The sequence below is a fragment of the Xenopus laevis genome, chromosome 2L (genome assembly GCF_017654675.1).
Source record: "Xenopus laevis strain J_2021 chromosome 2L, Xenopus_laevis_v10.1, whole genome shotgun sequence".
Classification (NCBI taxonomy): Eukaryota; Metazoa; Chordata; class Amphibia; order Anura; family Pipidae; genus Xenopus; species Xenopus laevis.
Window position 1 is genome coordinate 158,809,891 of NC_054373.1, and position 144,179 is coordinate 158,954,069.

Below are 144,179 nucleotides of genomic sequence, written 5' to 3' on the forward strand. Positions count from 1 at the left end.
GCACGTTAGTGAATTTGCCCCAATGTCTGATGCTTGTTGGAACTGTTATCAGTGGTGGAGTCTCTTAACCATAAGGGCCATGCCATGAAAACATCAATCTGTTCCTTGGGCATGAAAACACGCACAGATTTTGGAGCTGAACTATGCATTTGTTTGGCCAAAATAATAAATAATAAAATTTTATGGGCCCCGTCCACCCTATACTATAGTTAAAAGACCACACAGACATCAGCACTAAAAATGGTAACCCCCCCACACGTTATAAAAATTCATTGATGGTGAGGGCTCCCTTATCAGTTAAAAAAATAAATTAACATTGATGCCAGAGCTCCCCTTACAAGTTAAAAAGAAACATTAGGGCCCCAGAGAATTTTTTAAAAAAAACATTGGTGGCAGGGGCCTATAGAGTATTAAAATAATACATTGGTGGCCAGGGGTTAAATAAAACAAAACTCATTGGTGGTCAGTAGAACTGAATTCATGGCTTCGGGACTTCAACTTCGGCTCCTTTCGTGGCTTCAGGTCTTGTTGCCGCTTCTGGACTTCAACTTCGGCTCCTTTTGTGGCTTTGGGTCTTTTCGCAGCTTCGAGACTTCAGCTCTTCGACTCTTTGGGACTTTGGCTCTTCTGGACTTTCGGCAGCTGAGGCACGGCTTCGGTGCTGTCATGGGGTGCCCGGGCTATGTCGAAAAGTGCAGCACAGCCGGGCCCCCCTTTCGGCCCAATACAAGAGTACCCCTGATGGCAGCCCTGTACATCAGTGCCTAAATATTTCTAACATAATATATGTAATAGACATTTCACCTTTTATTACATAAACCAACCCCTATAATACACAAGAGCCATGAATATCCTGTAAATTATATCCTTATAAATGGTGCTTAGCGATGTCCTCAGTTACAGTCAGTGATTTCTGTCACTTGACTCACAGAAACTTGTATATGATGAATTATGTACCCACAGCTGTAAAATATGAGAATATTAATGGTCAGCTTGGAGTTCCATGACCTGTATGAAAGCACTCGACCTTCGGCCTGGTGCTTTTATATGGTCATGAGACTCCTTGGTGACTTTCTTGGTAAAGTATACAGTATCCTTATGTTTAACAATAGGGGGAATATTATTTACTATGCATTGTATCTTCTTTCACACCCTTTCCGCCACGATCCCTATTTCATGCCTCAAAGCAGCTAAAAAATTATTGGCAAAATTTGTATGAAAATATAACAAAGCTAGAGCTAGGATAAAAACAGGGAGGGCGGCTTTCAGTCTCTAATATGGCTACATATTATACCACTAACATTTTGGTACCATCAAGGTTCTGAAAGCTACCAGCAGGGGGCAACAAAAAGCAGCACCTGGTAACTTTAAGAGACAAATTTCAGGTTTTAAACCGGAAATTCAGCTCTTTTAATGCAGAGAGAGCTATTACACTCACTGCCTTAGTGATGCGACCCCCCTGGTAATGTTATTAATATTAATGGAAATCCAATCTCTCTACCCAATCTTTTCAAAGAAATACAACGTTTTCAGGCAGTCTCATGGATTAAAACAAATCATTCTAAAACACAAGCACTCCCCATTAATATTCCACAACGTATCCTGCAAGGATATAAGTTTGTATATAAATTTGATTGGAGAGACTCATACATAACCTATCTAGGTTTAAAACTTCCCAAAGACCCAGCTAATATTTACAAATTTAACTACCAACCTCTAATGAAATTGGTGGAGGCAGAATGTATCAGATGGAAATCAGACTTCATATCCTGGTGGAGCAGAATTGTCTCAATAAAAATGAATATTCTCCCTAAAATACTCTACCTGTTCAGGACTCTTCATATATCGTTGCCACCACATTTTTGCTTAGTAATGCAACGTACTATAAACAGATTCATTTGGGCAAACAAGCCCCCCAGAATAGCGTTCAGTTGCTCCCAGTTTTCTAGGAGGGGGTTGGGAATTCCAAATATTAAAATGTACTATTTTGCAACAATCTTGGAAACAGTGGTCCGCCTACACTCCCCCACATCCATAAGGAATTGGGTTGACCTTGAAACAGGTTTGGCTAGGGACAGAAACTTGATTCAACTATTTTGGCTTCCTAAACATAGCATACCTAGCAACACACTTCTGCTACCAACAACCCACCTCTCACTTCACTATTCGGACATTCTAGCTAAAAAACTCAATGTTAAAAGTTTTCCCGTCATTCTTAACTCCACTTATAGCACTGAAATACATAATTCCAAATATCAACCTTCAAGAGTGGGAAAACAGAGGGATTAATAATATCGGCCAACTCTATTTTGCAAATTCTCTTGAAGATCTAGTGGAAAGATTTGATCTACCACATTCTCAACATTATACTTATCTTCAAATAGTCCACCTTCTGAGAACCGAGGCCTCACGTGAACTTAAAACCCAATATAATACCGATATGGAACGCCTGTGTGGCAAGGCATGGAATTGTAAAGCTATCATCTCGGAATGTTATAAACAACAATTACAAACTCCGGAGGATTTTAAATTCCCATACATGCAAAAGAGAACTACCTCCAACTCCACTTCTCCGCAGTTCAATTGTAACAAAGCCTCTCAGCACCTAAAGGAGCCACTGGTGTCACAATCATCTAGAAACACATACCAAAATCACCCATAGGTGGTATCTTACCCCAAAAGGCTTGGCAACCATTAATTCTTCATACCCCTCGCAATGTTGAAGACAATATTGGGACTATCTTACACATGTGGTGGTTATGCCCTATAATTAAACTTTTTTGGTCACAAATATTTGAATTGATTCAACAATGTTTAAGATGTATTCTTCCATGCCAGCCCCAAATAGTTCTTCTCCAAATATATGCAGAACATACAGTTGGCCTCAACAACAAAAAATTATTATTCCATATCTTCAACTCAGCAGCCACGCTGATTGCACAAACTTGGAAGCAACCTGTAACACCAAACATACATCTAATTTTGCAATTAAAAGTCAGAGAGAGCATGGAGAGAATGGCAGCATTTACGCCAAAAACAAGTATCAAATGTGCACAAATATGGGACTCATGCCATTCTACCCAAGAACCACAGGAGTGATATTTTAGGCACCCAGAACTTTCAATTTTCTCTTTGGTTGAGATTTTCCTCTTAGCAAAAGTTGTATATCCGATATATCAACATATCTCTTATTCCATTATTCTCTTTTCCACAATCTTTTTCCTTTTACTATTACCTAATATGGTAAATCAGATTTTTTTAAGAACCTACCTACACATTTAATTTTAATTTGTGGTTTCCAGTCATTGTGACCATTCCCTTATAACCATATTTTTAATTTGGAGCATAGAATAAAAACCCATATAGGGCGGGCTGAGCAGGGACTCCCAATAAGTGTGAAAGCTTTAAAGGAGAAGGAAAGCTCTATTTACTTGGCACCCCCAAGTAAATAGAGCTTTCCTTCTCCTTTAAAAATAATAATAATAATATTTGCCTATTTTTGGGTTCACTTCTCTGTACTCTCAGAATGCTCGGGGTCTGGGGTTTTCTGGATAGGGGGTCTGCCCATAATTCGGATCAGGATACTTAAATCTACTAAAGTATTAAACATTAAATAAACCCAATTGGAGTTGTTCTGCCTCTAATAAGGATTCATTATATCTTAGTTTGGATCAAGTACAAGGTACTGTTTTATTATTACAGAGAAAACAGAAATTAATTTTTAAAAATGTGAATTATTTGATGAAAATAGAGTCTATGGAAGATGGCCATCCCGTAATTCGTAGCTTTACCTGTACCTCATGTTTCCGCTATAGTTTTGTACGTTGTATGAACAGATATTTGCTTGGCAGACTTGTTAAAAATTGCATATCCGTCAAATCATCAGTTAACCTTTTCAATCATGATGTTTTAAAAACCAGTGCCTACTTTAACCTTTTTGTAGGTTGTAAGTAGGGTTGCCACCCAGACGTTTTTTTACCGGCCTAGCCGGTATTAAAAGGTAAATGTAGTTGCCAGTAAATTTGTAATACCCTAAACAAAAGCCCTTGGCCATCTGCTCCAGTCTTACTTTTTCTTCGCCTTCTGGCAATTGTGGTCCCACCCCTTTTTGCATCATGGCCTTTTTTCCCCTGCCTCCACCACTGGCCGGTATTTTTTTTTTTTTTGAAAAGATGGCAACCCTAGTTGTAAGCACAAAAGAAATTATTACTAAGGACTTTTAAGAATGGTGGGCTGTGGGTACATACTAAATATGGAGCAATTCTTGTGTGCTCCCAGCAGTGGCGTAACTAGAGAGGACACAGACCCCGCTGTTGCTGGGTTGGGGCCCAGAGCGTGGGCTCTGCTTCCTCTATAGTGTTTGAATCCCCCTCCCCATTGCTCTTTTTTTTCTTCTTCTTCTAATTGACGCAATCGCACCTTTGCAAGCTTGCGGTGGGGGAGGGGGGTTGCCAACGGGGGTTGGTTACTGGTGGGAGCGGCAATGCGCACCGGGCCCTCCAAAAGTCTTTCTGGCGGGAGGGCTCGGGATTTGCTTGTTACACCCCTGGCTACCAGTGTTGGATTGGACCTCCTAAGGCCCTTAAAAGAGAATCTATCAAGGGTTGACTCTCACAATAACTAGATGAGGAAAAAGCCCATTGGTATAGAGGCTTATGCTGCATAAGAAAGTGATGATTGGTATTGTCCCAGACTGAGACCCTCCTGGAGAACTTCTGGTTCTCTGACAGGCCAGTCTCACCCTGGTAGGTGATCAATTTTTGTGAATTCACTGAGAAGAGCAAGGGATGCTAATTTGCTGTATAGCCCTTTAAGATCCGGAGACAACTTCTTGTGTATGCATACTCTGGTGCAATATCTATATGTGAATACATTGTACAAATCAGTGGCGTAACTACTACAGAGTGGGCCCAGGTGCACGATGTGCACCCGCCCCCCCCCCAAAATCATAAGCCATACCCACTGCCATAATAAGCCTTGCCCACCAACACTTTCAATTAAACAGCTGCCACTAAACGGATCTCCTTCCTGCATGTATGTCATTACAATGCTATCAAACTACTAGGAAATTAAGGTGCAGTTCCACCGTCATGTCACCAAAAACAAGCACATTGCTATAAACACGTTACTCAGACAAAGGAACACATTATACATTATAGGTGTATATAGAAATATAAAATGTGTTAAAGCAACATACTACTTACCTTATATTTTTTGTTCCCTGCTTTGATTTGCTTTCCATTTTATTTTCTAATATATCTCTGCCTTTCTCTACTATTTCTTTGTCTTTTTTTCTTCCAGCATTTCTTTATGGTTTTACATATTGTTCGATTTTTCTAACTCTTCCTATTCTTCAATACCCATTTTATCTTTGTACCTCTCATTATACCCAATTTCTTCAGAATTCAATTCCACCTTCCTGAATCTTTGGACAAAGTTTTACATTTTTTGTGCCCTGACCTCTTCACATAAGTATGTTCTTAAGTGGAATGTGAATAAATTACTGCAAAAGCAAGGCCTAACCTTGCCTCTGGTAATGTAAATCCATAGCCAGCAGCAACCATACAATCTCCTGCCTCAGCTCCAAACAGACAGCAAGATAGCGCACAAATTGTAGCAATACAGCACACATGCGAGATAAGAACTACAGGCGCTCATTTGGTCCAATCATCACACGTTGCGCACGCTACCGGCTTCTGTTTAAAGAAGAACTGTTAAGAAGACTAAGACAAGAGATTGTATGGCAAGGGATTAACGTTCCGCGGGGGCAAGGTTAGGCTTGCTTTATATAGCACTCACCCTCTCTCCGCTCTGCCACTCTGCTGTTCCACGGCTTACAAAAAATAGCTCCAGTATTTTGAAAATTTGCATCCTGCCAGACTGCATCTCCTGCAGGCCCTAAGGGGTGCGGACCCAGGGGTAGTCGCACCCCCCTGCACCCCTGGTAGTTACGCCACTGGTACAAATCACTCATGCAGTTGTTAGGTGAACCATCCTAGTAGTCTTGTAGGAGCTGCGTACTTCCCTTCTTGTTTGACACTTGACAAAGGGCCTCATAGGGCTCGAAACATGTTGTGTTGGCAATAAACACAGAGGTGTGAGCAGTAAATCTGCAGTACTGCCTTTTTCTTATGATCTTCACTGTATTACCCACAATTATACCATAAGGCAAATCTTGTATTTAGAAGACAGCATGTGGGCCCCTGGCTGACCCTCTGGATGCTTGTATGGCCACACAGTGAATACCTTGTCCCACAAACGTGAGAAATGATTAATCATTAAAACAGCTGAACAACGCATTCATTTAAAAATAATCTTTTTCTTTAAATTAGGGCGAACGGTTATAATTGCCCTTTCTGTTATTCAGTCGGTGAAATGATATTTAAACCATTGTTCTGCGCACTATCCTGAGAAAAATACAAAATGGAAGGGACCATTAACAGCAATCCAGTTCGTTCATCATGAGTTTTCTGCTGTATTCGTATGCAAGAAACAGAGCCCCGTTGGCTGGAAAAGCACGAATCAGAGTGGGTTTCAGGCCAGAATATAACGCTGACACTCCTGCAATATAAAGAACTATTAGTAGAATGACATCACAAACACAACAAGGTGGGAGGAAAAGACATTTAACTGGACATTTGCATGAAAAACATCTGAAGTTGATGCTTCCATACAGTGGCTCTGCCTCTTTGTAATAAATTATAAAGAACATTGATAATTCCAATTACCTTCAGTTTTCACAATGTGCAAAAAGGTTTTCATGAATCCGGCTTGTTTTCCAGAAATGGAGAGCACCTGGATCCTGGATTTGACACAGTCTATAGGGTACACTGCCAGCCACAGGGCAATTCCTCCAAAACCCCCGCTTGCCATCAGAGCAAATGGACCTAATGGATGGCAGTTATATAATATATATAATAATAATTATAATATAAGAATGAGCATTGGCACTTCAGAAAGTAAGTTAAATATGAATTACATGAAACTGCTTCTTTCAGAGGGGAATAAACAAAGAAATAAGCAAATCCTTCTAAATGTATTTCCCATCAGCCTCAGTGTTGCTGTAGTTCAGAACAACTGAACAGAAAGGCTGACACAGGAGTTACAGGAGTACTAAGAAGAACACAACTGCACTCACCTAGTTCATCCTTTGATCCACCCGAAGCAAAGAAGGATCGGCTGAGCTCATACCCTCCAAAGAATAAGAAATAGCCGGGCATCTCTCTGCAGATAGTGCTTGTCAGGCCATTATAGAAACCCAACAGTCCCTCTCGTTGCACAATCCCTTTAACCACAGACCACACTGTACTGGCACAAAGGAAGCAGCACAAAAAAAGGCATATTTCAGATTAGTGGAACAAAACGGCATAATTATACCAAGCAGTACATATTCTTTGCGTTATCATCTGTTATTAGTCATTTGATTTAAATGGAAGCTATGGGAGAAGGCCTTCCCGTAATTCTGAGCTTTCAGGATAACAGGTTTCCTGATAATGGATCCCACACCTATAGACTATTACAACTCCAGAAAAGAGAAAAATTTTGGATACATACATTACAGACTATGCACCCAAGAGGACTCAATAGAGAGTACGACCTGTATGCTTTCACTTAGTATGAACTATATGGTCATGGTATGGTGGAATTTAGAGAGATAAGGGATTGGGACACAGATTTACTGACACACATCCTTTCATTTATTGCAGACTGTTTGGGATTTCATATGTTAATTGTTTCTGGTTAGGTCTTTTAACCTTTAACTAATTTATATTGTTGGAGGCGATGTATGCTTAGATGTATGCCAAACACTGTGTAACAAACTAAAGTGGATTGATCTGTAACACAAGGGAACTGATTTACATAATGATGTGAGGGGTGTGTACTACCTATGCTTTAAAATAGGTTGTGATGTCATAGCAATCATTAAAGGAAAACTATACCCCCCAAACAATGTAGTTCTCTATAAAAAGATATTGCATAAAACAGCTCATATGTAAAACCCTGCTTCATGTAAATAAACCATTTTCATAATACCGGTAATATACTTTTCTAGTAGTATGTGCCATTGGGCAATAATAAATAGAAAATTGCCATTTTAAAAAATAAGGGCTGCCCCCTAGGATCGAAGGATTCACTGTACTCACAAACATACCAACAAACCATACTTGTTAGGTCACATGAGCCAATAAAAAGACAGAGTTGTGTCTTTTGCTTCCACACTTCTTCCTGTTACAGTTAGAGCTGCAGTATTTCTGGTCAGGTGATCTCTGAGGCAGCACACAGACCATCACGAAATGATGGCTCAAGGCAAGAGATGTAAAAGACAATATTTACTTAAATATATATTCCAGTTTGGTAAGATTCTTTAATATGCCACTTAATATGATATGAACTATCTGTTGCTTAAGTGTTCATTTTGGGGGTATTGGTTTCCTTTAATGCTTGAGAAAGAAGCGGGAGCTTCGAAACATCGCATGTTTGCTGTTACCTGTTGGTAAAAACTTTTTTTTATTTGTACAAAGTTGTCTTGACTTTTTTGTTGGTTATATGTGTGTACAAAATGCAAGACGGCAGCACTCCTAGAATTTTACACACACACACACACACACACACACACACACACACACACACACACACACACACACACACACACACACACACACACACACACACACACACAACACACACACACACACACACACACACACACACACACACACACACACACACACACACACACACACACACACACACACACACACACACACACACACACACAAGGGAAAGTTGTGCTCACCACTATTTTTTAAAACCATTAGGCGGGGGTGCAATGAGGCTGTGACCACAAAATACATATAGTCAAACACAAGAGTCCTCTGCACAAGTGCAGAGGACTCTTGTGTTTGACTATATATATATATATATATATATATATATATATCCCAGTCTATTATATGTCTAGTTAATTTATTATCTGAACTGTTGTATTTAATAGGTTCGTATTTATATGGATATTTATATGATGAATTGTGTTTTTTTAATAACAGAAATGAATTTGAATAGACAATGACTGAGGTTTAAAATATGGGTTTATTGGTGTTAAAGTTGGTATGCCATGGGTTAATAGATGAATGATGATGTAATCACGATCACACATCACTGATTGGATTATCACTAGTTAAAATGGGTGTTTCACTTGGTTGCACTATCCTGATGACGGCCCTGTGGGGGTTGAAACGCGTTGATCTGATGTGGGTTTAATAAAGAAACCTTTTAAATTTCAAACTTTATGATGGAGCTGTGAGTGCTTTCATTTGCTGGACTTTATAATTTTCTGGTTAGCACCCAGCCTCGATGCTAATGAGTGGTGAGTGCAGTGACGGCAAGAATTTTTCTATATATATATATATATATATATATATATATATATATATATATATATATATATATATATATATATATATATATATATATATATATATATATGAATCAGTGTAGGCTCCAGGACAGCATATTTATATCTAGGCCCTGCTTGTATTTATATATAATATATCCCATGAACTCCACAAGTGAAATGAGTAGTTGCTTTTGGGCACAAATGCCTCAGACTTACTTCTGCCCTTGTAAGACCTTGCCAGATACTTCCAGCTCATGCATGGCTTGCAGACGACACTTCACTAGCTCTGTGGGACAAAGGACGAGGGCTGCAAAAACAGACGCCACTGATCCCGATGCTGCATTCTGCACATCACTTTAACGAAGAACACAAACAATTCATAATAGTAAGTTGGTACAGAGGACTGGTTGGATCATTTAACCATTTCTAACTAGTTCCAACTATAAGAAAAACGATGCTCCATTTCACTGCTAACTAAGAAGTCAGAAACCTTTTTTAGATAATTTTTCAGCAGAAGAAAGTTTGTGTTATAATACAACATGACACCTTAATAGCGCTTCCCTTATATACTGCCTGTGGCCTAATGTGTCCTATAGAACACTGCATCTACTGTGAGGTATAGAAAGAGACACTTCTGTAGGGATCTACATTTGTATGAAATTGGTTTGGAGATACATACAGAGGATGTACTATGTTGAGAGAGAATAAAAGTTACCAGGGTGGAACTACAGAGGAAGCAGACCCTGTGGCCGCAGGGGACCCAGGAGTGTAAGGGGCCCAGTAATGTCATAATTCATGAGAAATTTATTTTCAATCGTCTTTTATTTACAGTTTTAGAACTACAAGATGTATATCACAGTAAGCAATAATAGTTTTAAAGGAGAAGGAAAGGCTTAAAGTAAGTAAGCTTTATCAGAAAGGTCTATATAAATTCACCAGTAAACCCTCAAAGTAAATGCTGCTCTGAGTCCTCTGTCAAAAGAAACACAGCATTTCTGTCCTTTTATTGTGTACACATGGGCTTCTGTATCAGACTTCCTGTTTTCAGCATAAACCTCCAGGGCAGGGCTTGAGCATGCTCAGTTTGATCCTCCCTCCCCTCCCTGCTGTAATCTGAGCCCAGAGCTGTAAGTGAGCAGGGAGAGACTCAGGCAGGAAGTGATGTCACACCAAGCTAATATGGCAGCTTCTGTCCTAAACAAACAGAGACAGTGTCTAGAGCTGTTTACTCAGGTATGGTAAAGCATTCTGCAGAATAAATATAGCAATCTAGCTTGCACTATTGTGGCTAATATGTTGGGAATAAACTGTCTTGGAGCTTTCCTTCTCCTTTAACTAATCTTGGACATTGTTGTGTCTGTATACTTTATATATATTTTTTTTGTATTTAAAGTTGATTTACCAGTGCACTGTGAAAGTAGATAACCTGCAAATACTGCAGCAATTAATGAGCCAGGGTCTGGAGTCCTACATTCTAATTATGTATGTAGTGAGGTTACAACAAATCAATGAAAGGTTGTGTTAAACAGGCAATTATACAAATATTATCAGCTATGTATTATAAAGGGAATAGGGTATCCCCTGTTGTAAAAGATACTAGTCAGGATATTAGAGGTCAATGAGGACTGTAAAAAGGCATGTAGCTGCAGGACAAATGTTTTTATACAAGTCATGGAAGTCCAAGGTTATGTCTAATATCCTTGTAGAAGGTACATTATTTGTTATAATACAGAATACAGAGTATACAAAGGAATGACATTTTTGTAAATGTGAATAATTTGCTTAAAGGGAAACCGTCAACCACATTTTTTTTTTCAAAATCCTATTTTATCACATTTAGTCAAGCAAAATGAACTTTAATTACACCATATCAATTATTTGAATCTTGTTTCCATCAGTCTGGGAATTCATAATTCTAGCAAGCAGGCAGGAGCCATTTTGTGGACACTGTTATTAAGGCAAGCCTTGTATCATCGAATGTATAAGGATTGCAGCACTCCAGTTTTGTGTTAAAACCGCCTTTATTACTTACAAGTGTAGCATAGCGACTTTTCGGACACAGGAGGTCATTTTTCAAGCCTTGCATCATCTCAGAGTCTTGTTTGTGCACCAGAATGGGGAACCCCATGGCCATTCCCATGCCCTGGCTACACAATTAAATGGTGAAGAGAACAGGGGATTGTGTGGAGAGCAGTGACATCTGGGAAATGCTGAATGGAAAATGAAAGTAATTGTCTGCCCTGCCTAAGGCATAGAGGAGGGGCAGGCAATATTTGATTGACAGCTGAGATTTTTAAATGAGCTTACGACAGCTATGAATGCTTTAGTTAAAAAAAGAAATTGGATTTCATGTTAAATTTGAAAAGGACTTTTATTATACAAATTTTTATATTTGGGTGACAGGTCCACTTTAAAATGGACTTTATGATATATCACCTTCACGTAATTCTGAGCTTTCTGGATAATGGGTTTCAGGATAATGGATCCTATACCTGTATAAGGTAATAATAACCCCCCTGTACAGAGTAGTTAAGCAATTTTCCTGTATAGCCCTAACTCACCTTAAGGCTGCATTCTTGTCCAAGCCAACTATTCTCCGCACAACCCTCTGGCAAAATCCGTAGCTCATGAAAAGCACCGAATTCTCAGCTATATTTGCCAGAAGCGCTGGGCTGGTGCCTTTGTAGAACCCCCTGAGGCCCATTTGTTTGTAAGTCTTCGTGGCACAGTCTATGAGTCCCCTGTACATGGTGGGGAACGTCTGCATCTTCACCTTGGCTGTGTCGAAGGGCTGACCTGTTAGCACACATGCTGTCCCACCTAAATAACCACACATATAGGTTAGCCTTTTATTATTAGACACTAGAATATTTTCTCATATAGGGGCCTTATATAGAAAAAGTGATACAGAAATATGTGGAAATTGTTTTCATGGAGTGATTCAGAAATGAATGGTGGTTCTTAAAGCAACAGTAACATCAAAATGTTAAAGCGTTTGAAGTAATTAACATATAATATACTGTTGCTCTCCACTGGTAAAAGTTGTGTGTTTGCTTCAGAAAGACTAGTATAGTTTATATAAACAAGCTGCTGTGTAGCCATGGCTTCATCAATCTCAGCTGGAAAAAAGGCACAGGTTACATAGCTCACAACAGACAAACCCTGTACACTACAATGGTGTTTTATCTATTATGTAACATGTGTCTTTTCTCCTTTTTTTCCAGCTTGAAAGGCTGCCCCCATGGCTAGGACTTTTGAATGCGTATCCCGCTTTAAAAACATTTAAAAAAGCCAGCGTTTTTTTTAGAACTTTTATGACTTTCCAGCACACAGGATATGATGTCAGTGACATAAGATTGAGGAGGATTTAGCTTCATCTTATCAGTTCGCCAGGTCTAAGGTGGCGAAGAAGGTAACGTTCTGTAAAATTCGCACTTAAGTGAATTTGCGGAGTAAAGATCCTTTGCCTGAGTGAAAATGTGCATGGCGATAGGGCACGAAACTGCGCCATCGACGATCTCGTTGGCTAGCGAATTGTCCTCTACACCTGTTAGTAAATTGGTAATGTCCCTGCGGATGAGATTTCTGGCAATTTTCCGCTAACGACGGCCCTTAAGTAAATCTGCCCCTCTGTGTCTCATACATAGGCTAGTTTTATATAATTCTCCAATTATCTCCCTCTTTTGACTGATTGTTTTCCATGAGTGCCTATGGATGCCCAGGTGCAGCAATAAAACTGAGGTTGAATTTAGTAAATTGATCTTAGGCCACAGTACTTACAGGAAGTCATATCAGACAGTAGTCCTATTTAATTACAACTGCTGGTTACTATTAGGGGCCGATTCACTAAGGGTCGAATATCGAGGGTTAATTAACCCTCGATATTCGACTAGGAATTAAAAACCTTCGACTTCGAATATCGAAGTCGAAGGATTTAGCGCAGATAGTTCGATCAAACGATCGAAGGATAATTCCTTCGATCAAACGATTGAATCCTTCGAATCGAACGATTCGAAGGATTTAAATCCAACGATCGAAGGAATATCCTTCGATCAAAAAAAGTTAGCCAAGCCTATGGGGACCTTCCCCATAGGCTAACATTGACTTCGGTAGCTTTTAGGTGGCGAACTAGGGGGTAGAAGTTTTTTTTAAAGAGACAGTACTTCGACTATCGAATGGTCGAATAGTCGAACGATTTTTACTTCGAATCCTTCGATACCAAGTCGTAGTCGAAGGTCGAAGTAGCCCATTCGATGGTGAAGTAGCCCAAAAAAAAAACGTTGAAATTCGAAGTTTTTTACCTTCGAATCCTTCACTCGAAGTTAGTGAATTCGGCCCCTAAGTGTTAAAAATAAAATAATGCTCAAAACAGTTTTATAGATGCCTCTGAAAAAAGTAAGCTGCCATGCCCCCCTTCAGCTAAATATAGGGGTGCAGATGTACAAACAACATTATGAGAAAGGAAGGCATTTCTGTTTTGCTTATGAAATGTCAGCTCATAGGTATAGTGGTGGTGTGGGGACATACCAGCAGCCCCTGCAGTCAGGTCAATAGCAGCTTGGATGACTGGATTTGGTGCCATGATGGGGTTAGAGTGGCACTAACTAGAAATGAAATTATCCAACAGCGTCCGATTTCTCTGCAAAAAGACAAGACAAAGGCTGTGTGATCTCTGTAAACCCCCATAGCACAAGAACTCAATTAAATGAAATCTAAAATCACAAACTGAGCAGCAATAGAATGGAAGCCTCCCTTGCCTCAAGATGTGCTTCTATAAGTTTTATCACTATTATACGGAGGCTGGCATGAAAGATTGGCAAGAAAATGAGGCCAAAAGAATAATAAGGGGACTAGAGATAAACTGTGCCGCTAGATAATGGTGACTGTATCTCCCCTTGAGTAGCACATTCTCATAGGCTTATTACAGGGACAGTTCACCACCACCAAATTCATCGCCTCTGAATGCAAATAAAATCTGATAAAAGATTAATATACATTCAATTTATCCAATAAAGAATAATATTCTGATCCTGGTGTTGGAGATAAACATTGTAAGGATTAGCACTGATGTATGTAATGTTTCAGGTGGGAATACATTTAGCATTTCTATGCATGGGAGATACACTGCTGTAGGATAGTGATAACTGTATGAGGAAGATGAAGTGAATTAATAACAATACAGTGAAGCTCTGTAACTAACCCCAGCAGCGCTGATGGAAGTGATTAAATGGAACCTTTGATAGCTTTTGATAGTGTGCTGTGACCTTGGGCCTGACATTTGGGGGGTTATTTATAAAAGGTCGAATGAACTTGAATGAACTCACATCTCTAATGGTTTCTAATTTAAGAAAAAACTAAATTCTGTGAGTTTAAGCTGCGAAACCCGAAAACTCGAATGGAGCGAGTTTTCAGCGAAAAAAACTCGAATCAATCAAATCATTTGAGTTTTCGGGAAAAACTTGAACATCAAGCAGGCTATTAATATCTTCAAATGGTTCAAGGGACCTCTGTCATTGATATAACCTCGACAGGTTTTGGATGGTGTATTTTCAGATTTCAGAAATTTCCATGGTCGGAGTTTTGACCAAAAAAACCCAACTCAAAAAATTCAAACCTTAATAAATGATGTCATAGATACAGAATCTCCATTATGTTGGTACATGGGAGGCAAGGTACCTGGCATTTCAGATGTGATCAGCTGTTATATTCAGGGCCACCAACAGAGGTGATAGGGGGTACTACCATAAGGGACCACGTGGCTGACAGGGGGGTCTCAAAACATGCTAAGCTCTTATTTGTGGCTCATATTTGGCATAATGAGGACATGATCTGGTTCAATTCTCTGCCATTCTTTTCCATTGGGTCCCATTCTATTTTTCACAGGGCCTAACAACCAGAGGGCCCAGGTGACTGGTCTGCTAACAATTGGGCCCTCTGGGGTGGACCTGTTAGCTGAATAGTGTCCCCATGATTACTGATATCTAGACTCCTTGTACTGAAGGCGGATAATTCTTTAACTGAGCACTTGTGTGACATATGGCCCTATGATCAAGTGAGAGGGATGCACAGAGGCTTAAGACTGATCAGATGACCCCCCTAACAATGCTTCAAAGCAAGAATAGAAGTGTATAGCTCCCTTTATGTCATGAATGTAAATGTTTTTAATTGTATGTTTTAATGCCATTATTTCTGGATAAGTGAAAGGATGCAGGGTATTAGCAGATTAGGCAAAGGCTCCCTAACATGTACATAATGCAGCCTTACTTTTAACCACCCTGACTCTACGACTTAGAAGGTCAATGTCACACCTCTGACCACTTATACCACTGGCAAGAAGGGAGGGGGAATTTATTGAAGACATGGCCTTAATTTTATATTTTTAGGCAGCTAACCCAGTAAGGATGCGGGTGCCTTTAAGGAGGGCACACAGTTTTATTCAGGCTTCTACTCACATGATAAGGGAAAAGGTAGGCTTGAGGGTATTAATTTGATTGTATGGCTTGGATTCAGCAGGGGGACAATGTATGACCATACACGGGCAGATTAAAGCTGCTGATATCGGTCCTCCCAATCAATATCAGGCCAAAAATCGGGCAGATATCGATCGGTCAAGTTTGATTTTTTTTTTTTAGCGCATTGGCTAGTTGATGCGGCCCTGCGACCCGTCGGCGCCCATTCGTAGCATTGTAATCCGATTGTTCGGGCCCAGGGCCGAACTTTCAGATTCACCTGATATCGCCCAGCTGTTAGTGGGCAACCTTGGCAAACGAGCGGATCTTATAGTGTATGGTAAGGTTACAGTTCTCTGCCCCCCACAGAGGAACAGAACCTTCTTTTCTCTATTTGTTATGCTAGTATGGTTTATTGGATTCTCCTTTAATTCACTTATTCTTTAGTTAACCCTTTTCTGATCTTCGGCTCCTAGCTAATATAAAGGTACAAAACTGTCCGTTTGCAGTTATTCTTGTCCAAATGCCAGAAAGGCATACTTCGCCATTGTTTTGCAAACAAATGAGATTCCCATACAAAGTGAAAGAGTACTTACTGTAATGTCCTCCTGTAACACCTGCAAGGTCCCCATAAATACACGTTCAGTTGCACAAGGACTTTCTCCCGGGCCGCAGTGTCATTGTCAGAGGGCTCACACTATAGGACAATGGGCTGCCAGCCATTCCTGAATAGAGACAGAGCGTATAGGGTTTCAGCAGCTGCCAGTCTGAGCTGATTCCAATGAAAGAGAAGAAGGAGGGACAAAGGGAGTGGGAGGTAAGAGTAAAGGCTCAGTAGCTGTTACATCAGCCGCCTGCACGGCTTGCCAAGGACACACACTCACTCACTCACACGTGTACACAATGTGACACTTGGGAAGCAGCAGCACACAGCATCATCTGCCCACCTGTAGCTTCATAGACAGAGTTGAACTGCAACTCCCCAGCTCGAATTTCAACTAAAAGCACAGAATTTACAAATCCATGCGAGAGAGTTAGAGAGCAGAAAAGGAAAGGCCAGCATCACCTTCCCATGTTCAGACCAGGAAATCCTGCTTCCAGCCCTGCACTCTACGTTGCTTTACCCTTCTCACTCAGACACAGGCTGCTCCCCAGTGCTGGATGAGGGTAAAGCGGGGTATCAGGGGAGAGAAGAAGGAGCCACCATGTTGCACAACTGCACCCTTATCTCCTGCTGCTCCTGCTGCTCCTGCTGCTGTCACACAGTCTCCGCCCCTGCTGCCTCTGTCAGCACAAAGCCCAGCCCCCAGCATCTCATCACTACCTGCACTCACATCTGGAATGGCTTGGAGCACTGCTTAAAGGGACAGGCCAGCAGTGAGCGTTGCTATGAATAGCAATAGATGGAGCCTTTATTATATAGTTTAGTATTTCCAGTGTCTTTTGCACAGAGATGTAACTCTCAATATTCATGTGAGCATATATACAGCCAACGTGATGTTTCGGTCCACTCTGAGACCTTTTTCTATACAGTCACATCAGCAGTCAACCACTCCACTAGTCAATGGCCGGGTGCTCACCATACATCTCTATAGCAGAAAGCACTCGCGGCACTCGATTCCTTACAGAAACATGATTAAAAGTCAATTGTGCCATAATCACATCTGCGAATCGAAAGTATTTTTTATTCAGGTCGTGGAACTCCAAGGTGACTTCTAATATCCTCATATTTTACAACAGGGGGTACTTTATTTATTATAATACACGCGTTTCCGTGATTCATGTGATAGAAATGACATCACTAAGCTCCGATTATAACAGATGACATCACTGAGCACCCTTCATGGCTTTTGTATATATATATATATCTGTATATACTGTATATACAGGGTTTGACTGGAGCATTGACGGCCCACCGGAACTGCAACCCAAAGGGACCACCTGGCAGCCTCCGGGGGCACCCTCCCGACTTTTAAGCTATGTTCCTGCTCGCACTCGCGAATAGCGTCATGCTCATGCGTGAACAGCGGTGCGACCTGCACATATACGAACATCGTCACACTGCGTGCATACGCAAACAGCGCAGCACTAATTGGGTGAGCAGGTCTGGCCCGGCTGGGGCCCATAAGGACAGGGGCCCACCGGGTTTTTTCCTGGTGTTCTGCTGGCCCAGTCCGACCGTGTGTGTGTGTGTGTGTGTGTGTGTGTGTGTGTGTTTCGACATCGCTCCAGATTGCTATTTAAGCATTCTGGTTACTAAGGGCACACGGGCAGATTTGGGGAGATTAGTCGCCCTGGCAACAAATCGCCTCTCCTTCTGGGCGACAATCTCCCCAAACTGCCTTCCCCTACCTTCGCGACGGCTATAATGAAAAATCGCCAGCAGGATGGCACTCGCGGAGCTTCGTTTTCCGAAGTCACCTGAAGTTGCCTTACAAGGAAACTAATGGCGACTTCGGAAAACGAAGTGCTCCGAGTGCCATCCCGCTGGCGATTTTCATTCTAGCCAGCAGGAAGGCAGTTCTGAGAGATTGTTGCTCCGGGGTGACTAATCTTCCCGAATCTGCCCGTGTGCCCTTGATTGTTTTGATCACACTGTTTTAAACCCATACTAGTCATAAGAAGGGAGTGCATCCACTCAGCTGGGAGGCAGGGCAGTAGGGGAGTAGCAGCAGGATCACACACATTAACTAGGGATTCTTAAAGAACTTGGTGGTCACATTCCGGCACCAGTGTCAGTATTCCTCATGGCCCCAATATATTGTTTTCACTGGATATAAAACTCTGGTGTTAATAACATGGTTACAGTTCATATGCCAGGAAATCAAAAAAGGCTGGCACAAGCCAAAATGCACCAGGTAGCCTGGTAGCTTGTGCCAGCCTTTTTTGATGTTTCCTGGTGTTTGCTCCCTCTGCTGAAGGTCTGGGGCGTGTGCACCTGGGCCCACCGTACGCAGTGGCAAGCTATTATAAACTACTCCATACACTGGTTTTCTATTGTTATCTTACAGTTCATATGACCTGTTTACATTCAAATTAAATCTAGCCCCTTGAGATCAAGATCAACTTAAAGAAGTTAGCCATACAACAATCCATATTGACTTGACTTGACTGCATTGCCATCATATTTGCCCATGTATAGGGCCACAAATATAGCCTCCCTAACTGATAACTGATTGGGGCTCACTAAGGTATAGCTCAGGTAGGCTGGACTGCACTGGTTGGAGGATTCCGTTCCCACTCCAGCAGCAGACCCTCCCAGGGATCCAATTACTGGTCTGGAACAAACAAATCAGCACAATTTAGCTGAATTTAAGATCTGGTTGTGGAACTCTTGTTCTTTGACCGACAGAAGTTTCTGTCAGCAAATATGTCAGCGAATTTGTGCTGACATATTTGAACAGATTAACCATATCTGCCATACAAGTGCATTTTCTTCAAGGAAAACAAACTGTTTTCAGCCACCTTTCCCTGCAGCTTCTACTTCTTTGCTGAATTACTTGTTTATTCTTAAAGGAATATTCCAAAACAGCCCACTAAGTATAGAAGTATGTATAATTAAACCATAGAATTCTTAATGAATCAGATGAAAATTGAGCATAGGACTGGCCAGATATGGGATGACTTTGACGTAGTTGGCCAGCTTAAATATATTGCAATATATGGACAAACAATCCCTGTTTTGTTTAAAGGGTAAGGCATTTTTCAGTAGCAGTATGCACAAAATGTCTCTGTCTTAAATATATTGATAATGGGTTGAGTGCAGAGGAATCTTGTATTTGTCTATATGTATTTTGTGGTCACACCCTCATTGCACCCGCCTAATGATTTTAAAAACTAGTGGTGAGCACAACTTTCCCTTGTTTGTTAAAGTATAGAAGGCCATGGGCAGATGGAGCGTTGGCTCTGCTGCCCTCAGTTTGCAGAGAGAAGCGGATCTACTCCATGCCCCATCTCTGTTGAATCTGTTTGAATTTGATCCACTTGCATGCAGGACAGGCACACACAGTGCAGTGGAGGTCAGCCCAAATACTGTACGTGAAAGCAGGCATTTTCTGCATTGACTGCACAGAAGCCGTTCAAATGAATGTATCTGGGGACTGGCTTTTCTCAGCCTGAAAAAATACACAGACTGAGAGCAGTGGAGCTAACGCTCTGTCTGCCCATGGCCTTATTAGTAAGCATGTTTAGTTTCACTGAATGTATATGCATCCCTGATAGGTACCAGCCCTCTTCTCTACTGAATCTCCATCCCCCAGTAGAGTTGGACAGCAGAACTCCCATTTAACGTTTTTCAGGGAACCAGAAAAGAAAATGGTGTAAAATCCGGGAAAATGTAAAATCGGGAAAATGTATTATGCATGATATACACTATATGTAGGACCACAAAAATAATTGTGTAAAATAAGTGTAAAATTAGGGTTTCATTGTAATTTATTTTGTATTTTGCAATTTCCATCCAACACCTCATGAAAGGCAATGTGATTAGTGGATATAAAACCAAGCTATAAAGTATGCTAGTAATATTCTACCCTCATCTGTTTACAATTCAGGTATATCACTAACAGTGCTACATTTCCTAAGTGCAAATATTTCACAAGTGCTTAGAAATGGCAGTTATACAAGGCAGTTGGACAAGGCATTGACAAGGCAAAAGGAACCAGATTATCTTCTATAAACTTTGAACCAGCTGGTATAAGAAGAACACAGATTTGTTTGTACCTGCCAGTTTGTTACTTCTTACTCCAAACATGCTTTATCCTGTATTCTTCCTCCTTTCACTCTCATGCTTCATAAAACATGTTTCACTACCTCTCCCATCAAGGCTTTCTCCTACCGACACTGCCTCACCTGCTGCCATGTCCTATGGGGGCCTACACCTTACTCATACTCATACCTGTTCCCTCTCTATCATTCTGCTCATTTGAGGCTCACTGCATTAGGCTCTTTTCTCCTGTTTCACTCTGCATTGCTGTTATATATCGACCACCAGGACCAACTGCACAATTTCTGGACAACTTTGCTGCCTGGCTTCCTTACTTTCTTTCATCTAACATCCCATCCATCATATTAGGTGACTTTAATATACCCGTTAACAAAAGTAACAACCCTTCTAAACTTCTTTCACTAACCTCCTCCCTCGGCTTATCTTTGTGCCCAGATTCCCCCTCTCACTCCAATAGTAATGCTCTGGATCTCATATTTACCAGACTCTGATCAACCACCAATTTTATTAACTCACCATTTCCCCTCTCTGATCACAATATGCTCACATTTCAACTCTCACTAACTCCCTCCTCGCCCACTGCGATTCCCCAAACATGTACTTACCGTGACTTGCAAGCTGTAGACGTGTCACATCTCTCTTCTTCCTCTTCTTCCTTTGACTCTCTTCACTGTAATATCTCAGTCCCTTCATTCGCTTGGCCTTCGTGACACAGCCCTGTCCTGGTTCTCTTCTTACATCACCAATCGTTCCTTCAGTGTCTCCTAAAAACAGAGTATCTTCTTCTCCCCTACCTCTTTCTGATTGGTTTCCTCAAGGCTCTGTCCTGAGACCATTACTATTCTCCCTCTATACTTCCTCCCTCGCCAAATTAATCAACTCATATGGTTTCCACTACCACCTCTATGCTGACGATGCTCAGATCTATCTCTCATCTCCTGATCTCAACCCAGAACTCCTAACTCGCGTCTCCTCCTGCCTGTCCGCTATCTCTACCTGGATGTCGCAATGCTATCTTAAATTAAACCTCTCTAAAACTGAAATTTTCTCTTTCCTCCAACTAACACCAGTAACATCCCAGAAGTATCCAACATAGTTAACAATTCCAATATCACCCCCTCTCCCCAGGCCCGGTGCCTTGAGGTTATCCTAGATTCGGCGCTGTCATTCACTCCTCATATCCAGTCACTTATTAAATCATGTCACTTCCACCTAAGGAACATATCCAAAATACAATCATTTATCACCCAAGATGCTGCCAAAATTCTTATTCATTCTCTCGTCATATCATGTCTAGACTACTGTAACTCTCTTTTAATTGGCCTTCCCCTCCAGAGACTGTCACCTCTCCAGTCCATAATGAACACTGCTGCGAGGCTCATACACCTCAGCAACCGCTCCTCCTCTGCCACGCCATTCTGTCAATCCCTGCACTGGCTTCCGCTACCTTTCAGAATCAAATGACCCTGACATTCAAAGCACTTCATAACTCTGCCCCACCCTACATCTCTGAACTCATCTCTATATACTCATCCAACCACTTACTATGCTCCTATGCTGACTTGCTGCTCAACTCTTCTCTCATTACCTCCTCACATGCTCGCATTCAAGACTTTGCAAGGGCTGCACCCCTCCTCTGGAACTCTCTCCCACGGTCTGTCCGACTTTCTCCCAACCTTTCTGCTTTCAAGAAATATCTTAAAAAGCACTTCTTTCAGGACGCAACACCACATACAGTACCACATTTCTCACCCACTTAATTTCGATCTTGCCCACTCCCACACCTTGTGTATTACTCCCTTCGATTTATAGTGTAAGCTTTTTCTGCATAGGGCCTTCCTCACCTTTTGTACCGGTATTGATTGTAATGTATGTAACTCCATATGTTCTAAGTGTAGAATTCATATGATTTAGTTGTAATCACATTTACTTTACAGTGCTACGCAATATGTTGGTGCTATATAAATACATAATAATAATAATAAATTATAAATAATAATATCACAAATATCTTGGCATTGGTTTTACATTTCTAACATCAAATCAAACTTCTACTTACTTGCAATACAATTACGTTTACAAATGCGTTTTCTCCTAAAAAAAAACTTACCAACACTGCCCTATAGATGCCATGATTAGAGGTTTATAGCTTCTTACATAAGAATATGTCCCATTTTTACTAAATGCACTGCTTTCAACATGAAAGTATTATTCATAAAGTGGTCTGTCCACCACTAAATATTGTCTTGTCCACCTACTGCCTGTCCACCTACATTTACTGAATGTGTGGGCAGCGCCAAGGTGCCCTCTGGGGTGCCTATGCAGGGCCGGAACTAGGGGTAGGCATGTGCATAGGGTACAAAGGTGGGGGTGCCAGGCACGCACCTTACGTTCTCTGCCTCCTACCTCTAGTTTGTGGAGTAACTAGATATCACTGGGCCCACAGCAAATTATTTTTCAGGCCCCCCAAATGTTTACAGGTTGATTTGTTTTACCAAAATTTATTGAAATTGTTTATGAATTAGGATCTCATGGGGCCCCTTTACCTCCTGGGCCCCCCATGTAGCCCTAGGGTCTGCTTCCTCTGTAGTTACACCCCTGCCCCTAGTACTGTCCCCTCACTCCACTCTCATACCGGCTGTTCCCGACTGAGAGGGACTGGGCCAGCTCATTGGAGGCGATGCGACCGGCCAGGTTGCCTAGGGTGCCTGGCCCGACACAGTACCTATATCAGGCATCTGTCCCACTTCTGGCCTGTTTACAGACTCTAGGGCTCATTTACTAGATGCAGGGCATGGTGAAAAAAGGATGCAATTTAAATTTGTTTTCAATATGTGCCCTGTGATCAATATCATTAAATTATCTGATCCCAAGGATAAAAAATTAATTTAGAAGCTTGGACCAAGCAGTTTCCAACTCTCAGAATTACTCAGGCAGAATATGGATGCATGTTAGCTTTGTGATTTTTTTAGGTTATAGAAAATGTTTGTTTGCTTTGTGCAAACCTTGCCTTATAGCTAAGCTGTGTACACTCCTTTTTATTAAGACTCTAGGCAATGCTGGCATGCGTGACAATGCATGGTTGTGCCAAAATCCACCCTGAGTGTATGCTGATGAGCTGGTGCCACACCAGTAGATACAGCAGCCAATGTGTGCCACTAGCCTAAGTGTCTGAACACTAGAGGATTTTTTAAAACTCTACCTTATAGGGCTGTTTGCTTATCTTAAATTGTTATTAATGTACTGTATCTAAGTGCACCTGACACATATTCTGGGCTCTCTGCATAAAGCCAATTAAGTTTCAGAAACTTTGTATCTTTTTCTGGCTGTTCAGTGTAGGAGATCAAAGAGAAAGTCAGGACATTTCAGTAACAATCTGGGACTGCGGGTTTAGATGTCAAAATCGGGACTGTCCCACGAAAATCAGGACAGTGGGGAGCTATGAAATCATCCTGCTGGAATACACAGCCCCTACACAGGCATTAGCCGCCTGTCCTGCCTGCACCCGAAACAATTTTTTGTTCAGCCACATGCAATGGATTTTGGCACAAGAGTGCAAACTTTTGTGTTATGGCGTTGAAATCTGCCACATGTGCCTGCACCTGAGCCGACACAACTGTTCCTGGTGCTGACAGGACAGGAGGCTAATGCCAGCGAGGGGCTGATTCTCAGCCTGTGTATTTCAGCAGGAAGATTTTCAACCCTGTGTGGCATTAGCCTTAGAAGTTTAGGCATATTTTTACATAAGAAAAACAGTTCTTTCTGACTCCTAAATAACAAGGGGAATGATTCCCCGGATCAATGCACCATAGAGAGTGTTGTAGATCATTAAATCACAAACGTGCAGACGCTCACATTCATTCTCATAAAAGACTTATGCCAACAGCAACTTGCAGTGTAACACAGACTTGCGCATTCTCACAGAGGGGGAAATTTACTAAAGGGCGAAGTGGCTAACGCTGGCGAAAATTCACGTCATTTCGGCACTTCACCGATTTACTAATGGTCGCTGGCGTAATTTCGCTAGCGAAGGAGATAGACTCTGGTTCAACTTCGCACTCTAACGCCAGGCGAAAAAGTTTTTGATTTTACTGACCGTTACCTCTATCACCAGACTTGCCTTCACCACCTCAGACCAGGCAAAGTGCAATGGAATAGATAGAACTTACTTGAAATTTTGTTGAAAAATTTTCTAAGTCCCAAAAATCGCTGGCGTCTTTTCCTTTTTTTAGGGTGATAGGCTGCAAAAGTGCGTAATTTTTTTTAGGGTACTCGGCTTCCCCCCTACATTTCCTTACATATAACACCTATATTTTATTTTGTTAAGGTTCCCTGGCCTTGTGTAGTGTAATGTGTTTGCTGCAACATATCCGTCCATTGTACTTTAACTGCACGCTGTATGCAATTTAGCCAACGCTAGTGTAATTTCGAACTGCTGATCGTATTAATGCTAGCGCAACTTTGCAAGCGTTCGGTACTCTGTGTGCAACTTCAGATCTTCGTGAATTAGCGTTGTCCAGGCGAATTTACGCCTGACGAAGTGTTGCGATGTGCGCAACGCCAGCACTCGCGGATTTTCGGAGGTAAGTAAATTTACCTCAGAGACTCTCATGCAAACACACACCAGCAGTCTGCAAGGAAACCCAATTCATGGACTATTGGGGTAATGTAATATTGGTCGCAATGTGAATAAATGTTTGCAAAGTAAACAACAGTAGGATAGCGATTGCGAATTTTATAGTTTGCGATATTGTGCAGTGTATGTAATAAAACATCTTCATGAAAAAGTTGTAACGTTTCCTCCAAAAGTTTACGCCACCTGGAGTTAGAGGTTCGCAATGTGCAATTAAGATTCGCAATGCAATAATGAAGAATGTTACATTGAGACATGCAAATTTGTATTCGCAAATTTGTTCTCTCCTTCTTGCAGAGGAGTCACGTACTGCAGGAGTCACAGTTGGTTTATTAAAGAGAGATATCACTGTTTGCTTTCCCTCAAACACTGCATTACAAGAACCAACAGCTTGCAGCTTTAAGTCATCATACTTTGTACTGTCAAATATCTCATTAATCAGGACTTTGGAATTCGTTTCTAGATTGGAAAAATACTTTAACCCCTGGAGAGGGGGCTTAATATCATAGCGCTGACTTGCATCGTCCCTCCAGCAGTTATTAGGTTTCTCTAGTTATGGAATTAGAAAACGATAGATTTGTATTGTTCAATAAAACGAGGGTCTTCCTTAACTTTGTTCATATCTGCCAATATTTGAATAAGAATAAGGGTAAGACTACACGGACGATTTCCACGCAATCCGACGGGCTGTGCAAAAACGCAGGCGTCACGTCGGATGCAACAGAAATAAGGTTTCTGCATCCGACAGTCATGTCGCGTTGGATCAACGCTGCGACACCATCCGACAATGCCATTACTTACCTTATTTCTGTCGCATTCAACGTGACGCCTGCGTTTTTCTGCAGGGCGTCGGATCACGCGGAAATCGTCCGTGTAGTCCTACCCTTAGTGTGGTAATGTAGGCCATGCCCTTGCCCTTAGACATGGTACCAGCTGCCCAAATCCCTGTCCGCTTATCAGTAAGCTTGGGGTCTGACCATTCTGGAGTGACTCAATTATAAACTGTTGGGAGGTATTCAGGTCTGGACAGGGATTCAAAATAGCCTCTCTGATTGCCAGTCTGGGCCTAGAGGTATTTAGTTTAGGAGGAGTTTATGTTTATAGGTTAATTCGCAGCACTGGGCCAAGCCTCCCATCCCACATTCATAAGAAGGTTGCAGATAAAAACATCGATGTAACTGACAACCTGTTGTAGGTCCAGCATTCAGCTGGGCCCTCCCGAACCAGTAGCATAATTTTACAGGGCGGGCCCCCCATAAAGAATCTTTAGGGGGGCCCAGTGCATGCACTCAATCTCACATGCTTGTTCTTCCTTTTTATGGCAGACAAGGAAGGTTAAAGTATTGCAAGTGGATGGGGATATACCACCCCTCCCCCGTCAAAGTTTCAGCTGTATGTTTCAGCTGTATGCCACAGCGGCACTTTAATCCGTCTAAATATTCAGAAGGGATTTTTTTTTAGCAAGTGAGGGAATACAGAGTTATGGGAGATAGCTCATAGTACAAGTTGATCCAGGGACTGGTCCGATTGCCATTTTGGAGTTATGAAGGAATTTTTTCCCCCTCTGAGGCAAATTGGAGAGGCTTCAGATGGGGTTGTTTGCCTTCCTTTGGATCTACTGGCAGTTAGGCAGGTTATATACAGTCTTAGAGGAGAACTTTATATAATTTCGGAGGCTGTACTCCCTTTCTCAAGTGTTCTTGAGCACTTCTGGGGTAGAGGGGGTAGAGCCTGCGAAACGTTGTGTGGAGATCTGAATAAAGCACAAATTGTAAGCACAGTTTGCGGAGTGAGTGCCATCTGATTGCCTTGTTATTATTGAAATGTATAAGGAATTTAGGAGCATCATAGCTACCAGACAGAGCACCACTAAAGTATATCCATGGAATTTGGATTTGTATTAATGGAAACTTATAGGTATTATCACCTATGCGGGGAGCGGGAAGGGGGGGGACTATGTAGGATACTGGGTAGGGTTTTTTATAAGTGGGTGGGTTAAGTTCTCGACGTGTGTCTTTTTTCAACCTAACTTGCTATGTTACATTTTGCTGTGATTGGGTAAGCACTTATTAACCTCTTGTGAAGGAGCAGAAATGTAACGGATAACATTCCCTGTAAAATATTTAAGTTCACCATAGAGGAGTATGGGATGGAAGCTAACTTGCAGTGTTGACTTGGAGTAGAGATAGGATGGTTACTCTGTCCTCATGTAACTGCTATAAGAAGGATGTTGGTGCCATCTAGTGTTACTGTAATGCATTTCCTGACTGCAGATATCCCCTTATAATTAGCTTTGTGTTGTTAAAGGAGAACTAAACCCTAAAAATTAATATGGCTAGAAATGCCATATTCATTTTACTGAACTTATTGAACCAGCCTAAAGGTTCAGCATCTCTATAGTAGTAATGATCCAGTCTTTCAAAGTTGTCACAGTAGTTTCCCATCTTGACTTTTTTTTTAGGAATTGCCGGAACAATGGACGGGAGAGCAGTTGCTAGTCGGGTGGGTCAGTCTTATATTGTGACATTTATATTATACATTTTAAGTATATTGTTGGTCGATACCTAAGCTCAGTAAGTGACAGCAGCACAGAGCATGTGCAGTGAATCAGCAGAAAAGAAGATGGGAAGCTACTGGGGCATCTTTCGAGACACAGATCTTTACTGCTAAAGGGATGTGGTTGCCTTGGGCTGGTACAGAAGCCCAAAACATAATGTATAACAGGTCTGTCCTACATCTTTGGTTAAGCTTTAATTCTTCTTTAAGCCTTTTCATACTTTTAAGCTTTGATGGTAGTTTTAAGGTGCTATTTTGCCCTACAGATCTTTTTGTGTTATTCACACTGATTTGGCTCTACCAGTGGATTGAATCATTTACTCAGTTTGGTATTTGCTCTGTTGTTGAGATCATACCCAAGCAACCAATTTTTAAAATCCCAAACAAAAATAAATATGTCAAATTAATTTGTCCCTGTCCATGTTCTATATGTACGATGGAGTTTCTCTGTTTCTACACGCTACAGTGAAGTGTTATTACGCTAGTACTGTAATGGGTGGGGTACAAACCATAGAAAGGACTGGGTAGCCTTCAAGACTAACAGTGTATTCTAATAACTGAACAGCTCACTTTGTCATATAATAAAGCAAAGGCCAGTTATTTTAGACTAAAGCTATAAGTTCAGATTTGATGTTGGCAAAATGAGTGGATCTCTACCCTATTTGGCCTCCCATGCGCTGGGCCAAGTTGGGCTGATACGATCATTTTCCCAGGGGCCAACAATTGGATTATACAATTTACCTACTGATACCCTTTGAACTAGAACCAAATTTGTCTTCATCTTACAGGATTTTAAAGCCAGTCTGATTGATACCTGACTGATTTTCAGCTAGCTCTCTCTATATCATACTAAACGTTACTCAAAGTTTACTCAAAGACACTGGCCTGGTTGGTAAAATACAGGGCAGGTGGCACCCCTAGTTATGGAATATGGGCTGCTTTGAGCACCCTGCTTTTTATTATGTATCCTCATTTCCAACCACTATTGCCTGATAGCACAATTGCTTGCGGCGATTCCAATGCATGCCTATGGGGAGGTGTTCCTATATGTCATAGCTCTCTGTTAACAATCTTTACAAATATAAAAATGAAAAATCTATCATAGAAATAATACATTCACTCAAACAGCAAAATAACAAAATAGAAAGCCAATATAAAACAAACATTCATATATAACCTCTCACTAGGAGTTTTTCAATAATTAGGTTTATATTCAATGGGTAAATATATTAGTTGTTTTATATGAAAGTGTAACATAAAATGCCTACATATATAATATTACTCATATTACTATTTCTGAAGGCTGGGGGGGATACCTATAACGTTGGCCCCATAGCAGATGGTCAGTTCTATGTGACTTATTGGACTTAATGCTGAGAGCATTATAGTTTGCAACATGCTCTTTCATAAAATGAACAACTTGTGTTTCATTAATAGTGACCGGTTGGACATTCTGTTTTTGTGTTCAGTCTTCATCTAAACAATGCAGCCTGACACTGGATCACAGAGATTGGGCATATACACAGGGACCTTTGTCCTTTTCCTGATGACAATTTCTCCCGGTTTGTTTGATCTTCAATCATGTGCAGCTTTCTCAATGTAGGTCATTGGACCATGATTACGCATCAAACTGTTTCATCATCACTTTCCGGCTGTATTCGTAGGCTACAAACAGAGCTCCGTTGGCAGGGAAAGCTCGGATTAGGGTGGGTTTCAGTCCAGAGTACAGAGCCAATACTCCTGTGAAAATCAGAGGGAGGTTCCATGAACAACCTGTTACTGTGATGGGGGCACTGACTGCTGCACAGTTCACTATATGTCTATGAACACAAGGTTTTATACTCAAAATGTATCTTGCCCAGTAGCTTTTAGTTACCTATTACACATTTTCCACATTTACAGCCTCTTTTCCAAAAGAAACAAGTCAGTTTGCAACAGTGGAGCTTCTTTACTTTTCAACTGCTGCTCTGCTGAGACCATAACATTTGGGGTCCACTGTGTGAGTGTGACTGTGTTTTGGTATATTTTTAACTCTTACCTTCATTCCTCAAAATCCGTCCAAAAGTACTGAGGAAGCCTGCCTGCTTTCCTGTCATGGAAAGGACTTGGATTCTGGATTTAACACAGTCAACTGGAAATACCACTAGCCAGAGAGAGATTCCTCCAACCCCCCCACTAATAATGAGAGGTACGATGCCTGCAAAAAAAAATACATTTATTGGAACTACAGGTATAATGCTCCAGCAGTCATGCTGCCCTGTAAGGGACTAGTGTATCATTGGCTTGTATAAAGCAGTATTTCAGATTCATTAAAAGCACATATATTGCCTGAGATGTTTTACAACCTCACTGGGATATGGAGAATTATGATGTACCACTTGTTGCACACCCTTTCACTACAGCAGTCATTGTTTGACTTTTCTAGGTTCAATCCCTGTTGAAGATTGAACCACTGGTTAGGGCCCCTCTTTGTTCATAACAGGGTAACAGATCCACAAGATATTGGTATATTGGCTAATTTTCAAGCTATGTTTCTTAGAGGATATAAGAAGAGTAAATAGGTGTTCTACCCAAATCTCATCCTAAATGACCTTAAGGGTAATCCCACCCGGCCACTGCTCACAAGGGTTGCAGCCCAACAGTTTGGGAATCAACACATGACAGTGAGATATAGGCTTTTCTCCAATGTTACATTTTATATAACTATTTATTTATAGTTTTGAATATAGACCAAAGGTGCTGTGATGCTGATCCTTCAAGAGGGACACAATAATATGGATAGGGTGGGGCAAGATAGAAGGCTACTTAAGTTGAGATTTTGGGGTGGAAGAGGGGTTATTTAGTGCCTTGGATATCCCTGTTACTTGTTACTGATTTTAGTAACTGATTTTCATATATATATATATATATATATATATATATATATATATATATATATATATATAGATAGATATAGATATATATATATATATATATGGACAGAAGATCAGCACTCTCTGTAGTTTGGTGAAACTGTGTTGATTTATTTTTTAGAATATCACATCTTCTCCGACCTTTCTCAAGGAGGTCCCCATGTACCATGGACCGAAACGTCGGATAAGATGTGATATTCTGAAAAATAAATCAACACAGTTTCACCAAACTACAGAGAGTGCTGATCTTCTGTCCATATATTATCCTATTTTGGATCCTGCACCTCTGACTTCATCCGTTGGATTGAGTGCAGGCACTGTGGGACTCTCTCTCTCTCTCTCTCTCTCTCTCTCTCTCTCTCTCTCTCTCACTCTATATATATATATATATATATATATATATATATATATATATATATATATATATATATATATATATATATATATATATACTACGTAGATATAACATAAAGTTGGCCCAACAAAATGCTGGTCCAAAACGGGGAGCCCAAACATCTGCAAACCTCTGAGACCAATCATTTTAAAAGATAAATGCAGCTTAGTACTCATCTCTCTAGATATACTGGGTCATGAACTAACTTATTTTAAGATGGGGGTTAGGTACAGCTTACAACATTCACCAAAACAGTTGTTTGGAGGTTTGGTGCAGCCAGATGAAGTGCAACAAATTGTTAATTTCTGTTCTATAATTAACATTTGTAAAAAATATATATGAATATAATACTAGCCTATGTCATCTTTTGTTTTTCCTTCAGTTACAAAAAAGGAGCGACTCAGTTCATAGCCACCAAAGAAAAAGAAGTATCCAGGGACCTCTCGAAGCAATGTGCTGGACAGGCCATGGTACAATCCCATTGGACCATCAGTGCGAAGGATGCTTTTTACCACTGACCACACCGTGCTGATTAAAACAGAAACGTATGTTAGATTTGGAGGAGCAGTGCTTGTAACCAGTCATTCAGGTAGAATAAACTTCTGGACTAAAACAAAGAACACAGGCTAATCTATATTAGAGATTGAGTAGAGGGAGGGAGTGCAGACATCTAAATGCCACCCCATGCCCATCCTTCATGAATAGAGTGCCTACATACAGTACCTCCTTATTCTATTTGACCCCAAAAATGTGCTTTCTATTTCAAGGTTCTAATTTATGCACCACATCTAAAGAGTTTTCAGCAGAGCCTGCACAGATCATTTTTGAGGATGCATTGAATTCAGAATTTCAGAAAAAATAAAATTTCAAGGGATTGGATATAGTGCTAAGCCAAACCAGAGCTGAGCCCCTAAAGTAAAGTGACGTTAGAGTTCTGGACTCAACTCAACATGACAAATTTTGCTCGCATGTTACGCAATGTGAAAAAAATGTTCTCAAATATAAATATACCAGTCACTGTTCAGATTTGGTATCTGGGCAAATCTTTTGTCAGATGATTAGTTAGATGGTTTTGGTGTGAGTTGTTGCTGATATCAAATGGGGCTGCTGCACATTCTAAGGCAGTGATCCCCAACCAGTAGCTCGCGAGCAACATGTTGCTCTCCAACCCCTTGGATGTTGCTCTCTGTGTCCTCAAAGCAGAAGCTTATTTTTGAATTCCAGGCTTGGAAGCAAGTTTTAATTGCATAAAAACTAAGTATAGTACCAAGTAGATCCTCTTGTAGGCTGCCAGTCCACATAGGGGCTACCAAAGAGCCAATCACAGCCCTTATTTGGCACCCCAAGGGACTATTTTATGCTTGTGTTGCTCTCCAACTCTTTTTACATTTGAATGTGGCTCACGGGTAAAAAAAGGTTGGGGACCCCTGTTCTAAGGTCATGATACATGTCAGTATAAGAATCTAATGGCAAAACAATGCAACCAAACATCACAAGCACTAATTCAAGCTTACTTCTGTCCTTCTTTCACCTTGCCTGACAACGTCATTTCATGCATGGCCTGTAGGCGACATTTCACCAACTCTGTAGGACAAAGAGCCAGTGCGGCAAAGGCAGCAGCAAATGAGCCTGCAGTAGCATTGTGCAAATCACTAAAACACAAAGATGACACTAATTATTTTATATACTATATGGATTCACACACACACAGTAAATTACTCTAGTCTTGCCTTGAATATCATCATGGTTGTTTTATACTAACATCAGTAATAGGCAACGGAAGACATGACACTAACATTAGTGGACCTGTTGTACTCAAATGATATGGGTTCTGTATGCAGTCATGTAAATACAGATATGTCAACAAAATGATCATCTATATATCAGAGTTAAACATAGGCTAACTGCTATATTTACTTTCACGTCACTGCAGTTTTCTGAAATACATCATGTTATCCAGATATTTATGGGGTTATTGGGGTTTATTATAGTGAATGTTGCCTATAAAGAAGGAGCAAATAGCATTGCCTTAGCCACTGTGGATATCAGTTCCATTATTGTATATAAACTATACAAGTCAAATGTCCAAAAGTCAGTCATGTTCCCGCTGCCTTACTTCAGTTCTGCATTCTTGTCCAAGCCTACAATCCTCCTAACAGCTTTTTGGCAAAATCCATAGCTCATGAAAAGCACCGAATTCTCAGCTATATTTGCCAGAAGCGCTGGGCTGGTGCCTTTGTAGAACCCCCGGAGGCCCATTTGTTTGTAAGTCTTCACGGCACATTCTATGAGTCCCCTGTACATGGTGGGGAACGTCTGCATCTTCACCTTGGCTGTGTCGAAGGGCTGACCTGTTAGCACACATGCTGTCCCACCTAAATAAATCATCATTACAAAAATGTATGAGATGCAAGTGTATTTTGTATTGTTATAGTCTTGTACCTCTGACCTGATAACCTAATTCATAGGGATATTCTTTTAGTCAGTGTCTATCTAGCCATAAATTGGATGATTAGAACACACTAGGACAGGGATCCCCAACCTTTAGAACCCGTGAGCAACATTCAGAAGTAAAAGGAGTTGGGGAGCAACACTAGCATGAAAAATGTTCATGGGGTGCCAAATAAGGGCTGTGATTGGCCATTTGGTGGCCCCTATGTGGATTGTCAATCTACATTGAGGCTCTGTTTGGCAGTACACCTGGTTTTATACAACCAAAACTTGCCCCCAAGCCTGGAATTCAAAAATAAGCACCTGCTTTGAGGCCACTGGGAGCAACATCCAAGGGGTTGGAGAGCAACATGTTGCTCGCGAGCTACTGGTTGGGGATCACTGCACTAGGAGATAAATGTTAAAGGGAGAAGAAAAAAAATCTCCCTTTAAGAAACAACAAACGTACCGTATATACTTGAGTATAAGCCGAGTTTTTCAGCATCCAAAATGTGCTGCAACAAACGTACCGTAATATACATTTGACTTATTTAGAAAATAAAAGCTTTCAGATTCTAATCTTGTACTAGAGGTTACTATTGTACAGGTTACTATTATGACAAAATATATGGATATTTTATGCATATATTATTTTTTTGCACACATATTATAAAGTGTTAGCTCTTAAGTCCATGAAATGTAGTTTTGCCAGTTGTACTTGCCCTCGCATGATTTGTTTCATATATTTTCCCCTTCTAATTTAAAGTGGTGGTTCACCTTTACGTTAACTATTACCAGGTTATAGAATGGCTAATTCTAAGCAACTTTTCAATTGGCATTTTTTGGATTGGATTAGTAGCCAACTCTTTCCAGCTTTAAAATGGGGTCACTGGCCCCATCTAAAAACAAATGCTCTCTAAAGGCTACAAATATATTTTTATTACCCATCTTTCTATTCAAGCCCTCTCCTATTCATATTCCAGTCTCTTCTTCATATTCCAGAAGAATAGAGATACAAGGCCATTTCAGGGTAAAATCTGATGGGAGATTCCACCTTTAACTATGAGAATTATATACTGTTACTCCTTTATGTTACACCGGAAAGAGATATTCACTTTTTAACATAAAATCTGTCACTCCATTCCCATTGGGTTCATGCAGCATAACTCTATCTTGATATTTTGCAAACTCTTTAGATGATTCTTGCAAAACATATTGTGCAACACTTCCAAAAATTCTGATGAAATAAAATCATGTGAGGAGATAACATGAACTCAGGGCAAGTTTTGTAAAAATACTATCCCTGAAGGGTTAGGCACAGCTCAGCATGGTAATAGGATAGTTTTGGAAACCAGGAGTACTAACTGGTAATGAAGAATCATTCATTCAGTAAGGATCTTGCTTTAATGAATGTACAATGCAGAAATTGGTAAAGTACACTGTAATTCCTGTAAGAGAGATGTTCCATCTTAAGTGTGATAGTGGGTCATGGACAAATATAGTATGCAAATCACTCAGGGAACAGCTCAGTTGTACAGAGGTGTTTAGATTGAAGAACCTTTAATGAATGGCATAAATAATAAAACATGTTGTGCCCATTTGTGCACGGCTGCACATGCAAAAGTACTTATTTGTATAACACTTATAAAGTTCATAATTGACCTTCCACGCAAAGGGAGAAGTTATAAAGATAACCAAGCAGGGACCCATACCACGTGAAATAAATGAATAGGGTCATGGCATTTGGTGAGATTTTAAGGTAAGAACAATAATTGTATATGGAACCTGTTATCTAGAATGCTTGGCACCTGGGGTCTATCGTACCTTAAGTCTAATAAAACAAACATTGCATAAACCCAACAGGACTGTTTTGCCTCCAATTAGTATCAAGTACAAGGTACTATTTTATTATTACAGAGGAAAAGAAAATCATTTTTAAAATTTTTAATTATTCGATTAAAGTGGGGTCTACGGGAGATGGCATTCCCATAATTCTGAATTTTCTGGATAATGGGATGTTGAATCCCTTACCTGTCAGAAAAATAAAGTGATATCCAGCTTAAAGTTAAAAATTGAGCTGCTAAATCTTTTGATTAAAATCGAGGTTACTGGAGATGGCCTTCCAATAATTCTGAGTTTTATGGATAATAGGTTTCCAGATGATGGATCCCATACTTGTATTTATATTCATGGGGCATTGGAAAAATAAAAAGAGATATCCAGTTACAATATTTTATAAACTAGAAATTCAGCTGCCCAATTTTTGACCATTTTTGGGATACACCTACAATGATACACACACACACAACACATAAAAGGAGAGTTCAGTGGATTTTGGTCTGTTACCTGCGGCTCCTGCTGTAAGATCAATTGCTGCTTGGATGCTATTATTTGATCTCATTGTCTTCTGCCGAGTTGCTCTTTTAAATAAAGGTCCTTTTCTCAATTAATTTGCTTTCAGCTGTTATGAAGACAAAACTATATGCAAAACAATATAACTATATATTATAAGTAATATTCAGCAAGACATTTTTATTGGAAAAATGTTTCTCCTAATGGGACAGGCATATCAATTTACTGGTATCTGTCCTGTGAGAACACACACTGTACTTCTACACTAATAGCCCTTTCTTCCACTGTCATAAGCACTCGTGCAATGTGAGCAGTTGAGAATCCCTATGTAAGCAGACCTTATCCTAGATTGAAATTACTCCTTTACTACCAATACATATGACATATATATATATATATATGTGTGAGATCATACGGCACTCACCATTCATTGGGTTTCTCGCCGGGTGCTAACCAATAAATCAATAATAGTCCAGAGAAAGCACTCATGGCATTGACCATCAGATATATTTCAAAGTATATTGATTTGTACATGGTGCATCAACGCGTTTCGGCTCACATAGAGCCGTCACCAGGATCCTGATATATATATATATATATATATATATATATATATATTGTATGTCTCACATTTAAATCTTTGCTACCTCCTAGCACTTATACTCATAGATACTCTACAAGTGTTCCAAACTTCCAAATAAATAAGTAAAGGATTATAAAGCATAAACATTATATATATCTATCTATATATCTATATCTATATATATCTATATATATATATATATATATATATATATATATATATATATATATATATATGAAAAACAAACACAGAGTGCCCCAATTGTACCTGTAGCGGTAAACGTTTGAATCTGTGCAATAAAGAAGAGAGTGTATACTCACGGGCAGCTTTCTTGTGACTGGCAGGGTGCACTATGAGAACCAGCAGCCTATTTGGTTTGTGTGCTAATCCCTGAAACTATGTTGACACTTTGTGCCTTGACTGTTTACTTATTCCACTGTGACCTTCCTATCATTCATTCTCCATTCTCCCAATTTATTTTGAAAGAGTGGTATTCTATTTTTCGTAATCAGAAATTGCATCTATCATCTATCTATCTATCTATCTATCTATCTATCTATCTATCTATCTATCTATCTATCTATCTATCTATCTATCTTTATGTCTGTCTGTCTTTATAACATTTATCTATTATCTATCTTTTTATCTATCTATATATCATGTATCTATTATCTATCAATCCATCTATTTAGCTATGTCTGTGTTCATCTGTCTGTCAATATACATCTATCTGAACTATGCTACTGATGTTTGCTGTATGTACTCAATATATTTGCATTCATATGTGAGAGGTGGCCAGAGGTTCTAAGTGCATATTAACGATCTACATAACCTAATTCATAACCAGGGATTATAGGCAAAAAGCAGCCAGCAAAGCATTCTACAAAAGTTACATCTCACTGACTATGGACATTGCACCTCTTTAACATTCTTCCTTTTTCAGTTCATTACTTATAGATAAAATCAGTTACTTTTTTTAGTTCAGTACTTCTGTATACTAATACTATTCTTGTTGCAGCTGTGTCTGTCTAATGATTTTTTCATGTTATGGTTTATACCATACCAAAATAAAACTTAAAAAAAATGAAGACATAATGTCTCTTATAAAAAGTTCTTAAAAGATCAATAACTTTTATTGATATTTGTGTTTGTCAGTATCAGTGGGAGCTACCATAATTCTTCTGTCAGTTGAATATTATATATCTATAGAATTTAATGCAACATGTTTTTGTTTGGGTTTGAAAGAGGCATTTCTGGCATATGGGACTATGTATTCTTATTACAGGGAAATATTGTCCAAATTAAAACTCACCAAGTCCTTAACACTAAGGGGCACATTTACTATGGGTCAAATATCGAGGTTTAATTAACCCTCGATATTCGACCACTGAAGTAAAATCCTTCGACTTCGAATATCGAAGTCAAAGGATTTACTGCATTTACTTTGATCGAACGATCGAAGGAAAAATTGTTCGATCCATCGATCGAACGATTTTCCTTCTATCAGAAATTGCTTAGAAAGCTTATGGGGAAGGTCCCCATAGGCTAACATTGGTGCTCGGTAGGTTTTAGGTGGCGAAGTAGGTAGTCGAAGTTTTTTTTAAAGAGACAGTACTTCGACTATCGGATGGTTTAATAGTTGAACGATTTTTAGTTTGAATCGTTCGATTCTAAGTCGAAGGTCGAAGTAGCCAATTCGATTGTTGAAGTAGCCAAAAAAAACCTTCAAAATTCGAAGTTTTTTCAGCCTTAATACTTTTACATTAAGGTGTCCAGATTTACCTAGACCTTGTCAAGGCTTTTATGTATCAACAGCTCTGAACTTACTTATCAGTGTGAGAACGCTTGATCTTCCACTTGCTCACACAAAGAAACGTTCCATTGTCATCAGATGCTTAGGAAAAATTCTTATGTAGTTGGGAAACATGGCCACCAAATATAGGATTACATAGGCTTGGTGTAATACAGCAACAGCAACTATATATTACATTTCTCAACTGCCACTTCATTTTGAGATGAAGGTATCTAGCCAGAGGGTTGACCAACACGGGAAACATTCATTAAGATAATACAATATAAATAAGCCACAAGCAAAAGTATTTAATTACATTTTATTAGTGTTTTGAATTGCTTTCCATTTTTATTCTCAAGCAAATAGACAAACTGCAAAATTGTTATGACCATTGCATTATTGAGAACTGGGTTTCTCATTAGTTTACTAATAAAAACAAAGAACTGATTAAGTAGATATTCCTAAGGGATAGGAAGTACTGCACTTTATGTTATATTGCTTATAATATTGCATCCATTTTCAAGGCATTTTGTTTTTATGCACTAGCTCTATTTAAGGAGAAGCTATGTTTTGTTATCGTATTGTGTTGCTTGGAACAATGCAACAGAATTCCAGCATTTATAGACTAACCACAGCAACAACAATGGAAGCACTTCAAAGGGTTGTGCGTGTGAAAAATTCAAATTCCTTAGTGTTGATGTGCATTCTGCAGCAGACAGGGAAATAACTATCGCTCCAGAGGAAATGAGACTTATTAGATTTGACATGTTTAGTCCAAAATGCTTTCCGTGGCACTGTGTAAAGAGCTTTACTTCATGATGATGGAGCCAGGATCAAAATAAACTCCCATTAAGCATTCAGTGGATATTGGGAATTGCAGTTCAGCATTAGCTTGGATAGCTGTTCCCAAACTGTGTGGCTAGCCTCCCCTAAGGTGTGTCAGCATTGACAGCTCAAATTGAAGGTCAGTTTGTTTGAGATGTAAGAAGTCCTATTTTTTCCTAGATACTCCTGAAAGGTCAAATTGGAGGTTATTTAGAGTAAAACATGGGATTAAAGCTTATTTACAGTACTAAATATTCTTGGAACTATGACTAAACATGGTACAATATTTTCTTATGTCTATAAGCTAATGGGGGTATTCAACAAACGTTACACCTTGAAGGGGAGCTTGAAGTATATATCAATGAGTCAGTTTACTAAAGTGCGGTAAATTTGACTTTAAGTTTGCTCATGTTATCGCTGAGAATATTCGCAGCGACTAAGTTTACTAAACAGTGATGCGCTCAGAAGTCATTGCGATCACTTGCGGTAACTACGTTAAGGAACCAGCTTATGTTAGCGGTAATTTTAGCGAGTTGCGAATTTTCTGCCGACAAATTACGGTTTTTCGAATATTTATGCTATAAAATAGTCTTGTTTTATGGTGGTTATTATGGCAATTTTTACTATGACATTTATGGCCAGAAATGCATCTTCAAAACTTTATTGACTGATGATAATACCATCCAACAACATTACCAGAGTGACACCAATCAAACATGTCTGCATAAAATAAACCCTTCTGCCAACAGAAACATACAGGCCCGAACTGGCAATCTGTGGGTTCTGGCAAATGCCAGAGGGGCTGCTATAAGGTGCCATAGAAAGTCAGTATAGAGTGGGCTGGTGGGGGCTGTTTGGGCCTCTGTGTACCTGAAATGCCAGGGCCTATTTTAATTCTCAGTCCAGACCTGGAAACATATGAACAATAAATCATACCAGTCAATCTCTTTGCTTCATAGAAATACACAGTTTAATGTAGCCAATCACAATGAAACCAAAAAAGCGTAGAGGCTGATGAATCCTTGGACTGTGATGCCCGCTGCCAATAATAAGCCTCTGAGCTGAACATGCTGCTGTTGCAACAGATAGAAGCAGAAGCCAAAACATCCTCTCAGCAATAGCTACAGATCTCTCTCCTGTCAGCAAAGAATAATGGGTAAAAAAAAGTATTATGGGATATTTACTGCCCCTTGAGAATTTTCTGGCGAAAAAAAAGAATTTCTTAAATCACTGCAGGTTCTACGAGTGATTCTTTAGCAAGGAAGAGGAACGTTTTTTAAATATATATATATAAATGCACTTCCAGGGACATGCTATGCCATCCATATGTTACATAACAAATGGTCAATACAACATATTTTGTTCATCTGCATAACATTTGTCATTTTGATTTCATTTGTTTAATATGAAAATCAAATAAAATATTTTAAACCCAAATGGTCAATATGGTTACAGTGCCACACATGTCTACATATCAAAATAAGCTCCATGGACACTTTGGCACTAAAATATAGTGCACAGAGGGACCTCCATCAGGTGACATGCTGAACAACCCAGATTATTATACATACACAGGTATGGGATCTGTTATCCAGAATGCTTGGGACCTGGGGTTTTTTCCCAGATAACAGCTCTTTCCGTGATTTGGATCTCCATACCTTAAATCTGATGAAAAAATAATTTCAACATTTAGGGGCAGATTTACTAAGGGTCGAATATCGAGGGTTAATTAACCCTCGATATTCGACCAGGAACTAAAATCGTTCGACTTCGAATATCGAAGTCGAACGATTTAGCGCAAATCCTGCGATCGAGCGATTATTCGTTCGATCGAACGATTAAATCCTTCGAATCGAACGATTCGAAGGATTTTAATCCAACGATCGAAGGAATATCCTTCGATCAAAAAAACGCAGGCAAGCCTATGGGGACCTTCCCCATAGGCTAACATTGAGTTCGGTAGCTTTTAGCTGCCGAACTAGGGGGTCGAAGTTTTTCTTAAAGAGACAGTACTTCGATTATCGAATGGTCGAATAGTCGAACGATTTTTAGTTCGAATCGTTCGATTCGTAGTCGAAGTCGTAGTCGAAGGTCGAAGTAGCCCATTCGATGGTCGAAGTAGCCAAAAAAACACTTTGAAATTCGAAGTTAATTTAATCCTTCACTCGAGCTTTGTAAATGTGCCCCTACGAACGTTCAAAAGGATTATTTTGGCTTCAATAAGGATTAATGATATCATAGTTTGGATCAAGTAAAATGTAATGTTTTATTATTACAGAGAAAAAGGAAATATTTTTTTAAAAAAAATTGGATTACTTGGATAAAATGGAGTCTAAGGGAGATGGACTTCTCACAATTTGGATTCGGGATGCACCAAATCCGCTATTTTAGGATTTCGGCCATATCCTTTGTGAAAGATTCTGCCTAATGCCGAAACCAGAATCCAAACCCTAATTTGCATATGTAAGTTAGAGAGACAAGAGGGAAAGAGAAGCGCACACATTAAAACATTTTTGACATTCTTGTTTGTGACAAAAGACTAGAGATTTTTTGGATTCACATTTGGTTCAGTTAGGCACTTGGATATGGGCTGGGCGGGAATCCTGCTGAAAAAGGCCAGATCTTAGCAGAATCCCAAGTTGAATCCTGGATTTGGTGGATTCCCTACAAATAACAAATCACACTCCTTCCATGAACTAGTAGATAGAATGGTGACAGAGAGACAGATATAGTGCAGGGCCATAACAACACCGGAAGCAGACCCTATTTATAAGTGTTGCTGTGATGCCCAGTAACACACAATTGTACCGGTACAGTGATGCCTGAAAATCCTAAGCGATCATTGGGGCACAATTGTCCATGGGCAGAAATAGAAAACTAGACCCTAAGGCGCCTTCCCTATCTCGGAACTAAGCTCTCGCACCGCTTGTTTCCGGCCGGACAATTTCAGAGTGCACCAAACATGTGTAACGGGATATAGTTCCCCTGTCAGGGTCACGCTGTTTCCTGGTGTGTTTAAGACAGGCACCAGGGATGATGTATTGGAGACTCGTGCTGTCAGTGTTGGAAGGGGGAAGAAGAAGAAGCGTCAGAGGCTCGTGTGGCAGCAGGTACAGACACAGGGGAGAGCAGGTACAGACAGACGGGAGAGCAGTTAAAGACAGTGGGGAGAGCAGGTACAGACAGTGGGGAGAGCAGGTACAGACAGTGGGGAGAGCAGGTGCAGACAGGGGGGAGAGCAGGTGCAGACAGACGGGAGAGCAGTTAAAGACAGGGGGGGGGGAGCAGGTGCAGACAGGGGGGGAGAGCAGGTGCAGACAGGGGGGGAGAGCAGGTGCAGACAGGGGGGGAGAGCAGGTGCAGACAGGGGGGAGAGCAGGTGCAGACAGGGGGAGAGCAGGTGCAGACAGGGGGGAGAGCAGGTGCAGACAGGGGGGAGAGCAGGTGCAGACAGGGGGGAGAGCAGGTGCAGACAGAGGGGAGAGCAGGTGCAGACGGGGGGGAGAGCAGGTGCAGACAGGGGGGGGAGCAGGTGCAGACGGGGGGAGAGCAGGTGCAGACAGGGGGGAGAGCAGGTGCAGACAGGGGGGGGAGCAGGTGCAGACGGGGGGGAGCAGGTGCAGACGGGGGGGGAGCAGGTGCAGACGGGGGGGGAGCAGGTGCAGACAGGGGGGAGAGCAGGTGCAGACAGGGGGGAGAGCAGGTGCAGACAGGGGGAGAGTATAGTCATGGCTTGTATCTTAAGTCTATGCTGCTAAATAGGCAAAGAGACATGCAGTGGAATCAATTACTTTAGAAATATATGCAAGTTCCTTTTGCATGAAGCAGCCGGGTACCTTATTTCTCAAAACATTCTGTGTTCCAGCTGTGGTTTTGGAATTTTGTATACAGGGACAGATTTAAAACCAACCTCAACTTCTATCGTGACTTTCAGTGATCGTTATTTACAGGGACGATTGTGAAACACTCTAAAATGCATATTGTGAGCACTGGAAATGTGGTTTATAAAATGCAGTTTATAAAATGCAGTTCCTGCTATAGGTGCTACAGTGACTGATAGAAAACTATGTGGTGGTGACAGGGTATTTTCTATGTTGGGCAAGCAATACGCTGTAGGAAACCTTGGCACCCTGCACATTTACAGACACATTTGACTGCAAACATTACAGAATCAGCGAATCTGCTCTTTGCTCTAATTCTCTGTCTGTCCAACAGACATGTAGTGGCCCAGTCATTTGGAGGGCCAGATTTTATTAAACAGATGTCACACAGTGTAAGCTATAGAGCTTTTGAGAAGACCGGGGGGGGGGGGCATAAACATCCTTTTGAGGGCCACATCCAGCGTACGGGCTTCCAGTTGGACAGCCCTTCTCTAAATAGTAGTAGACTGTAATTGGTTGCCATTGAAAGCTGCATTAGTGCCATTTACACAGATTGCTATTAAATGGATTCTGTCATGATTTTTATGGTTTAGTTTTTATTTCTCAATTACACTGTTTACACTGCAAATAGTTCACTCTACCATATAACATTTCATTCCTGAACCAAGATTTTTTTAGTTGCTTATTGGTGTGTAGGCAGCCATCTAAGGTTTATTTGACTGGTCATGCGCTTTCAGAAAGAGCCAGTGCTGCACTTTGGAACTGCTTTCTGACAGGTTATTGTTTCTCCTACTCAATGTAAATGAAGGTGTGACATGGGTTTTTACTATTGAGTGCTGTACTTCTACCAGGGAGCTAGTTAACTTCCCATAATTTTGCTAATGGGCTGCTGGGGGGGGGAAAGAAATGTAGATGATGTCACTCCAACTTGCAGTGCAGCAGTAAAGAGTGACTGAAGTTTATCAGAGCACAAGTCACATGACTGGGGGCACCTGGCAAAGTGACGATATGTCTAGCCCCATGTCAGATTTCTAAATTAAATATAAAAAATCAGCTTGCTCTATTAAAAAATGGATTTCAGTGCAGAAGTCTGCTGGAGCAGCACTATTAACTGACACATTTTGAAAAATAATCATGTTTTTCCATGAAAGTATCCCTTTAATCAGTTACTTTGTGTATAGCCTTTAGACATAAATCATAAGCATAACATCAGTACTGCATAGGAAACAGAATCTGTACACAGGATTAACCGTTTGATTACATAAGCAATGGACTTGTGTTAACACATCAGAAGTCCCAAGTACAAAACGTGCCACTGCATTAACCCTAGACAAACCAACGAGACTATAGAAAATACATTTATGGTCAGATTTATCAAAATGTGAGAGCTCGAATTAGAGCTTGAATCTCACGTTTTGATAAATCAGCCCCATAGTGACGATTAGATGCATTGACTTGGGATGGTAAATAGGAAAAGGCCCAAAATATAATGTGTGACTTAACCCTTAGCGATCACAAGCTTTAAGCACTTCTACAAAAATCCTAAGTACAGTAGGACCTTAAAATATGGATCAGTGCTACAAGATGGCAAATGTACTAGTTATAGTACATGTGCTGGCTTTATACTTAATATGAAAATTCCCTATGTTTTGTTTAGGTATTCAGATCATGTGCAAAGGTGGTTTGGCTCATGTAGTGTACTCCATTGTGAAAACCCCAAGAATCCTCCTGAGGCTCCCAATGCGACCGAACAGCAGAATGAGACACCGGAAACACAGCCGGAGCCCAACAAGAAGGAGAACTTGCTAAATGTCATTGGAGGCATGAAGGTTGAACTGAGCTCCAGAAGGAAATTTCAGGCCATGAAAACAAACAAAAGCAAAGAACACAGTGCAGAGAATTTGGAAAGCGTGGAGAGTGCAAGCAGCATGTTTCAGAGAGCTGCAGAAGAAGGTCACATAGAAAAGTAAGAGATTTGTGTCAGTACTATTGTCAGCCAATAGCACTATGTTTCCCCCCAAACCATATGTTTGTCTAAAGGTGATGGAAGTTGTATTTTAGGCCCAGCTTTGAAACAGTTTTTTGAGGAAGGCATATGCTGCTATAATGTTTTATTTTTTTTTTTTCAATAAAGCACAAAGCCACTGAGCCCAGATTTGGTGGCGGCAGTCTCTGCGGTTGCTGAGTCCCTCCCATCAAATAAGAAGCAGATTGAATCGGAACTCCTAAAGCAACTGAGAAAGCATGAGCAAGAAACTGATGCACAAAAGATAGGTGACAGCCTCAGGTAGCTCTTAATGTTATAAAAACCTTATATGTTAATACTGTGAGTGTAAGAAATGCATGGGAAATAATATCTATACTGCTGTGAAACAGGCCAAGTACCGTTTATTATCAGGATTAATAGATTAAAAATTTGATTCATTGTAATGGTTTAAAATTAATGACTTTTATAAGGTAATGGACTGGCAGATTTCCTGGCAGCTATCAACTGAAGAGTACTTGCAGGCATTTCAGTCAAAGTCTGTAGGGGGAGCTTTGGCACTGCATGTTTGGGTCATGTATACATGCATAGGGATGGGCGAATTTTTTCGCCTTGTTTGCTCCGCAAAAATGACGCCCATAGACTTGTATGGCGTCCTGTGTCAAAAAAAAATTTGCCGTGTGGCGCCATAATTTTTTTGTTGCCCATATACTTTAATGGGCGTCAGCGACATTTCACCAGCGGTGACTTTTTGGCGAAACGAAATGGGTCAAATTCGCCCATCCCTATACATGCATTATATTCTTGGGAAATGTTAAATGGGGGAACTATCGCGAAAATGAATTTTCAACATTTTGAAATAACAAACTTTCTCAATACAATCAATTAAAAATTCTTTACTGTTTCTGAAATAATTAAGTTTATCTTCACTATCCTTCTCTCAGCATGTGTTTCTCTTCACTCTCTCTTCGTGCAGTTGGGCGTCAGATAATCATTGACAGTTAGATCAAATATCTTACAGAGTGTCTTATTTTGCCTAGACGATGTATTAGAGCTCACTCTATCAAAATCACCAGAAATCCTGTCTCTCTACATGTAGAATTTGTGCAAAATGCAGTTATTTTGTTTGTACTGGAATCCGTTATTGAGTGAGCTATAATTCATCTGCTAGGAAAGGGAGCCCCCCCATAAGATATATCTAACTGCCAATGAATATCTGACACCCATCTGCTGCATGAAGAGAGAATGAAGAGAAACAGAAGCTGAGAGAAGGATAGTGAACACTTGATTATTTCAGAAACAGTACAGAATATTTAATTGATTGAATTTAGAAAGTTTCTTATTTCTGTATGATAAAGCTTATATTAAATTTTCATTTTCACAATAGTTCCCCTTTAATCATATCTGGCATCTAACTCTATGAGATGAATAGGCTTAGTACACTTTCTATAACATACTAAACGTTACCTTAAAGGTGAACCACCGCTTTAAGGCTGGAAAAATGGGGGTTTTGTGAAAATGTTCTAGTGGAACCAGCAGCATTTTTAGCATTATAATCAATTAATGGCAGGAAGTATGGCAGGACTTATTGATTAACACCCACTGGGCAAACATGCACCTGAGCAGTAATCAATGGCAACCAATCACATTTTTTGCTTTAATTTTTTTGTTGCCTGTAGCTTATTACTAATAAATTGTAATGTTGTGTGTGTTTCATCTTTATAGAAAGCATAGTAAAACATCATGTTGGGCTGGACCTCTGAGGGACGTAGACAGTACTGAAGTGTCCAATAAAGCTATGGTGCAAATAAAACATAAGTCTGGAAGAAACCCTGACCCTGAAGAAATAAAATATTACTAGGGTAATATTACTGTAGCTATCGGTTACTGCCCAGATGCAAATGTGTCCAGTATTGATATGGAATGAGACCCATTATAACCATGATATTGCAGTTGATTGTTTCTAGTCTTATAGCATTGCTAGGTAGGGATTCATTGTGGCTGTTGCACTTAAATTGAGATACTCATTACCATCAGTCTTGTTCCATGCCCACCTTTAGCTATGTCATAAATGGGTGAAACCGTTCACCATTTGATATGAAAAGTACTCTTCTAAGAATCCAATAGGAATGAACAGAAAGTGGGTTAGTAATTCTGTGGTCAGCTCTAATTTCAAACTTTTAGAAATCTGCCCCTAAGAATTTGGCTGAATCTCAACCCTGCAGAAGATGTTGGGATTAAGCTGAATCCTGAAGGCATGCTTAGTATCTATGTATGTATGAACGTATGTTAAACAATAAGAAAAATGTAGGTTTTAACTGCAATCATATACAGGTAGGGGAGACGTTATCCAGAAAGCTCCAAATTACCGAAAGGCTATCTCCCATAAGCCGTCTCCTGTAGACTCCATGTTATCCAAATAATTAAAATTCTATAAAAATGATTTCCTTTTTCTCTGTAATAATAAAATAGTACCCTTGTACTTGATCACAACTATGATATAATTAATCCTTATTGGGTTTATTTAACGTTAGTAGACTTGAGGTATAAACATTTTGGATAAATGGTGGGATTAATGATTAAATGGTTAATCGCATAGGTAATGTTATTGTATTTTAAAAGTAAGAACTCTACATTCGGAGCTATACATCATCCCCCCCTCTCCTGTTAGATCCCACCTCTCTTAGAGGAATGTTTTATAGCAGGGCTAACCTGACTTCTTTTGTTCTTCAGTTGTATTCAATGTATACACCCATCTAATATATCTTTATTTAGATGCCTTATAATAATAATTGCACATGTTGAATTAAAGTGCCTTCCATTTATTTCTTCTGGAAGCAGATGGACACTATTCATGTTACCACTAGGTGGCAGTCTCACTACACAGAAAAACCGTGAAACTCCTGCTGCAGCAATGAAATATTACACAATTGCAAAAACATGTGTAAATGTTCTAAAAGAAATCCCACTTATTGATTGGAGGGAACAGCAATTGTTTATGATCCAGTTATGGTCTTACATTCTAAATGTATCAGTCCTCTTGTGTTGTTTATGTAATGTTGATATATTTCTTTGCATTTGGAGTTGTCCTTTGATACAGGTGTGCAAAGTTACATTAATGGGCTTTATAAAACTGGTCTGTGGCCAATGGAGGCTTTATCAGCTACAACATATCATATTTGTATGGTTTGTAACTGAGTGTCCCTTTATTAGATATAATGTGTGCAGCAGCAGGGAAATCTGTGCACTTATTTTGGATTAAACCAAAGTGATATAAACTCTGCAAAAGAAAAAAAGATTTAAAACGTACAAGCCTAAAGCATTACAGGGAGAGAGTAATGATCACCTTTTGTTTCTTTTGTTTTCCAGCAACATCATCTCTGACATGAAGGTCAAGAAGCACCCAGATGTCCGAACATCATCTTGGCACTCCAACCAGATTCGATTCGATGAGGATGGGCGAGGGTACACCCATGACAGGGGTGTTACACAGGAGCTAGCTGGTGTTAGAAGGTATCTCAGGTTTTCTTTATGTCTTCTAAGTATGCACTGGATGTATTGTTTATTTCCATTTTATATCTTAAAGATTGTTCTTGTAGTTTATCACTACAATTAGATCAGATTGTATCGAGGTGTAATTACTAATCAATCATAAATTATTATTATTATTATTATTAACATGTATTTATATAGCGCCAACATATTGCGTAGCACTGTAAAGTAAATGTGATTATACAACTACATCACATGAATTACATACATAGAATATATGGAGTAACAAACATCACAATCAATACAGGTACAAGAAGGTGAGGAAGGCCCTATGCATAGGCATACAGTCTAAAGGGAAGGGAGTAATACACAAGGTGTGGGAGTGGGCAAGATCGAATTGAGTGGGTGAGAAATGTGGTATTGCGTTTGGTAGTTAAGCAGAGTGAGGGTAGGCTTCTCGAAAGAAGTGCGTTTTCAGAGATTTCTTGAAAGTAGAAAGGTTGGGAGAAAGTCGGACAGACCGTGGGAGAGCGTTCCAGAGGAGGGGTGCAGCCCTTGCAAAGTCTTGAATGCGAGCATGTGAGGAGGTAATGAGAGAAGAGTTGAGTAGCAGGTCAGTAGAGGAGCGTAGTAAGCGAGTGGGTGAGTATATAGAGATGAGTTCAGAGATGTAGGGTGGGGCAGAGTTATGAAGTGCTTTGAAAGTCAGTGTCATTAATTTGAATTTGATTCTGAAAGGTAACGGAAGCCAGTGCAGGGATTGACAGAATGGCGAGGCAGAGGAGGAGCGGTTGCTGAGGTGTATGAGCCTCGCAGCAGTGTTCATTATGGACTGGAGAGGTGACAGTCTCTGGAGGGGTAGGCCAATTAAAAGAGAGTTACAGTAGTCTAGACGCGATATGATGAGAGAGTGAATAAGAATTTTGGCAGCGTCTTGGGTGATAAATGATCGTATTTTGGATATGTTCTTTAGGTGGAAGTGACAAGATTTAATAAGTGACTGGATATGAGGAGTGAATGACAGGGCAGAATCTAGGATAACCCCAAGGCACTGGGCCTGGGGAGAGGGGGTGATAGTGGAATTGTTAACTATGATGGATACTTCGGGGATGCTACTGGTGTTAGTTGGAGGAAAGAGAACCATTTCAGTTTTAGAGAGGATTAATTTAAGGTAGCGTTGTGACATCCAGGTAGAGATAGCGGACAGGCAGGAGGAGACGCGAGTTAGGAGTTCTGGGTTGAGATCAGGAGATGAGAGATAGATCTGAGTATCGTCAGCATAGAGGTGGTAGTGGAAACCATAAGAATTTATTAATTTGCCAAGGGAGGAAGTGTAGAGGGAGAATAGTAATGGTCCCAGGACAGAGCCTTGGGGAACTCCAACAGAAAGAGGTAGGGGAGAAGATGCTACTCCATTGTAGGAGACACTGAAGGAACGATTGGTGATGTAAGAAGAGAACCAGGACAGGGCTGTGTCACGAAGGCCAAGTGACTGGAGGGACTGGAGGAGGAGAGGGTGATCTACAGTGTCAAATGCGGCTGAGAGATCAAGCAGTATTAGTAGTGAGAAGTGATTGTTGGCTTTAGCGGTTAAAAGGTCATTAGTCAGTCGAGTCAGGGCAGTTTCCGTGGAGTGTTGTGGCTTAAAACCAGATTGTAGGGGGTCCAGCAGGTTATTGTCAGAGAGGAATGAGGTAAGTCGGTTGTAGACTAGGCGCTCAAGTAGTTTAGAGATGAAAGGTAGCAGAGAGATAGGTCGGAGGTTGTTAAGATTGGAGGGATCAAGAGAGGGTTTTTTCAGAATGGGGGTGACAAGAGCATGTTTTAGTTGAGAAGGAAACAGTCCAGTTGAGAGGGAAAGATTAAATAGGTGAGTTAAGGCTTTGATTAGACACGGAATCTGAAGTTAGGGTCTCCAGGTAGAAAATGAAAACTCACGACAAGAGGGAAAAGGCCCAGGTGCTCCGCCATGATCTCTCAGCACAGGGAGCGGACAATCCGAAAAGTCTTTGGAGCAGGCACTCAAAGAAGGCAAACTTCTAGTACAATTACAATTAAACTGCACCTGCTATTTTGGCCAGATCCTTGGGTGCATGTCCAGAAACCTGTTCACCAGGATTCTCCACCATACATGAATTTTTCTCCAATAGACAGCACTCCAATTATAATAAAACTGTCTTTATTGTTTGTAGGACAGCAACACAATGCAACGTTTCGAGCAGCCTTTGACAAAGTGTGGAGTGCCGCTCGAAACGTTGCATTGTACTGCTGTCCTACAAACAATAAAGACGGTTTTATTATAATTGGAGTGCTGTCTATTGGAGAAAAAGGCAAACTTCTACCAGGCAATAAGTTCAAAGTGAAAAAAGTTTATTGTGTCCACAGCCTTACGCGTTTCGTGACATAAACACTGAATCATAATCACCAATTTGTCCAAAGAAAGTAGTAACCTCACACTGTCTGAATATTCAGATAGTGTGGGGTTACTACTTTATTTAGACAAAATATCTTAAATATAATAATGAAGCAGATTGGGGCTCAATTATTAAAGGGGTTGTTCACCTTTGCGTTAACTTTTAGTAGACAATGTAGAGAATGATATTCTGAGACAATTTGCAATTGGTTTTGATTTCTTACGATTTGTGTTTTTTTTAGTTATTTAGCTTTTTATTCAGCTGCTCTTCAGTGAGCATTCTGGATAGCAGGTCCCAGACCTGTACTCTGCCAGTCCAGTCTGACCCTGAAGAAACATTACTAGATTTAACTCTGCTGTGTATATTGTTTTTTTTAATACAAGTTTCTATTTGAAATACACATTTATTACAGCTGGCATCAGCATTTATTTTATATGCACGATAGGTTCTCACCAGTTATTGAACCACAGCCGATATGGGATGCAGCAATATCTGCAAAGTGCAGACTTTTACTCAGCTCTTCTAAAATTTCGAACTAAGCATATGATAAGTTTACTGTAGTTGATTGCTGGCAGAGGGTCTGATTAGAGGGGCCCACTCAATGAGAATATCTTTGTGAGCTTGACTAACCTCAGAAAGTAAATCCTAATACAATTCACTAATCACTTGGATTTGTTTTATATTGTGATGATATAATGGGAAATTGAAAAGGATTTGCCCCCCTTAGGGTAGAACTCCACGGTGCGGCTCGAGCCGACACGTTGCCATGCGACGAAACGACTGCGACGTGTCGGATGTCCTGAAGATACAGGAAGTGAAGGAGAAATTGCTGCACGCTGCGTTTTCATCCAACAGTCGGATAAATGTAGTTCTTACCTGCGATTTCTCTTTCACTTTTTGTATCTTCAGGACATCTGACATGTCGCATGCGTTTCGTCGCATGGCAACGTGTCAGCTTGAGCCGCACCGTGAGCTATACCAAACGTACTCATGCTATTAGAATGTAGTAAAAATATTTATAATGCTTGAGCATGCCCAGAATTCTCACTTATTCAGCTACATATCCCAGCACAGTTGATTGGGGTGAAATGATAAAAATTTTAATTTTGTAGCCGATTGAATACTAATTGCTGTTCCCTTGGGCATACGCTCACTCTCTAGCATGCTGAGACTAATTTTATAACAAGTTCCGCCTACATTCCAAGAGATGGGACTGATTCAGGTTTCTGAGTCTGCACTATTGGATACTAAGGCAGGGATCTCCAATCAAGGGATGGATAAATAAATCAGTCTGGTGAAAATGTGCAAGTATCATCTACCTTTACTGTGTGAAATCCAGTGTTCTCAATGTTCCAAATGGTGCTACATTTCTATAGCATCTTCAGGAGAATGCCTTTTTTAAGTCGAGCAGTATGGATATCATAACTTGATGAATCTATCATTTCCTTGTAATTCAGCAGCTGACAGGACAGAAAAATGTCAGTCAAAATGTAACTCCTTATATAAATAAGGTTGGGCAAGCTAAAGCCTTCCAGTCTAGGGTTCACTACAACCCCTTTCACCCCTGACAGCCTTTTCTGCAGGTTGTCCAATACAATAATACAATGTACTGACCATAGCTCAAGCCAGAATGAAGCAGGTCCAGTCCGTCCCAGTTACAGACTTGCCTAACAGTACCGTACTGTTCTCCCAGATTATCAAGTTCTTATGGCTTTCAGAGCCAGATTAACACAGACGGGAGGTACCTGTGTCCAGATCGAAATGTGCTTTATTTATTAAGTCTCTTGCTGTCTTGCATGAAGTTTTTTGTTTTTCACACATCTCTCGTTGTGTACCGACGATGTGCAAGTGTGACCACAAACTCTCTGTTGGGAAGCAGCTATCAGTAGAGCAGCTGAGGCAACTGGTGCGTAGGAGGTTTAACCGTTGGCTTTTTGCATAGATAATGACCCAGGTTAGAGTGACTGCCACATTACTGACAGGACAAGGATTGTGTCTTGCTGTTAGAACAAATAATGCATGTGCTTCATACATTTAGAGCTACAGCAGACATGTAAAGAAAACAGCAATTTTGGACTGACAATTTCCAAAAACTGGGCCCAATTTGAGCCATTTCTTGGGATCTTCTGGCCTTTCTGACCCTTTATGGGGAGAATTAAAAGGATTGTGGTCCATCAAGTAAAGTGGCAACAACTCCACCCCCCATGCTCTGATACTGTAAAAAGCAACAAGCAAAAATAAATGTCAATCTATTTAGTACTTGTTGCTCTCTTGCCCTGACTGAACTTGTTCTTGTTTTTTTATCAGTTGATTGATTTGATCAAATATTGTCCCAATTGTCCCATCTTGTCATGATCCAACTGTCTGATAGGGTAGGATTTCCTACACTGCCAATGCAATTTCAATGGCTAAGTAGTCTGAATTAACTACAGGTATGGAGTCTATTATCCAGAATGCTCGGGACCTGGGGTTTACTTCATAAGGGATCTTTCCGTAATTTGGATCTATGTACCTCGTCTACTTAAAATGAATATAAACATTAAATAAACCCAATAGGAATGTTTTACCTCTAATAAGGGTTCCTTATATCTTAGTTGGGATCAAGTACAAGCTACTGTTTTATTATTACAGAGGAAAAAGAAAATCAATTTTAAAAATTCGAATGAATTTGATTAAAACTGAGTCTGTGGGAGATGACCTTCCCGTAATTTGGAGCTTTCTGGATAACGTTTTTTCAGATAAAAGATCCCATACCTGTACTGTGAAATCTTAAGGTAGGATTGACAGTTTTGACAACTACATATGGCCTTAGCCAGCTGATTCAGTCGTCCAGTACCTTTGTAAACATTTATATTGCTATAAAGGACAAGAAATATTTGTGCATGGATATTTGCTTATAGGTTTTGGCATAGGGAAGCTGTACCATGTAGAATGCACATTTTTGCTTTCACTGTTCAGTCTACAGCTGGCTGAAAAAAGCTATTTGCTTATTGGTTGCTATGGCTTACTGCGTGAATGCAAATTTGGCCAGTGTTGATAAATGACAACGTGTGCTTTATAGAAAAGAGAAACTGTCAAACTGGGCCTCCTAGGGCCTACCAATAAACATTGAGGTCCCACAATTAGATCTTGATAAGTATCCTATAGACCTATGATCAAAGATCCGATCATAAGAATCCTCAATTTGTACGATTTTCGGATTGTGTGTGTAGTGTTTCCCGATATCTGTCGTGCCATGCAGATCGGTCGTTCAGTCGTTCGGACAGGTTAAAAAATTTCTGTCGGCTGCCGATAATATTTCCGATCTGTCGATTTTCAGCGGGAGACTGTCACCAGCTTTTGTCAGACATACAGTAACATTCATACGATTGCTGTCAGGGGCAGAACATCCGCTAATCTGTTCTATTACTACTTTATTTGATCTGAAAGGTTATAGTTATTACTGGCAAGTCAAGAGATGGGGAAGTCCGATAAGTCCGATCATTCGAGGATTCCAACAATCGGATCTTTGCATCTATGGCCAGCTTTAGTTAACATTTAATGCATTCTAGATTGGCCAATTATAAGCAACTTCTTAATTGGTCTTCATTATTTATATTTTATAGATGCGTATTATGTGAACCATCCCTGTTCAATTACATTTCTTGGCACTTCCAGGAATTCCCCACTAGGTGCCTAATATAAAAGCGAAACTCCGGCTTCAAAATTTCATAAAGAGGCTCACATAACACAGAAACCCCTAATATACCCAGCACAGTTACCTGTTTGATGAATAAATGCCATTTGCTATGCTGAAATCCAGCTGTTTAACAGTTCTTCTGTTTCTGCATCATTTGAAATCCTGGCTGGGAAGGAGGGACTAAACACTGATGTTACAAATTGTAACAACTTCTCCACAGCTTACAACTACATAACCCACAATGCATTGCACTGTGAAATCACTTGTGCAGGCAATTGTGGTCAAGACTTGAAATTATGTTTACTTTCAAAAAAGCTTAAGTTATGTTTGTGTGAAGTCCCGTTTTAAACAAAAATGGCCACTCCATAGTTTAGCCATTTTCGACTCAATTGCAAGACCACTGGTCCTTGTTTGTGCCCTTATTGTAGGTATATGGTGTCACTAGCCGCATGAAGTTGGCTTCAGTCCTCAAGCCATTCAACTGTTTGGTCTACTCTAGAGGCTGGACGATTAGATTGCTCTAAGGAAGGCCAGTGTGGGACCAGCCTAAAGAAACAGAGACACCAGTCCATTATACCAGTTGTCCCCTGCAGTCATTGGACTCAGCCTTAGAATGAAATGTATTATTGTTGTGGTTGTTTAACCAAAGGTTACTGGGAACTGTACACACCCACAGCAGGAGAACCGGTGATACAAATGAAGACTTCTGTTGCATAAACTTGGTTTCACCTTTTGTTTGCCCTTGTGGTCCTATCTATTTTGTAATTGCATGTGAATAGGTTGCGTGGAATGTATAACGAGGAACCTTGTCCTGCTTTACCAATTCTGTAACTAATGAGTCATCTGACCATTAATGAAACCCTTTGGGTGGAGCAGCATAGCCAGCATTAGCAGCACTCAATATGATACCGGAGGCAATAAAATGTGTCATGATGTGACTCAGTCTGAAACCAAGAAGAGAGGCTTTAAATCGGAAGAACTAGCCTATGTAATAGATTCTGGCAAAATATTTATTTAGCAATGGGGTGCCGTTGGCACATCACTAGTGTGGGGTGGTATTAATGGCATAACAACACCAACATTTAAATTGTTTTTGCAGCTATCATGAGATTGTCTTTGTAACTTTGTAGAAGTTTTTTGTCTGATGCCTATCTGATCCCCTATGTTCCTGTATGAGGGGACTGGCATATTCGTGCTGTTCATTAGTGTTAGAAATTCTAGCTGACAGGTTGAGATCGGTTGGGCTACTTTTGTAAGTAATTGTTATTTGAGATTCCTTTGAGATTTTGAGAACCTATCAGCAAAAACCTATAGCCTGACCCATATGTGTACATGAATATTTTAAAGAGTATTGTTTTTTTAGTTTTTATTATCACTTTAATGGTGGCATTGCTGGTAGGTGGTGTTCCCCTTTAGAAAATTTGGTCTGTGAGTTGCCGGCACTGAGCCTGGAGGTGGTTATTAAGAAGAGCTAACGGCTTCTCCCAGTAGGAAGTAAATACAGTACCTACATTGATGAATACAAGTTTGTAGCCCACAAAGAGAAGTTTTTACTAATATAAAGAGATATAGGTTCAGGTATCTGGAAACCAGTAATCCATAAAGCTCAGAATTATGGCAAGGACATCTCTCATAGACTCCATTTTAATTGAATAATTCCAACTTTTAAAAATTATTTAGCGCCTTCTCTGTGCTGGTGTGGGATCTGTTATCCGGAAACGCATTATCCAGAAGACCGTTTCAGTAGTAGAAGGAATCCCTGTACAGATATGGCACCTGTTATCCAGAATGCTCAAGATCTGGGGTTTTCCAAATAAGGGATCTTTCTGTAATTTAGATCACCATGCCTTAAGTCTACTAAAAATAATTTAAACATTAATTAAACCCAATAGGATTGTTGTGCCTCCCATAAGGATTACTTATATCTTATTTGGGATCAAGTACAAGGTACTGTTTTATTATTACAGAAAAAAAAGTAAATCATTTTTAAAAATCTGAATTATTTGTTTAAAATTTAGTCTATGGGAGACGGCCTTCACATAGTTTGGAGATTTCTGGACAATGGGTTTCCAGATAATGGATCCTATACCTGCAGTGATATCCTCATTTCATGCAGCTGTAGACTTTTTTTGTATTAAAGCCTAGGTTGCAAGTGAATTTGAAAAACAAAAAACTAAATAAAGGTTGAGGTGTGGGGCACGCTTTTTAGCCACGATGGTCAGGGCTTTATGTTCTTAAATAACCCAGAGGCTCAGCAGCCCTACAGCTAACAGCATTGTTTCCTATTTCTATTTACTATTATGTACTTCTGTACAAAAAAATGGGTCAGCGATGATTGTGTGCATTAGGATATCTGAAATGCCACCAGCAACCTTTATGCCAACTCAAGATTCAAAACAGCAGCAGCAGAAAAATTATTCAGAGGGTAGGGAGGGAATGGGTTGCTATGGTAATGGGAGAATATGTAATAAAATAAATCTGAGAAGAGCAAGAAGTTTCAATGGAAAACTACAATATCGAGGCAGGCAGGACAGCATTTGCGTTTTTGAATAGATGTCTTTGAAAGTAGAAATACGTTTTACTTCAGAAATACAAACAAAAAAGCAGTAGACTGAAAAAAATGTGATATATTTTATTTGTCCCTCAGTCTATTGCCGTAGGAGTAAAAGAGCCTCTCTTGTTCCAGCATCTCTTCTGATTGTTCTAAGGGGTATTGGTGGATTTGGCCACATACTGAACACTCCACCAAAGATTATATTCGAAGTAATAATTTGCATATTATAATTTGAGCAAATGCCATAAAAATGTGCATGGGAAAAATATTGTCTTTAGTTATCCAGTGCTTAAGATCACATAACTTTAATGATTTGATTCTGCACTAGTGACTGGTGAATTTCTCCCATTTCGCTGAAAAATTTCTAATTTCCCCCAAAATTCGCAAAACAGCGGAAAATCATGAAATCAGAAAGTTCACGGAAAAAAACATGAACTTCAACGTTTTCTCGAAAAAAAATGTGAAATTTGAACTTTCCCACTAAAATAGAGCAATCTGAACGATTTCACTAAATAATCGAGTAATTCGAACATTTTCACTAAATATTGAGCAATTCGAACCTTTTCATGAAAAAATTGAGCAATTCAAATGTTTTCACGGAAAAATCGTGAAAATCAGAAATTGACGCCGGCGAATTTTCACGGGAGATGCGCCAGTTTAATTGCCAGCTGCGAAACGCGGAAATTCAATTCACTAAATTCGCGCCAGGCGAATTTATTCACCCATCACTATTCTGCACAACACTATCCCCCATATGTAATAATGGGCACTAAGTTTGACCAGGAGCAGTAGTAACCCATAGCAACCAATAAGATGTTTGCTTTTTAACAGGTGACCAGTAAATGTTACCTGCTGATTGGCTGCTATGGGAAGAAGAAGTGGAGAGAAACAATATACTTTACCAGTAGTTATGTTTGGATGGGCCATTTAGCTATGGGGGTCAAGGGCAGATTAGGGCCTGGTGCTGGCTGGGAAATTCTTGCACAATGCATTTGCACAGCACTGGCTCTGCTGGTTGGTTTTGTTCAGACTGATTGCAAATTATCTTTCAATACCACTGGCTGGATTAGTGTTTTGTAATGACAGCATACAATGCTAGTGATTCCAGTCATGTCCTCATTTGCACTTTAGTATATTCTTGGATAAGAAGCCTATAGCCTCAGGTCTGTAAGACCCCTAATTGTAATCTTGGTACAAGTGTGGGGAAAACTGTTATCCAGAAAGCTCCAAATTACTGGAAGGTGATCTCTCTATAGACTCCATAGCAAATAATCCACATTTTTAAGAAGGATTTCTTTTTTTCTCTGAAATAATAAATCAGTACCTTGTACTTGATCCCAACTAAGATATAATTAATCCTTATTGGAAGCAAACCAATCCTATTTGGGTTTATTTAATGTTTAAATGATTTTTAGTAGCCTTGAGGTACGTAGATCCAAATTACGGAAAGGCCTTCTTATCTGGCAAACCCCAGGTTTCAAACATTCCGGATGATGGATCCTTTGCCTGTGTACTGGGCGAGGATAGCATGTAAGTGAGTAGGCTTAGTGCAGGGTGCCCCTTCTGTGATTCTACCCTTTTTTTTCTCAGTTATGGAATAGGCCCTCTGTTCAGCAGCCATTAATGCTATAGATGCACCAAAAGTCATATGAAAAAGTTTGGGAACCCCTCTCAGCCTGCATAATAATTTACTCCACTTTCAACAGGAACATCTGAGTACTGGGGTGTTTTCTGAATAAAGATTTTTAGTGAAGCAGTATTCAGTTCAAATGTGAAAAACTGGCTGTGTAAATATTTCGGTACCCTTGTTTTTTAACTAATTTGAATGCATATAACTGCTCAATACTGATTACTAGCAACACCAAATTGGTTGGATTAGCTTGTTAAGCCTTGAACTTCATAGGCATGTGTTCAATCATGAGAAAAGGTATTTAAGGTGGCCAATTGCAAGTTGTGCTTCAGTTTGACTCTCCTCTGAAAAGTGACAGCATGGAATCCTCAAAGCAACTCTCAAAAGATCTGAAAACAAAGATTGTTCAGTATCATGGTTTAGGAGAAGGTTACAAAAAGCTATCTAAACTGTCTGTTTCAACTGTAAGGAATGGAATCACGAAATGGAAGGCCACAGGCACAGTTGCTGTAAAACCCAGGTCTGGCAGGCCAAGAAAAATACAGGAGCGGCAAATGAGGAGGATTGTGAGAATGGTTACAGACAACCCAAAGATCACCTCCAAAGACCTGCAAGAACATCTTGCTGCAGATGGTGTATCTGTACATCTTTCTACAATTCAGATCAATTTGCACAAAGAACAGCTGTATGGCAGGGTGATGAGAAAGAAGCCCTTTCTGCAATCACGCCACAAACCGAGCCGCTTGTTGTATGCAAAAGCTCATTGTGGAACAAAGTGCTTTGGACTGATGAGACAAAAATTGAGTTTGGTCATAACAAAAAGAACTTTGCATGGCAGAAGAAGATCGCATTCCAAGAAAACACCTGCTACCTACTAGGTTCCATCATGCTGTTGGGCTGTGTGGCTAATTCAGGGACTGCGGTCCTGGTTAAAGTCGAGGGTCGGATGAATTCAACCCAGTATCAACAAATTCTTCAGGATAATGTTCAAGCATCAGTCACAAAGTTTTTGTCACACATTTTGTATAGGCGAGTAGTCAAAAATACCACCATCCAGAATCCAGACACTAATCCAAGGCTATAGGAGGCGTCTAGAGGCTGTTACATTTGCAAAAGGAGGCTCAACTAAGTATTGATGTAATATCTCTGTTGGGGTGCCCAAATGTATACAACTGTCTAATTTTGTTATGATGCATATTGCATATTTTCTGTTAATCCAATATTAAAAGGAAGTTACTACTTTGAAAGCTCAGCCAATGATAAACAAAACTCCAAAGAATTAAGAGGGGTTCCAAAATGTTTTCATATGACTGTATGTCATTTTGCATTAACTGAATCCTGACTCCAAAAGATGTTACTGAATACCAAGCCGAATCCAAATCATAATATTCATATTAACAGTTCAAAAAATGCATAAATCCAGAGCACTAAAATTACATCCAGAAAGTTCTGAGATTTGGATGTATCCTGAAGCTAAATCTACATGGGGTCCGCTTTTGGGAGTATTGGATCTAACTGAATATATCATTTCTATGTATTGGGAGACTATGATTCTGGCACATTGCAAAGCTTATTCTCTATAATCCAAAGAGATGTGCATTACCTCTCGTACAGTTCTTACTTTTATCTGTGAACACTGGATCGATGGGAAAGTACCACAATTAGAGTTCATATTTGTCAGGTTGAGCCACGGGGTGTGTGGCTAGTAGGTAGGAGCCTATGTTCTGTGTAATACAAAACCGGAACTTGAGGAAAGGCAGATGACATTATATGAGGAAGGTGATTTATTATATATATAGCAAGGTAATGCGCTGCCGAGTTATCAAATAGTCCAATAACTGGCAGATTCTTACAATATTATTTTATCTGAAGGGGTCAAGTAAGAAGTGTTATTTAGGAGAGCACACACAGGGATAATGCAAATGCCTCATCCACTGGAAAAAATGAAAACCCTGTTTAATCGGCTTACCCATAACTAGAGGCATTCAGGCTCATAGCACAGCACAACTGAATTTTAAATGTACTGTTAGGTTTTAACCTTTTTGCTGTCAAATGGGCCTACACAACTGTGCCAAGTGCACTACTGTAAAATGCTAGGATGGATATCCTCTTAATCGTTTGTAGAATCTCAGGGAGCAGTAGTTTCCAAAATGAGGGTCTTCCCCCTCCCTTGGGGGACTTGGATCAGTGTCAGGGGGGGGTTCAGCCTGAAGTACATTGAGGAGAAGACTTATTTGCTCTCCTAGAAAACCCTTGAAAACCAATATTAAAAATCAGTTTGAGGCAAGATTTGGGTTGAAAACCTAAATGATATCCTAGATCAGGGCTGTCCAACTGGCAGCCCGTGGGCCGCATGCTGCCCGTCATCCCCTTGTGTGGCCCCCACATGAAAGTCTAGCGGCTGTGTCTGTTTACCATGTGTAAACTTTAAAAGGTATCACTACAGAGATTAACCGGCCCCTGCATTGTTTAAACCTCATTCAGACTATAATCTCCTGTACTGTTCACACATGTAATCCCCTCTGTATTGCTCACACTTGTGACACCTCTATTGTTCACATCCCTAAAGCCCTGTACTGTTCACTCCTGAAACCCAGGCTGAAACTGCCCATATTGTTCACACTTTATTCAAAATGCTAATGCGGCACCAGCACTGTGTCACTGTATGTAGTACATATTAGAGTGGTCCTGATGGGTTTCCCTTTCTCCTGCTCTGTTCTGCCTTCCATATGCTCCCTGTGTGTGCCATAATCTGCCTGTGGAACATAAACATGGTAGAGTTTGTTCTGTTTTTTTTTTTTAGCATTTGAAACGTAGTTAGGGGCCCCTAAGATGTTTAATTGTGTGCTGGGGGTGGGGTGCTGTGTTATCCACAGGGGAGGAAGAAGAATATGGATTTAAAGGTATGTTTTAATATGACTTAACTTTTTCACATATAAGTAATGAGTGATATCCCTGCAGTGACCACCAACCATTTGGTCTTTTGGTGTGCTACCACAATTAATGTGGACGTGGTCTTGTGGTAACATGGGTGTGGTTTAAAAACAGGGAGTGGCTAACATTGGCTTCCATTACCGGCCCTCCACCATGTAGGCCAGAAAAATCTTCGGCCCTCTTTACCACAGAAGTTGGACAGCACTGTATAGTCTTGGAAGTTAAGCTAAATACGAACGTGTTTTCATTAGCTAATTGGGGGCCTTAACCAAAGATTGAACCTCCTTGCCCTCTTGCAGAACATTTATACAGATTATAGCTGGTGACCCAGGACACTTGAGACAAAATTTAGAGCAAGGCTTTATCTATTTTGTTCCCAAGTACCTGTATCCTACGTGAACACCACTTTATTCATAACACACTCTCCATCCACCAATGCATCTATGTAGCTAAATTTTACATGCAATATGGTAGGCCTCAACGCCCTGCACCTATGCTTCTGTTAATAACCCATGCTGGGCCAAAGCAAGCTGTAAGCAGAGCTAATCAATGCAGTGTTTTTGTGGAGGCAACAAGAGGCTAGAATGCTCCTACACACCTCCCCAGTAAATCTGGTTTGTTCTTCCAGCTCCAGCTAGGGGCTTTGTTTTGGACATATACCTGGCAATATGGAAACCTCAGCCTTCCCATTGCATATCGCTGGTAGCTCTCCTTTGACACCATGCTTGCAATTAGCAGTTGCTGTTGAAAAGCCAGAAAGATCCTACACACCTCCCCCCTACATTTGGTTTATTCTTCTGGCTCTAGCCAGGGGCTGTGTTTTGGGATATACCTGGCAATAGGCACTCACCTATTGCACTCACACATCGCTGGTAGCTCTCCTTTGACACCACTTTGTAATAAGCAGTTGTGGTTCAGCATTTTGGATACCTTACAAGGTGCAAAAACCATAGAAAATTGCAGTTTTACTGTAAGTATTGAATTCCATTTATGTGCGTCCATTAAAGTAATTGTTTAGGGTAAAAATAAAACTGGGTAAATAGATTGTATGTGCAAAATAAAAAATGTTTCTAATATAGTAAGTTAGCCAAAAATGTAATGTATAAAGGCTGCAGTGACTGGATGTCTAACATAACAGAACACTACTTCCTGCTTTTCAGCTCTCTTGGTTTCCATCAGGCAGTAACCAATCAGTGACTTTCGGGGGGCACATGGGTCATATCTGTTGCTTTTGAATCTGAGCTGAATGCTGAGGATAAATTGCAAACTCACAGAACAGGTATGTCCCATGTGGCCCCCCTTCAAGCTGAAGAGAGCTGAAAAGCAGGAAGTTGGGTTTTGGCTATTAGGTTAGACATCCCGTCATTCCAGCCTTTATAGATGGCATTTTTGTCTAACAAACTATATTAGAAACATTTTGTATTTTCACATACAATCTATTTACCCAGTTTTTATTTGTACACTGAACTGTTCCTTTAAGTTACATCTGGGTACTTGTAAATGTAATTCATTCTGAGTAAAATAATGAAATTCTGACTTAAGTTTGTGGGACTTAAGTTTGTGTTTTTTTGGAAGAGGCCTGTGACTTTAAATCCCGTAGGAAGAAAGCAAATGGCGTGCATGGAGCCTACTGAATAGAAGACATTTGGAAAGGAGGGAGTGGGTGGGTGCACAAACACATGCCAAGGAAACTTGGTCCTCACGTGCTAAGAGGATTTTTAGTGTTCAAGCCATTAGCTGCTTATGTGAATTGTGCAAGGCCTACGAGTGCAGAGACGGGACTCGTCCAGATGTGACTCACCCCTTCTGCTGCTCCCAATTAGCAGCTTGCCCATTACATTCATTCTTTTTAATCGAAGCATTTCAATTATAGCCAATCATATCCGAGTTAATGAGAAATGCTCCAAGCCGTTTTATGAGAGGCATACTGGGAATTCTCCTTCCAGGCCTAATTGCTTTGCATTATATGGCAGCAATTCCATCTGAGAACATTTTTATATCAATTTAATGTCAGGATTCAGAAGCGTAGCTTCCCTGTGCTCTTCACGTGGCTTTGTGGCCTTTTTACTTCCCATATTATTTACTGGAGGACGTCTTGTGGCAGGGCTGGAAGAATCATCTGTGCCATGGAGAGACACAAGTCTCTGTCTGAGGAGTCAGACGATTCCTAGTCACAGTGTCTGACGCTGGGAGACTGCTTGCCAATAGACCGCTTGCCAAGAGGCTGCACTCTTTTATCATTAGGCAGCATGATCCTGCATTATGTGCCTTGTAACGTGTATGATGTACTCATTATGCTATATTGCATTATTTTCACCTTTAAAATAGAACTACAGCTTAAAGAAATGTTTAAAGTCCTGGATCATTGCTGATATTGACAAGCTGAAACTTTTGGCTGGTGCAATAAGTTCAGTATATAAAATATGGTAGTTTTAGCTATATTCATTTTTAGGGTTTCGTTTTCCTTTAATGTTTACATGATTTTCTAGGAAACTCAAGGTATGGCGATCCAAATTATGGAAAGATCCATTATCAGGATCCATTATCAAGCATTCTGGATAACCGGTCCCATACCTGTGTATATATACGTTATATTAGGCATTGGTCCCTAACATCAGTAAGTGACAGCTGCACAGAGCATGTGAAGTGAATCAACACTAAAGAAGATGGGGAGAAACTGGGACATCTTAGGAGACACAGATCTTTACTGCTAAAGGGCTTTGGTTGCCTTTGGGTTGTACAGAATCCCAAAACATAATGTACAATATTTCTAGCTACTTCTAGAGTTAAACTTTAGTTCTCCTTAAAATAAACCCAATAGGCTGGTTTTGCGTCCAGTAAAGATTAGTTACATCTTGGTTTGGATCAAGTACAAGGTACTATTTTATTATACAGCAAAAACCGGCTAATCATTTTTAAAAATTTGGATTATTTGGTTAAAATTGAGTTTATGGGAAATGGCCTTTCTGTAATTCTGAGCTTTCTGGATAACGGATCCCACACATGGAGTATATATGTCACTGTATAAGGCTGATTAGTAAATAATTTAGATTATTGGTACATGGCATTTCAAAAACCAGCATAATTAGCATTGGAATTTAATAATCAGCCATATATTATTAGCTTATATGACCTCAAACCTCATTTTCTGCTGGATCATTTGTAGCGACCCCTAAGCTCAGCTTCTGAACAGCTGCTCAGAGCCCACTGAACATGTGAGTGTCACAAACACTCCTAACTAAATCCAGGATGGGAAACTTTGTGACAACTTTGAAGGCCTGGATCATTAACACCATCAATATGCTGAACTTTTAGGCTGGTACAATAAGTTCAGTACATAAAATAAGGTATTTCCAGCTATATTCATTTTAAGGGGTTTAGTTCTTCTTAATCAATCCTCATACTCAGCGCACTGGTTAATGTGCTGTCCGGTAATGTGATCCTGAATTATTAATCATCATTAATCACCATTGTATTATGCATTTTCTTTGTGTGTGTGTGTGCTGTATAAGCTTAGGTAACCAATAGTAGTCCAAAGCATATGCTGTGTATCAATGGGAAAATAGGGAATCTTTGGAGGCATAATATTTCTGGCTAATTTGGGTTTTACTTTTCCTTTAAAGGGATCCTATGAGCATTACACAGGTCTGGAAAGCTTTGAACCTGGGATGAGTCTATTCATAATGCAGAGCACCATAATTATAGAGGGAAATTACATTGCTGTATTTCTGAACTTTCTGCATAACTATTTTCAGATAATAGGTCCCATATTTGTACACCACATTTTAACGCAGTTTTAAGAATGAAACATGTTAACCACACACAGAACAGCTTCAGGCCCAGTTTTGGACAACTAATCTGGTATTTATACAGCGTGTCCACACTTGGATGGCCAATTTGCTTTCAGCCATGTGTTGATATTCCTATTTCTTCTCTTTGTATTGATCTCTGGTATGTCCTTTTCGAGTAATATATTCCATGTAAATGTGATTTCTCTATATTTCTATAGCTGCAATGGTTCCCTGTGTTTTCTCGTAGCATGAACAGAGAGGTCCCATAAATCTATCCCAGCATGGGTTTTCTCCTATGTTAAAGGAACAGTAACACCAAAAAATTAAAGTGTTTTAAAGGAATGACAATATAATGCAATGTTGCCCAGAACTGGTAAAACTGGTGTGTTTGCTTTAGATATAATTTATATAAACAAACTGCTGTGTAGTCATTGGCACAGCCATTCAAGCACAAGATACACAGTAGATAACAGGTGCAAAAGAGTCCCACTGTATACTACAGATCTGTTATCTGCTGTGTATCTTGTGCATTTTCTCCTTTTTCAGCTTTAAATGGCTGCCCCCATGGCTACACAACAGCTTGTTTATATAAACCGTACTAGTCTTTCTAGGGTTGCCAATTTATTCACTGCCTTACTCCGGGCAGCGGGGCAGGGTCATGATGTATGGGGGTGTGATGTGAGGTAATGGGGGCAGGCCCATTATGGAAGGGGTGTGTCACTGTGTCAGGGGAGGGGCTATGACATGGCGATAGGCGATTTTCCTTATTTGGAAGACTGGGTAGGCAGTTTTGACCCGGGCAGCCCTTAAAAAAAAAATGGGCTGTCCGGGTCAAAACCGGACAGGTGGCAACCCTAAGTCTTTCTGAAACAAACACACCGGTTGTACCAGTGCAGTGCAACAGTACATTACATGTTCATTACTTTAAAGACATTTTTCAGCGTTACTTTTTCATGTAGCAAGAGATAAGGCTATGGTAACCCCTTAAAGGCAGTATATTTGTATTCAGTATAGTATATATGTTAAGTATATTAACATTTAGAATAAAGACCAGTTTAAAAGTGTTAAAGCGGTTGTTCACCTCTGAGTTAACTTTTAGTATGATGCAAAGAGAGAGATTCTGAAACTATTTGCAATTGGTTTTCATTCTTTATTATTTGTGGTTTTTGAGCTATTTAGCTTTTTATTCAGCAGCTCTCCAGTTTGCATTTTCAGCAATCTGGTTGCTAGGGCCCACATTACCCTAGCAACCATGCACTGATTTGTGTAAGAGACTGGGATATGAATACGGGAGGGACTGAATAGAAAGATGAGCAATAAAAAGTAGCAATAACAATACATTTGTAGTCTTACAGAGCATTTGTTTTTTAGATGGGGTCAGTGACCCCCATTTAAAACACTTAGAATAAGACCAAATAATTAAAAAAAACTATACAAATAATGAATAAAGACCGCTTAAAATTATTATTTAGATAGAATGAAGTCTATGGCTAATCCATAATCCGTAATTCAGAGCTTTCTGGATAACTATTGCCGGATAACGGATCTTATACATGTACATGTATATTGGACAAATATCTTTGTCCTACGGATACCAGTTGGTTCGTTGATGTGTTGGCAAATGCAACATACAACATAGGCGCTGGTGCATCAGCGGGTGACTATCCTTTCACTTGTGCCCTTAAAAATACTAGTGGTGCATTAAAATCACTCAGGTTCCACCCTGTGAGCAGATATTCATTAAATTAATTGCCCTTTAGTGTTGTGCATTGCAGCGTCATAACCACTAAATAATAGCTCTTTATTCTCTCTTAGCAGAATGTTTCCATGTTCAGATGAACACATGCGCACACTATTAAAGGAAATTTAATTTCCTTTGGTTTGTTTGGTATTTTTGTGAGTACAGTGAATCATACGATCCCAGGGGGCGGCCTTTATTTTTTAAAATGGCAATTTTCTATATTTGATTACCCAATGGCACATACTACTAGAAAAGTATATTATTATGAAAATGGTTTAGTTACATGAAGATGGGTTTTACATATGAGCAATATCTTTTTATAGAGACATACATTGTTTTGGGGGTTTAGTTTTCCTTTAATGGCCATTGTGTATTTAATGGCGGTATAGCTTAAATGTGTTTATGCGCAGTGCAATCAGGTGCACTGGTGTAATTGTCCAAGTTGTGTGTGTGTGTGTGTGTGTGTGTGTGCAAGGATACCGACTACATTGTAGACTGAATGTTTTTGTCTATCACAGCAGGAGAGGACTGTACTCTGGAAGGCGGTTGAACATATTTCCTGTTTTTGCCGACCCTGAACAGCCAACTGGAACAGGTCAGTAGAAGCCGTTCCCTAGTTCCCAACTGCAGGGTTCATACTGTGCATCTGATCTGCCTGGTGCCATGACTCGCAATCCTGGATCACATGACCCTTCCCAATAGAGAGTGTTCGATTCTTGCATTCTACAATGATTTCACTCGTTTGATACTGTAGTACGTTTATAATCCTGACTCATTTAGTCTGAGCCATATGCAGAGACTGGGGATTTATTTAACCCCATGCACGCCAAAGAGTTTCTCTCTAAGCATCATAGCTCTTGTGCTTGCTGTAAATTCCTTCCCTATTCTGTTGGTCGCATGATCTGCCAATTAGGGAATTAACTTTTTATCTAATTTTACCATACTTTCATATTCGTGACTCATTTTGTGTGAGCAGTGACTAATGCCTTAACCCCATAGGCATTACAGCTATTCATATTTAGGACACTTAATACAGGTATAGGATCCCTTATCTGGAAACCCATTATCCAGAAAGCTCTGAATTACAGAATGGCTGTGTCCCATAGACTCCATTTTATCAAAATAATCCAAATGTTTAAAAAAGGTTTCTTTTTTTCTCTGTAATAATAAAAAAGTTCTTTGTACTTGGTCCAAACTAAGATATAATTAATCCTTATTATAGGTGAAACCAGCCCATTGGGATTATTTCATTTTTCCATGATTTTCTAGTAGACTTAGGGTAGGACTCCACGAGCGATTTTGTCACGATCCGACGCGCTGCAACAAAAATAAGGTAAGAGATAGAACTGTCGCATGGTGTCACAGCGTTGAACCGCCGTGACACGACTGTTGGATGCAGACGCTGCGTCTGCATCCGACAGTAGTGTAGCGTCGGATCAACGCTGCAACACCATGCGACAATTCTATCTCTTACCTTATTTTTGTCGCATGCGTTTTGCCGCAGCGCGTCGGATCGCGACATAATCGCTTGTGGAGTCCTACCCTTAAGGTATGAAGATCCAAATTACGGAAAGATTCATTATCCGGAAAACCCCAAATCCCAAGTATTCTGGATTACAGGTTATTTAGACTTGTTTTTCAGAGAGCAGTCTGGCACCTAAGAGGTTAATAATCACAACTGGTAGGTTGTTTTCTATGTAAATGCTTGCAGCTGTTCACTAACTACTCATGTATGTAAAAGCCCCCCTCACCGCATTTTCTATTTTTCTTACCTCTCAACTGCCAGAAAATGGAAATCTATACCCCATTTATAATTAGGGCTATCTTGTGTGTTTTTTTTTTTTTTAGTTTTTTTTTTTACCGTAATTAGATAATAGAAGTGAAACTGTATCTTAATGTGGAGACAGACGACACGAAACAACACAATTGTGCTAATGTATTTAAATATGAATGGAAACTGCATTATACATGTTCCTAATGCTGAGTAAAGCTGTAAGTGACCACTAGAGGTGCTAGCAGCTGTTTTTATTATTCATTTGAGTTTACTGTGTGCAAAGTGCAATTACAGACCCAATAACTTTTTACCCACAATGCAGCACTTTCCACCATAATTCTAGTGTCTTTGAGGTCAGTTGCATCTGACATAACTGCACTGGTGTATTTAAATTGTGTATTTGCACTTGCACTTAGGCAAGTTAAATGCATTTATGCTTAAAAAAAAACGATGGGTCCCAAAGCCCTTCGACAACAGCCAAGTTAGTGGCCCTGCAAATGCATTTTTGGCCAGAAATGACCCCTATAGACAATAGTATGCTGTTTGCAATTTGCTATAGGTTTGTGTTTTTAATATTATTTGTATCCTTCATTTGCAACTCTTCATTGGTATGTAGACTTTTCTGGTTAGTCAGGTTGCTCTAGCACCATAACCAATGGTTTGACAACAGACTGGAAAATAAATAGGAGAGAGGCTGAACTGGAAGGCAAGGTGTTTTTGACCACGGAATTTACTGTTTTGGCTTGCTGCAGGGAAGGCTGAAGGACAAATCATTCTTAAAACCTCAATGGAAAAACAAGGCAGATTGTCTAAGTACATAAATGTTTAATTCCAAATCATGCTGAAAAATATTGAACCCTTTTATCACCCTTTTAACTTAAAACTGTTTAATATGTTGGAAATTTCTTTATATAGCAATATAAGTATTTAAATCCATAATACAGGTATGGGACCTGTTATCCATAATGCTTTCCGGATAACAGATCTTTCCATAATTTGGATCTTCATACCTTAGATCTATTACAAAATCAAGTGAAAATTATATAATCCCAATAGGCTGGATTTTTAAAAGATCCGATCCTCATCGTGAGACCACGATTTTCTCAGAACGATCGTACGATCGTACAAATTGACCATCAACTAAAAAGACCAATTTAAAGGAAAACAAAGGGTAGCTGCCTGCTTGGCCCTGCAAACATAGATAGATTGCACTGGGACCGACATAGATTTTTTAAACTGGCCGATCAATTTCCTGACAGATGTTGGCCGAAAAATCGTAAGATGTAGGGATCGTTCGAATCCCACTAACTCCACGATAATTTCGAAGGATTGGTCGGACTTCCCTAAAATCAGTCGTTCGGCAAGAAGAATCGTCACGTCTATGGGGAGCTTTAGTTTGGATCAAGTACAAGGCACTGTTTTATTATTACAGAGAAAAGGGAAATCATTTTGAAAAATGTGCATTATTTGGATAAAATGGAGTCCGTAGGAGACAGGCTTTCTGTAATTCACAACTTTCTGGAGAAAGGGTTTCCGGATAACAGATCCCATACCTGTATAAGAAGTAATGTACCCCCCATTTGGTCTTCAGAAGTCACCTCATAGTTCTATGGCTGTATAAAATCTCTCAGCCTTGTATATGTTATTTACAGAATTTTATAAAAATATATAGTGAATAATTGACCCCCCTCTTGTAAAATAAAAGGATATTACAAGCTATTCTTTGCTTTAATACTTGTATTTTAAAAGCTGCAAAAAGTGACAAAATAAGATAAGAGCCAAGGAAGTGTAGAGCATAGAGAGAGATTGTGTGTATTTAGACTGAGTGCCAAGCTTCCCGTTTAGTTCCTACAGAATGAAGAATCCTATTAAAATGAGCAGCCTGAAATGAAGTCTTGTGGTGGTCTGAGAAAAGGATTGCAAAATATTAGCATTTCTCAGAGCAGCAGGAAATACCAGCAGATATTTGATCCTTGGAAGGTCTCCTGCATCATGTCTGTTTCCTTTCTGTACTAATATTAAATATCGGTGGGACACTCTTGAGACTGACGTGTCTGGGCTGCGCTATGTTTACCGGATCATATGAGATCAAAACTGTGCAGCTTGTTAATGGTATGGTACCTTTCTTACGCTATACACATACTGAGTTTTTCAAGTTATTTATTTAATATAAAGAATAATAATAACGCAGGCACAATTTTTTAACTTTCTATACTTGTGGATGAGCAGTTTATTTGAGTAGTATTAAAAATAAACTGTAATGCATCTATACACAGTATTCACATATTTATAAAAAAAATCCATTCAAGGAAAACTATACCCCTAGAATAAATGCTTAAAGGTGTTGTTCACCTCTGAGTTAACTGCTTGTATGATGCAAAGAGAGAGATTCTGAGAAAATTTGCAATTGGTTTTCATTTTTTATTATTTGTGGTGTTTGGATATTTAGCTTTTTATTCAGCAGCTCTTCAGTTTGCAATTTCATGGCATGTCTTCTCGGTGTTGAAGCCATTAGCCCTCCAATAGCTTCACTAAGTTCCTGTCATTGTTTGTTTTGACAGTTAATTTGTACATAGGATCTGTTATTTTCTTTATGAACAGATTGTGACAGTTATTCTGCCCGCACACAGAAAACCTGATTTTGGGATGATAAAATTATCAAACATATTTTGATAACTGCCATTCATAATAACCGTGCAAGTGAAGCAGCTCACAGGAATGACAGGCTTCTCATTTAAGTCACCTACAGCACACCAGTCTCTCTCATGTACACCCCAAAGTCCTCAGACAGAAGGACGTGTGTATGTGTGCATAAATATTTCAGCATTAGTGTTATTTGCAAATATTTGGTAAAAGATGATATGCATATGCAAATTCGGATTTAGTTCGGTATTCGGGAAGGATTTGGGGGTTCGGCCGAATCCAAAATAGTGGATTCGGTGCATCCCTAGTATGTAATGACCAATATTATCGGCTTGTGCCTGTTAAATGGCTGTGTTATATATGTTATATATATATATATATATATATATATATATATATATATATATATATATATATATATATATATATATATATATATATATATATATATATATATATATATATTATTTATATTGTAAGAATGATGAGGTTTCACCAACCCCCCTTCCCAGAGGTGGAGCACTTTGTGCTCTATTACAGTGTTAGTCTGTGCTTTGTTTGTCTAGATCAGGGGATCCCCAACCTTTTGTAACCCATGAGCCACCGTAAAATGTAAATAGAGTTGGGGAGCAACATGAAACATTTTCTTGGTTGTACCAAATAAGGGCTGTGATTGGCTATTTGGTAGCCCCTATGTGGACTGGCAGCCTACGGGAGACTCTGTTTGGCAGTAAAACTGGTTTGTATTTATGCAACCAAAACTTCCCTCCATGCCAGGAATTCAAAAAAAAAAAAGCACCTGATTTGAGGCCAATATGAGCAACATGTCGCTCATGAGTCACTGGTTGGGGATCACTGCCCTAGATGATGTATCAGGGCTAATTGTCTGACTGACACAAAACCTGATTGTAGGGAGAGCGATTGCTAAAAGGATATTGAAGAGTAAAGATGGCCATACATGAGCCGAAATAAGCCACCCACTTGGCCTCTCCAGACCTATTGGATAACCTATTGGCCTGTGTGTGGTGGGTCCTGTGACAGCCTACCATGCGAATATCTTGTAAAAAATTTGTCAGCTATCTGTCAGACAGGTTTAAAATTCCATTTAAGTACCACATCAGGACGTTGATGCAGTCTTTGCTGAAGGTTCCTTATAGGCACCTATAAAGATTGGCCTATGGGCAAAACAATCACATCGGAATTGACCCAGTGTCAGTAACTTGGTAAATTAGAGTGTCTGGTGTTGAACCGTTTGATTAACACTGTGGGACACTAGAGCCAACAGAGATGGGCAGCAAGCATCAATCTCGATAATGTTCTGTAGAAACAGGTTCCTTTATTTATGATTTGTGCCATACTGATTCATGGTTGAAATGTTTTATATGAGAGTGGAATTAAAACAGAACCAAATATATTTATTTAGAGGAAAAGGTAATATCTTCCATTGCATTGCATTTGGTGCGTGGCTAATCATGGCTCATTTTTTTTGGCTAGTTAATGAAACATTATTTTCAATGCAAGACTTGGTCGTAATGATTGCAACTTTTCCATTATTCCTGTGTGTCCTGGGTGGATTAACGTAGAAGACGGAGGCTGGTTTTATTGGTCTAGCAGGGATGTGCTTGAATGTCATCCCTGGCAGAACATCCTCCAGTCTGCTGGTAAAAGGCTTGAAGTTTTGCTGGATTTTCAAAAAAAAAAGAAAGTAAACAGAAGTAGTTTAAAACTGGAAATATAATTTGCCCAGTGTCTAGACACAGCCCAGTCTGGCAGCTTTTTCATTCCACTTCTGATTTCAAGGTGCATTTCATCTCAAAGTGTTGAGGATATCTGAAGCTAATGATTACTATAATGCCGTGTCTATTAACACTGGTAATACTATAATCAACATTCTAGCTTTATAAATTATCGTTTATTTCTGCCATGTTGAGGGCCATTAGCATTACAATTCTGTGCTTATTATTATGAGTATGTAATGGGACTGTTGCTTTAATTAATCATTTTTGTCAGTCGTAATTTCAAAGGGCACATTTACCTGGAACCAGGCCGGAATTTGTGGACAGGCCATCAAGGTCCGGACCTAGGGAGGCAGAATTTTAGGGGGCAGCGCGAAGCCCAACCACACCCACATTGGTTAGAAAGCTCTGGGGCTGATCATGAGATACAATCGTTTTTTAAATTTCCCATGCGCAAATCCCCAGTGCTCCTGACCTGATGATGAAAATGTATGCATGTGCACAAATGAAGGGGGGGAGATAGGTGTGACAAATGGTAGAGGGTCCTAGGGGCGCCCGCTATGTAAATTTGGCCCTGCCTGGAACTCTTTGTACACTTAAGTGCCAAGTGGAAATAGAAGGTATTTATATTAGTGTTTGTGATAAATAGAAATGAGTGCTGCCTCTTACACTGTTTGACTCTCTTTCTACTCAACAGTTTAGCACACTTTTCTTTGTGTTGGAAATAAAACAGATCTAGAGGAAGGCAAGCCCCCCCCCCAACTGAGGCCTCTCCAATTTATGTAAAAAAAAAGTTTTTGAATTTTTGAGATGGAACCTTCTTTATTTCTTCGGAGGATCTTGTGCTGAATGAAGCATTAGAGTTTTTTATATGGCCCCCTTATATATTGATACATTGATCTCCTATCTCTCCATAAGCAACTCGTCTCCAGTGTACACAAGCCCAGCAAGGCCAGTGTTTCTTCATAACTAAGACAAGATATATATATTTACTTGTAATATAGTAGCCATTTTCCCAGTATAAATTTAAATAGTTTTGGTAGGTGGGCAACACTATCTGCTAAATTTGATTGTGTGCCCAATAACATTGTTTTTGGTTTCCTTAAAAATCTATTATCTGTTGGTTTTCAAACCGATAGCCCTTCAAAAGACGTGGGCTGACATGTTGCTAATTGCCTGGCAATTGCCATTGGCGAAATATAAGTAAATACCTAAAGTTTCATTGAAGAAATTGTTGAAGGAACTGGCAAATTTATTAAAGCATTTACTATGAGAAGGCTTGAGCTGAACTTAGTATTCTTTCTTTTGTTTTAATCACCAAAATCGTCATTCCTTGCCCTCATCATGTTGAACAGGGAGGTGGGAAGATACTGGCCCTCTATTCTTCCCAGAAATAGCTTCCAATAATTACGTTTCATAAGCAAATGATGACAAGTAAGATTACAGTGAGTGTATAACCCAATGGTTTTAAATTGTACAACGGCAACCATCAATATTTATAAAAACAACATTTCATTCAGTAATCAGCAACTGAAAACTGATTCACGGAGAAGAATCATATCACAAAGTGCCCGATAAATAGAAGCAATGGCTTATACAGACTGGTTTAGCCCACTGGGATCCTATAGTCCTATATTTGCATTATTGAATACACTTTAACCATTCCATCTGACTTGGAAGAGCCACCAGCCTCACACACCAGGGACACTCAGCCAATCAGTGACTCTCAGAACATCACAAAATGGTGACTCAATATAAAAGATGTAAGAGGTCAATATATATATATATATATATAGATATAGATATATATACTGATATGTATATACTGATGTGTATTTGCCAATTTAATAGGATTCTTTGATTGGTTAAGTTTTATTTGACAACCTATAGTTCCACTTCAAACTGCTTTGGTTTTAATTTTATTTTCCCCCAGAACCATATCCTAGCCTGTGGGACGTGGAACTAGCTAATCAAATAGCCTCTGCTACTGAGCAGCCACCGAGGAATGGGTTTGAGGAAATGATTCAGTGGACCAAGGAAGGGAAACTGTGGACATTCCCGATTGACAATGAAGCTGGTAAGTATAAGCCATTTGTAAATGATTCTGGCATTGATTTAAAGGAGAACTAACCCCCCAACAAAAGTCCCCATCAATAGCCATAAAATGAGCCCCTCTCTACTCCCTCCTCACAGAGTCTATTTCAATGAACAGTGTCTCTCATAGTAAAGTTTACCTCTACAAGCAGAAATGTCTGACGGGTGTTTAGTTCTCCTTTAAGATCTCTTTCTGACCCTTTGTATTTATCCTTCCATACTGTGTCTGGAGAAATCTATAATAGCTAACTAGCAGCTAAATTTGATAATTTGCCTCATTACATGTTTTTGTCTCCCTAAATAACCTATTCGTTTTCAAACTGATCACCCTTCAAAACCGTCAGCTTTAATCTTACATTTCAGAAGCAGAAACATCGGACTGATGCCACACAATTCTGTATGATCAGAGGCTACATTTTGAATCACGAGAGCAACTCGTATTTCTAGATTTGCATAACCACATTTACCAACTGCCAGGACTATTTCTTTACAGTCACACTTTAGCCTTTCATTCCCTTCAGCTTCTGGCTACTGTTCCAAGGACAGGAGTGCTACCATAACTATCATTTTGTATTGTTTTTCTTATTCTGTTTCATATTGAATGCTTTGGAAGGGAGAATGGTTGTCCCAATGCAATAATCTAAGCATCAGAACGGTACAGCATAAATATGTATAACAACAACATACCTTAAATGTGGGGCCTTGGATATAATCATAGCATCAGTCTAACATTTTTATTTCTAATAATTGGTTGAAAACTCTTTGCTTGCAATGAAAGCCTTGTCTTGAACTCATGGACATCACCAGATTCTGGGTTTCCTCCTTTTTAATGCTCTGCCAGGCCTTAACTGCAGCGGCTTTCAGTTGCTGTTTGTTTGTGGGCCTTTCTGTCTGAAGTTTAGTCTTCAACAAGTGAAATGCAGCTCAATTGGGTTCAGATCAGGTGACTAACTTGGCCATTCAAGAATATTCCACTTCTCTGCTTTAATAAACTCCTGGGTTGCTTTGGCTGTTTTTGTTTTGGGTCATTGTCCATCTGTATTATGAAACACCTCTCAAGTAATTTGACTGCATTTAGCTGGATTTGAGCAGACAGTGTCTCTGAACAGCTCAGAATTCCTTCAGCTGCTTCTGTCCTGTGTCACATGATGGATAAACACTAGTGTCCCAGTGCCACTGGCAGCCATGCACACCCAAGCCATCACACTGCCTCCGCCATGTTTTACAGATGATGTGGTATGCTTTGGATCATGAGCTGTTCCACACATTCTTCATACTTTTTTCTTGCCATCATTCTGGTAGAGGTTGATCTTGGTTTCATCTGTCCAAAGAATGTTTTTCCAGAACTGTGCTGGCTTTTTTAGATGTTTTTTTTTAGCAAAGTCAAATCTAGCCTTTCTATTCTTGAGGCTTATGAGTGGCTTGTACCTTGCAGTGCACCCTCTGTATTTACTTTCATGCAGTCTCCCCTTTATGGTAGACTTGGATATCGATACACCCACCTCCTGAAGAGTGTTGTTCACTTGTTTGGCTGTTGTGAAGGGGTATATCTTCACCATGGAAATGATTCTGCGATCATCCACCACTGTTGTTGTCCATGGACTTCCAGGTCTTTTCACCAGCGCTTTCTTTCTCAGGATGTACCAAACTTTAGATTTTGCCACTCCTAATATTGTAGCAATTTCTAGGATGGATTTTTTTCTGTTTTTGCAGCTTAAGGATGGCTTGTTTCACCTGCACGGAGAGCCCCTTTGACCACATGTTGTCTGTTCACAGCAAAATCTTCTACATACAAGTACCCCCCCCCCCCCTTAAATCAACTCCAGGGCTTTTATCTGCTTCATTGATAGTGACAAAACAAAGGAATTGCCCACACCTGCCCATGAAATAGTTTTTGAGTCAATTGTCCAATTGCTTTTAAACCCCTGAAATGATACTTTCAACCAAGTATTAGAAATAAACATTTTATTTTCAGTTTTTTAATTTGTACAATTGCTTTTGAGCCCCTGAAATGAAGTGCTTGTGTTTAAAAAAGGCTTTAGTTCCTCACATTTTAATGCAATCTTTTTGTTCAACCCACTGAATTAAAGCTGAAAGTCTGCAGTTCAACTGCATCTGAGTTGTTTCATTTAAAATTCATTGTGTACAGACCCAAAATGAGAAAAAAGTGGTCTCTGTCCAAAGATGTATGGACCTAACCGTAGTTCCCACACCTGCACATAGTTCTCTGTCTCCTTCACAACTGATTAAACAACAACACAAACAAGGTTGGATCATAGAAAGTCAAGGTAGGCAAGCAACAATAATAATGTGCATCGCAGTTCATGCGGTTTGTAAACGACAATTCTAAAACGTAATTGCAGCATAAAGAGCAACAACAAAATCACTTATGTGCACCCGAGCTCGTGTGAAGGTAGCCAAGAATGAAGAGCAGATATTGGCTCGTAAGCATTGAATTTAAGTAATAAACTCTTTCCAGCCAGAACTTAACAATAATGGTTTCAGTTATATATTAATATAATCGTTTCAGTTACAGTTACCAACAAAAAAGATTAAACAGTTTAAGAACAGTTTCACTTTCATATTACATTTTGTCATTGGGAAAAGTGTCAATTTTTTAAAAAAAAAACTTGATTGTTCCATTAAAAGGGACCTGTCACCCAGACATAAAAAGCTGTGTAATAAAAGTCCTTTTCAAATTAAATCTGAAACCCATACCTGTTTTATAGTCTCCGCTGTTGGTCATGTATTGCCTGCCCCTCGTCTATGCAGGCAATTACTCTGTTTCCATTCAGCACTTCTAGATGTCACTGCACTCCTCACATTTGCCCTTCCTCCTCTCTATCTAATTGTGTAGCCAGTGCATGGGCAACAGGTGCCCCATTCATTGACGTAAAGCTCGCTCTAATAGCAGGGTATGCAAAATGGCGGGTTCCTGCTTGATGTGATTGTGGGTTCCAAGAGCCATATAATTTATATTGTTTAAGTGGAGTTTATTTTGCTTGACTAACATCATAAGATAGGATTTGGAAATATTTCTTAGGGCGATGGGTCCCCTTTAAGCATATTGCATGTCTTTTCTATTAAGAAACCTTATCAACTAATTTTAAGTTGATTCAAATTCCTCATTGAGATTACTGTACATTATAATTCTGAGTTATGATTGGGCCACCAACACTTTGATTTTAAGGACTATCGCCTAGAATGATCCTAAATGACACAAAATTTTACTGTTTCTATGTGATTTTTTGGGTTTTTGTTCTTGTATTAATGAAGAAGTTAACCCGTCACAGTCCTTACCCAATATCTCTCTTTCCAGGGCTTGATGAGGAGCAGAAGGTAGAGTTTCATGAACACATATTCCTTGACAAGTACTTGGAAGACTTCCCAAAACAAGGAGCCATTAGACATTTTATAGAGCTTGTTGTCTGCGGCCTTTCCAAGAACCCTTACCTATGTGTCAAACAGAAGCGGGAACACATTGAGTGGTACCGGGATTATTTTAAGCAAAAAGAGGACCTTCTAAAAGAGTGCGAAGTGTACCTCAACTAAAGAACATTTGGAACGTTGCAGTACCCCAAGACATTGGCTCATTAAGGATACCACTTCTAGCTGTGGTGCAGACTTCAATAATCAAACAGAAGGTACCAAAATACTTCAGCAAAATACAATGTTTTACTATTCACTTCTTAATAAAATAAGTCTCACTTGGCTATTAATAAAATATTCACAGCTTTCTTGTAACTGAAATGTCCTGTTCCTTCTTGTTATTACAAATGTGTCACTCAAGGAGGCCTTTATGTAGATTAAGATATTGGCTACTAATATAAAGGAAAGGCTTTATGGTTACATCTCTACACTGTGATTAAGGGAGGCTTGTGATTATGGGCAAGTCCCTTAAAGTTTGGCTCTTTAAAGTAGGAATGTACAGTTTGTCACAAATGAAGAACCTGCTGCTATGACGTGTATAAAATATGCTGTGCTTCCTCTCTGCCAGAAATGACAGGTTTCAACAGTGAAAGAGAATAAATAATGCAGCAACAACCAGGGCCGGATTCACATAGTGGGCACCCCTAGGTCCACTACTGTTCATTGCCCCTGTCCCCTCCAGGGGGACAGGAGCAAGGGGGATTGGTGCACAGGAAATTAAAAAAATTATCGTATCTCCAGCGCATCCCCAGTGTTTTTGAACCAATGTGGGTGTGTTTGGGCAGCATGCCGCCCCCCTAAATTCCTGCCACCCTAGGCCCGGGCCTAGGTGGCCTTTCCACAAATCCGGGCCTGGCAACAAACCCAAAATTAAACTTAAAGGATTTGAGCAGTATAAAAATAAAAACTGGGAAAGTTGGCTGTGCAAAATAAAAATGTTTGCAATGTAGTTAGTTAGCCAAAAATGTAATGTATAAAGACTGGAGTGACTGGATGTCTAATATAACAGAACGCTACTTCCTGTTTTGCAGCTCTCTTGGTTTCCACTGATTGGTTACCAGGCCGTAACCAATTAGTCACTTGAAGGGTGGGGGCACATGGGTCATAACTGTTGCTTTTGAATCTGAGGAAGAAGCCCCCCTTAAAGTCACTGACTAACTCAGAGTTAGAGAGCTGAAAAGCAGGAAGTAGTGCTCTGGCTGTTTTATTAGACATCTGTTCACTCCAGCCTTTATACATTACATTTTTGGCTAAGTATATTAGAAACATTTTTTATTTTGCACAGCCAATCATCTACCCAGGTTTTATTTTTACACTGAACTGTTCCTTCAAGACTTAATACACCTTAACCCTTCTATGGTAAACGTTCAACCATCTTCTTAATAAAGACACCACTTGGGTTTGAAATAATATAGGAAACAATTAGTTGTTTTTAACCTAACGTTTGAAGGAGAAGGAAAGATAGCAACACAAAGCTTCAGTCATATGTTGCTATGTAAAACAATAATCAATAAGTAATCAATAATCAAGTTTTCTTTTCTAATTCTGAAGCTTATTTGAGCCGCTTATGATGTGGTCGCCATCTTTAGCCCAAGCTCATTCTCTTCCTCTAATCACTTGTCGACAATGCAAATGTACACCGTTTATTTTCATTTATTATGTGCCTTACCAGTAAAAGAATAAAAAATGATTGATGGCCCCCGGATCGTCATTCACAACAAATGAAAGAAGTTGTGTGACTCCGTTTATTAAGCAGACAATGCGGGATTTTAGCCAAATTGATGAGCACAGAGCAGCACTGTAGATATAAAATATGCCTAACTTATATAAAGAATGCTGAAGTTAGACTTTCCTTCTCCTTGGAAGACTTGGAAGTAGATTTTATAGTTGCCCTTACAACAGCACACTGGCACCATTACAAAAGCACATTCTGCCATGTTTATTGCCTGAAAAATATACAGAGCTCTATCATCATTGCTAAATACAGGTGTGGGACCTGTTATTCAGAATGCTCGGCACCTGAAGTTTTCTGGATAATGGATCTTTCTGTATTTTGGATCTTGATACCTTAAGTCTACTAAAAATCATGTAAACATTACATAAACCCAATAGGCTGGTTTTGCTTCCAATAAGGATTAATTATATCTTAGTTTGGATCAAGTACAGGGTACTGTTTTATTATTACAGAGAAAAAGGAAATAATTTTTTAAAAATGTGGATTATTTGGATACAACGGAGTCCATGGGAGACTAATTCAGAGCTTTCTGGATAATGGGTTTACTAATAACGGATCCAATACCTGTACTGTTACATCTAGGTATGTAAATAGTTTTCATAAACAACTGCAGAACTGCAGAAAATACATCACCTGACAATAAAAGTTTCAAACCAGTTTTGTATGGTTTCTGAATTACTATCCTTCCTGTTCAGCCTATATGACACTGACCCCGGCAACCAGATATAGAAAGACTGAACAGGTTCAGTTTTATTGCTTATCTTTCTTTTTCAGACTCTATTCAGCTTTCATTGAAATTCCAAGCCTGAGATCTTCAGGACAAAAAAAATCTGAAAGGTACTAAAGGTTAATTATAAGGTAAAGGGGGGTGGGGAATCTATATCAACTAGGCATGCACTGAATCCACTATTTTGGATTCGGCCGAACCCCCTAATCCGTTGCAAAAGATTCGGCCGAATACCGAACCGTATCCTAATCCTAATTTGCAAATGCAAATTAAGGGTGGGAAGGGAAAAACATTTTTTACTTTTGCATATGCACATTAGGCAGATTTGGATTTGGTTCGGCCTGGCAGAAGGATTCGGTCAAATCCTGCTGAAAAAGGCCAAATCCTGCCTGACTCCCGAACCGAATCCTGGATTCGGTGCATCCCTAATATTGACTAATTAACCACTGAGAAAGCTATCCTTTATAGGAAGGGAAACGCTGGCACCAAATTGTCACACCTACTATTCCAATTAAATTGACTTTATAATAGATACCAAGGGTTCCTTATAATAATCCTGTATATGGTGAGGAGGGTTTAGGAATTAGCATTTTTCTTTCATTGTATCAATACAAATAAGTATATTTGGTTGGTTATGGTGGAAGTATATTAATATTGTGTACAGTATATTGCAGGGAGTAATTGGCTCACACATGTGTGTTACACAACTGTTTAAGCTGCTCGCATTCTTTTAATGGTGAGCAATGTTTTACTCATACACTTAAACAGTCTAAATCAGATTTCTTTTGAATGTTAAGTAGAAAAATGCATGAAATTATATGTTTACATGCTGTTAGGTACAGTTCTCTCCAAAGAGAGAATTACTGGCTCGGAGCGTTGGTGGAAATGTGCGCACAGTCTGGGGCATTTGCAGTTGCTACAAAGATAAAACGCTTAAATGGTTTATTCAGAGCAGACTTCAATTTAAAGCTGTTTCTTAGCTGAAAGGCTCTCATGGAGAAAAATTTGCCAAAATAGTTTTACAGTAGCAGCTGTCATGCTTGGGAGTGTTTCTGTGCCAACATCTCCTATAGACTGGATATCCAGGCATCTCCTAATCTGGTAACTGATAGTAATAACCAAGAATAAACATTCTTCAGGTCGAAGTTTTTTTTTTAATGACACAGTACTTCGACTATCGAATGTTCGAATAGTTGAACGATTTTTAGTTTGAAACGTTCGAGTCGTAGTCGAAGGTCGAAGTAGCCAAAAAAACATTCGAAATTCGAAGTTTTTTTTCCCTCTATTCCTTCACTCGAGCTAAGTAAATGGGCCCCTAATAGTTGGATTAATTAGTCAACTGTCTGGGCTCACCCCAGCTCACCTGGCTTTATAAATCTCAGGTCAATCATTAACAGGTACAACTTGAAGATGTCTAGAGATAAAAAGGTGGGCCTTCTTTGATGTATCGATAGATACTGAAAAGGACAGAAGTCACTGGTTAGTGCAGATGGCCAGTAGCATTTGGGCACATTGGATCCAAAATTTATCTTAAAGGGTTTGTTCACCTTCCAAAATAGAAAGTAATTAAAAAGACAAAGTCTTTATTTCTGCTGAAAACAACTCAACTGAAAAAAAAAGTGTTGAAAGTTGAACAACTCCTTTAATTCTAGAATTTTCTGCTTGTCTTCCATTTTTCTTCAGCCATCTGTGTAGCTGATTTGCTCCTCAGCCCTTGTCCTGAGGGACACTATTTTGAAGATTTTCTTTTCTAATTGCTATATAGTAGTGCACACATAACTTTCTGTATTCAATTGGTAGTGCACATCCCTGCACCATGTATGTGTTATTACTGGTGGTGCAGTGGTTCACTCCCACTCCAAACAAGCACTTCTGTTTTTCATGTATATTTCTGTTTTCTTTCAAGTTTTTATTTAACATTTTTAATAGCATTACATAACAAAGCAAGTTAGAAAGAAAAAAGAAAGATAAGAAGAAGAAATAAGCCCAGTTGATCATATTGAGCCCAGTCACTCGAATCTAACTGGGAATGGTTTGCCAATTGGAGTGTTCCAACCAAGCGCCCCATATCTCTTCAAATTTTGCAGGGCACCCCCCAGTCATAGTGTAGTTGTGTTTTGATTGGACTCATACAGTTATGCCTCAGGAAAATGTCACAGAGAACCATAGTGTAAAAGTACACAGGACTCGGTGAATGAGTGATCACAGTAGGAGGTTCAAGCCTTTGACAAAAAAAAAAAACCTGAAGGGATGGTACAAGGATAAAAAGCATTTTTTTCTTTATGCTTTGCTCCCATATTTCATTCATGCTAAAATAATCCACTTGTCTTTGTGTCTGTATATCTGCATTTGTGTCTGTATATCTGCATTTCAGATATAACTTGTCTTTCACTTACCCTAAGCAGGTTAGTGGGGCCTGTGGTTTTACATGTCGGATTGATAACTAAGATGCATATAGACCAGTGATCCCCAACCAGTGGCTCAGAAGTAACATGTTGCTCTCCAGTCCCTTGGATGTTGCTCCCAGTGGCCTCAAAGCAGATGCTTATATTTGAATTTCTGGCTTAGAGGAAGGTTTTGGTTGCATAAAAATCAGTGTAATTCCAAACAGAACCTCTTGTAGACTGCCAGTCTACATAGTGGCTACCTAAAAGCCAATCACAGCCCTTATTTGCCCCCCAGGAACCCTTTTCATGCTTGTATAGTTTCCCAATTCTTTTAACAATTGAATGTGGCTCACGTGTAAAAAAAAAAATTATGTTGGAGTCCCCTGAGATAGACCTTTAAAATCATTTCAGATCTTAAATCATTCAGTTAGTTATATTTACCAACCAACCTTCACAATGACAGAGCCTCATTTGAAATGCAAAGTAGCAGAACATTTGAGCTGTGCAATTATCATCGTATGATTACACACCTTACCATTTCTAAGCACCTTCTTTTATTACCCAAAGCATGGCAGTTCCAATAATGAAAGGTTAAGATTCAGAACATATTTTCCCCAGCCCAGCCACAAGGCACTGTGAGATGTTGTGCAAAGTATTGGCAGACAAAGTATTTTTTACTATGCTTGCCATATATATATATATATAGAATTTTTGTATAAATGATTCTAATTTAGTCTTCCTCATCCTGTATAACTGGTCAGAGGCAAAAGTTACCCTACTGGAGGTAATCGCTTACCAAAGGCGGAGATCAAGGCTGATGCATTTTAAAGGGGACATATTGCATAAAAGAAAAAAAATGTGCCAGTACATTGTACTGTTTTTAAATACAGAAGGAATGTGCTAAAAAAATAAATGTGTTTCGGGCTGATATATTGAAAATTTCACCAAAAGCCCTACTTGTCCCACTTATCTGTTCCTCCTTTCCCAATCTTTACTGAGGAGCCAACAGCACTCTGCAAACTGCACTGTAGGGTAGGAACCAATCAGCAGCTAGGCAAACCTGATAGGGAACTGAAGCCTGTCTTTGCTTATGTGACTGAAGTGCTTTTATTGGCTATCCCCCTGATACTGTGCTTCTGAAACATGGACCAGGACCAGAGACGATTTATGAGCAGCTCCAATAATGAGTTAATGATCATTTTCAGCCCAGACTGAATCTGGAACCATATAGTATTTATTATTGCTTACAAGATTAATAAAAACATTCCATTTACATAAGTGAGAGACCAGGGATATCCTAAAAATGGCTTTGGCCTGTTTAGAAGACAAAAGGTAATTCTACATTGTAGTCATTGAGCAGCCTTTTACAGTAATGTCCATCCTCACTGCAGCATGAACAGACAAATATTGAATTTCCAAGAATAAGATAAAGTTAACTGCGAGAGCTGAAGCTTTTGCAATGGACAAAGTGGACCGAACAACCTCTGGCTAAGGTGAAGGTTAGATAATTGGGCAGACTGAAATTGATGGAGCCTGAACATGTTCATCATTTATATTAATATAGGTATTGGATTCGTTATCTGGAAACCTGTTATCCAGTTGACGCCGGTGCCCACTACAGTCAATGGGCGTCCATTTTTCACAGCAAAATCGTCACTACAAAACAACAATGTAAAACAAGTGAAAACTTAAAATCAGGGGATGTAAAACTGAGGTTCCACTATATAATAAATCCTTATTGGAAGCAAAACCAGCCTATTAGGTTGATTTAAAGGGATACTGTCATGGGAAAAAAAATTTTTTTCAAAATGAATCAGTTAATAGTGCTGCTCCAGCAGAATTCTGCACTGAAATCCATTTCTCAAAAGAGCAAACAGATTTTTTTATATTCAATTTTGAAATCTGACATGGGGCTAGACATATTGTCAATTTCCCAGCTGCCCCAAGTCATGTGACTTGTGCTCTGAAAACTTCAATCATTCTTTACTGTTGTACTGCAAGTTGGAGTGATATCACCCCTCCCTTTTCCCCCCCAGCAGCCAAACAAAAGAACAATGGGAAGGTAACCAGATAGCAACTCTCTAACACAAGATAACAGCTGCCTGGTAGATCTAAGAACAACACTCAATAGTAAAAACCCATGTCCCACTGAGACACATTCAGTTACAATGAAGTGCAGGCACAAGTCACATGACTTGGGGCAGCTGGGAAATTGACAATATGTCTAGCAGCACTATTAACTGATTCATTTTGAAAAAAAAAATTTTTCCCATGACAGTATCCCTTTAATGTTTACATGATTTTCTAGTAGCCTTATGGGTTACAAAAATATTCTTTATCTGGAAAATACCAGGTCCTGTGCATTCTGGATAACAGGTGCCATACCTGTACCAATATCTGATAAGATATTGATATCTTCTCGCATATCTGCACCATTAGTTCAGCACCCTTTTCCTCTTCCCATGAATTGCACCTGTAATAGCCACCTTGACATTTGGTGGAGCTCTCCACCTGTACACAATCTCCAGTACCACTAAGGTGAGAAATACTAGGTGGCTCCTCTGAATGAGATGGTGCAGATATGGTCAGTCGTAGCTACGTAGGTAATGGAAGAAAAGAGCAACATTAAATAAGTCAAGTGAGGTTAATGCACTAACAAATCCTGAAAAACAGGCAGGAGTGGGGCAGACGTCTGAACCCAAGGTCAGAGAGTAGCGAAGGGATGAAAAGACGTGAGATTAGTCAGGAAAGAGGCCATTGTAAAGTTGTAATTGTGGCCCAATTAGTGCCTGTGTCACCAGGTCCATGTGTGGATTCCTTTTAATGGAAGATGCTAAAGCTTGCTGTTCTGTGTCAATCCCATTGAGTTTGTTAGAGTTTTGAATTTTAAAATGTATTGACTTTATTAATTCATGTTTCTTTTATACATTCCATCAAGTCTAAAATTTGTAGCTGTATACGTTTTGAATTGTATGCCTCTATGTAACAAACACAAAAGAAGGGTTTACTCAATTCTTTTATTTATAAAGCATCTTCGGATTCTTAGAGCTGTTGTGCACCAAAGACTCTGTACCTGCTTATAATGACAAATCTATGGAACGCCCAGTGTGGCTACACGGAGCTGCTGGTAGCAGGTGTGCTGGTAACTGCTCTTCCCCATAGGAATATAACGTTAATGTGCATAATGTATAATAATGTGTTACTTAGAGAGTGGAAATCCCCAGACCTTTTCTTTATGGTCTGTTTACATTCTATAAATAAGGTTTATCAAAAGGTGTGTCAGAGTTGAATAGGTGAGCGCAACAGTGGCGCCAACATTTTCAGAAAGGAAGGATTGGCTAGCAATAAAAGCACTTTCACGCCACAATCCATGGAGCATCCAGCTTGATAGATCCATTTAAGGCTAGAGACTGATGGGGAACATGTACATTTTAATCACTAAAACTAATTTGCAGGTTAATATCAAGGGAGCTGCGCCATTGAGATACTCACCTCAGACGGCAGCGCCCCACTAGTTACCAGGGGCTGCAAAAGTGCTGCTCCTGTATCTTTAAGAGTCAAATTTCTGCTTTTCAAACTGGAAATGTGGCTGTTCTAGTGCAGAGAATGCATTTTGCTCTCTGTTCTAACCTCTTAGACCCCTCTACTGACATTGTGGACCCCCCTCAACCTCCTCCTGCGTAAATAGCTTAGTGGGGGGGGGAGAAGCAGTAGAAATCTGCCACAGGTAGCGGAGTGGCCAGGATCGCCTAATAGTCCCCTACTGCATGAGACCAGTTTGGAAACAGGGACAAGCAAGATATTTACTACAAGCATAAATGTACAGAGGGGAAATATGGCAATGGCAGGATAGGTAGAAATACTCAGAAAATACCACTCTAAGGCATTTGGACACAGCCTGGTGCATAGTACAATATATACACAGCTTGTAAAGATCTTTATGATAGTGGAAATATTTAGACAGGTGTAATTTTTTTTATTTTTATAGGCCAGGATTTAAGCTGGTCCTTGAATGAGTATTTGTGAGAATGCTAGAGAGTCAATCAACTGCCTGTTCTTTGTTAGTGAACCTAAGTGATGTGATCTCTGATCAAACGGATGGAGAGTCCATGTCACACATAGTATGGCCGCCTTTTTGTTGTTCCGATCATGCGTGCAGATAGAAACGATTGTAAAATCGCGGTTATAATTAATGAATCTTACTGGAATTGGGTAGGCTCAAACATTTAATCTGCCCTGCGACTCCACTTCTTCATGATGTTCCGTTTACTGGCCAACATACTGCATCAGCAGATACAATTTTGAAAATGAACAATTGGCAAATATTTCATATCCATAGCAAATAGAAATCAGTCAGGATCAGCAGGACACTATGCCTGTACCAATAGGTGTACAATACAGTATTATTGTTATGGCTAGGAGCAGATTAAGTCTTCTGGCACCTTCACTCAGGATGGTCTGAAGTATGGGTCCCCAACCTTTTTTACCCATGAACTACATTCAATTTTGAATTAGTTGTCGAACAACACAAGCATGAAAAAGTACCTGGGGTGCCATGTAAGGGCTGTGATTGGCTATTTGGTAGCCTCTCTGTGGACTGGTGGCCTACACGAGGCTCTGATTGGAAGTACACCTGTTTTTATCCAACCAAAACTTGCCTCAAAGTCAGGAATTCAAAAATAAGCACCTGCTTTGAGTCAACTGATAGCAACAGCCAAGAAGTTGGTGAGCCACATGTTGCTGGGGAGCCACTGGTTGGAGACCACTGGTCTAAAGCAAGCCAATCACATGCAAGCATTAATAGATGAGTGCTATCTGGCACTAACCGCACATGTTGCAGTATCGTCATTTCAGTACTTCGCCAATTTACTAACAGTTGCTGACATAACTTCGCTAGTGAAGGAGATAGACTCTATCGGTACTTCGCTCCCTAACGCAAGGCGAATTTGCGCTCTGGCGAATGGACGCAACTACGCAAATTCACTAAGATACGGATTTTACTGAACGTTACCTCTTGCGCCAGACTTGCCTTCACCACCTTAGACCAGGCGAAGTGCAATAGAGTAGATAGGACTTCCTCAAAAAATAATTGAAATTTTTTCTAAGTCCTCAAAAAATAATTGAAAATCCCAAAAAACGCTAGCGTCTTTTCATTTTTTTCATGGTGATAGGCTGCAAAAGAGCATAACATTTTTTGGGGGTAACCGGCTTCCCCCCCTACATTATCTAACATATGGCACATAAACTATACACTGGGCTCATGTGTAGGGCAATATAACAACTTTATTTTATTACGGTTTCCCGGGCTTGCGTAGTGTAATGTATTTGCTGCAACATATACGTCCATTCAACTTTAACTTCCCGGCTTATGCAAATTAGGCAACACTAGCGCAACTTTGCTTCGCTTGGTGCAGTAACGCTAGCGCAACTTTGCCAGCATTCGGTGCCCTGGATACGACTTCAGATTTTATTGAATTAGCGTTGCCCTTGGCGAATCTACGCCTGGCGAAGTGTTGCGCTGTGAGGGAAGCCGTCTCTGGCGATTTTTCGTAGGTTAATGAATTTGCCCCCATACGTCTTAATGGCAGTGCTTCTCAAACTGTGAGGCCCAGGGGAGGCAGAGGACTTTTTAGTATTGAGAAGACTATCCATTGGAGCAATTAGGATTATTCATGTTTAGAAAACATTTGTTCTGATTTGGGGTGGCTAAAGGTGGCCATACACAAGTCGATAAAAGCTGTGGACTGTCCCTTCAGGCGGCTTATTGGCCCATCTATGGATAAGGACCTCATTCACGGACTGACCAATGTTATAGGCACCCATCAGCACCGGTACATCCAGATACATTATAACAGACTGCCCTTTTCCTTTTCAACATTTGCAGGCTTGTTGTTTCTCCTAAAGCACTGTGCTGTACATTATTTTAGCTCATTACATTTTTTACTTGTATAACAAGACATTAGGGGCTGGTAATTCTGAAGTACTTTGGACCAGCCTAATGATAGCATGAATATTTAATGTTTTCTAATGAGAGCTGAAGATTTTCAGCTAAAACTACTTTTTTTTTTTTTTTGTACAAATGTGTTGTCCTCGGTGGCTTAGTAATAAAACCCGACTTACATTTTGAGTACAAGATAGCTGTTCTTTGTTAATAAAAGGAGGAAAGGCTATTTTTTTTTGTCTATGGATTTTCATATTCTGTCTATTTCCTTGCTTTGGAGTGCTCCACTTGGGATTGGTTGGAATGTATAAGAGCTCGTTATACAAAAGCTCCGTGCAATACATTGACGAACATAACGTATGTCATAACAGGCCATTACATAATAATGCTTCTCATAACGTATAATTAGTACATTAGAATTATCCTAGCAACAACATGAATGAGAATAGATAATATGGATAATTACAAATATACTGTCCTTTGGGCTGCTTTATGGCTTCATGCAAAATGAGGGTGCAATCTGCTTCATGCAAAATGAGGGTGCAATCTGCTTCATGCAAAATGAGGGTGCAATCTGCTTCATGCAAAATGAGGGTGCAATCTGCTTCATGCAAAATGAGGGTGCAATCTGCTTCATGCAAAATGAGGGTGCAATCGGCAGTGCTGTTCCTTGGTGCAAATCTTGCACAGAGAACTGGTGCCGCTAATGATTGGGAAATGGATAAATGCCCTAAAATGTATCTTAAACATACTGTAGCTCCTTTTATTGCTAGTACACTTGGGTTCTGTTTAGCCAGAGTAAAAATGAGCATTTATAGTTTAGGGAAAGGCAGAAATAGGCACAGTCCCATACAAATAGGGCTTGTCTTCCTTGTGTAGCTCTGCTACCTCTTATCCCCCCCCTATTATAATGTAATCCTATTAAAACCCATTATTACAGGTATAGGATCCGTTATCTGGAAACCCGTTAGTAAGAAAGCTTCAAATTATGGAAAGGCCATCTCTCATAGATTCCATTTTATCCAAACAATCTAAATTTTAAACAAATGATTTCCTTTTTCTCTGTAATAATAAAAAAGTAACTTGTACTTGATCCCAACTAAGATATAATTAATCCTTATTGGAAGCAAAACCAGCCTATTGGGTTTAATTAATTTTTAAATGCTTTTTTAGTAGATTTAAGGTATGGAGATCCAAATTATGGAAAGATTCATCATCCAGAAACCCCCACATCCTGAGCATTCTGCATAACAGGTCCCATACCTGTATCACTTCTCTTCTTCTCTTCATTCATCTGCTCTTTGCACTTTGCTTTATTCCCTTAGTACCCCTGCCACTATATTCTTCCATCATTTCCCCATAATGGAGCAATATGCACCTTTGGGGACCCATTTAATCATACTTGGGTTGGAAAAAAGGTGTTGACCAGATGATAGCCAGGTAGTAAAATCAAATGAAGATAATATATAACTTTGTGAAGCAAAGGAAGGAATGGATTTTGCCATGTGTCTGCTGCTAAACTCAGGAAGTAGAAGTTTTTTTTACGTTATGCCAGAATTAAACTTTTCTGCTAAATAGTCCTGTGTCTTTTATAGATGGTGACCACCAGCAAATGACTATGCCACTTATTTGTCAGCTCACAATGGACCGCCAACAATACTGTATATGGCTGGAGATCTGATGAGGAGCACTGGAGTAAGACACTAAGGGGCGAATTCACTAAGCGCCAAAAATACGCTAATTCACTAAAATCCGAAGTTGCGCTCAGGGAGGCGAAAGGTAGCGAAGTTGCGCTAGCGTTAATTCATCAAGCAAAGCGAAGTTATGCCTAATTTGCATACGGCGCCAAGTTAAAGTACAATGGACGTATATGTAGCAGCAAATACATTACACTACATAAGCCTGGGAAAGCTTCATAAAATAAAATAGAGTTTTCTCTATGTGCCCACTGTATAGTTTAGGTGCCATATGTTAGGAAATGTAGGGGGGAAGGAGGGTACCCCCAAAAAAATTCACAATCTTTTTCAGCCTATCTACCATAAAAAAGTAAGACACCAGCGTTTTTTGGGACTTAGAAAAAATGTAAACTTTTTTTGAAGCAATCCCTATCTACTCTATTGCATCTCGCCTGGTCTGAGGTGGCGAAGGCAAGTCTGGCGCAAGAGTAATTAAATGACGTCAGGCTGGCAAATTTGCGCTAGTGTTAGCCGCTTCACGCTTCGTGAATTTGCCCCTAAGGGGCCAATTCACTAACATTTGGATTTCAATTTTTTCACAAATCCATATTTTTTTCCCTGTATAAATGTTTATTTTTTCTTTCTGTAGAGCTTTAATTCAAAATTCAATATTTATTTAAGAGTAAAAACCACCAAAAACTGTAATAAAAAAACCATCACCAAGTAAAAGAAGTTGAGGTCCTATAGAAGTCAACAGAGAAGTCAATGGATCTTTTTTTTTAGCCATTCAGACTTTTAGAGGTTTTTGGATTTTTGCCCCTAGAAATTAAATTTTTAGAGGTTTTAGAAATGTTTGTGTTCTTTAGCATATCCTTCAGTGTTTTTTTATTTTACATACATATTTTTTCATTCATATTTTTGTATTTGAATCTTTTAATAAAGTCGGTGGCATTTGTAGTTTTCAGAGAAAATTCGTTTATTTGTGCCTTCAAAAACCTCAAAAACCACTAAAATGAGAGTGTTGATAAATGGGCCTCTTAATTGCTGACATCTCTTAATAGGCATAGGGTGGTTGAAGGAGAGACTTGGGGATTGGACACTTACCTATATGGATGCCTTTTGAGCCAGGGTGTTGTTCAGGTTTGTGTGGCAGAGGGGTTACCCCAGGTCATTCTGCTGTTAGTTACCATTTTTTGAGTGATTGGTAACATTATCTACTCTTGCCCATACAATCTCCATCATAGTTCATCTATCACAACTTCTCTCCATTCCCTCGAGGGACTGTATTTTAGTTCCTGCCAAACTCTGCTTTATGAACTATATTATTTTGATGAACTTAATATATTTGCAACCTTGCACTCGTTAGTGATATCTATGAAGTAGCATTTGAGATTTAAGTTTTTTATGGATTGCCATCTATAAAGGAGACACAGTTCTTTTGTTGTGGTGCCTCTCAACATCATCTCTGCTCTCATTCATTAATACTGCCCACACTTATACAGGATATGTAATACAGGTATGGGACCTGTTATATAGAATGCTTGGGACCTGGGGTTTTCCAGATAAGGAATCTTTCTGTATTTCTAATCTCCATACCTTAAAGGGATCCTGTCATCGGAAAACATGTTTTTTTCAAAATGCATCAGTTAATAGTGCTACTCCAGCAGAATTCTGCGCTGAAATCCATTTCTCAAAAGAGCGAACAGATTTTTTTATATTCAATTTTGAAATCTGACATGGGGCTAGACATTTTGTCAATTTCCCAGCTGCCCCCAGTCGTGTGACTTGTGCCTGCACTTTAGGAGAGAAATGCTTTCTGGCAGGCTGCTGTTTTTCCTTCTCAATGTAACTGAATGTGTCTCAGTGAGACATGGGTTTTTACTATTGAGTGTTGTTCTTAGATCTACCAGGCAGCTGTTATCTTGTGTTAGGGAGCTGTTATCTGGTTACCTTCCCATTGTTCATTTGTTTGGCTACTGGGGGGGGGGGAAAGGGAGGGGGTGATATCACTCCAACTTGCAGTACAGCAGTAAAGAGCGATTGAAGTTTATCAGAGCACAAGTCACATGACTTGGGGCAGCTGGGAAATTGACAATATGTCTAGCTCCATGTCAGATTTCAAAATTGAATATAAAAAAATCTGTTTGCTCTTTTGAGAAATGGATTTCAGCACAGAATTCTACTGGAGCAGCACTTTTAACCGATTGTTTTGAAACAAATGTTTTTTCCCATGACAGTATCCCTTTAAGGGCCAGATTTATTAAAGGGGTTTTTCACCTTCAAACAAGTAGTTGGTTTCAGATAGATCACCAAAAATAACGACTTTTTTCAATTACTTTCTATTTTCTATGTGTCATCATTTTTCTAATATTGAAGTGTAAAGTGCAGGGCCGGACTGGGGGTAGAAAGCAGCCCGGGCAAAAAAATCAAAGCAGTCCACATGTAAACATATATTGGGATAAACTGTTAAAAATGATGCACATAAAAAGCTGCCTTTCTCACTTAAGTGTAATTCATGTAAAATATGTTAAAGATTCTGCAGCCTTGTGTCTTTATATGGTCACAGAACAACCCCTCAGTGACTTCTAATATCCTTATGTTATCATTTACATTAGGGGGTACATTATCCCTTATAATACATAAGTGATACTCAGAGTTCCCTGTATAACTCAGCCTGCAGCCTTGTGACTTTATATGGTCACAGAATCCCTCAGGGACTTTTAATATCCCTATATTACAGTAAAGCAACATTAGCATTATAGTGTAATTTTTAATTAATGGAATTAAATGCAATGTCTCAAATGACCCCGCCTCACAAAACACAAAAATCATCATGCCAGTAGCTTGCTATTAATCCCTCACCTCGGCACCTGAAGGCCCCATGTAGCTTGTTCCCGTAGCGCTTATTGCTCACCCTTCATCTTGGCCGTTGCTCTTGCTTCAGGGAGTTACTTGGTTGTGTCCAGGGTGAATGGGTACAGTCCCCGGTAGGATCTGCCAGAATGGGACCTTGCTGTGCAGTTGGTAAAAGCCTGAGCTAAGCAGCATCTGTTACCCCTACCTCCAAGTGGCATGTGACGGAGTAGGCAGGAGCAGTGACGGAACTAGGTGGGGGCGGGCTCTGGTGCGGGCCGTGCACCACCTCCCCCACCCTCGTCCGTGCAGCTCTGCAGCCGACTCCAGCCAGCGTGACTGCCGGGGGGCCCTTCGGGGGTGCGGGCCCTGGCCCAATTGCACCCCCTGCTCCCCAGGTAGTTACGCCACTGGGAAGGAGGCAAAAGTCACAAGTCTACAGCGGGAGTGGGGGCAGGGCCATCATCAGGGGGGGACTGGGGTACAAGTGTCCCGGGCCCCGGCATGAAGGGGGGCCCGGCAGTGCTGCATAGTAACATAAATAGTAAGTAAGGTTGAAAAAAGACACACGTCCATCAAGTTCAGCCTCTTTTTTATTATTATTATTTCTGCTTATCTGCCAGTTGATCCAGAGGAAGGCAAAAACCCCATCTGAAGCCTCTCCAATTTGCCTTAGAGGGGGAAAAAATTCCTTCCTGACTCCAAAATGGCAATCGGACTAGACCCTGGATCAACTTGTACTATGAACTATCTCCCATAACTCTGTATTCCCTCACTTGCTAAACACCATCCAACCCCTTCTTAAAGCTATCTAATGTATCAGCCTGTACAACTGAACTACAATTCCACATCTTCACAGCTCTCACTGTAAAAAAACCCTTCCGAATATTTAGGCGCAACCTCTTTTCTTCTAATCGGAATGGGTGACCTCGTGTCAGCTGGAAAGACCTACTGGTAAATAAAGCATTAGAGAGATTATTATATGATCCCCTTATATATTTATACATAGTTATCATATCACCCCTTAAGCGCCTCTTCTCCAGCATGAACATCCCCAATTTGGCCAGTCTTTCCTCATAGCTAAGATTCTCAATACCTTTTACCAGCTTAGTTCCCTTCTCTGTACCCTCTCTAATACAATAATGTCCTGTTTGAGTGATGGAGACCAAAACTGTACGGCATATTCTAGATGGGGCCTTACAAGTGCTCTATACAGTGGAAGAATTTTAAAGGACAACCATTTCTGTTCTGTGTTTTTAGCTGAAAACCTAATGCCCCAATCAATGCTCTGTAGGGCAGCCCTCAAGGCACTAAAATTAGCTTTTCCAAAATTCATGGTTTTTGTTGCCCCAGCAGGGCCGGACTGGGGGTTAAAAGCAGCCCAGGCAAAAAAAATCAAAGCAGCCCACATGTAAACCCCTCAGTGACTTCTAATATCCTTATCATTTACAGTAGGGGGTACATTATCCCTTATAATAAATGAGTGATACTCCGAGTTCCCTGTATAACTCAGCCTGCAGCCTTGTGCCTTTATATGGTCACAGAACAACCCCTCAGTGACTTCTAATATCCTTATCATTTACAGTAGGGGGTACATTATCCCTTATAATACATGAGTGATACTCAGAGTTCCCTGTATAACTCAGCCTGTAGCCTTGTGCCTTTATATGGTCACAGAACAACCCCTCAGTGACTTCTAATATCCTTATCATTTACAGTAGGGGGTACCCTAAATCAATATGGTTAATATGGAAAAGGCCCACATTACTGGATTCTTTCTGAAATAAAGATCAAGGAATTAAATCTTATGTTTTTACACTGGTTCCTGTGGTTCTTGCCTGATTGCACTGATCGCTGACCTGTATATGAAACTTGGCATTTACACACACACACACACACTTGGCATTTACACACACACACACACACACACACCTGACCTTTATATTGCACTATGGCTTCTGTCTGGCACCCTGACCTCTAATTTGTGCTCTGGACTCATTTAATCTACTCACCATAAGCAGGTTCTACTCTCTGTAGACTGCAGACTGTTCCATTACCCGCCTTACCCAGTCTGTGGGCTCTGTGCCAGCTATACCCAACCACTTCATTGTCAGGGCCAGTCTTACCAACTGCAGGGCCCAATTAGGGCAACTTTGGCAGGGCCCCCAGATTTAAAGTTGACAGACTATTTCTTAACGATTTTTATAGAATGTTTATTCTGTAGAAGAAAATAATGGGGCTTTGCCTCAGGCAATCACCAATGTTTGGTGACCTCTTTTATTATCTCAAGTCATATTTAGTTTGCAAATAAGAAGTTACACTACTGGGATAAAAAGATGGATCTACAATGAGCACTGAGAAAAGCGATTACACAACTTCATCTTGCCAAACCACTGCAAAACTAAACAGAGAATAAAACATACCTTCTTAACAAGATGAATTTAAAAATAAAATATTTTATGCCAAATTATCTAGAATAAAGGTCACAGTGCAGTTGCAGAGTTTCTTTTTGTTTTACATTTGCAGATATAGCAATATGCTTCTGGCTGCTCGCTTTGCACTAATAAAAGATGATAATCCAAGTACATATTATATGCAGCCTGACTTACTTTCTCAGTCATGTCATGACTGTGTGGCGCATGGCAGAAAGGATAGTTCAGCAGGTAACGGGCGCGGGACCCAATTGCGCCCAATCGGCCTAAGGCCGGCCCTGGACATGGGCATGTCCATCTCCTGGATTATGTTGAATATGAGTGATTATCTATCAACATTCTTGTGCCAGCAGGATTAGTGGAGAAATGTACCAGTGTAGAGCTACAACAGGTAGTGTAATGCTGAACATTAAATGCCAATGTACAAGTAGAAATACTACCCATTATGTGCCAACAAGGTCTCAGCTTTACAAGCCACAGTGCCACCAGGAACACTGTATAGCTATGGAGTTGAGGCAGTAGACAGTCACAATGCTCTCAGCCCTTAAACACAGTACAAAAACACAAGGTACTGAACGATTGGCACTAGTTAAGTAATTTATTAGCTGCTCACTTGCTTTAGCTTGAGAGGGGACTGAGATCGTTTAAGCTGCTGCAGTATCTGCTGGAGGCCCTGCTCATCCGACTTCCACACACACAGCACGGCAGCAGCAGCAGCTTGAGAACAGCGACGAGTGAGAGGGGCGGAGCTACAGTGTGAGTTGAAGGAGCGGTCCTAGAGACTGCCAGATGCATTAAAAGGCAGTTTCTTATTAGGAGTAAAGATAGATCACGAGCGGCCCCTTTAAAGGAAAAATAGAGCGGCCTTTCGGGCAATTGCCCGAAGAAACAGATTACCAGTCCGGGCCTGTGCCCCAGTATATATTTGTTTTTTGCACCAGACATTAAAGATATAACATTATGGTCACTATTACCCAGGGGTTCAATGACTTGCACATTTGCTATAAGTTCTGGGTCATTTGAGATCACTAAATCCAGAATAGCATTTTTCTGGTAGGCTCCTCAACAACCTGTGCCATAAAATTGTCATGCAACAAGTTTATAAATTTGTTCCCATTAACTGATCTGGCAGTACTGTTGCTCCAGTCAATATCTGGGTAATTAAAATCTCCCATTATCATTACTTTACCCAGTTTAGAGTTTTAGGAGCCAGACCCCCCTTGCCAGCGCCGAAGATTTGCTGCCAGCCGAACAGCAGAAATTGCAGAAGTGCCAACAAGCCAATAACTCCCGAAGCACCGAAAAGACCCGAAGTCACCAATGCTTTTTAAAAAAAAACTTTTTATGGGGGGCCCTGGCACCAATGTTTTATTTTAAACTTATAAGGCAGCCCTGACCATCAATAGCTTTTTATAACGTGTGTGTGTGGGGGGTTACTTTTTTAGCGCTGATATTGTGTGGTCTTTGAGCAGTGGTGTAAAGAAGCCACCTGGTGACTCTTCAATGCGGAGGTGGAACCGGGCCATTCAGGACTGGACAGGACTTCCCCCCCCTTCAGAACAGGACTGGACTACCCCCCCCAGGACAGGACTCCCCCCCCCCTCAGGACTGGACCGCCCCCCACTGCGGGGGCCTTAATAACACCACTGCATACTACATACTGAGCTGGGGCACTTACACAGCAGCAGCAGCGCGAAAACAGAGGAGTGGGAGGGGCAAAGCCATGATGGAAAATAGGACGGAGGAGCGGTCCTAGAGCCTGCTGGATTCACCGAAAGAGCTTCTGATGCAATCAGCGCTGTTTTTCAGGTGAGGAGCGGCCCACTGGAACAATATCTACAGCGGCCTCTCGGGCAATTGCCCGTATAGACAGATTGTCAGTCCGGGCCTGGTAAAGTGTCATTTTTCACCTTCTAAAGCAGCTCTGGGAGGGGTGGTCGCCGACCCTGTAAACTGTTCTAAATTGATACATTTAGTTGATTTGTTATTTTTGTCCCTGCTGAGCAGAATCTCTAATCTATATTGTGAGTGGGTCCCTAAGCTCAGTAAGTGACAGCAGCACAGAGCATGTGCAGTGAATCAGCAGAAAAGAAGATGGGGAGCTACTGGGGCATCTTTGGAGACACAGATCTTTACTGCTAAAGGGCTGTGATTGCCTTGGGCTGGTACTGAAACCCAAAACAGAATGTACAACATTTCTAGCTACTTCTTTAGTTAAGTTTATTTCTTCTTTAAGTTTATGCTGCAAAAACAGGTGGGCAAAATATTTTGGACTAGTCTGAAACTCATCTGATGAGTTCTGTATCACATGATCATCTCACTAAATAAATAATTCTAATTATATAAGTATAAGGTCAGAAACTGGATACGTCATTGTACCTAATTACTCCAACCCACAACAAGGGTTGTTTTCTCTAAATGGTGACCTGCAATTTCCTCGGCAAGCCTAAGCACACGGGTCTTGTTTTCTAAATACTCTTAGAGAAGAATAACTTAGATGAGCCTTTCCTCGGAGCAGAAGCATTTTTCTATAAATTAGACTGCTCGACAGAATGATTTGTTGTTTCTAAATCACAAGGTCCACGGCACATAATAAAGCAATTTTGACAAAAGCCTGGCAAACGGTGTCAGGAAATTGCAGCATTACTTCTTACTGTACAAAGCCAGTTGTGCGTTATTGTATGGATGGAGGAGCTTTCAGGGGCACGACTCTTCTCTTTCAGTTTTATGATAGTGTGACGGTATTTCCATGGTCGCGATGCTCTCATAGTGAACAATATTTATATGCTTTCCTCTCTCTAAGTTCTGCATGTGAAACAGAGGTACGTTTTAACAAAGAGAAGTATTAAAGGACAAGGAAAGTTACACGAAAAGAATAGGCTAGAAATGTTGTACATTATGTTTTGTGCTTCTGTACCAGCCCCGGGCAACCACAGCCCTTTAGCAGTAAAGATCTATTTCTCCAAAGATACCCCAGTAGCTCCCCATCTTCTTTTCTGCTGATTCACTGCACATGCTCTGTGCTGCTGTCACTTACTGAGCTTAGGGACCCACTCACAATATACAGTACACATAGAATAGAAATGTCACAATATAAGGGTGATTAGTAATGAATACAGATAATTACTACATGGCAGCACAGAAACCAGTGCAATTAGCATCAGAATTTAATTATCAGCCCTGTAGCATCAGCTTATATTACAGGCCAACCTCATTTTCTGCTTGATAATTTGAGACGACCCCTAAGCTTAGCTTCTCAACAGCTGCTCAGAGCCCACTGAGCATGTGAGTGTCACAGACACTTTCCAAGATGGTGACCCCCTGTGACAAGTTTGAAGTCCTAGATCATTGCTGCTATCGACAAGCTGGAACTTTAGGCTGGTGCAATCAGTCCAGTATATTAAACATGGCATTTTAAGCCCTATTCATTTTTAGGGTTTAGTTTTCCTTTAAAAGTATAATAGTACAGAGCCCCAAGGCAGGATGGGAGAGTCAATAAGAAATTAATGGAAGAATATCATTGGGATAGATCGCTGGTAAAGTGCAATTTTCTCCCCAGGGCAACTGCACCTTTTCTGGGGGAAACTGACGCTCCACTCTTCTTAGCGTTCCTCTTTAGGCTCAATTTACTAACATTCGGATCTCTATTTTTTTTTCCACAAATCGTATTTTTTCTCTAAAGATGTGTTTTTTTTAAAATTCCTCTAAAAGTTCGACATATACAAAGTGTAAAAACCATGCAAAACTCGAATACAAAACTGCGGCAAGTAAAAGCTGTTGAAGTCCCGTAGAAGTCAGTGGGAGCTGCACTGATACTTTTGGACCTTTTTTAGCCATTCCGATTTTTAGAGGGTTTTTTTTTTGCTTGTAATTGTCCAAAAAAAAAAACCTCAGACTGTGAGGCCATTTCCATATTGGAGGTCAGTTTCTTGCACAGTGCATGTTTAGCTACTATGCCGATGTTTATCCCGTTTGTGCAAAACGCGTAAGGTTGTGTGGCCTTTGAAATTCTCCTTTTTAGTGGTGATCTCATGAAGGAAAGTTTTATGGAAGAGGTGAACGTTGCCACTGTTTTGAACAGCGTCTGCTTTGTTTGTCATAGTGATGACATGGGACACCAGTGTAAGAATACAGTCGTACTTAAACCTTCGTGTTTATATATGCCTGCTTCGTATTTTTGAAGTACCGGCACAGATTCTGTGGCAGATGAAGAATGCTAGTTACAGTTCACATTATATTGTCTCGGTGTTACTTTTCTGGATAAGTCGGGCATCCTCCTGAGTATACTAACAGCTTTGTTGGCTTGCCTAGGTCTGTCATCCTACACTTCTGGGCTATGTACTGAGCATCATCCACAGGTCATCTCTGCAAAAGAACATTTCCATCTGGAACTTCCACAGTTGCTAGTAACAGTTACTAGGCTGCTTATACAGGCACGCTGCCACTCTTGTCTCTTTCCCTCTGTGTCGCCAGAAGCTTTTGGGATCACATGGTTGTCGAACGACTGAGCCATAAAGATCCAGCAGTGCTTTATTTGTGGATTTCAGATATAGGAAATACTACAGTTCATTTCCAAAAACAGGGCTATAGCATGCTGGGTAAAATATCAATATAAAGGAAATGGAATGATTTGCTAGTCATTCAAAGGACAACATACCAAATGTTGAAACTGAAAAATGTTTTTGTTTTCTGAAAAATATGTTTTTGAATTCGCAATATGTTTCAAAAAAAGTTGGGCAAGGGGCTCACTGTGTTGCATTGCTTCTTCTTTTAACCATTTGGGAAAATAAGGAAGCCCAACTGCTGTCATTTTGAAAGTGAAAATGTTGTCCCACTAGGGTTGCCACCTGGCAGGTATTTTACCGGCCTGGCCGGTAAAAATAATGGTTGATCCCTATGTTATTAATAGGGGGGGGAAAAATATATGAAGTAGTGATGTTCGGGCTGGCCCGATACCATTGGGTTTACCCGCAGGTCGTGCAGGTTCGGGCCGACCTCACACTCTTCTTCGCAGGTGGCGGCCGGTTGCGGGTTGAGCTCTTCTCCTGGTCTCCCCACCTGCCACCTTCAAATGCCGGCTTCCGACTTCCAGCTTTATAGGCACACGCCTGCTCGCCCCGCCCCTTTTGTAATGTCATCGTTGGGCGGCGCAGGTCTATAAAAGGAACCCGGAAGTTGGATGCGGACGGGCGTGGGCTGAGGGAGGGCGGGTTAGGGTGGGTATGGATCGGGAAAAACCTGACCAGCACATCACTAATAGGAAGGCCGGTATTTGTTTCCAGAAGAGGTGGCAACGCTATGTCCCACTCATGTCTGAAATAGGATTTCAGCTGCCCGACAGTTCAGGTCTCCTTTTCGTTTCATAATATTTTTAATATGAGACAGGCCTGGGCTGCAGGCAAGGGGGCAGTTTAGCACCCAGACTCTTGCTATTTAGCCATGCTGTTGTAAAATGTGTAGAATGTGGTTTGCCATTGTCTTACTGATTAAGCAAAGCCCTCCCTGAAGAAGACCTCATCTGGATGGCAGCATATGTTGCTCCAAAAACTGTATATATCGTTCAGTATTAATAGTGCCTTCCCCCCCTTCTTATAGATTCTGATAACAAGCCAGAAGATCCTTGTCTTCAGCCTGGAGGATGCAGCGTCCATGATTTTAAAAACAATTTCACATTTGATTTTTCCTCAGTCCATCTTAATGATCTTGCGCCCAGAGAAGGTGTTTGTTGAACATGATTATATACAGTATGGTGCTTTCTTTGCATGGTAGACTTTTAAGTTGCGCTTATGGATGCAGCAATAAACTGTGTTGTCAGACAATGGTTTTCAGACATTTTTCTGAGCCCATGCATCGATTTCCACTACAGAACTGTATACGTTTTTAATGCAGTCCTGCCTCGAGGCCAAAGATCACTACCATCCAGTGTTGACTTTCTTCGGATTTTCTGAATCTTTTAATGATATTATGCACTGAAGATGGTGAAATCCCCAAACTCCTTGCAATTTTTTCCTAACCCTCTACTTCAGAGAGACCTAGGGACAAATTCACTAAGATTCGTAGTTGCGCCAGGCGTAACTTCGCCGCACTTCGCCACACTTTGCCAGGCGTAGTTTCGCTAGCGCTCCGCAAATTCACTAAAATCGAAAGTTGCGCTCAGGGGTAGCGTAAGGTTGCGAAGTTGCGCTAGCGTTGATTCGCTAAGCGAAGCGAAGTTACGATAGCGATGGTTAATTTGCATACGGCGCCAAATTCAAATTTCAATGGAGGAATACGTAGAATCACTACAAATGCCTGGGAAACCTTCAAAACATCAAATAAAATTTTTATTTTGCCCTACACATGTGCCCACTGTATAGGTAAGTTGCCATGAGTTAGGAAATGTAGGAGGGGAGCCCCAAAAAAATTTTTGATCTTTTTCAGCCTATCACCCATAATATAGAAAAAACGCCAGCATTTTTTGGGACTTAGAAAAAATTTGAACTTTTTTTGAAGCAATCCCTATCTACTCTATTGCGCTTCGCCTGGTCTGAGGTGGCGAAGGAAGTCTAGCGTAAAAGGTAGCGTTCAGTACAATGTGCGCGTTAGTGAATTTGCGTAGTTACGTACGTTGCACAAATTCGCCAGGCGTAAAGGTGCGAAGTAACACTAGCGAAGTTACGCCATCGCTCGTTAGTGATTTTGCGAAGTAACGAAAATGCCCAACGCTAGCGAATTGACGCTAGCGTTAGGCGCTTCGGCGCTTAGTGAATTTGCCCCCTAGCCTCTGCCCCAACTTTTTTGACACATAGCCAGCATCAAATTCAGAACAAGTTTATGTTTTTCAGAATACAATTTATTAGTTTCAACATTTAGGGACACATTTACTAAAACTCAAATTAATCGCATTGTTTTGGAAAAAAATTCGACCAAACTCCCTTCCACTAAATAAAATCATTTATCGGCATGATAAAATAGTGTCAAAACGATTCATACGATTCCACTTTTTTCGGATTTTCAGCTGAAAACCCCTGAATTTTTTGGATTATCCAGCACAGATCACAATGTCAAGAATCTGCGTGGAATCTGGTATACGTGTATGTCCAGTATTTTTGGTATTTAGTTAAATGAGTGACTAATGACCTTAGACCTGAACTGAAAGGACCGATAGCTGCAAATCTACACCGGGTGTGAGCCGTCGGCTTGTTTCCTACAGACGCCAGTGTTCCAGTGTGTCAGCAATACTCGCTTATCACTCACTGTCTCACAGGAAAACACTTGAACTCTGCAGAAGTCGGGGCTAAGTTTGCAAATAAATCTATTACTGGAAGTGTATTCTGTAGCATTATTTAAAGGTTTGCTTGTTTTACTGGTACAAAGCTCATAGTCTTTATGAATCACTCTGAGATATTTCCAGTAAAAGCCATAGAATCCCAGTGTTTATGTGCTGCTGGGCTGACACTGTTTCCACATGGTGTCAGTATAGATTTGTTGGAATCCATTATAGAAGAGATATTTATTAGACTTCCATGTGTCGGTTCATCGTGCTCCTCGGATTTAATATGTAGACTTCAGGGCTGCCATGAGAAATCTTGGGACCTGTTATTTGCCTGGGGCCACCCCCATGGATAAAAGTACAACATTTTTGTTCAGCAGCTGAAATATATATTTATGGCCAGGGCTGCCATCAGAAATCACCGGGCCCCACACAGCAAAATTTTCTAGGCCTACCCTCCCCACCCCTCCCTTCCCCATCAGTATGAAGGCTACACGAGACACAAGCGTTAAAACATTAAGTGCCCCCTATAAGTAGGGCCTCCTACAAATTAAAGAACAACATTGGTGGCCAAGGACCCCCTACAAGTTTAAGAAAAAAAATTGGTGGCCAGGGCCCCTACAAGTTATTGAAAAAAACACATTTGGCCAGGGCCCCTGCAAGTTAATAGTTATTAAAAAAAAAAAATTGGCCAGGGCCCCTACAAGTTATTAATAAAAATATTTGGCCAGGGCCCCTACAGGTTAAAAAAAGAAAACTGCACTTACCTTAGCTAGGGAGCTCAGGTGCCGGTATCTTCAGTTTTCTGTGCTCTGATTCACCAGTGAAATGTAAGTCCCGGTAAAGCAGGAGAGGTTCACACTTCACCCATCCAATCCCCATGCAGCTTTACCGGGACTTACACTTCATGGCGAATCAGAGCACAGAAAGCAAGATGCAGTCATCGGAGCTCCAGCCCGCTCTCCCTTCCGAAATCTAAAGCTCACTGAAGGCAAGGCGCCGGCTCTGCAAGTAAGTGCAGCACGGCCGGGCCCCCTTAACTGTCCAAACCATCCGGGCCCGGGACAGTAGTCCCCCCTGATGGCGGCCCTGTTTATGGCTAAGGTCCTGTTTAGGGAGACCGATATCTAATTGGTCCACTGCTGAGAAGTTCATGTAGGCGATAGTTTATATAATTCAGTAAATAGATGTTTCTCAGTGATAAATTGTTCATTTAATCCAGGGGTCCCCAACCTTTTTTACCTTGGAGACACATTCAAATGTAACAAGAGATGGGGAGAAATACAAATACTGGGGTGCCATATAAGTGCTGTGATTGGCCATTTAGTAGCCCCTATGTGGACTGGCAGCCTACAGGAGGCTCTGTTTGACAGTGCACCTGGTTTTTATACGACCAAAACGTGCCTCCAAACCAGGAATTCAAAAATAAGCTCCTGCTTTGAGGCCACTGGGAGCAACATCAAAAGGGTTGGAGAGCAACATGTTGGGGATCATTGATTTTAGGTAGTTAGTTAATGAATGTGCTAATAAGATTTGACCCTACACTCATGTCATAATATTTTACCCCCTGGAACTTGTACATATCTGTTGTTATCGGTTAGAGCATGTCTAGTCCAATAAATAACACTGGCCAACAACCCCCCCCCCCCGTTGTTAATGCAATAAAGTCATAATAAAACATCAAGTGCAAAGTTTACTCTATTCCTAGCCCCCAACCAGCATTGCAAATGTCTGTTTGGTTGCTGTTGTTTAGTATACCAAGAGAAAACTTTGCACCTGTTATTACATTGATTCAATAATATACTATGGAGAAGAAAACAAAACTCTAAATCAAAAGAGGACAGAGTCTAGTAAGTATAAGGTCATCAGCAAAATCAGGGACTTGTCTAATAAATACACTGATCTGTTACAGGACAGTCAGGTTCTTCCACTCCCATCTACTAACACACATTCAGTACTGACCTTGTGTTGTGCCATATTGTGTGTGTATATATACAGTCATATGAAAAAGTTTGGGAACCCCTCTCAGCCTGCATAATAGTTTACATCATTTCCCAGGAACATCACAGTACTGGGGTGTTTTCTGAACAAAGATTTTTAGCGAAGCAATATTCAGTTGTATGAAATTAAAACTAATGTGAAAAACTGTAATTTTGCTAATTTGAATGTATGTGTGTGCTCTGAGAAACTTCAATCACTCTTTACTGCTGTACTGCAAGTTATACCCCCCCAGCAGCCAAACAAAAGAACAATGGGAAGGTAACCAGATAGCAGCTCCCTAACACAAGATAACAACTGCCTGGTAGATCTAAGAACAACACTCAATAGTAAAAACCCATGTCCCACTGAGACACATTCAGTTACATTGAGAAGGAAAAACAGCAGCCTGCCAGAAAGCATTTCTCTCCTAAAGTGCAGGCACAAGTCACATGACTGGGGGCAGCTGGGAAATTGACAATATGTCTAGCCCCATGTCAGATTTCAAAATTGAATATAAAAAAATCTGTTTGCTCTTTTGAGAAATGGATTTCAGTGCAGAATTCTGCTGGAGTAGCACTATTAACTGATGCGTTTTGAAAAAAACCCTTTAAGGTATGAAATTATAGAAAGATCCCTTATCCTTAAAACTCCAGGTCCCATACCTTTATAACATTTTAAAACATAGTTTTTTTTTATGTATTCTGATTCCTAGATTACCCAAGAAAGGAACCGATATTATAAAATGTGATTATAAACACACGGCTGGGGCATATGACTCGGCATAATGCATTCAGTTACAGACAATATTTTGGCTTTATTAAGGTTCATTTTACATATAAATAAATGTTACAGGTGCAAGGGCAAAATAAAAGAGACGTGAAGAGTTTAATGTTTATTATGACAATACTACAGATATTACCCAAGTAACGAGGCCAGGCGCTTTGATCTAGCGAATGTCTTCTTGTTCATGAAACACTTAGGGGGTTATTTACTAAACTCTGAATGCAAAAATCATGAAAAATTTGTGTTTTTTTTTTTATAAAATCTAACTTTTAAAAAATCACGAATTTTTCATAATTTATTAAACCCTGAGGATGGAAAAGTCAGAATCTGAAAATCCGTCATCTCAGACCTGTCAAGGTTGCATACAATTCATTGGGAGAAGTCCCAATGATTATTTCATGTGCGCAGGGTTTCGTGCAATATCCCAAAGTTTTTGGATAAAAGACATAAGAGTTTTCGGGTGAAAAATCTGAAAAAAATCGGAGTTTTCTGGAGAAAAATCCAAAAAAAATTGTGAAAATCTGATTTTTTTCCTGCAAAGCAAATTTTCTGGAAAATTTAATAATAAATACACGTAGAAAACCCGAGCGGATCTGATCAGAGTTTGCAGCAGAAAATGTTGAGATAAAATCGGAGTTTGATAAATAATAAAGTTATTTACTATTATTATTATAAAATTTGTTTGTTTTTTTAAATAAAATTAGACTTTCAAAAAATTGCGAATTTTTCCGAATTTATTAAAGCCCGTGGCTGGAAAAGTCTGAATCGGAAAATCCTGCATCTCAGACCTGTCGAGGTTGCATATAAATCAATGGGAGATTTATTTTTGATGTGCATTGGGTTTCGTGCAATACCCCGAAGTTTAAGGGCAAAAAGCATAAGAAATAAGAGTTTTCAAGTGAAAAATCTGAAAAAAATTTTGAAAATCTGATTTTTTCCTGCAAAAAAATTTTCGGGAAAATATAATAAATAAGCGTAAAAAAACCTGTGTGGATTTGATCGGAGTTTGCAGCACAAAATCGGACTTTGATAAATAACCTCCTAATGGTTCCACTGTGTCCGTATATCTCTTTCAATTGCATATGGCATAAATGCTTTGTTGTCAAGAACCCAAAAAGCGAACCTTCCAATAGAAACGACATAGAGTATGCAGGGGTTAATAGATGAACACAACCAGCACAAACTGGATCCAGGCAGCACCATTTAGGATTCCATCTACCAAAGTCCAAAAACAGCATTTTTTTCCTCTCTGCACCCTTCCCCCAGTGTCACACAGTAAAAAAAAATCACATTTCAATCAGGTGAAAGTCGCACGAAACAGGGTGAAAAATAGTAAATAAGAGGATAAGGAGAAAACTCTCTCCAGTCCCAGGTGTAAGGCAACAAATACAGACAAACATGAGTGCAAAGTTCATTCAGAGCTTCTATGGTGATGTCTTCAATGTACATAAATAACAAATACATAAATCTTAATTGCAGCCTCCCTTATTAAATACACTCTGCAGTATAATCCAATGAATATATATTTTCAGTAGGGAAGTGCAGGCAAGTACTATGAGACAAGTCTGCTGTGAGCCAGTGATTAAATACCCTGCCAATCTCATCAGCAATGATTCTTGATCTAATCCTTATCTCCTTATAACACGAAACACAGAAAGAAATTGCCAGCGCTCGATCGAATTCACGCTGTGGCGTTGACCATAGCATGAGTTGTCTCCTTATAAACCTTATGTACCACTTAATAGCTAAACTCTGCTAAATGCTTATAATAAAAGGTTACCTAGATGCATTCGCTGAGTTTTCACACTTACTATAGGGAGACAAATTCATCAGCAGTTCGGCACTTGTTTCCCAGGCAAATTATTCACCCATTCTGAGAAAAAGACATTCGCAGAGGTACATACATAGCTGACAAGATACAGAAATAATTAACTTCAGAATAAGGCTCGGGCACGTTGAAAACACTACAAATGCATATTTCCAATAACAAACTGACAGCATTTACTAAATGTCACATGTTTGTTTTCTGTGGATCACACATTTGTGCAGAATTTTGGACACACTGAGCATGTGCAGTGTCACTGACACTCAAAAGATGACTAACAAGATCCAAGATGGTGATCTCCTGTGGATAAGGTGCACCTTGGGTCTGACCCGTCCATCTCTAACATCTAAATGATGGTGCAGAGCTCTGGAGAAAGCAGACCCCAGAAATGGTTTTGGCAGTATGTAATAAGGGGTCTATCTGCACCATGCCTTAAAGGGGTAGTTCACTTGTAGATTCACTTTTAGTATGATGTAGACCAGTGGTCCCCAACCCGTAGCTCGCGAGCAACATGTTGCTCACTAACCCCCTTGGATGTGGTTCTCAGTGGCCTCAAAGCAGGTGTTTATTTTTAAATTCCAGGCTTGGAGGTAAATTATGGTTGCAGAAAAACCAGGTGTACTGCCAAACAGACCTTGCTATATGCTGGTAATTCACATAGAGGCTGCCGAATAGCCAATCACAGCCCTTATTTGGCACCCCAGGAACATTTTTATGCTTATGTCGCTCCTCAACTCCTTTTACATCTGAATGTTGCTCACAGGTAAAAAAAAACAGGTTGGGGACCCTTGATGTAGACAATGATATTCTGAGCCACTTTTTTTAAAAAATTTTATGGTTTTTCAGTTATTTTGTTTTTTGTTTAACAACTTATCCTGGTTGCTAGAGTCTTATTTAGCCTTGCAACCAGGAAGTGATTTGAGGGAAAGCCTGGAGATAAGCAATAAATAACAATATATAAATAAATAAGTATAAATAACAATAAAAATGTAGCCTCTCGGAGCTATAGTTTTTGGTCTGTTGGGGTCAGTGAGCCCCATTTGAAAGCTGGAAAGAGGTAGAAGAGGAAGGAAAATAACTCAAAAACAATTAAGAATACATAGTGAAGATCAACTGCAAAGTTGCTAGAAATAGGACATTCTATAAGAAAATAAAAGTTCAGTTAATGGTGAACCACCCCCTTTAAGGCAGTTATATATACTGCCTATATACTGTATTATATATATACTATTTGTACTAGCTTAATGGGATCCTGTCATCGGAAAACATGTTTTTTTCAAAACGCATCAGTTAATAGTGCTACTCCAGCAGAATTCTGCACTGAAATCCATTTCTCAAAAGAGCAAACAGATTGGTTTATATTCAATTTTGAAATCTGACATGGGGCTAGACATTTTGTCAATTTCCCAGCTGCCCCTGGTCATGTGACTTGTGCCTGCACTTTAGGAGAGAAATGCTTTCTGGCAGGCTGCTGTTTTTCCTTCTCAATGTAACTGAATGTGCCTCAGTGGGACATGGGTTTTTAAGAGTGTTGTTCTTAGATCTACCAGGCAGCTGTTATCTTGTGTTAGGGAGCTGTTATCTGGTTACCTTCCCATTGTTCTTTTGTTTGGCTGCTGGAGGGGGGGGAAGGGAGGGGGTGATATCACTCCAACTTGCAGTACAGCAGTAAAGAGTGATTGAAGTTTATCAGAGCACAAGTCACGTGACTTGGGGCAGCTTGGAAATTGACAATATGTCTAGTCCCATGTCAGATTTCAAAATTGAATATAAAAAAAATCTGCTCTTTTGAGAAATGGATTTCAATGCAGAATTCTGCTGGAGCAGCACTGGGAGACTGTGGGAATTTGTATTGCTGTATTTAGGCATTTTAAGGATATTGTGTTTCTAGATAAGAGATCTATTATGTGGAAACCTGTTATACAGAAAACTCTAGAACACAAGAATGCCATTTCCCACAGAATCCTGATTTTGTATTTTTGGCCTATTTGCCTTTTCTCTGTAATAATAAGGCAGTGCCTTGATTTGATACAGTAAGTATGCTGACATAAATCTATGTTAATGGCAAATCAGCTTTATTCATTTCTTTTTAATTATGTAATGTTATCTGACAGCCTTAACACATGCTGCTCCACATTGTGGAAAGATCCCTGATCTAGAAATGTCCCATGTTGCAGATAATAGATGTCATATCACTAATGTTTGGAGGATGGCAAAAAATCTGTTCCATCGTTAAGACTTTTATAAAAGGGACATGGGCTCCACCTCCACAAGTATTCTGCCAGTAAATGCATGAATGTATAACATGCCTTTGAATGTGAGTGGGATGAGATGTAAGGCAGAGTAGGAGGCATTTACTGTCATTTAACATATATGACAATACTGGGAAAAGGGGGAGTTTAATAAGAAAAGTGCAATAAGGATCAGTGACTAGTATATGTCTAAGCCAGAGATATGTGTTTCTCTGTGTCTCTTCAATGTCCCTGCATTTATAGTAGAATAAAATCCTGCTTAATAACTTGGCCCCTCTCAAAAGGCGCCATTGGAAGGGGCTCACCATCCAGGGGGCCGCCTAAGTGACTAGTGGGCTAATAATTGGGGCCCCCTGTGGAGGGCCCTGCTAAATTAGTAAAATAAGGCCTTATGATTACTGATGGTGGCCTTGGTCAGCAGTAAGCAAGTTGGGTGGTAGATTACGAAGTTTTCAGATGAATAAGATCAGATCATAAAAAATGCTGGTTGTAGGTCCAGGTTCAAGTCATGGCTCAACTTGATTAGATCAATGCAGGCCTCTACTGTATATGTATACGACTTTATATAACTGTAAGCAGAAGTGTCTCCACCCTAGTTCACAAGACCAATTCATTTTGTCCTGATCTTGGCCCCAATGTTCCACCAAGGCTCAGACTTGCCAGCTTCTCTACACTAAATAATTATTCAGATCAGGCACACGCGGAACAACCAGGTTGCATTTTTTTGGCAAATTGTAAGCTCATTGGTCCATGATTGTGGTGTAACAGTTGATCACTTAAAACGAAAAACCTGGTTGGAAAGTGATGCCCAAGCATATGACCAAGCTGTACTTTTATAGTGATGATCTACATGTTTGTACAGATTCAGTCCATTGAACTGACCGCTTATCAATCATAACTTATTATTATTCCCTTATTGTAATCTCTGATCTCCAACGATGTATTTGAATTGGGGGGACAGTGGGGGCTACAGTGCATCTGTGCTTGGGTGAGAATGATAGGACATTATTTCAATAATGGGGTAATTGTTTGGTAATGACAAGCTATTTGTTCAATTATCAATACCAACGTCTAGCCTCTGTCAGACTGAATGGCCAGAGTATACTGCCCTCCCTCTCTACCCTTCCCTGAAACCAGCCCTGGTGACAAGTAGATGCAATTGGAACTGTGAATATGGCTGGGCCATGGCCAGATAATGGCTTTACTCCAACAAACAGCCCTGATCCTGCAATTAACTGCTTACAACAATTACACGTCTAGTGTCACATAATTGCAGGGAGAATTGTTAAATAGGCTCTTGTCTCATCTCTGGGTAATGGGAATAGGTATTTGTTATAATGAGCAGAACAAGTCACTTTCCATGGTATCAGGATAGGTTCTACCAGCAGTGAAGGGGTGGGAAATACAAGAACTGTATCTCTAGACACATACATTTAATACAAGCATGCATGGTAACACTATGGGGCAAATTTACTAACCTCCGGAAATTCGCCAGCGATGGCTTTGAAGTTGCGTCCAGGGAGCCAGGAGGAAGCTGGTTACCCTAAAAAAAAGTTTACGCTCTTTTGCAGCCTATCGCCCTGAAAAAAGGAAAAGATGCTAGTGTTTTTTGGGAAAAATCTATTTTTAGAGGAAGTCCTATCTACTATCTATTGCACTTGGCCTGGTCTGAGGTGGTGAAGGCAAGTCTGGCGCAAGGTAACATTCAGTAAAATCCGCATCTTAGTGAATTTACGTAGTTACGTCCATTCGCCAAAGCGAAAATTCGCCTTTTTGTGAGCACTAGTCACTTCGCCCTTTAGTAAATTTGCCCCTATACATTCACTTTAATAAACAAGATGATATATGCTTCTGCATTGTTCCTTTCCCCCTCCGTCTCCGATACCTAGTTAATTAATGCATCTTTATGCCTTGGAGCAATTAGGGAGTCTGGTTTCACTGCCTCCTGAGAGTTTCTTTAAGTGTATTAGTTAATCTGGTTTCTGCTTCTTGTGCATAATATTCTCCATATTTTAATGTCCCTATCTCTAATTGCTGCTTTATGACATCAGCACTGGAATTAGGCGGGTGTAAAAGGGACAACAAAAATTATTTAGAGGTTAATCCCCAGTAGAGATGATATAACCAAGTTTGCATTTTCCTCTACGGCCATTAGGTTTAGATTAGAGCAGAACTAATGAGCAGTTCATATATTGAACTGAGGTGCCTGATCCCCAAGTGATGAACCCATGGCCCGACTGGCAGAAATGGTCTGCAAACATGGACTGTAATTGTATTGTAATAATGTAACGGTGAAAGTACTTAAAGGTGCATTTTGTATCTTCTCTATACATTTTTGGAAAGTACCAAGTCTTCATATCTACTACAGATAATTGCAACTGCTCATGATTCCTGTAAAAATTCTGTCCTGAATGGGGTTGTAAAAGCTACTTGTGAACCGTTATTTGTTGTATGTATACCTTAGCGTATTTACAAACGCACTGGTGTTCCAATTGCTCTAAAATGGAAGCAATGGAGAGTCTGTATTGAAGCAATTCATTCATGTACTTGCATCTAAACACACTTCTGCACTTCCACGTAGTTGTCCAGGGCTGTCGTTAGGAATCACAGAGCCTCATATGACTGTGAGCAGAACCCTCCTCATGAGTGGAGCCAGGGCCGGAACTAGGGGCAGGCAGAAGAGGCAGCTGCCTAGGGTGCACTGATAGGGGGTGCTGGGCAGGTACCTGTTAAAGGGTCTTCTGCCTACCCCTAGTCCATGTTTGCGCCACTCAATCTTACTCTCCTTCCTTCCCTTTGTCACCCACCCTTGTTGTTCCTCCTTTCCCCCTGTCACCTTCCCCTCCGTCGGTCACCCCTCCCGTCGCTGTCCCCTCCCTCCATCTCCTTCCCTCCATCGCTGTCCCCTCTTTCCGTCTGTTCACCAAGTTTAAGTAGTAATAGTAAATTATTTTACAAGTAATCCTGGTGTCCAACCTGGTCCTCGCTGTACAGAACACAACATTTTGTCAAATTTTTGGTCTTTCTCTGTAAACACAGTAGGAAGTCACCATAGCAATGTTTGGATGAAACCTGTGCCTTAGCCTGGAGCAGATGGCTAAGTAAATCCTTGGAGGGAGGAGAGAACTACTGTGTCCAGGCACGCGGGGGGCGGCCGGGTTCCCTAGGCTGGCCTGACCCGGCCCTGAGTGGGCTCCAATTATTAACACATTGGTGACCTGGCAACCTGGGCAGAAGGCCCTGCCAACATGTAGAATGGAACCCCAATTGGAAAAAATATTTCTCGCCTGCACGTGCATAGCCACTCCCCTGATCCAGTCACACCACCTATGCCAAAACCCTGTCAATAATCCACCTACTCCCACAACAAGCCCCACCCCTTCATGACCTGTAAGTCCCAATTTTACACCCAATTCTGCTTGTTCTGATGAATGTTGTGCAACTTTGCCTACTGACGTGGAGGAACCTTGTTGCTACCGACACCCTGGGTCTATTGGTAGCTATTGCATTAAGGCAGTGGATGAAACTTAGCAGCAATTATGCTAAAATGATTGGGGTATGAAATTCTGAATTATGGGTAAAATATGACTTGTGTCCAAAATTCCACTTTGCACTTGTGTTCCTAAATGTTACCTTTGAGGTTTTATCAGTGGGCTGGCAGTCATTTACTTGGTGATCCCAATAATAACCTGGTAGCTAGTTGTGAAATAAAAAACAACAGCCTAAGTTGTTATTGATTTATTATTATCCCCAACTCATGTACAGTTTGGTTGGAATCAAGCAATCCACATGGAAAATCTGAGCCTATAAAACCAATACTACTTTAGAGATATCTTCTACAGCAATTAATGGTGTTAAACACAGCACATGATGCACCTGGACACAGTAGGTCTCTCCTCCCTCCAAGGATTTACTTAGCCATCTGCTCCAGGCTAAGGCACAGGTTTCATCCAAACATTGCTATGGTGACGACCTACTGTGTTTACAGAGAAAGACCAAAAATTTGACAAAAATGCTGTGTGCTGGAACAGGTTGGACACTAGGATTACTAATTTACTATTACTACTAAAACTTGAGGGGGATCTAAACCCCAAATATAAATTGATGTAATCTTACTCAGGGTACAACTCTGAGCACATTTGCACTTTACATTAATCTTTTATTTTTAATGGTTTTTGAGATATTAGCAGTTTTATCACCGGTCTTTAATTTTTCGAGTTTAGATCCCCTTAATAAATTGATTAGCAGGAATTACATTATTTTAGCACCAGTAACAGAAATTTAGAGATTGACCCTGTGCCTAGATTGGTGATATCTCTTATTGAAATCCCAAAACGAATCTGTCCTGTTGTTGAAAATTCACAAAATGCATTAAGGTCAGGTTTTCTTTTCTCTTGTGCGCACAATTTTTTTTTGTTAACTTTTACAGTGCAATACATTGGAGTCCACAGGGGTTTTTTTGTGGTGAAACCTGGGGAAAATGTTGCTCGTCACTAACTACAAACCCTTAGGGCAGAGACAGGTGTGGAGATTCGGAGAGATATAGTTGCCCGGCGACTAATCGCCTCTTCTTCGGGCATTTACTCCCCAAAAAGCCTTCCTGCTGGCTAAAATCGAAATCTCAGGTGGGATGGCACTCGGATTGCTTGGTTTTCCGAAGTCATCGGAAGTTTCATCGCAAAGCAACTTCAGCGACTTCGGAAAATGAAGTAGCTGGGCGACTAAATCTCCCAGAATCTCCACGTCTGTCTCTGCCCTTAGGAAAATGCTGGGAAATTTTTCTGCAATGGGAAGTGGCTTTGATGTCCTTATACCACCCAATGCCAATAAAATGTAATTACTCTTTAGGGGCACTGGCTTATGCAGTTGTTTCTTCACCATGATACTTTTAGAAGAAAATCCAAATAACATCCCAGTTGGTAGTTAATGCCTACTCTTGGCATAAATTTTCAACGAGCAACTTGATTTATACAGGCAACATGTTAGGGCCAGGCTTGGTGGATTTGAAGCCAACAATTTAACGATTAGAAGATTAAAGGACAAATAAAACTCCCAATTTAAAGTTACTCACCGTTAGCTATAAGTGTAAAGGGCTCTCCCATTTATTGTCTAGTTTGTCAGGAACATGGATGGTCATTTTCCTCGAGTTGACAGTCTCTACGTGATTAGTGTTTATTTCTGAAGGCATTTTGTTCACAAAAGGTGACATTGGAGCCACAAAAATACCTGCCAGTGAAAAAGACTCTAAACTAAAGCAGTGCTGGAGGCAGAATATTGCATGGGGTCTCTGTTCTCGTTGGACTCCTGTATAGTAGAGCACTGCAGCCCTATGTACTAACAGCAAACCACAAAGAGATGTTATAATGGAACCTTGAGGTTCTCTCTCTTAAATTATTTTTCCTAGAATACTTTTAGATTTTCAATATGCCAGAATGAACCTGTATTGTATTATAACTGCAAAGTTTTCCCATGTACTAGATTGATTTCTATTTCTGTTAGATATCTGGTCGCATGACCAAACAGCCGTAACATAAACAACATATAACTGGATATTTTTAGAAATGTTACTATTATGTTCTTACAAGTCAATTACTTTTAAGAGGATCTAATACTGAAAGGTGGTTCGCCTTTGAATTAACTTTTAGTAAGTTATAGAATGGTCAGTTCTAAGCATCGTTTCTATTGGTCATCATTTTGTACATGTATCATTTGCCTTCTTGCAAGGATTGCTTCAGCTTTAAGTTAACCTTTAGTATGTTATAGAATGGTAATTTTAAGTAACTTTTCAGTTGGTCTTCATTATTTCTTTGTATACAGTAGCTTTTTAAATATTCACCTTCTTCTGACTCTTTCCAGCTTTAAAAATTGGATTCTCTGACCCCATCTAAAAACAAATGCTCTGTAAGGCTACAAATGTATTGTTATTGCTACTTTTTACTACTCCTCTTTCTATTCAGACCTCTCCTATTTATATTCCAGTCTCATATTCAAATCAATGCATGGTTTCTAGGGTAATTAGGACACTAGCAACCAGATGCTGCTGCTGAATAAAAAGCTAAATAACTCAAAAACCAAAAGTGATAAAAAATGAAAACCAAATACAACTTGTCTCAGAATATCACTCTCTACATAGTAGGAGTGGCTATGCACGTGCAGGCGAGGAATATTTTTACATTAAAGGGGTTATTCACCTTGAGATTACATTTTTGTATGATATAGATAATGATATTCTGAGATAATTTGCAATGGGTTTTAATTTTTTATAATATGTAGTTTTTGAGTTATTGAGCTTTTTATCCAGTAGCTCTCCAGTTTTCAGTTTCAGCAATCTGATTGCTAGGGTCTAGATTACCCTAGCAACCATGCAAGGATTTGAATAAGAGACAGGAAAATGAATGGACAAGGGCCTGAATAGAAAGATGAGTAATAAAAAGTAGCAATAACAATAAATGTGTAGCATTACAGAGCATTTATTTTTTTAGATTGGGTCAGTGACCCCCATTTGAAAGCTGGAAAGAGGAAAGCAAATAATTTATAATGATAAAAATAAATAATGATGGTTAGGGATTGCAATGAGCACTAGGCCCCTTTGAAAAGTTGTTATGCCACTGGTTAGTATCAACAAAAATGTATTCATGCTATAAGGAGTCATAAGAAGTCCCAATAAAACAGATAATAATTAAGATCATTTCCAATAGCAGCCCCATCCAAGAACTCAAATGAACCCCATCTGCTCTCACATACCAGCAGGTATAATGTACTGTACATAGGCACATTAACTAAATACGCAAAGGCTGGGAGCGAGGAAGAACTAGCCAGATACCAGCAAACTGAAAGAAAAGTCAACACAGCACAATGGAAGACAAATAACGAGCATAGGACACACAACCAAGGACACAAACACAGGACATGAAACAAACAAACTGGGAGAAGGGTGAGGAGAAACAGTGATCGGATCAACAGAATGGGAACCATATACAAGGGAACCATAAAGGTAACAAGGGCTGGACAAGGACACTGGGCAGAAAGCTCAACAAGATAATGATCACAGTCAGGGCTAACGAGGCAATTAACAACTATAGATATCTTGCAGGGGAAAGTGGAAATGTGTGGATTTTTGACAGGGTGCTGATGCACAGAAACTGGAAAGGGAACAAAGTAAAGCTCATCATAACTTCACAATATAACATTTATTTAATGTTTCAATTATTATCAATTTGTTGGCTGTACCAACTCTAAAGCAATAAAGGGCTGTGCCTCTAAAGTAACTAACCATAACTAACCATATTCTTTATTGTTGATTCACAGGGCATGTTCTGTGCTGGATTCAGTTACCTGAGCTTAGGGACAGACTGATTTAATATAAAGATCCTCATACAAGGCTGGTTAGTAATTAAACCAGATCCACACTATATGACAGCAGATGAACCAGTGTATTATCTATTAGTATTAATTAAAAGAACAGTAACACCAAAAAATTAAAGTGTTTTAAAGGTATAATGAACTGTTGCTCTGCACTTGCACAACTGCTGTGTTTGCTTCAGAAATTCTACTATAGTTTATATAAACAAGCTGCTGTGTTGCCATGGGGTCAGCCATTCAAGCACAGGATACACAGTAGATAACAGATAAATTCTGAATAATCCCATTGTATACTACAGAGATTATCTGTTATCTACTGTGTAACCTGGGCCTTTTCATCTTTTCCACCTTTGAATGGCTGGTTTCATGGCTATACAGCCGCTTGTCTATATAAACTATAGTAGAGTTTCTGAAGCAAACACACTAGTTGTACCAGTGCAGAGCAACAGTACATTATATTTTCATTTTATTAAACCACGTTGGTCTTACTGTTCCTTTAATAATCAGCCCAGTAGCATCAGCATCACAGATGGAACCTTGCATGGAACCCCTAAGATTAGCTTCTTGACAGCACCCTAGAACATACATAATTTGTTAAAAACATGGCAATTTGCACCTACACCATATCTCCAAACGAATCCATGCCCATAATTTGAAATTAAATATCCTCAGTTGAAACACTCATATTCCAAACTCTCTCCGTCTAATGACACAAGTATTCATTAAGAACACAAGTTTTTATGGTTGAGCAGCTGCACACAGACATAACGTCATACACAATGTCAAGTATCAGCTGGAGTGGTGTAAATGTCACCGACATTGGACTCCGAAGCAATGGAAATGCATCCTCTGGAGTGATCATCTCTATATGGAAGATTTATGTATGATTCTGGGTATGGCCGATGCCAGGAGAACATTAATTAAATGTGTAATGCTAGCTATGAAGTTTGGTGAAGGAGGAATATTGGTCTGAGGCTGTTTTCCATGGTTTGGGCTAGGATCGCTTGTTCCAGTATGGTTATGGTTTGCTTTTATGGAGCCCTGACCTGAATGCCCACTGCGAGCCAGGCCTGATCACCCATTAGTAGTGCCAAACCTCACTAATGCTCTTAAATGGAAGCAAATTCCAAACAACAATGCCCCAAAATCTAGTAGAATGCCTTCCCAGAATAGTAGAGGCTGTTCAAGCAATATAGAGAAGATCAACTTCATCTTAATACTCTTGCAAGGAGATGTTGTAAAGTCAGCTGTCTGGATGCTTCTGGCCATGTAGTGTTTTTACTGCTTTGCACACAGCACCAGTACAGTAAATAATCTCTATTGTCTGAATCTAGATGTGCTTTCAATCCCTAGCAGCTAAGAACTGTGCGACTGCATTGTGAAGCACCAGGACTAGATATTGAGCAGGTTGATAAGTGACAGAATATGTTAATGTGTAGAGAAACATGCAAGAAACAAGCAGAGGAAATCAATAAAGGTCACTACAAACACTAATCGGCATATAACTATACTAGGAACCTGCCCCTGTTTTCTGATTAACCTGGCCTGGTGGCAACGTTATATCCAGCACAGCAAAATAGTAGGGAACATAAAATAGGTAAATGTTACACATCTTCTAGAACAACTCAAGCAGAAAAGTCACTGTACGACTTGTACTTTTCTATAGTTATTATAGTTGTACATTGTTTGGGTCAATCATTGGCCACCCCAGTGCTCATATTGCACCCACAGGCATAAAAAATGTTGACAATGACCAAATACTTATAGACTAAACTTAGTACTGAGAGTAGGACATGATTCAGTGCAGCCGGAAATAACATGTTTGCGTAGCCCCTATATCTACGTCTAGAGATATTATATCAACAGTTCATGACAAAGTAGCATAAAAGCCTAAATGTGGCACAATTTGGCATCAGCCTAAATTATTCAATTATATCAGGGAGTAGGTACCAAACTGGCATTAGCAGCTATTATCCAGGTAACCCCTTTGGATTACATATTTTTTGTCTGCTTGACTCTGTTATTTTGCCAATTACATCAATTGCTGTTTCTAAAAATGCCTTTAATTATGGGCCAGTTCAGCAGTAAAAATATATATATTTTTAGATTCTGTTTTCTCTCCCTTTGCCAGTTCTCTGCGCTGAAACGACATAGGGAGAAAACAATTTTATCTCACGCCACTTAACCTCACCATGAAAATTGGAAACAGGCAGGGTATCTGTTCGTTGAAGTGGTTTCGATAACTTTAATTATGTGTTCCAGCTATTTTGCTCAGCAGCCTGATTTATTTTAATTGGGAGGGAAAGTCAAGCCCTGAGACAGGACACAGTATATGTTTGGGGATTTCTGACACTATGCTCAAAAAGCTGCCATCAAGTTGGATATGACAACCCTTGTTTATGTTGTAATTTTCTACCTGCAACCTACCAGATGCCTAAATGGCGTCCATGCATGCAACAACTGTTTCCTTTTTGGTGCAACTGTGGCTGCAGTTGTAAACAAGCCCTTGGTAGTATAATTCAGAAATATTTGGAGAGGTGCAGTTTTAGGATCACTGTTTAAGTGTTACGAGTGAATAATTTTAACTAAGAGCTAGGTAGATCTCTTGAGCATTATAAATTCTAATTTTCAAGTAGTGATCTTTTACTGGTAACTTGCCGTCTGTTGTTGAAGTGCAACTCCCAACATGAAGTGATAGCTGCCCATTGGAAATGTACTCTGGGAGCTGTCATTCAGTACCACCTGAGGAGCCACAGGTTCCTGTAGAATGGGGGCCCTCAACCTTTTATATCTGTGAGCTGTTTGGGGAGTAACAGAAGCATGAAAAATGTTCCTGGGAATGCCAAATAAGGGCTGTGATTGGCTATTTGGTAGCCCATATGTGGGCTGTCAGCTTACAAGATGCTCTATTTGGCAGTACACCTGGTTTTTATGCAACTAGAACTTGCCACCAAGCCAGGAATTCAAAAATAAGCACCAGCTTTGAGGCCACTGGGAGCAATATCCAAGGGGTTGGTGAGCAACATGTTACTCATGAAGCACTAGTTGGGGATCACTGCTGTAGAACATAAGAAAAGGCTATCATGTCCAACTTGATGCTGACTGTTGTAGATTAGAAACAACTGTAGAGTGGTTGGTTGAAGATGACTTTTCTGATGAATAAAAATTCTATTTTTGGTCTTCTGGGCGCTGAAGTTTGGCAAACATTTTAGAGCTAGAGGTTCAAGATCATTGCTGTTGAAAATAAGAAAATGCTGCCGTGTCCAACTTTTTGCAGGATATTTTAGTTCACAAACAACTGGGGGGACTCAGGTTGATGATTACTGCTGTTGAATATCAGAAAATGCTGTCACGACCAACTTGATGGTAGACCTTGTAGTTCAGGAACAAATAGAAAGCAAATGGTTAAGCATCATTATTGAGAAACAGCTGGAGAGCGTTGGGGTGGAGATGCATGTCCAGCTGGAGTGCTACAGGTAGAGGAACATAGCAACATTAAATGAGACTTGGAGGACATTGATAGACAAGAAAGCATTTTCTAACGCCCTGCAGAATAACTGTTTGCAAGAGCTGGAAATGATTGATGATGCAGATCCAAAACAAAAAAGTGAAAGTCCAGTGTTAGTGGATGACACAAACAAAGTCCAAAATCCACGACAAATCATTTATTTGAACAGGGAAACTACGTATTGTGTTTGTGCTTTCCGAATGGGAAAACATATTTTGGGCAGAAGTGGCCACGACCACAGATTTCACAAACAGAAAAACATCTTTGTATAAACGGCCACAACACATTTACTATTAACACGTTATTTAAATAGAGATTCAGATGTTCAGTCACCCATTAATCGCTCTTCATCAAATTTGTAAACTGTGAAATCAGGTAGAGCTTTATCTCAACCTGAGAGACCAAACATACTTCTGAGAGTGGCTTCGGAATCTGGTGAGGTGTGACAGCATTCTTTGCTCCCCATACATTGAAGAACTTGCTGCCATTTTTACAAATAGTCCATCATAAGATGTAGGCCCTGACCATAACAATGATAACATACAGTGTGTGACTGAACTGAGGAGGTTTCCTTCCCCTTTAAAGGGGAATTCCACAAAAACATAACTTAAGCTTTTTGAAAAGTAAACACAATTTCAAGCAACATTGCAATATACATTAATTAAAAAATATGCATACTTTTCATGATTTGTAATGGTTTGGAACAGTTTCCTAAGCCTAGCCCCCTGCTCTCCTGCTGATCTGTCTGACTACTTTGCTAAACTGGCTGACTACTGTTACTTTGTATCAACAGCCACCTGTCCTCAGCCTGCATCTTCCAAACCCCACAATTCCATGCACACGTAATTTCAATAAGGAACAGAAAATCACAGTGCAATGCATTGTGGGTTATGTAGTTCCTGCATGCTGTCTGTAAGCTGTGGAGAAGTTGTTATAATTTGTAACATCAGTGTTTAGTCCCTCCTTCCCTGCCAGGATTTCAAATGATGCAGAAAGAGAAGAACTGTTACACAGCTGGATTTCAGCATAGAAAATCGCATTTATTCATACTTTTTGAAGAAACAGGTAATTGTGATGGATATATTAAGGGTTTCTGTGTTCAAAGGCTATTGTGATACTAAACTCTATAGTTAGTATAGGTATGGGTATATAGAATTTTAATTAAAAGTAGTTAGGGGTGTGTGTATGGATTCTGGGTTTTCATTTGGAGGGGTTGAACTTGATGGACTTTGTTTTTTTTTCAACCCAATTTAACTATGTAACTATGTAACTATGTGTTATGTGGGCCTCTTTATCAAAGTTTGGTTTGGAAGTCAGTGTTCCCTTTTAATTTAAATGGTATCTCCTTAAAATTTGGCAGTGGAGATTGAGGAAGATGTAGCTTCGTTTTATCGGTTCACCTGGTCTGAGGTGGCGAAGTAAACTCTGGCGAAAGAGGTAACATTCAGTAAAATTTGCGGATAGGATTTCTGGCAAATTTTCTCTAGAAAGTCGGGCAGATCTCGATCGGGTGGGAAAAAAAATCCAGTCGGATCACGGCCACATCTGTTCGTTGATGCGGTCCCGCGATCCGACCGCCCGTTTCCATTCGTTAGGATCCGATCGTTGGGCCCTAGGGCCCACGATCGGATCAGCCCGATATTGCCCACCTCAAGGTGGGCATATCGGAGAGAGATCCGCTCATTTGGCGACATCGCCAAACGAGCGGATCTCTCCGTGTATGGCCACCTTTAGAGAGAGTAAATATTGTCTATGCTCCAACATAAAGAAGTTTTCCATTTGTGGGGAGAACAGCATTATGGAATGCGCCAAATGTGTATTTTTCCTATAGCTACTATTTCTAACTAGCCTTTCTTTATCATAAATCCTACCTACTCATTATCCTTATTCCATGAACTCTGTTTTACTCAGCAGCCTTTGAATACATATTGGTGGACATGTATATGCTGTTATATGCCCATTATTTTGTAGAAGGAGTTATTATAGCCCTGCAATGCACTAGTTAAAGTCCAAAGGTAATATGCTATTTGGCACACAGATACAGTCTAGAGCCTTATTTTATTAAACGTTGCTTTTATTTAAATGTCATTTAAAAGCCATTGATCCCAGCAGATAACCTTAGTGTGCACCTAATGGGGCCAGTAATTGGTACCTGCAGGGTAGACTTGCGACAGCCACAAGAATTGTATGTGCAGACCTCACATAAATGGAAGAATTAAATAACACTAAAATGATTGTCAACGAGAAGAAAATCGAAACTGAAACAAATGATATTTTAATTCAATAGATAATAGTGGCCATTTATTACAGGAACAAAGCCCTAAATATGGTGGAATTTCTGCATTTTTTGAATTAAGTAGGATGTGTATTTCCTACCGGTTCCATGACATTATTCATGTTACAAACCCAATGTCCTTTATATATTGATAATGGGTTGAGTGCAGAGGACTCTTGTATTTGTCTATATGTATTTTGTGGTCACAGCCTCATTGCACCCCCACTTAATGTTTTTAAAAATTAGTGGTGAGCACAACTTTCCCTTGTTTGTTATAGTTATACAGTAGCAGTGACCAGCTCTATGTTGTAGCTCCCACCCTTCCCAGCTATAGTCAGGTGATCCCACTGGTGTCTAATAAAAGGGCAGCCAAGTTTGGGAGTTTTACTTTGAAAGCAGCAAGTAAGTTGCAGGTAAAACCAAGTCCCTTTGTAAAATGTATAATGAAGCAATAGAATTCTTAATGAATCAGATGAAAATTAATCATAGGACTGGCCAGATATGGGATGACTTTGACGTAGTTGGCCAGCTTAAATATATTGCAATATATGGACAAACAATCCCTGTTTTGTTTAAAGGGGAAGGCATTTTTTAGTAGCTTTAGGCACAAAATGTCTCAATGTCTTATATATTGATAATGGGTTGAGTGCAGAGGACCTCTTGTTTTTGTCTATACAACCCAATGAGTGCTGTCTCTCTAAGCCTGACACCATATTGGCTTCCACTAAAAAGAGGTCAATACATAAATAAGAGCATAACATGGCTTCAGGCCTGTGATTAAGGGAGTTGCTCACAAAACGCATTAGGTTTTCCTATCTGCAGGGTGCCACAATACATTTTTAACCAGAGTGCCGTCCATTTGTTCCTTTTCTATGTATTGAGTCAGTGGGGACGCTGAGGACTGAGCACCTGGCTTTAGAGAGCTTCATTTTAGGGGAGCTTTTGAGCGGTCTTTTTTGTATAAAATAAATCCCACTTCCTATGCTCAGTTTGACAAATTGAAACAATTATAAACTAGGAGACACAGTCTCCAATTATTATGGGTTATTAATATAAAATGTTTTATCTCTGTACAGGCCAATAGAAACGTAAGCGTTACCACTGACATGGTGGGGACCATTGATACCCATATTTTCAATGTTCTGTATTATACATAATGATGTCTAGCAACACAGGGTAAATAAATAATAAAACAACACCTATCAATGGCAACAGAAGAACAGGACCTAGAAATGATAACTTCTTAGATGTAACCAATGCAATAAAATGGCAAGTAAGGCTCTATTAGAAGAGGTATTAAAGGTATTTGTATTAGAAACAAAGGTTATATTGCACCATCACAGCTGGGCACTCGTCACTTTTGGGTGTGAATGTTGGGTGGAGTTTGAAATCATTTCTGTAAACTTGGTAAGGTTACTTTTATGTTTTTCTGGTTTGTGTAGCATCTGGGAATTGTTAACAATTGGATTTGTGCTATTCGGTGTAATGTACAAAAGCTGCTAAGCTTCTATATCCCTGTTTGGCCATAAAGTGTATATAAAATTCTTTATGCTTTCATTATACATGTGCTAGAATAAGGACTGGTTGTGTAGTTCACCTGTCAAATGATAAGTGAAAATGTCTGGACTGGACACTGGGGATTTTGACAGACTTTCTTCAATTATGCTTTATTTGTAGTTACACTTGATAACAGGCATGTATGTTTCAAACTGTGTTGTGAAGTTCAATGCAGATTGATTCATCATTCTGTCTCCTTCCATCATATACTGCACTTCCACTTTATAGAAAACTAATGTGAAGTCCTCTCCTACAGGGTTATATTGGAGATCCTGACTGGATGATGCAAGATAAATAAATAAACCACAAAACAGAGACTCCAAGGTCTTAATGTACAGGTTAAAAGAGAGAACAGTGAAGAGAAATAACAAAGATGGTCAAATGTATAGATTTCTCAGGAGGGAAGCCTCTTTCCAAACGTGAGCGATGGCTAAAAGGAGTAAAACCGAGTATAAATCAATATAGATACACACAATAGCCTTTCTGCAGATGTGGTGGGGACCAATTCAGTCACAAAGGATACAGTCTAATTGGTTGTTATGAGACCTGGTGGAGAAATGATGACCACCCCCATAGTATTCTACAGAAAAGCTTATGAAAACCAAAGGACCCAGGATCTACTAACTGTTCTTCAGCAGCTTTTAGGTGTTCTGCATAGAAAATGTGAAAAATATCAATACGGTGCAGGCTGCTATTAAACCAAGTGCCTCATATGCTCATTTGCAGTTACAAAATACTTGACCACAAAGCAGAGAATGCTTCTACATTTTTTTTATCCTTTGTTTGTAGTTTAGTTATTTGAAACATGCTACTTGAACAGAGCTACAAGCAGAGATGAGAGCTTGGTCTGCCAGAAGATATACTGCAGGAATCCTTTAGTAGTAGAGACTGGGAAGAATGCAACATAACTAGATGAACTGGTGCATTTAAAAATGTTATGGGTCGCCTGGGGGCAAGGCGATTCTATTCGTCCATCAGTCTACTCATTAAATATCAATGTTTCTACATTAATTTAATTAATTATTTAATTTATATATATATATATATGCTGACTTATTCCCATTGGTTACAACAGGCCCAAGCTTACTATTGAGGAGCTGAAAATATATTGTTACAACACCTGCTGAATGTGAATCACCCAATATTCTAGGTCTAGTGAGTATCCTCCTTTACCACTGTTGTTGTTTGTCTCCTCTCAAGGGGACATAGGTGTTGGTGAATAAGAGTTTGTTTTTCTCTGGAACCTTGCACAATGTGGATAAGATTGTTTTAATGTATAGTTTGTGACAGTGAGACAATGGTCCAAGTAGCAATAACTACCTTGGGGTCTGTAAATGAGTCCAACCTTGAGGTGTTTTAGGAAACAGAAAAGCATAATCAAGTGTCATGAGTTACTTGGGTCCATAGTCGGTGTCATGAGTTACTTGGGTCCATAGCAAATTTTAGACCACTCTTCTGTCAAGCAAAGTCAAGAAGGTCGGTGATGTAAAAATATATTTTAGTTGTGCATTAGTGCAAACAATAATTGGGCTTTCAATATTCTGGGCCCCAAAACAGCCCCGGGGTCTGCCACCATTCTTGTTAAACCCCTGACCAGCAACAACTAAATGCCCCAATGAGAAAGTGAGCTTCTGCCCCACCTCCAAGCTCTGTCCCATTGCATTGTTTTAGAAGGTCAGTGTCAGCATAAATAAAGGCACCCGCACAGGCCTCTTTGCCCCAGGGTTAATCTCAGGCCAGCTTTTGTGAGCATTTGGGCAATAATCAAAATAATATTTAGCCTGTGCATTTATGCTACTGTACAACAAGTTATTTATCTGATTCTCCATTGATCCAGGGTAATAATTGCAAAATATTTTCCCACAGCACATTATGTATTATAGAGCAAGCACTGGAACAAATGTTTCCAACAAATCTCAAGAAAGAGGAGTAGTCAGCACATCAATTCTCACTTTTCATGGAGATGGTGAACATTCTACAATGGCCACTTTCCATTGGCAAAACTGTGTAGTGAACAGCACCGCCAACTCTTCAAATGGTTAAAAAACCTTTATTAATGCTTTAAAAGCATTAATAAAGGCTTTTTAACCATTAGAAGAGTTGGTGGTTCTGTTAAATCTTCTACTCCAACAAATCTCAAATCATGCAGAAAGTTAGAATAAAGATATTTTATTCATATCGCACTTACTGTACATTTAACTGTCATATTCCACAAGGCTTTACATACATTAGGGATTTAAAAGGTTGAGTTTTAGAGGATTATGAGCTTTTGTACTTGAATGAACTCACAACTTGAATGTTTTCTAATTCATGAAAAAACTCGAATGTAAAAAACTCAAATCAGTGTAGTCGGGATGAAAAATGTAAATACTCAAATTGATTGAGTTTCGACAAAAAAAAACCTCAAATTGCTTGAATTAATTCAGTTTTCAAGCGAAATTCACCAAAAAAAATTGCCATTGCCTTCTACATCACCTCGACAGATTTTAGATGGTGTATTTTCGGATTCAAGGTATTTCCAGGTTCACCTGTATGTTATGAAAAGTGGCTGGAGTCTGATGAAAACCACACAAAACCAGGGAGAACTCCAAACTCTTTGCAGATGGCTTCCTGGTCGGAATAAAACTTAGGACCCCCGTGCTGCATTGCTAACCACTGTAATAACCATATAGTTCCTGCTACTCTAACGCATGGCACACTATGGAGCGCTTAGCTATAAACAATTTCACAGGGTGCAATATACAGGTATAGTATCCCTTATCCGGAAAACCGATATCCAGAAAGCTCAGAATTACGGAATGACTCTCTCCCATAGGCTCCATTTTATCCAAATAATCCAAATATTTTTAAAAATGATTTCCTTTTTCTCTGTTATAATAAAAAAGTAACTTGTACTTGATCCCAACTAAGATATAATTAATCCTTATTCGAAGCAAAACCAGCCTATTGGGTTTATTCAATGTTTAAATGAATGAATTAAGGCATGAAGACCCAAATTACAAAAAAAACATTATCCGGAAAACCCCAGGTCCCGAGCATTCTGGATAAAAGGTCCCATACCTGTACTGGCAAATGTAATGTCGAACTGAATAACATCTTAATAATTACAGAAAATGAGGAATGCTATTATTCCCCTAGGCAGACAGAGACTTTCCAACAATGACATTAGCAAGTCCTTAGTGCAGTTGCTATGCTGAATTTATGAGGCTCCCAAATTGAATGGTAGGATTCATTGTTCACAGTCAACCTGTCACTCAGCCTGTGTCTCATTTATTGTTTTAACAAAGAGCTGCTTAGTAGCACAAACACGTTCCTTCTTGAAAATCAGCACAGAACAAGGAGCAAGAACAGTAACTTCCATGGAGAAGCAATTCATTGGCTGCCACATCCAGTTTAAAGAAAATTAGTATTTCTGATAAAGGCAGTTGGTTACCAACCTATTGTTTGTTTTCTTTTCTTTTACAACAAAACATAACCTGATACTGGTACTTTCAACACTATGTTTGTCCCCATGCTTAGGGCTTAATCTACGGGTGGGCCATAAAGTTCAGTTTAACCTGAAATTGGAGAGTCACCTTATGTTCCAAGCTGCACATCTGTGATACCCAGAGTCGCTGTTTAATATTCAGTAAAACGGCATTGATAACACATGTATTAAAAAGTAAAAGTACTATGTATGAGGAGTGGAGTGCAAACAAGTTGACTATTATTTAAGGGCTATTTACATTTTGTTATTCATTGTTATCTTGCAAGGTGTTTTTGTATTAGTATTTATTTCCCAACTAATATTGATTCTGTTTTAATACAGGTATGGGACTTGTTATCCAGAATGCTTGGGACCTGGGGTTTTTTTTGATAACGGATCGTTCTGTAATTTGGATCTGCATACCCTAAGTCTACTAGAAAATCATTTAAACATTAAATTAACCCAATAGGCTGGTTTTGATTCCAATAAGGATTAATTATACTTAGCTTGGATCAAGTACAATTCGGATCTTCATACCTTCAGTCTCCAATAAGGATTAATTATATGTTAGTTTGGATCAAATACAAGGTACTATTTATCATTTTATTATTACAGAAAAAAAGAAAATAATTTTAAAAAATTTGGATTATTTGGTTAAAGTGGAGTTTATGGGAGACAGCCTTTCTGGATAACAGGTTTCCAGATAACGGATCCAATACCTGTATAATACTGAATATATATAGTGACAACCTTATATGCGCAGTTCCACACTCAAACTGTAGAGTCAATTTTATCAATTGACAACCTATCAGTATTTGTTTTTGGCTGTGGGAAGAAACTGGGTTATCTGGAAGAAACCCATGTAAACAAAGGAAGAACAAACAAACTCCATGAAGATGATGTATTGGTGGGACTCAAATCCAAGATCTAGGGGCAAATGTATCAAGGGTCGAATATCGAGGGTTAACTAACCCTCGATATTCAGCTGGGGAATTAAAATCCTTCGACTTCGAATATCGAAGTCGAAGGATTTTGCGCAAATAGTTCGATCGAACGATCGAAGGAATAATCGAATCGAACGATCGAAGGAATAATCTAATCGAATCGAACGATTCAAAGGATTTTAATCCATCGATCGAAGGATTATCCTTCGACCAAAAAAAGTTAGCCAAGTCTATGGGGACCTTCCCCATAGGCTAAAATTGACTTCGGTAGCTTTTAGGTGGCGAACTAGGGGGTCGAAGTTTTTTCTTAAAGAGACAGTACTTCGACTATCGAATGGTCGAATAGTCGAACGATTTTTAGTTCGAACCGTTCGATTCAAAGTCGTGGTCGAAGTAGCCCATTCGATGGTCGAAGTAGCCAAAAAAACACTTCGAAATTCGAAGTATTTTTTCTTCTATTCCTTCACTCGAACTTAATGAATGGGCCCCCTAATCACTATGTGGTAGCAATTCTAACCACTGCTCATCCAGTGTATTCATATAATGTTTGTCCTTATTTTGTTTTTATGACAACCTATGCTCTTTTGGGAGTTCTTCTAATAGATTTTGGCACATTGTCATTGGGATTTGACTAATCCCGGGCCGGTGCAGTTTTCTGCTGATAGGAGCACCGGCCCGGGGTTTCATGTAAGTCAATACAATCACTTGGGGGTGCCTAACATTTGCCACCCCCAAGTGCACCAAGCCTTCCCTTCTCCTTTAAAAGGACATCACTTTGTACATTATTGTGCTGAAACAGGAAAGAACTTTCACAGAACTGTTGCCATAAAGTAGGAAGCAAGTAATTGTAAGGAATGTTACGATATGTATGTAGCCTTAAGGTCTGCTTTCAATGGAATCAAGAGCCCTAGTTTAAATCATACATAACGGCCCAGACTATTATTCCTTTACTATCAACCTTTATAGCATTTCAGGCAGGTAGAGCATTCAGGTTGTGTTCTCCTGGCATCAGTTAAACCCAGGACACGTTTTCACCGCTCCAAAGTCTGATAATAGTGACCTTTATACTACTTCAGCCAACTCTTGGCATTGAACATTGTGAAGTAAGGTTTGTTTGCCTCTGATCAACAATAAAACCCCACGCTCCCTAGGAATGGTTTTAGTGCTGGTATTGCTTCCGGAGACAGTTTGGCACTCAGCAGTTAATGTTCCAACTCAAGGCTACTCATTTCAGAAACACTGTCCAAATACGTTTTGGCTATAAAATGTATCTGGATACTTTTGGTCATATTGGGACCAAAGGGGCGGTTGTCTCTTAATAATAGATACAGGTATGGTACATTTTATACAGAATGCTGGAGTCCTGAGGTTTTACGGATAATAGATCTTTCCGTTATTTGAATCTTCATACCTTAGGTTACTAAAAAATTATTAATACATCAAATAAACCCAATAGGCTGGTTTTGCTTCCAATAAGGATCCATTATACCTTAGTTTTGACCAAGTTCAAGGTACTGTTTTATTATTACAGAGGAAAATAATCATTTTAAAACATTTGGATAATTTGGATAAAATGGAGTCTATGGGAGCCTTTCTGTAACTTGAAGGTTTCTGGATAACAGGTTTCCAGACAACAGATCCCATACCTGTATTCAAAGGGTTTTTGGTCAAAAATAGGAAATAATTTCAGTAACCAGTACAGGACTTACTTTTAAACTGAAAGTTATACTCTTTTACATTTATGAATGTAACTTGTGTCACGCCTTTGTTACAAGAAATGTGTCACTGTTGTACACTATTGCTTGTAAAATGATTTGACATTACCAGTAAAAAGGAGCCAAGTTGGAGGCATTTCCAAGGAGAATGATGATAGAATAGTCGCAAGAAAAATCTGTTTTAGAACAGTCAACATTTTGAAGGGACCAGACAAGGAGAAAAGATTCCTTGAACAGGAGTGATGAGTTAATGGGTCAAAAACAAAGGCAGCAAATTCAGAGGTTTGTGAAAATAAGAAGGTATTGGGTTGGATTGAGAAACATGCCAACCATGTTTGAATCAGGCTGCTGACAGGTTTAAAGCAACTAAAAGCAAACAAATCATCTGAAAAGGATAAGTATTTCTTAACTGCTTTTTTATATTAAGGTTTATATTTAACTACTGTGGTTTAATTTTTTTTAAAAGGTTTTTTTTTTTTTTTTTTTTTTCTGTCTTGGGTGCTAAACAGCAAAGTTTGGTGTGCTAGTGTGCTTACAGCAAGTTTGTCACAACCTGCTTTACTTTGCAGTTTTCCCTCCGTTTGAGGGGGTGGGGTTTGATTAGTTGCACCTGAACAGACTGTATAAATAGAACCCCTGGGACTCCAGTGGAGCTTGCTCTAGTGTTAGCTTCTCTTAAGTGTTTGCTCGTTAAGTGGGGGATCTGTAAGTGGAGTTACAAACACCGGAGTTAAGTGGGGGATCTGTAAGTGGAGTTACAAACACCGGAGTTAAGTGGGGGATCTGTAAGTGGAGTTACAAACACCGGAGTTGAAAACTAAAGGAGGTTCAAACTACTGTAGGTCAAAAGTTTGTTCTAAACCCTCATTTTTTTTCTATATATTTATTTATATTTTTTCCTGTTTTGATCTGTAACTGGGATAATGAGTGCTAGCAAGATTGAAGGTCTGACTCAGTGCACAGTCTGTCATATGTATGCAGATTTGGAACAAGAGATCCAAAATGCTTACCTCTGTGGTGGATGTGAGCAAATTGCCACTTTGGAGGCTCAAGTTAGAGCACTAGAGCAACAAATTGCAACACTGCGGTCGATTGACAATCTTGAAAGGAGTCTTTTGCTCACTGAGCAGGACCTAGCGGGGTCAGATAGTTTGGGGGGAACAGAACAGCAGCAGGATGTTGAGGCAGCTAGCTGGGTGACAGTTAGAAAATCTAAGGTGGGCAAAAGGAAAATGGAGGCTGATCCGGAGATTATACATCGCAACAAATTTGCCAGATTGTGTGAAGATGATGGGAGTATGAACTCTGGATTGGCAATTCTAGATGGGGCTGATCTCTCTAACAGCCGGGAGACCAGTTTCTCTAGTAGTGGTGGGGGGGAGAGTAGAGTCAGGCCTAAGCAGATTGTGGTTGTAGGGGACTCAATTATTAGGAAAGTGGATAGGGTAATTTGTCGTCCGGATCGCTACAACCGAACAGTTTGCTGTCTACCTGGTGCCAGGGTTCGGCATGTGGTTGATCGGATAGACAAATTATTGGGTGGGGCTGGGCACGACCCAGCTGTCTTAGTGCATATCGGTACTAATGACAAAATAAATGGTAGATGGAAGACCTTAAAGAATGATTTCAGGGATCTAGGCTCTAAGATCAAGGAAAGGTCTTCCAATGTAATCTTTTCTGAAATTTTGCCTGTGCCACGTGCAAGTTTAGGAAAACAGCGGGAGATTAGGGAGCTTAATGCGTGGCTCAAGTCTTGGTGCAGGAAGGAAGGGTTTGGGTTCCTAGAGCACTGGGCTGACTTTTCGTTGGGGTACAACCTATATAGCCGTGACGGTTTGCACCTCAATGGAAGGGGGTCCGCGGTGCTAGGGGAAAGAATGGCTAAGAGGTTGGAGGAGTGTTTAAACTAGGCAAGAGGGGGGTGGGTGAGATAAAGGATTATGGGGAAGCTAGTGTAGACGGGGTAGTGGGGTTAGTAAGGGGTCATGGGGGAGGAGTGAGGGGGGCATACAGTTTACCAGCTAAGGAGGTCCCTCTGTTACAAGGAAAACAGAATAATACTAACTTAACGTATAATTCTTCACTAAGTAATGCACATTTCAAAAGTAAAAGTAGTAACCTCCGCTGTATGCTGGCAAATGCACGGAGTTTGTCAGGTAAAATGGGAGACCTAGAATTAATTGCATGCTCTAAAAATTATGATATAATTGGTATCACTGAGACCTGGTGGGATGAAACATGTGACTGGATTGTGAATTTAAATGGTTACACCCTTTTTAGGAGGGACAGAGGGATTAAAAAGGGTGGAGGAGTGGGTTTGTATGTAAAGCCTGAATTAAAGCCATGCGCTAAAGAAATAAAAATAGCTGGCACTGGTGAGGGTGTAGAATCACTCTGGGTAGAGATTTCGACTGGGCAAAAGGTATCAAAAAGAATTATCATTGGTGTATGCTATAAACCACCTCGTATAAGTGTCGAGTATGAAGCCCAGCTACTCTTGCAGATACAAGCGGCTTCACAGCTGGGTCAAGTTGTTGCTATGGGTGACTTCAATTATCCAGACATTGACTGGGGTAATGGGGTTGCTAAGACAGAAAAAGCTAGTAGGTTTGTAAATATGCTGAATGACAACTTTTTATTCCAGCTCGTTCAAGAACCTACTAGGAATAACTCTCTTTTGGACCTTGTAATAACTAACAATACTGAACTCATCTCTAACATTTGTGTGGGTGAGCATTTAGGGAATAGTGATCATAACATGGTCTCCTTTGAGATTCTGTTGCAGAAGCAATTCTATAAGGGAGTAACTAAAACACTAAATTTCAGACGTGCAAACTTTGACAGTATAAGGGCATCTCTGCAACATATTAAGTGGGAAATGCTTTTCACAGGGTTAAACACAGAACAAAAATGGGAAGTCTTTAAAATGCTGCTTAATAAATATACTTGTCAGTATATTCCACTTGTAAGCAAGGAACGTCGTTGCAAAGCAAAACCTTTTTGGTTCAATAGAAGCGTTGGTGTTGAGGTGGGTAAGAAAAGACGTGCTTTTAAGGCTTTCAAGTTAGCTGGTACAGCCGAAACATTTATAAGGTACAAGGAGGCCAATAAATCATGCAAAGAAGCTATAAGGCAAGCTAAAATTGCTATAGAAAAGGATATTGCAGCAAGCAGTAAAAAAAATCCCAAATTATTTTTTAAATATGTCAATAGTAAAAAAATGAAGCAGGAAGGGGTGGGACCCTTACTATCAGAGGGGGATCAGCTGGTTGATGAAAACAAAATAAAAGCGCAGATTCTGAACTCGTATTTTTCATCTGTTTACACAAATGAAGAACCAGTAAGTGAAGGTTTCCTTCTTAACACTCCCAATTCTAGTAATACAACTAATGATGCATGGTTCACACAAGAAGAAATTCAAAAGAGACTTGAACAGGTTAAGATTAACAAAGGTCCAGGGCCAGATGGTATTCATCCCAGGGTAATTAGCGAGCTTAGCTCTGTGATTGCCAAACCTCTTTACTTAATTTTTCAGGATTCATTGAGATCTGGTATTGTGCCAAGAGACTGGCGAATTGCTAATGTGGTGCCTCTATTCAAAAAAGGATCCCGTTCTCAGCCTCAAAACTATAGGCCAGTTAGTCTGACGTCAGTATTAGGAAAGCTTTTCGAAGGGTTAATAAAGGATAAGATACTGGACTTCATAGCAAATCATAATACTATGAGTTTGTGCCAGCATGGTTTTATGCGTAATAGATCTTGCCAGACTAACTTAATTTCTTTTTACGAGAATGTAAGTAGAGACCTCGATTCTGGGATGGCAGTGGATGTGATTTACTTAGACTTTGCTAAAGCATTTGATACAGTGCCACACAAAAGGTTACTGGTTAAATTAAGGAATGTTGGCCTGGAACATAGTATTTGTACCTGGATAGCGAACTGGCTAAAAGATAGACTACAAAGAGTGGTGGTAAATGGAACATTTTCTAATTGGACCAGTGTTGTTAGTGGAGTACCACAGGGCTCTGTACTAGGTCCCTTGCTTTTCAACTTGTTTATTAATGACCTGGAGGTGGGCATTGAAAGTACTGTTTCTATTTTTGCAGATGATACTAAATTGTGCAGAACTATAGGTTCCATGCAGGATGCTGCCACTTTGCAAAGTGATCTGTCTAAACTGGAAAACTGGGCAGCAAACTGGAAAATGAGGTTCAATGTTGATAAATGCAAGGTTATGCACTTTGGCAAAAATAATATAAATGCAAGTTATACACTAAATGGCAGTGTGTTGGGAGTTTCCTTAAATGAAAAGGATCTAGGGGTCTTTGTAGATAACACGTTGTCTAATTCTGGGCAGTGTCATTCTGTGGCTACTAAAGCAAATAAAGTTCTGTCTTGCATAAAAAAGGGCATTAACTCAAGGGATGAAAACATAATTATGCCTCTTTATAGGTCCCTGGTAAGGCCTCATCTGGAGTATGCAGTTCAGTTTTGGACTCCAGTCCTTAAGAGGGATATAAATGAGCTGGAGAGAGTGCAGAGACGTGCAACTAAATTGGTTAGAGGGACGGAAGACTTAAATTATGAGGGTAGACTGTCAAGGTTGGGGTTGTTTTCTCTGGAAAAAAGGCGCTTGCGAGGGGACATGATTACACTTTACAAGTACATTAGAGGACATTATAGACAAATGGCAGGGGACCTTTTTACCCATAAAGTGGATCACCGTACCAGAGGCCACCCCTTTAGACTAGAAGAAAAGAACTTTCATTTGAAGCAACGTAGAGGGTTCTTCACAGTCAGGACAGTGAGGTTGTGGAATGCACTGCCGGGTGATGTTGTGATGGCTGATTCAGTTAATGCCTTTAAGAATGGCTTGGATGATTTTTTGGACAGACATAATATTAAAGGCTATTGTGATACTAAACTCTATAGTTAATATAGGTATGGGTATATAGAATTTTAATTAAAAGTAGGGAGGGGTGTGTGTATGGATGCTGGGTTTTCATTTGGAGGGGTTGAACTTGATGGACTTTGTCTTTTTTCAACCCAATTTAACTATGTAACTATGTAACTATGTAACCAAACCAAGATCCAAGGGCTGGGTCTCCAGCGGAAATCTCCTACCACACCTGGAAGCTGATTGCTAGTAATGATACATCTACCTTACAGCCTGCTATTACTATATATTCTGTTTAATTAATACGTATGTCATAGATTAGCCGATAAATACATTTTAACAGTGAGTTGTGTTTCATATACAGGTATGGGATCAGTTATTCGGAAACCCGTTATCCAAGAAGCTCCGAATTACAGAAAGGCCGTCTCCTATAGACTCCATTATAATCAAATAATCCAAATTTTTAAAAATTATTTCCTTTTTCTCTGTAATAATAAAATGATAAATAGTACTTTGATCCAAACTAAGATATAATGAATCCTTATTGGAAGCAAAATCAGTCTATTGGGCTTATTTAATGTTTACATGATTTTCCGGTACACTTAAGTTATAAAGATCCAAATCATGGAAAGATCCGTTATGCGGAAAACCCTAGGTCCCAAACATTCTGGATAACAGGTCCCGTACCTGTATCAGGCGACCAGTAAATGCTACCGGCTGGTTGTTTGCTGTAGGTGACTACACCCATGGCAAACTTTGCATAGTTTATTACATAACCCCTAAAGATGTTCTTAAGGAATACGGATACATCTAATGGTATCATTAGATACATCTAATTGATTATTAGGAAGGCAATTATTTTATTGCCCTAAGTTAAAGACTGAATATTCATTATCCACTTGCAATATCTCAATACAAAGGGCCAGATTTAATTCAGAGACGAAAATATTATATAGTCTATGGAGAAATCTCCAGTTTTTCTCATCGATTAAATCTGGTCCAAAAAGTCTATAAAAGGATAATATAGGTATGGGATCCGTTATCTGGAAACCTGTTATCCAGAAAGCTCTGAATTAAGGAAAGACCATCTCCCATAGACTCCATTTTATCCAAATAATCCACATTTTTAAAAAACAATTTCCTTTTTTTGTCTGTAATAATAAAACAGTACAGGTAGGGAATCCGTTATCAGGAAACCCGTTATCCAGAAAGCTCCGAATTATGGAAAGTCCATCTCCCATTCTATCCAAAGAATCCACATTTTTAAAAAATGATTTCCTTTTTCTCTGTAATAATAAAACAGTACCTTGTGTTTGATCCAAACTAAGATATAATTAATCCTTATTGGAGACTTAAGGTATGAAGATCCAAAATATGGAAAGACTCATTATTCGGAAGACCCCAGTTCCCAAGCATTCTGGATAATAGGTCCCATACTTGTATCTTGTACTTAATCCAAGCTAAACCTCAGAAAACCCCAGGTTCTGAGCATTCTGGATAACAGATCCCGTACCTGGACTTATAGACTTTCTTACCCCAGGCAAAACAAAAAATGTTTTTAATATTTTTTTCTAATTTGCTCTTCTTAAATAAAGTTTGTGATAAATGGTATGGGCTCACTTACAGACAAGGATCTAATTGTTCTGCCCATTGCCAGAGCTGGATTTACATACAGGCCCGGACAAAAGGCCCGGGCGGCACATTTTTTGGGGCGGCATGCCGCCGAGCCACTCTATAGGGAGCACTGGGGACAAGCTGCACCCCAGTGCTCCGGGGCTTGCGCGCCAGCGCTCTTGCACCTGGCCTAGGGATGCCCGCCCAGCAAATCCAGCGATATCTACATAGCGGGCACTACTAGGCCCCCTACTGCTCGTTGCCCCTTGTCCCCCTTTATTCGTGCACGTACACAAATTTTCATCATTGGTCCAGGAGCACTGAGATTGCGTTTCCAGTTCTTTGGAACCAATGTGGCTATGGCTGGATGGCATGCCGCCCCTAAAATCCTATCACTCCAGGCCCGGACCTTTGTGGCCTTTCCACAAATCCAGGCCTGCCCATTGCTGCTGGGCATCCACATAGGTTACCAAACTGGAGAACATGAAACCAGTCCTACAGCTAAGATTGGCATCTGCTCCTCATAAGTTGGTGGTTGTTTAAAACACTGCACCAAAACAATGCCACTGCAAGCTATGAAGGACTCGGTTTAGCAGGTACATACATGTAAGAGTCATCCAAAGCCAAGCGCAAATCAATTTTGGGGAGATTTATCTAACTCATAATTATAGTTGTCAAATGGAATCATGGATAAATCTTTTGGAGAATACGTCAGTAGTAAGTAGGTGTTACTAAAAGGGGTGGAACTAAAAGTGAATGGCATTTCCAAGTAAAATCGTTTCTTTCCTTGGGATTGATCTGTCATAATAATAGGCAGTCCATGTATTTCCATTGCTTGTATTTATTTTAGTTTCCCAGAGAGAAGTCTCCTGGCTGGAAGCCTAATAATTTACCCTCTAGGAGAGGGGAGAAAAGGACTGCCACAGATCAGTAGAGCTTGTCTTACAAGTACATAGGGTGGGGTGATTTATTAAGATATAACTCCAGCCTTCTCCCAATTTAGTGAGAAGGGATATGGAGAAGAGATTATTTTCTCAGCAGTACAGGACATAATGTTTCACTCAACGCTGCCTAGTTATGAAACACAGAGAATTGTTGACAGATTTATTCTGAGTTCCCATTAAAATGCATTTATCACTGCTCCTGACAAATTACTTCATTGCTCAGATGCACCCAAGGATATACTGGGGCACAGTGAATGCAAGTTCTCTCTAATATATTCATCTTCATTTATGAATTGGATATGGGAAATAAAACACAATAGTATAATGTTATTGAAATTATATTACTTTTATTACAGGTATGGGACCTGTTATCCAGAATGTTCAGGACCTGGGGTTTTCTGGATAAAGGATTTTTCTGTAATTTGGATTTTCATACCTTAACTCTACTAGGAAATCATTTAAACATTAAATAAACACAATATTGATTTTGGTTCCAATAAGGATTAATCATATTGTAGTTTGAATCAAGTACAAGGTACTGTTTTATTATTACAGAGAAAAAGGAAATACGTTTTAAAAAAATCGATTATTTGGATAAAATGGAGTCTATGAGAGACGGCCTTCCTGTAATTCAGAACTTTTTGGATAATGGGTTTCCAGATAACGGATCCCACGAATACCTGTATTATTTACATCTTTTTTTTCCATTTATTTTTGGCAAGTTGGTTAATTGTTTTTAAAACTTCTTCTGCAAAAAAAAAAAAGAAAAAAAAAAAAAAATTTTTTTATACAGCCATATGGAATAATGTGTGTCCCCAGTTCTGGAACGAAGAACAAACCTTGTAAATACATTTGGAAATGTCAATGAATATTTTATCAGAAATACTATTTGGCCCAAAGTTATTAAAATTCACAATCACACTTTCTCACCATGAATTTCTTGAGCCACTGAAAATGTAGAACTCATATTTTTTTAACATTTTAATGAAAATAAGTGGTGCCTAAAACTTAGTGAACTTCTATAGTAGTCAATGGGAGGTGTATTTTCAACAGTTTTGAAAAAGCTTGAAATAAAGAAATTGATAAATCGGGCTCACTATCTTGTATCGACATTAGAGGACTTTTAGAGTGGGCAAAGTACAATTTTGAGCGCAATTGCCATGTTTTTACCCATGATTCTAGTGTAATTGCAGTCGACAGGGGGAGATGCACCTGACGCAATTGTAGAATTGGAAGCACCTGGTAGGTATCATTTCCGGCATAAGGTGTAGAGTGAACTGCACTTGTTCCCTTTTGTGAAAAAGCCAATAATGTAATGTATGTTATTGACGCAACTGTTACCTATTAGCCTTTTTTAATCACTGGTAGAAATGCAACTTCGGTATCAGTGCAGGTTTGGGCAGTGGTTCCAAAGAAGGATATTACTGAACTGGAAAGAATGCAGAGATGTACAACAAAATTTTTATAGATGGAAAAAACACATTATATGAAAAAAATACCTGGGAAATTGCTTTTGCTTTCTCTTCAGAGTAGGAGATGATAGTGTCAGGGCCGTATTTATATTAAGGCACCCGAGTGCCTGTACCTAGGGCGGCAGGTTTTGGGGGGCAGCTATAAAAAAAAAATTGCAAAAAAATTGCCCAGCCTCTTCCACGGATTTCCATTGGAAATCCAATGAATGAGCTGGGGGGGGGGGTGAGGAGTAGGGGGCCGGGCTGGTTTGTGGAGGTGATTTCACGTGACGTCCATGCATGTGTCGTCACGTGCACAATGCGCTGACGTCACACGCACTGTGTAGGGGGCATATTTAGATCCAATACTTAGGGCAGCATCGGACCTAAATACCGTTCTGGATAGGGTAGCACTTTACAAATATGTTAGATGTCAGTACAGATAATGTCAGGAGACCTCTGTACTCAACAAAACGTACAAACAATGCCCTTTCAGATCATAACTTTTTTTTTTTTTTTTTTTTTTTTTTTTTTCAGTTTCAAAAGAGCTTTATTGGAAATTAGCAGTGATACAAAAGCTGTAACCACATTAACAGCACCAAGCCACATATGTCTTAAACAATGGTGCAAACATCTACATTGTCACATACAAGGTTGCTGATGGTAAGAGTTTGCAGAATGACAAACTTACAAGTGCGGGTCAACAGCAGGTCCGGACTGAGAATTAAAATAGGCCCTGGCAATTCAGATACACAGAGGCCCAAACAGCCCACACAGAGGCCCAAACAGCCCCCACCAGACCACTAAATACCAACTTTCTATGGCACCTTATAGCAGCCCTTCTGGCATTTGCCAGAACCCACAGATTGCCAGTCCGGGCCTGGTCAACAGTGTTTCACAGCAGAACAGCTAGGACTCCGTATACTCCAAAACAGAAGGAGACAGACATAAACGAAACAACAGTAAAAGTGTAAGTAGGAAAGAAGGTGGAGGTGAGGGGGAAAAAGGAGAAAGGAGAGGGGGTGCAGCGGGGTGGTACTGAGTCCACAACTCAGGAAAGGTAGGATTTATAAAGTTCCGTTTCCTTAAGGGCTATTCCACACGGGGAGATAGCCACGCGTTTGCGGTCGCGGCGACAAAGCGCCGCGCCAGTCGCCGCGACCGGCGCAGGCGACAGTTTTGTATGGGCGCCTATGTAAAAACGCCTGTGCTAACCACACGAGGCGATGCGCTTTTCAACAGTCGCCTGAAAAAGCCTGGCGAGGCATTTTCAGGCGACTGTTGAAAAGCGCATCGCCTCGTGTGGTTAGCACAGGCATTTTTACATAGGCGCCCATACAAAACTGTCGCCTGCGCCGGTCGCGGCGACTGGCGCGGCGCTTTGTCGCCGCGACCGCAAACGCGTGGCTATCTCCCCGTGTGGACTAGCCCTAAATAGGAACCATCTCATCCAGGTAGTAGAGAATTTCGCGAATTGATCAGGGGTATGTGATGACATTTCCTCGAATCTGCAAATTTCCGTAATTTTGTTAAGCCAATCTTTAATGGTAGGCACATATGTCGTTTTCCAGTGTAGTGGTATCAATATTTTAGCGGCATTAAGCAGTTGGGGCTCTAGACCCGAATTAAAAACCGCCATAGGTACTGTATTGTGAAAGAGCAATATTTGCGAAGGATCTGCCGCCACATTGTCTCCCAGGATTTGCCCAGCCAGTGAGCAGACCTCTGTCCAGAAAGGTCGCAGGAGGTCACAATTCCAAAATATATGGTATAAAGTGCCTGTTTCTCTAGTACAACGCCAGCAAATACCATTGGAGTTTTTGTATATATGCTTCAATTTGGAAGGAGTATAATACCATCTCGTTACTATCTTATAGTTCAGTTCTTGTATGCGACAACACGTGGAGCTCTTGAGTAGTTTTGAGAGAATATTTGCAATCTGTACCTCCTCTAACTGGAGATTGAGATCTCTAGACCATCTCTGTATAAATGAGACTGATTCCCAGTTAGTAGGTAATTGTAATAGTTTGTAGAGGCGAGAGATGCCATGACTTGGGGGATCATGTGCCGAACAAGCCAATTCAAAGTCGGTAAGGTCTCGTCCTAATGTTTGTGAACCGCCTAAGCTGTGAAAATAGTGCGAGAGCTGTGCGACTTTAAGGTGATCTTTCTGCTTGAAGTGTGGTAAGTTTTGCAGTTTTTCTTTGGGAAGAAGTGTTTTGTTTTCCATAAAGTGGATAAGCTGGAGGTTCCCATCCACAAGCCAGTCCTGGAAGCTGTTAGGCAGCAAGCCCGGGGGAAAGGCCGGGTTGTTAATCAAGGGTATTAAGGGCGATGGATAGGTTGTGAGAGAGAACTTCGTACGGCATTTATCCCAAACAGCTAAGGTGTTAGATAAAAGAGGATGATCGGGGTGCTTCAATCTCCTATACAGGTTATCTATCCAGGGTAAATGCAAAAGATAGCAGTACGTGGACTGCTGCTCTATTTCTAACCAGAGTTTAACATTAGCGTAATGAGACCAATCGAGTATTCGTAGTAAGACAGCAGCATTATAGTACATCCTGCAATCGGGAAGTGCTACTCCCCCCTGTTTTTTAGGTTTCGTTAGCATTTTATGACTAATTCTAGCTTTTTTGCCCTGCCATATAAAATTGTTTATCAGGCTTTGAAGTTGGTGCAACTGGGTATCTCCCAGTTGTAGAGGGAGTGTTTGGAAGATATATAGAATTCGGGGCATTATGTTCATTTTTACGACATTCATCCTTCCCATCCACGATATAGGTATATCTCTCCATGCATTGAGATCTTTCTTTATCTTCGATATAACTTGTTTTAAATTAAGATCCGCCCAATTCGCAATGTCCTTAGAGATAAGGAGACCTAAGTAGGTAAGTGTTCGCGTGGCCCATTTATAAGGGAAACCGGTGGATAGGACTTGTATAGTGGCGTCTGGTACAGAAACATTAAGTGCCATGGATTTAGAAAAGTTTATCTTAAAATTGCTAAGAGTACCATAAGTGTGAAATGTTTGATTAAGCGCCGGAATAGAAGTCTCAGGTTTAGTGAGGAAAAATAGTAAATCAACCGCGTACGCGGCTATTTTATGCTGCGTGTTACGTACAGGGATGCCCGTTATCTGAGGATGTAGTCTAACGTGATTCAATAGAGGCTCAAGAGCCAGTATAAACAGAGTAGGAGACAGGGGGCATCCCTGTCTCGTACCGTTGCGAATGTCAAAAGAGTCGGATAAACCTCCATTGATTTTAAGCCTAGCCGAGGGATTAGTATATAGTGACGAGATCCACTTTAACATATTAGGACCGAGACCCAGGTGTCTAAGACAGGCAAACATGAATGTCCAGCTGACCCTATCAAACGCCTTTTCGGCGTCAGTTGATAATAACATGGTTTCAATTTTGTATTTTTTAGCCCAGAAAATCAGGTTAACCAGTTTGTTCGTATTATCCCTACCTTCCCGACCCGGGACAAATCCCACCTGTTCCGGATGAATTAAATTCGGGAGAAACATTTGTATTCTACGAGATAAAATCTTGGCTAATAATTTTATGTCAGTATTTATCAGTGAGATAGGGCGGTAATTACCTGGGTCTATTGCATCTTTGCCCGGTTTCAGAAGTAATGTAATGTGCGCTGCGAGCGACGATTTATCAAAGGTTTTGCCCGAAGTGATGCAATTAAATGCGGAGCACATAAAGGGTAAAAGTTTCTCTTTAAACGTTTTATAATACGAAATAGTGTATCCGTCCGGTCCCGG

The 144,179-nt window shown here is 39.9% G+C and overlaps 3 protein-coding genes across 7 annotated transcripts; 1 reads left to right on the plus strand and 2 right to left on the minus strand.

Annotated features, from left to right (window-relative positions):
- Nucleotides 1-6,299: 6,299 nt before the first annotated feature.
- slc25a15.2.L (solute carrier family 25 member 15, gene 2 L homeolog) lies at nt 6,300-17,114 on the minus strand. Of its 4 annotated transcripts, none has more exons than XM_018247618.2 (8): nt 16,913-17,114; nt 16,443-16,571; nt 13,925-14,036; nt 11,959-12,217; nt 9,614-9,751; nt 7,139-7,308; nt 6,729-6,887; nt 6,300-6,561 (listed from the first exon to the last, which is right to left on the minus strand). In XM_018247618.2, the coding sequence occupies exons 3-8, from the start codon at nt 13,977-13,979 to the stop codon at nt 6,437-6,439; spliced, it is 906 nt and encodes a 301-aa protein (XP_018103107.1). In that variant the 5' UTR covers nt 13,980-14,036; nt 16,443-16,571; nt 16,913-17,114; the 3' UTR covers nt 6,300-6,436. The 4 variants fall into 4 exon arrangements, with proteins under 4 accessions (XP_018103107.1, XP_041438552.1, XP_041438551.1 ...); XM_041582618.1 differs by having other exon boundaries at nt 16,794-17,114; XM_041582617.1 differs by having other exon boundaries at nt 16,443-16,618; nt 16,794-17,114.
- Nucleotides 17,115-28,982: 11,868 nt separating this feature from the next.
- Nucleotides 28,983-36,821, minus strand: LOC108707754 (mitochondrial ornithine transporter 1). The gene is made up of 7 exons (XM_018245734.2): nt 36,753-36,821; nt 35,844-35,975; nt 33,184-33,442; nt 32,582-32,719; nt 31,423-31,595; nt 29,800-29,958; nt 28,983-29,501 (listed from the first exon to the last, which is right to left on the minus strand). Exons 2-7 carry the CDS (start codon nt 35,896-35,898, stop codon nt 29,380-29,382), a joined length of 906 nt encoding a protein of 301 aa, XP_018101223.1. The 5' UTR covers nt 35,899-35,975; nt 36,753-36,821; the 3' UTR covers nt 28,983-29,379.
- Nucleotides 36,822-41,959: 5,138 nt separating this feature from the next.
- On the plus strand, nt 41,960-79,140 carry mrps31.L (mitochondrial ribosomal protein S31 L homeolog). Of its 2 annotated transcripts, none has more exons than XM_041582621.1 (7): nt 41,960-42,159; nt 44,588-44,896; nt 45,065-45,217; nt 48,284-48,427; nt 67,671-67,744; nt 75,236-75,379; nt 78,716-79,140. In XM_041582621.1, exons 1-7 carry the CDS (start codon nt 42,083-42,085, stop codon nt 78,946-78,948), a joined length of 1,134 nt encoding a protein of 377 aa, XP_041438555.1. In that variant the 5' UTR covers nt 41,960-42,082; the 3' UTR covers nt 78,949-79,140. The 2 variants fall into 2 exon arrangements, with proteins under 2 accessions (XP_041438555.1, XP_018103111.1); XM_018247622.2 differs by having other exon boundaries at nt 41,962-42,159; nt 67,668-67,744.
- The last annotated feature ends 65,039 nt before the right edge of the window (nt 79,141-144,179 follow it).

What these genes read in the sequence shown, in the direction of transcription:
- slc25a15.2.L (XM_018247618.2), bottom strand. Translation starts at nt 13,979, where the DNA reads ATGGCACCAAATCCAGTCATCCAAGCTGCTATTGACCTGACTGCAGGG. An exon ending in AAGGTCTTACAAGGGCAGAA is followed by an intron (nt 7,309 to 9,613) that starts GTAAGTCTGAGG and finishes CCTTTGTGCCAG; the next exon opens with TACAGTGTGGTCTGTGGTTA. An exon ending in TGGATCAAAGGATGAACTAG is followed by an intron (nt 6,888 to 7,138) that starts GTGAGTGCAGTT and finishes GCCATCCATTAG; the next exon opens with GTCCATTTGCTCTGATGGCA.
- LOC108707754 (XM_018245734.2), bottom strand. Translation starts at nt 35,898, where the DNA reads ATGAGATCAAATAATAGCATCCAAGCAGCAATTGATCTTACAGCAGGA. An exon ending in AAGGTGAAAGAAGGACAGAA is followed by an intron (nt 31,596 to 32,581) that starts GTAAGCTTGAAT and finishes TGTTTTAATCAG; the next exon opens with CACGGTGTGGTCAGTGGTAA. An exon ending in AAAAACAAAAGATGACATAG is followed by an intron (nt 29,959 to 31,422) that starts GCTAGTATTATA and finishes TTTTTTTTGCAG; the next exon opens with GCATCGTACCTCTCATTATT.
- mrps31.L (XM_018247622.2), top strand. Translation starts at nt 42,083, where the DNA reads ATGATGTATTGGAGACTCGTGCTGTCAGTGTTGGAAGGGGGAAGAAGA. An exon ending in AGAGGCTCGTGTGGCAGCAG is followed by an intron (nt 42,160 to 44,587) that starts GTACAGACACAG and finishes TGTTTTGTTTAG; the next exon opens with GTATTCAGATCATGTGCAAA. An exon ending in GAGCTAGCTGGTGTTAGAAG is followed by an intron (nt 48,428 to 67,667) that starts GTATCTCAGGTT and finishes TGTCTATCACAG; the next exon opens with CAGGAGAGGACTGTACTCTG.